The sequence below is a fragment of the Cataglyphis hispanica genome, chromosome 9 (assembly GCF_021464435.1).
Source record: "Cataglyphis hispanica isolate Lineage 1 chromosome 9, ULB_Chis1_1.0, whole genome shotgun sequence".
NCBI classification, from domain to species: Eukaryota; Metazoa; Arthropoda; class Insecta; order Hymenoptera; family Formicidae; genus Cataglyphis; species Cataglyphis hispanica.
Genome location: NC_065962.1, coordinates 6210058 through 6331615, shown reverse-complemented (window position 1 = coordinate 6331615; position 121558 = coordinate 6210058). Strand labels below are relative to the sequence as shown.

Sequence of the window (121558 nt, the reverse complement as noted above, 5' to 3'; positions counted from 1 at the left end):
TCAAATTAAAGATTTATTTAATATTTATTAGCAAAAGTCGAAATAATGATGAATTATATAACAATATATGAATTCTGATAACAATCTAAAAATAGACTAGTTAGGTGGGACGCGATTAAATGTGACGAGAATGGATGAACGGACTAGTTATGATATTGCAATAATAAAAGACTTTTTAAACAATTCGGCAATTCTACTTCAACAATAGATTTTTAACGTTGTTTTTCTATTCATATCAATAAAAATTATACATCAAATTATATATATATCTTGAGCATATTTTAATGTTATGTGCAAGTGTGTATTAATAACTTATTAATTATGTAGAAAATTTTGAATAAACAAATTTGCTAAAAGAATTCACATTTAACACACAATACATGTGTGGATGCACACATGCATAATAAAAAAATTTGATGTATTTAATAGTCATTAGTAATAACATTTTTTAATTTAAAAATGAAATATTTGTATCGCGTATACTATATTCTTTCATTATAGTATGTTTATCCCTACATGGTATATTTTCTTTTTAATATATATAAAAATATCCCATAATATGTAATAGATTTTGTTCTATATATACAAACTTTTAAACAAATATTCTAAAATTACAAATTAAAATTAGAACTGGTAAATAATAAAATATTGATTGAAGAAGTATACCCGTTGACCAATAAAATTAGTCTTCCCGCCAATGCAACAATGTGCATGACGTTATTCTATTCAACGCGAAGCAACCAATGATTGTACAGTGAATCTTGTCACATGATTTGCGCTGTAACTTGTGCGCAGCAAAGCGGGAACGTTGCATGCCAATTGGTCACACACACATGCGTTTTAGCTCTTTAACGGCGCGTATATCGTTTTAGGAGGCAGCCATTGAAGGTTTAATATGCTAAAAGCGTGCTCCCGGCTCACGACGCACGCAGTGTGTCGGCAGCACGTGAGTAGAAAACACGCGACAACAATTAAAAATGCCAAGTTACGCATCCATTGGGCCGAATGGCGCGAGTGATTGTTACCTTCTTTTAGAAGACGGTAATATTTTTTTGGGAAAACAATTTGGGGCCGATGTATCCGTTGATGGTGAAATTGGTGAGTTTTGTATCGAACATGTGCTCCTATTTTACAAGTCGGAGCCACACGCGTACACGTGCAAGTTGCTCTTCAAGAATCAACTTCCTGCATGTGGTTGCGAAAATATTATCCACCATTCTAACGAGAGAAGCTCTTTCATTGAGAGAGAAACTTATTGATATATATTAGAAATAGCAATAGATGCAGTGACATTATTCTTTGACTCTTACAGCTAGAAAATATATATAGAAAGCTTTTGCATATTTTATTTTAAATATATTATTAAACATATATTAATAATATATATGCAAGTAATGTTACTACTTAATATTAAATACTCAAAAATTACATTTGAATAAAGTGTTGTAACTTAGATATTTGTAACAGTTAAATACAAGCCGGTTAAATACAAGTTAAAAATTGATACAATAAATACATGCAATAAAAAATTGTTTTTTGACAATAATTTGTCAAATTATTATAAAAATAAATGTGATAATTGATAATTAATCAATAGATTAATTTACAATATAAATTGTTCTTAAAAGCACATCAAATCAATGAATAATATTGCCCAAATAATGATTAAATCAGATTAGAAACATTTTAAACTTTTTAAAGCTGCAACAGTGAAAGACTATTTAAATACTATTCACAATTTGATGCCAGTTGTTATTAATTTTTTTTTTAATTTAATTTATTAGAATAATTAATTTAGATTTACTTAAATTAACAAAAGTCAATAAATTCAAGTAAATCTAAATAATTATGCATATCAACAGTTTTTATTCAAACAACAAACAATTCTTAATTATCAATTTGACACATAGCTTTTTAACGTTTTCATGACGTAAGTGATTTTTTGTTGTTGTTGGAGATTTTGCTCTCGGAGATTGTCAATTTTTTTTACTCTAAGAAAAAACAAAAATTTTTATTTTATAATCATAAGATTTCTGAAAGACTAATTAATGAAAATAAAATAATGTATATATACATATATATAATATTTAATATATATTGTATATACGTATAGTATATTTAAAAAAATAATCTATAACATTGATATTTAATGTATATTTTCTAATGAAACTAAAAATTTTGTAAAATATAACAAGTTTGCACTCGAATTACCGCGGTTCTTATACAATAATTTTTTTTTCACTTCTATATATATTTTTTAATAAAAGTTTAATAAAAGAAAGAGTTACTTAAATATTACATATACGTTGCATGATTGTATTATGATTGTAGAAATAAAAATGGATAAAAAATTAATATGACTGTGTTATAATAAATTACAATGAATTCTGATTAAAAAAATTCAGCATTAATTGATCTTAATAATATTGCGACATTAATCTTCTTGTTAAATTGCATATTCTATGATATCAAAAATAATAATATAGATTTTAAATATCCATATAGATGGGACTTTGCATTTTTTTGTGTTTACATTCTATTAATATTCAATTTAACGTTTTAAAATGAATATTATCTGAACCGTCGATAACCGTCGTCAATAGATGCAAACATTAAAACTGATCGAACTCAAAGTCCTCCAGACATTTTCTTGCAAAATATAATTACGATCAATAAAATACTAGCAATAAGATGTATGCTTTACGACGTTATTTTTTTTTTTTATTTGTTCCGATAGAGCAATACAAAATAAAACATGGAAATTATATAAATTTATAAGGCTTCTTAAATGTCACTGTTTCAGAGATGCATTTTTTTAGATATATTAGATTTGCGTTTAAACATAAATATTGCATAAGTAAGATAAAGCGTGTGTATTATATAAAAATGATTACTATTTTTACAGTCTTCCAGACTGGTATGGTTGGTTATTCAGAATCACTCACGGATCCTTCTTACCATGCTCAAATTCTGGTGCTGACATATCCGCTTATAGGAAATTACGGTGTTTTTGGTGACGAGAAGGATGAGAATGGCATACCATAGTAAGTGATCTCAACAAAATTTAATTCAGCGCCCGTTAACGAAATCACGCAGTGTCAATGTTAATCATTATATATCGCATATAGATCGAGCAAATCAAAATTGTCACAGAGCATAAGACTTTGCCTTATATATATTTAACTATATATAAAGTCCATTTATTCTTGTGTTTTTATAAAATATATTTGCGCAAACAACCATTTTAAATTTTCAGCAAAATGTTTATGGATTAAAATAAATGTAATATATATGTATAACTGTTTGAGAAAGAGATATTGGAAATAATGCTTGAGAGGAAATACTAATCTTAAAAATTAATTAATTTTGACATAGCTGGTTCGAGTCCCACCGCATTTGGGCCGCTGGGCTAATAGTCGGAGAGATTTGTGACAAACCCAGTCATTGGCGGCAAACTAAGACGCTATCTGTATGGATGAAAGAACAAAATGTACCTGGAATATATGAGATCGATACACGAGCATTGACAAAAGTTATTCGCGAAAAAGGTACTATATTGGGCAGGATAATTTATGGTCAACCACCCTCAACCATCCTGCCGATAATACCTCCAATAGAAGATCCCAACAAGAGAAATCTTGTTGCAGAAGTTTCTCTGGTAATGTAACATTTATATATATATATATATATATATATATATATATATATATATATAAAGAATTGTTTGTATAATGTTATAAAAAATACGAATTAAATTGTATTAATGTCCTTATAGCTTTATTTAAAAGAATACTAAGATATTTGGCATTAATACTAAATAATTTTAATATTTTATTTAATCACTTGTCTCGAGTGTTTTGAAATTCATTATATATATATATATATATATATATATATATATATATATATAATGAATTTCAAAACACTCGAGTATCTTGTCGAATAATAATTCTCAATTTTCAATTTTTGACATTGTCCCACTCGTGACGTATTCTCGTATTCTCTTAAATAAAGCTATAAGGACATTAATACAATTTAATTCGTATTTTTTTATAACATTATACAAACAATTCTTTTTTTCCTATACTTCTTTTATGTAGTAATTTTTTATATGATTTTTAAATGATTTTTTATATGATTTTTTAAATGATTTTCAGCCGCTTTCAAATGTATATCCAACATATAATCCGAATGGATATCCTCGTATATGCGTGGTTGATTGTGGATTAAAATACAATCAACTGAGATGTTTGCTAAGACGTGGTGCTCGTGTGGACGTTGTACCATGGAATTATGATTTGGGTGCTGCCGAATACGACGGTTTATTCCTCAGCAACGGTCCGGGTGATCCCAGCATGTGCGAAGTAACTGTCAAAAATATCCGAATGGTTTTCACGCAAAGAAAGAAAACACCAATTTTTGGCATATGTCTTGGGCATCAATTACTATCCATAGCTGCTGGTTGCATCACATATAAAATGAAGTACGTGGCATAAATGGTATCAATACTACTTTTATTAGATTAATAAATGCTGTTTGGAGGACAGATTTTTGAAGCTGTGATAAATTATACTTTTTTGCTCCAAACATTTTCGCCTTGATATTTCCTTCATTGTTCGAAATATTATTATTCTTTTATTAGAGTACAATTATTTTCTCGTCATACGGATACAGAGTATAATAGATTACCGTTATACGAGAAATGTCATGCATTTTCAGCTATGGCAACCGAGGTCATAATCAACCGGCAACGCATCACAGTACCGGACGTTGTTATATGACTTCGCAGAATCACGGCTTTTGCGTTGATGCGACTCAATTACCGGCCGATTGGGAGGTGCTCTTTACTAATACTAATGACAACAGCAATGAGGGTATAGTTCATTCAAATCTGCCGTATTTCTCCGTTCAATTTCATCCGGAACACACAGCAGGACCTGAGGACCTTGAATGTCTCTTTGATGTATTCTTGGAGAGCGTGAAGGACGAAATCGAGGGTCATCCTTGGATCTCTATAAAGGATAGACTCACTAAAAAGCTAATCTACGACAAATCTTCGACTCTAATTATACCCGAACGGCCTAAGAAAATATTAATTTTGGGCTCAGGAGGACTTAGCATTGGCCAAGCTGGAGAATTCGATTATTCGGGCTCTCAGGCGATAAAAGCGTTAAAAGAAGAATCGATACAGACTCTTTTGATAAATCCTAATATCGCCACGGTACAAACGTCAAAAGGCATGGCTGATAAAGTGTACTTCTTGCCAATTACACCAGAATACGTCGAACAGGTAAGCTAAATACATTTAAAAAAATTTAAGATTTAGCTAAATTTTTTAATTAATGATTTATCACTTATCACTATAATACCTAATAATTGTTTATTTTTATTTCGACAACATCGCTAAAATTATACATAGAGTGTCCTGTTGAGTGTAAATTTTCAATTTGATATCTCCTATCAAAGATATGCGAATATTTATTTAATATTATAATAATATTATTATAATAATATTATAATAATAAATATATTTATTAATATTAAATTATTTTATAAGAGAAAAAAATAATATTTTTTTAATAATCTATTTTAGGTGATACAATCAGAGAGACCGGATGGCGTACTATTAACATTTGGTGGACAAACTGCCCTTAACTGCGGCGTAGAACTTGAAAGAAACGGCGTATTTGCAAAATACAACGTCAAAATCCTAGGGACACCAATCGAATCAATCATACAGACTGAAGACAGGAAGATATTTGCAGAGCGTGTCAGCGAGATAAATGAAAGAGTCGCACCAAGTGCTGCCGTGTATTCCGTTCAAGAGGTATGTAAATGACTTGGCAACATTTTTTTACAGATTAAAATGTCTCTCACAATTTTGTAGAATTACAATTTTATGAAATGGACATGAGACGATTGTCTCATATCAATTTTGTACAGAAATATCGTGTTCCGGCATATTTAATAAAATTTTTGATTGCCGGAAAATATTTGCGATACTTGAATTAATTATTAAGAGATCTTTGATTCTTCAATAATATTCACAATTTTTTTTGTAAAAACAGAATATTATATTTAACAAATTAACGTATTTATTTTCAATATATATTAATATATATATATATATATATGTCATTTCTTTTTAAATAGGCATTAGAAGCCGCTGAGAAACTGGGTTATCCCGTAATGGCGCGCGCTGCGTTTTCGCTCGGTGGTCTTGGATCAGGTTTTGCCAATACGAAGGAAGAGCTAAGGATGCTAGCTCAACAAGCTTTAGCTCACTCCAACCAATTAATAATTGACAAATCATTGCAAGGCTGGAAGGAGGTAGAGTACGAGGTTGTCCGCGATGCGTACGACAACTGTATCACGGTATGCAACATGGAAAACGTCGATCCCCTCGGCATTCATACTGGCGAATCGATTGTCATCGCGCCGAGTCAAACATTGTCCAATAAAGAATATAATATGCTACGAACAACCGCTATTAAGGTCATTAAGCATTTCGGCATCGTCGGAGAATGTAATATACAATATGCGTTCAACCCTTCCTCCGAAGAATATTACATTATCGAGGTGAACGCTAGATTGTCTAGAAGCTCGGCTCTAGCCAGTAAAGCTACCGGCTATCCTCTGGCTTACGTCGCTGCCAAATTAGCTCTTGGAATACGCTTGTCGGATATTCGTAATTCTGTCACTGGTGAAACAACAGCTTGTTTTGAGCCGAGTCTTGATTACTGTGTAGTTAAAATACCTAGATGGGATCTTAGCAAGTTTCATCGCGTCAGTACCAAGGTATTGAATAATTTTTTAAATTTTAATTTTAGGAAACAATATTAGAAAGAGAGAAAATATATATAGTTTCTTAAATAACATTTTAAAAGCGTCACGATAAAGTAAAAACTAATTAAATGAAAATATGATATCGAATAAATATTTTCAGATTGGCAGCTCCATGAAGAGCGTAGGTGAAGTTATGGCGATTGGACGTAAATTCGAGGAAGCTTTTCAGAAGGCTTTGAGAATGGCTAACGAAAATGTGAATGGCTTCGATCCTTATATGAAGGAGATTAACGATGAAGATTTGGAGAAACCGACCGACAAAAGAATGTTCGTTCTCGCTGCTTCGATCAAAGCCGGCTATACGATCGATCGATTATACGAGCTCACCAAGATAGATCGCTGGTTTCTGGAAAAGATGAAGAACATTATCGATTATTATGTACTCTTAGAAAACATCGATCGTACAAAACTTTCGCACGACTTGCTACTGGGCGCAAAACAGAACGGCTTCTCGGACAAGCAGATCGCCGCCTTGGTAAAGAGCTCCGAATTAGCTGTCAGAATACAAAGACAGGAGAATAATATTCGACCAATGGTCAAGCAAATTGATACAGTCGCTGCTGAATGGCCGGCCACTACAAACTATCTTTATTTAACGTACAATGGCACTAGCCACGATGTGGAATTTTCTGGCGGATATACAATGGTGATAGGTACAACGCATATTATATATATATATAATATATAATCATTGTGTAATTGTTATATATAAATAATTACAACAAACAAAACTTTTCTTAAAATAAGAAAAGATATAATTTTCCTGATTTAACATCGTGTATATACTCAATTAAATTAGAAACAACTCTCCTATTATGGCTTTTCTTTATAATTATTTTATAATTATTATATAACTTTATAACTTATAATTTTATAATTATTATATAACTTATATATAAATGGGATATGATTCGCGACTAATGATTATTGATATAAATAAGATTAAAAAATAAATTTAATATTAAATAAAATGATATATTATTACAAAAAATTAAAAATTATAATATATATTATTTCTTTTTTAGGTTCCGGAGTATACAGGATCGGCAGTTCAGTAGAATTTGATTGGTGTGCCGTGAGTTGCCTACGTGAACTGCGAAATCTTGAACGTAAGACAATAATGGTCAATTATAATCCAGAAACGGTCAGTACAGATTACGATATGAGCGATAGATTGTATTTTGAGGAAATCTCCTTCGAAGTGGTAATGGACATATATGATTGTGAGAGCCCAGAAGGTATAATATTATCGATGGGTGGACAGCTACCAAATAATATTGCAATGGATCTGCATAGACAACAGGCTCGAATCCTTGGAACATCACCAGAGTCCGTCGATGGTGCTGAAAATCGTTTTAAATTTTCTCGTATGCTCGATAGCATTGGTATATCGCAACCTAGGTATGCGTGCAATAAATATACATTATTAAAAAAAAAATAATAAATAAGAGACATTTTAAAGTTGGGCTATTTTTAAAATTTAAAACTCTGCAAAAAAGCATTGTACATAAAATTAGGAAAAAATAAATTGATTATTTGCTGAGTTATAGCAGTTTGGAAATAGCCCATTTTTGTAGTAACTTTTTTAGTAATTTATAATTTTAGTAGTTTATATAAAAATTTATATTAATTGTGCAACGTTCCTTGTTTAAGATGGAAAGAATTGACGAATTTGAAATCCGCCATTGAATTCTGCGAGGAAGTTGGCTATCCATGCCTTGTTCGGCCTTCGTATGTGCTAAGTGGAGCCGCAATGAATGTTGCCTATTCAAATCAAGATCTGGAGTCTTATTTGAAAAGCGCGAGCGAAGTTAGCAAAGAGCATCCCGTAGTGATATCGAAATTTATTCTCGAGGCGAAAGAAATCGACGTCGATGCCGTTGCTTATGAAGGAGTTATATTATGCATGGCAGTATCTGAACATGTCGAAAATGCCGGTGTTCATTCAGGAGATGCTACATTAGTAACGCCACCACAGGATATCAATGCGCAAACTCTGACGAAGATAAAAAGTATCTCGAAAGCAGTCGCGGCATCCCTGGGAGTCACCGGTCCTTTCAACATGCAACTAATTGCCAAGGTGGATATTGCTAAATTTTTATGTGTGTTTAAAAATTGATCAATTTAGGTAAAAAAGACAAATATAATTTTAATATTAATTATATATATAAATTTTTTTTTTAATAATAACAACTTTATATTTTACTTTTTTTTACTATTTTAATTACATATTAATTTCGTATTTATATTATATAAATTTATTCTTAACAGAAATTAATAAATTAATAACATTTTTATTTATACAGGATAATGAATTAAGAGTGATCGAGTGTAACGTAAGAGTATCCAGATCTTTTCCTTTTGTCTCGAAAACCTTAGACCATGACTTTGTCGCGACAGCAACCCGTTTAATCGTCGGCGAAACAGTTGAGCCTGTGGACGTTTTAGCTGGCTGTGGAAAAGTTGGAGTGAAAGTGCCGCAATTTTCCTTTTCCCGACTTGCTGGTAAAAATTTCGGGCATTTAGATGTTACTTAAGTATAAATTTTTATAGAAAAATTTATACTTAAGTAACAGTATTCTATATATATTTAATATGCTACATTATTATTATATATTTTTGTGCTTTTACATCTCACATTATTTCTTCATATTTTTGTTCAGATAAATTTACTTTTTCTTGCTTAATTAATTTTTCTTTCAAATTGTCTTTTATTAGTTTAAGCTCGTGCTTTTCGAGTTATTTAAATTTATTGCCTAAATACTATTTAATATTATTGTAGTTAGCCTATAACATATAAGAAATGATGTTAAGCGGGAAATTATTTTGTCATAATATTGAGTGTATTTTGTCACATTTTTTTAAAACAAATTAGTAATTATTAATTTTTTTCACGATTCTATTTTTTCATGCAACATACGCACACACGCATACATTTTCTCCTTCCATCGTTCTCTAAAATCATCATATACAATATATGTAAAATAATCATTACCATTTTTATTCTCCGCATTATTATCTGTACGGTTCAATTAAAGGTGCTGATGTGATGCTGGGCGTGGAAATGGTATCTACTGGGGAAGTAGCCTGTTTCGGTGAAAATCGCTACGAAGCTTATTTGAAAGGCATGATAAGCACCGGTTTTCACATTCCTCAAAGGGGTATCTTGCTCTCTGTAGGAAGTTTTAAGGTAATTAGATTGTATATGAGAGAAATTGTGTCTTGTTTTTACAATAAATAATAAATAAATTTTATAGACGATATATAATTTATTTATTATTTATTGTAAAAAAAGACACAATTTCTCCCATATATATATATATATATATATATATATATATATATATATATATATATATAATTAAAATATGTATTTGCTTTCAAAGCACATATATTTTACTTCCTTGGAGATTTTTAATATTAATAATATTTATAATAAAAATCTCTTATTACTGTTATATGACAAAGCAGTAAATTACATCGTTCAGTCTTTAAAATGTATTTAAAAAAATATGTTTTTTAATAAAGATAAAAATAATCGATTTTACACGCATTTCAGCATAAAATGGAGTTACTTGGGTCTATCAGAAATTTGAAAAACATGGGATACAAATTATATGCCAGCATGGGTACCGCCGATTTTTATACTGAGCATGGAGTCGAAGTAAGTAAAAAAAAGCATTTATATTATTTATATCTTCTATATCTATATCTTTTTGAATATAATATTCAATCACTTTTACGTACAATCACATACATAAAAAGAATAATTATACATATTTACATATCATATTTACAAGGATAATTTAAAAAAATAAGATATTTATGAGAAAGATGATTGATTAATTGTTTTTACCAAATAATTTTTTTGCAATTTAAAAATTATAAAATAGTGAAATATGATATAATAAATTTACTCTTTTAATAAAGCACATTTATCATAAAATATTAATGAGATTAACTATAATGAAAAATATAAAAATTGATAATGGTGCTTTGAAAAAATGAAAGATTATGTATTATGAGATATAAAACGATTTTTTTTTTTAAATTAGAATATTTTTGATTAAAAAATTTGTTTGAAATATCTAATCTAGTAACCCACACACACACAATCTACTTTACAAATTATATTCCATATTATAATAACAATATTATTTTACAAAAGCGACTCAAACCTAACTGTGTCGCAGTAATTAGATATTTTTATAAATTATATTTTAATTATTAGTTATCACTCTGTTCGCTCTTGCACATAACACAATGATCGAATATCAACAGTTTGCAAGGCTATACGCTCAGTCTTCCTCGATTACTTACTAAATTGATTATCGATCGCTCTCGAAATATAATAATGAATATTATTTTAATCAGGGGACCCGCCTTAAACATTGAATACTAACGTTTGTCCTTTCAGTAGATCATAGAGATAAGACCTAATTTTAATAAATACATATATCATATATATGTTGTTTCGCTTAAATGGTCTGTTAGAGAGACTACTCTTTGAATTGTATCTGAGGTCGACTCGTCGTCACTTTGATTCTTCGATACAGGCTTTCTCAACGTATAAGAACCTTCTTTGCTCGTTGTAGCATTCGCAGTTTGTATATTTTTTTCCACGTTTTCCTCATCTTTAAATCGTACTTCACAAGTGAATTTATCTGTGTATTCCTCTATATATTCATGGCTAGATTGCGGTTGCTCATCCAGCCTGAAACGATCTTTCAAATTACCGACGAATATAGGCTCTACATTTCTTTTGGGTGTCTCTGGCGGCTCATTCGGTAATCTCGTTGAATTTGTCGCCGCTTTTATTCTTAAAGCGTGGATCTTGTCGCGATAAGCCTTAGCGTCGTCCTTGTATCTGGTCAGATCCGATAGGATAATCGAGAGTCGATCGGCTTGATCGAGATAAACCACTTTCTGTTGATAAGACCTATACTTATGACAACAATCGGCCATTTTTATAAAATGTCTAACAAAGAAATCCAACAGAGCAGCCAGCCTCAAATCTTCCAACTTGGCACAGCGTTCCTAAAAAAAAAAAGAAAAAGAAAAAGAAGAAAAATGAGAGACGCGAATATAAGTTGGCCGTGACTCTTGATCTACCAACTCACAAAGAGGAATGAAGATAAGATTAGATTTGTGGAGAGTCGTGTAAGATCATGGATTGATTTGGCTTTTTGTCTAGCGTAATCGTTTACGATAGTGATGTGTTATGCTGGATTGCTCATTACATACTCCAATTGATAATCTTATCATCTTGAGGAACTCACCGAGATGTCGACGATAAAGTCTGTGGCCTTGCGTGTGGTGATGAGCGTTTTATTCGTAACAACTCGCGTACTATAATTTTGCTGTTCCTTCTTTCGAGCGGTGTCCCATAATCCACCAGATCTATTGAAAATCTCTTCCCTATGATACTCCTCGGTCGTTCTCGATATGTTTATGGTCGGGCTAACTACGGCCAACCACGGTTGAACTGTCAGTATCTTGAATAACTTCGCAAAGTCCAATCGTGGGAAGAATTTATTACTATGCTTGATGTTCTCCATTGCGTGGAACACGTACATAATAGGATTCTCAGTTATTCTTTTCAATTGTTTCTGGCTGCGCAACAGATGCTCGCGCGACACTTTGCTAAGCATGTTTTTGTCACGGATGAAATAGTCAGGCATGGTTGGCTCGTCTTGGCTGACGCAGCGATAAAGACTCATCAGTAACTTGTTTAGACACTCACCGATCCTATGGTCAGGCCACTGCGAGGGCCGATCGTCTTCCTCGATCAACCAGAACAGCTTGTTCCTGATATGAGAAATCGTCAGACCATGCATAGTGTCCTGGACTGGCCTTAAGTATGTTTTATGAAGCATCATCGCGATCAAGTACACTTGTACTTGAGAGCGGGTCATGCAAGTCTCTAGATAACGTTCCGCGGCTGGAAATGTCAGCTGCCATTCGATTTCTTGATGTATGTCCTTTTTGACATTTTCATGTCTCAAAGGATCATTCTTGTTTAGAGAATTCTCGGGTATCACATAACAACCAAAATCCTTCACCTTGCTAATATCGTTATAATTAGGCCACGTGCTTCTCGGTCGATCTAACCATTCCATAGCGGATTCCGGCCATTGCAGCCATATTGTCGGCGTGATTTCGTAAGATTCGATCCTATGCAATTTGAGGCTGTGCGATTTTATCATTTTATTACAATGGATAATTGAATTTTCCACGTAATTTTGATCGTTTTGTTTGAAACCTAGCGGCTCGGCCAGCTGATTTACAAAGAGCTCGACAAAATAGCTCATAAACATTTTACTATTAATGTAGAAGGCCTCGCAATCAGACTGTTTCTCGGCCATTCTGAGGAGAATCTGCTTGCTATTTTGTAATGGCCTCCTTTTCGCACTGTAAATAGTGCCTCTGCTATTGATCCTGACTTCCTCGAAGCATTGCGGCGGGATCATCGCGTTTGGATATATCTTGCTTGACGCGCTCATCTGATTATGTTTTATGTTACGACTAATCTTTGTACTACGAGTCTCAGTGTGATAACTCGAGTCGCTACCATAGCCGGAACTCACGCTGCTCGGTGGTTTAAAGACTTTTAATTTTACTGATTTCGAAGAGCTAGGTCGTTGTTCACTTTCTTTCCTGAGCTCCTCGCATATCGCCCACGTTTTTTCCGAAGATATATCGGTTTTCATGTGATTGGATGAAGTTCTATTACAAATGTTTTCACGCGAGAGTGATCTTGATATATTTTGATCTTCATATATCGTTTCATCGTTATGTAAATTGGATAAAGATCTACTCTTAATGGTCTGAAAACTTTTTTTCTTTATCTGACGAGAATACATGTTTGAATTACGATCGTTTCGTTTTCGACTGTAAATGCTCTCGTCATCGCTTTCGTTGTATGTTTCATCAATATCTTCCTTTTTCCTAAGATTCCTCAAATATGGCATTTCATCGAGAAGTTGTAATCGTACGTACCCTATTGACAGAATTCTCATAATTTTAGACATCACAAAAAAATCTATTAAAATTATTAAAAACATTTTTCTCTTAACAACGTCATATGAGTTATGTGTCATCTCTTTTACATTTAAAAAAAATTCAATTTTACTCAGCAAAAGTACTATAAATTTTTAATCTATGTCTACTATTATAGAAATAAATCATTAAAATTAAAGAATTTAATTAAGAATAGAAATAATTTTATTTAGGTTTTTTTCTCTTTTTCCCCTCTCTGTGTTTTTCGGCTTATATACATATATATTATTTGTTTAAGATTTTATCTTTTTTATATATTTACTTTTATATATATACTTTTTTATTTTATTGTATATTAATTTCAAAATTTTTCTATGTTATAAAAAATCTTGTTATTGTGTTCACTTAAATGTCTATTCTTAATCAATCTGTAAATAAAAATTTTATTAATATAAAATTCTGTCAAATTCTTATTTAAATAAAGTAAACCGAGAGAGAGAGAGAGAGAGAGAAACTTTTTTATTTTACTTATTTTTCTCTTAAAAGTTTGAAAAAACATTTTTAACTCAAACTATTGATATTGCACCAGATATTCTTGCTAAGCAAATTTAGACTGAGCTATGAATCTATTGTGAAAAAAAATATGAAGAATCGGAAACAATCTATACAAACTTTATAATTTGAAACATTTTATCTACCTGAATTTTTACTCGATTGCACCATCATATTATACGTAATCCCATTGTTCAGGCTACTGTACTCTGGTTGATATTGCTGTTCTGTAATTTCGATATTGTTGTGTACAATATAAATACGAATGGGTTGCAATGGTTCGACAATAGGCTCGCCAGTCTGCCTGTTCGAAGTAAAGATAATATTGTGCGCGATATATTCTTGAAGAATATCCGGTAATAAAACATGCTTTTGAGATGGCAGTATTTTATTTAGTTCAGCTTCAGAGGACGATGCCAGAGTTTCTTTAATTTGAATTATATCTCTGCAAAAATATTTAAAGTAGTTTGTTATAATGCAATCTATCATTATTACCATGAATAATTGTGAAAGTTTATGTAATATATGTCTGCACTGAAATTTGTGTGTGAACTGTGTACACACATATTTATTTTATTATAATTTATTAAAACATGAGAATAGAAATATTTAAAACATTTGTTTTACAAATAATTTTCTATACATTGAAATAAGAAAAATGACAGTATAAAGGAAAAAACCAATATAATAACTAAAAAAATACTATTTTTTTTTCTAGTGAATATTTTTTTTTTAGATCACGTTATTAACATCACACAGTACATAATTTGAACTATTTTTTATGAAATTTTTATTAAAAAATATTCAAATAATATTTATAGCTACAATAGCCAATATTGTGAGCCATCTTAAAAAAAAAACAGGAGCACGCATAGCGGAACAATGAAAGCTTTAAAAAAAAAAATACAAGTATTTTCTTAAAATATGAGACAATAGCTTCAGTTGCACATATAAAATTTTCGACTAAATAATTAGTTTTTGCGTAATATTAAAAAATAGAAGTCAAATTCTCACCAATTTTGGACCTTTTTTGTTAAAAAATTTGCTATTTTGTAATAAATTATTTTTTTTAATCCATACGTGTAAATGAAGCTATTGTCTTATATTTTTAGAAAATATTTGTTTTTTTTTTATTTTAGAGCTTCCGTTGGAAGTTATGCGCCCGTTTTTGTTGAGACGGCTATTGTAGCTATAAATATTAATATTTTTTTACAAAAATTTCACAAAAAGTATCTTAAATTATGTATTTTGTGATGTTAATAAAGTGATTTAAAAAAAAAACCAAATTTTTACCAAAAATAATTCTTAAAAATATCCTTTTTTTAGCCGTTACTGGTTTCCTCCCTTAAGACTGTAATTACGTTGAATTATGTCGAATTTATTCAGTTAAATATTTTAAATAAAATATTTAGTTTAATTATATAATAATATAATTGGCAACTTTTTAATTTATATAAATAAAAAGATATTATTAAGGAGACACATGCAGGAACAAGCGGAAATATGGTGATCATCAACTTTAAATAATCTCGACAGGCAATTAATTATATTGGGAATTAAAAATCGAAAACAATGTAAAGAATAGGAATACACTTCCTTTGGCCAATCTTGATATCATGAAAAGAATATCTTTTATATGTAGCCTAAATTTATAGATTAGATTAAATCAAGATGAATGATATCGATATTTTTTAATCAATAAAATCGCAAAATCAACGAGGTAATTCGGAAGTATTTTCAAAAAATTTCTCTATACGAATGATATTCGTATGAATAATACAGTCATCTTCTATAAATAAATTATCACTAGTTTCACTTTGTTGCGCTTTGTTTATTTATAATATAACAATTTATATGGATATATATTTATTTTTTTAAATTTTGTGAATAAGAAGATTTACTAAATAAGCAATTGCATTATGTGAGAATTGTTCTTATTTATTAATATATTAACAACAATTGAATATTATATCAAATTATGGATTCTCTATGCACTCTTGATGACAAGTGTTACGAATTATCTCGCAATTGCAACGAATCACCGTTAAAAATTAAATGCTTACTCCTCGTAATTCTCAAAGAACTGGACACACATCATGAGATTGTTTAAAATAAAAGTGTCAGGATCCTTCACGATGGTTCTCCTCAATAGTTGCAATTCCACATCTTCATTCTCATCTAATCGTTTGCAGGATACGTTAGGTTGTTTGACTGGTTTTGATTTCCAGATTCCCATTTTCTCTTTCACTCAATAATATAATAGAGATCACTTTAGAGACGGCCACGTGGCGAGTGTCTCCACGTGAGAAGCGCGTCTTCAGCAACTATAATTAGTGCGCACCGTGTACACCACGCAGCTTCACTATGGATCACTTAGATTCACTATACCAACACTTTCTCATCTTAATTTCAAGGTCAGCGATAGCGAGAAAACGGCATTATGTGTGAATGCGTAAGAACACGTCGATGACCGGTGAGATAGTAGTTCTCTCGCGGGATAGCGGTGTCGATAAATAGCTATCTCGGGCGTTATCGCTGTGACGTTTTTAATCGAGGAATCTACTATTAGATATCGACAAGCAAGCTCTGGCATAAAATACTTGTAAAAATTCACATCGATATAGCTTTGGCCTTGTCAATTTTCTTATCATAGCTTTACGTATAATTACGTATAATCATAGATTACGTACAATTACAAAGATAATATATGTATATATCAGCCATAAGTTATTATTCATTAATAAATAAAGTTATTATTTATTATTCATTAGTAATCCTCTTTCTTTTATTTTTACATTAACAATATTGATTAGATGACGTATAAATATAAATCATCATACGCAGATATATATTGTCTCTTGAAACACAATAAAATTTTTATATTATTTTCTATAATTATAGTTAATGCACACGAATAACAAATTTAATTCGTCTTTTATAATATATAACAATATTATCACGTATAACAATAGGTGGATAAAAATGCGATGATTATCTTATCTGCGTTAATAAATTCCTTAGTTATATATCTACCAGAATAATGCGACAAATTGCAGATTAATTAATTCTAGAGCAATATAATGCATAATTGCAAAATAAATATTGTTTTTTAATATGCCTTTAATTATTTTCAGGGAAAAACAATTTTACTTTCTTTTGGTAAATGAAAAAAATATATAAAAAATAGCGTATATATATATATATATATATATATATATATATATATATATATATATGCTTTAAAGATTATCTCATACATTTATCACAATTTATGAGTATTTATAATTGCATGCGATTATCTCAGTTTTTTTTTTTTTGTTATGTCTTATAATGAGTTTTTGCAATGCAGGTAGAACCAGTGCAATGGACGTTTGAAAATATCGCCGTGAATGAGGATTCTAGTCCGAGCGAACTTCGACATCTTGCTGACTTTTTGTCAAAAAAGCAATTTGATCTTGTGATTAATCTGCCGATGAGAAACGGTGGTGCACGACGCGTTTCCAATTTTATGACACATGGTTATCGAACGAGAAGGCTAGCAATCGATTATTCCGTGCCTTTAATTACGGACGTAAAATGTGCGAAGCTTCTAGTCGAGGTAAGTATTTAAGTTCGAATCTCGAAGCAAAAATATTAAATATAAAATATTGCATGCATAAAGCACCCCCTCGCACAATCGAAAATATAAGAAATAGAGAACAGATATTAAGGACTGACTTGATTTTTGTTAAAGTAACTTTCTTTTCAATTTTCCATATGGTGTGTACATAGGTTTGGAAAAATTGAAAAGAAAGTTACTTTATCAAAAGTTAAATTAGTTCTTATCTCTTATATCTTTAATATCAAAATTCCCTGCTTCTTATTTTCGATTGTATGGATGCCTTAAGTATTAAGTATTAAATAAATATATAGAAACGATATATATTTAAAAAAAATACGATAAAAAGCAACTAAAATTTGAAAAAAAAAATATTTAATTTATTTAATTTGATTAAACATAATGAATAAAATTAGCTTAGATAACCATTACCTCCTTATTTAAAACAACATTCTATATCACTCTTACGTCAGTGATCAAAGACCATTTTTGATAAATAAGATTGCATTACTCATTCTTATTCGTATAATTTGGGTTACATTATAGATAAAATATATTAAGTACAAAGTTTACATTGTTAGAAATTACATATTTTAGCATTATATTTATTAATTTTTGTATATAAATATCATTGTTTACACACCAGAAAGAAACATTTTATGATTAAAAATTAAAATTTACTCCGAATCTGTCTAATATATCTGTCCAATATTTTTATATGTTGATATTCTAAAAACATCTATTGGTATTTTCTTTTATAAAAATGCATAATGTAAGTATATGCCGTCTAACTAATCAGATTACACTCTAATCATATCATAATAAAATTACGACAGGTGCACATAAATTTTATTTTAACAAATTTAATATTTCTATTGAAAGTTCTGTATACAAAATAGTAAAAATAATTCTTTTAAAATTATTGATAATTTATTTAATTTTTATTGATAACATTTCTTTTATTTAAACAGCTAAAAAATAACTTTTCTTGACGTGGCGCAACCGTGTTGCAAAGTAGATAACGTTAATTATATGTTCAATGAATTTTTTGATAAGATATTAGGAAAAATAAATTTATGTAAAAGAAAAAATTATTGCTTTCATTAAAATTTATTCTAACATAAATATTTTTATAAAATATAATGATGCTTATAATATGTTAGAATTGTATTATTAGAAGAAGAATATTAATTTTTAATTCATTCTTACATAAATAATTTTTTATCGAAAGAAACAATATCTCTCGCTAATTATTCAAATACATTTATATAATGATTGCTATATTACGAGCTAAATAGATTATGTAATCGTGTAATATAAATATGTTAGTATTTATGATAAATGTAGAATTTTATATACGTATGTAATATTTTATTCTCTTTATAGGCGATGAGAATGATCGGTGGAAAAGCACCGCGGATGAAAACATATACCGATTGTGTGACGTCGCGTAGGATGATCAGACTACCCGGTCTCATTGACGTGCATGTACATACTCGTGATCCTGGAGCGATCCACAAGGAGGATTTCGCCTCTTGTACCGCGGCAGCGCTCGCCGGAGGCATCACGATGATATTTGCAATGCCCAATACTAACCCAGCAGTGGTGGACCACCAGACTTTTGCCATCGCCAAAGAGGTAAGAATTTATATATTTTTCAGCAAAATTTATTTTTATATAATATGTGAGAAATTGTTTTATCATTTGTTTACATTGGTGTAAAAAGATTGCAAACATATTTATTTATATCAAATAAAAAAAGAAATATCTCTCTCTCTCGTAAATATAAATTCAAATATGTGTATATATATATATATATATTATTTACAAATTATATTATATGTGTTTTTGATAAAAATGCGCAATGCAAATAGCAATTTTCATAATTAGAATTAAATAGATAAATCTATAGGTATCTGCTATATGCTTCTTGCAATTATCATTTATTAGATGTATAATATCGAGCATAATAAAAAAAACATCAAAATTTTTAGTATGCTTGCTAATATTAAGAACATGTACGTCTCAAACTCTGAAACTTTTAAATCTATTTAAAATTTATATCTTTATTATTTAATTTATTTAATTTATATTATTTTATTTCTTTTATTATGACATAATGTAATTAAATTATTAAATAAAACATTTTATTTATAAATATTTAAGAAACTCGTTACTAAACTACGAATGGCTACAAGAAGGTGACTGTAACATGTAAAAAGTATCTTAAAAGGACAAAAGAAATATTTCTTTCTGTGTCTACGCGATGATCTGAAAATGAATTATCATGTATTTATAATTAAGAAACTATTTACACATACGTTTATTTATTAGTGCGCGCACAGAGATATCTTACATAAATAATTTAAAATTAGTTAGATTCTCTACATATTTTGTAAAGAAAAAAAATCTTCCTTCTCATCTAATATTGTAAATAGTTTCACAATTTGGGAAATTTTTAATTAAGAAATATTTTAAATAATTTGCTATCATAAGATAATTAAATTATTTATATTATAATTAAATTATTTATATTATAATTAAATTATTTATATTACCTATATTGGAATAGCGAGCTGCTGCTGGTTCACATTGCGATTATGCACTCTTTATTGGCGCCTCATCGGACAACTATAATATCACACGAGAAATAGCACCGCACGCTGCTGCTCTGAAAATGTACCTGAACGAGACATTTACGACACTACGTCTCACGGATCTTACTGTTTGGATTAAGGTATAAGAAATAAAATCAAATTGTATGTGTCAATATACGTGTGTTTTGTCTTTTAGCAAGTCTAGTTTACTAATTTAGTATTCATGTTTTAATATGTAATTATCGTAAAATTTATATTAGTAATTGTATAATATAAAGCTATATTTTTTTGTTTTTTTTTGCAGCATTTTGAAAGCTGGCCTAAAAAATATCCTTTGTGCGTGCATGCGGAAGGACAAACTACAGCCGCGGTTTTACTGCTAGCAAGTTTGCATAACAGGCCGATTCACGTGTGTCACGTGGCACGTAAAGAGGAAATAGAAATTATACGCGCTGCTAAGGAACATGTGAGTATATTAATAATATCTATTGACAATAAAAGTAAATTTAACTAAATTATAAAATCAAAGTACTTGTATAAAAAAATATATAACAAACAGTAAAAATTGAGATAATATATTGTAATAAAAATATAAAATTAAAAGTTGATTTTTTTAATATGATTATAAATTTTATGTTTAAAATTGAAAACAAGTATTTAAATTTATATTTTAAAAATTATTCTTAGATTTTAAATGATAAAGTATTTCTCTAAAAATATCAATTTCATTTATATATTGCATTTCTATATTCTTGCAGGGATTGGCAGTTACGTGCGAGGTATGTCCGCATCATTTATTCCTTTGCCAAGATGACTTGGATCGGATCGGCAGCAAAAGAGGTCAGGTAAGACCTACTCTGGGAACAAAAGAGGACCAACAGGCTCTTTGGGACAATTTGGATGTTATAGATTGTTTCGCAACCGATCATGGTGCGTAAAGATTTTCTCATAATTTCTTCAATTTTGATTGCAACTACAATTACGTGACACAAATTGTACTTTTTAAATTTAAATTTGCGCTATAATTTGAAAGTAAAATAAAAACACCAATATCTTGAAATGATAACAATCAACATTATTCTATAATTCAAAGATAAAAAAATGAATGTTTCATGTTCATATAACATCTACTTTATTTTGCTTTTAAGACATACAAGAATATTCCTTTTGTTCTGAGGTAATGATATTATATCGGATATGCATTTATTTAGAAATAATAAGCAATTAGTGTTCTGATAAAAATGAATGTTTTGATAATTCATAAAATTACTGCTTGTGCATATGTGTCATTTATTCAATAGAAAAAAAATATATGAGCAAGTCAAATATAAATCAAATATAAACTTTTTCCAAAACATTTAACCCGATGCAAATATTTTTCCGCATATCCAAGGTATTTTTTTTACATAATTTTCATTAACATTTAAACATTTTTGCCACCGAATTGGCAATTTTTTTATTCTCATGTCATAAAAAATAATGAAAGAATAATGAAAGAAGTGCGCAATCGGCCTTGGATAGGTCCCACTATTTTTTATGACACGAAAATAAAAAAACTGTCAATCCGGTGACAAAAATGTTTAGATTTTAGTGGAAACTATACAGAAAAATGACGTGGGTGTGAGCTAAAAATATTTTGATCGAATAAAGTGCTTTGGAAAAAATTTATATTTAACTTGCCCACGTAGATAACTTTTTTAGAAATAAAATGTATAATTTACATTTTTATTTTGAAACGCGGATTTGTATTTAAGCTCCACATACCGCGCAAGAAAAGACTTCCGAGAAACCACCGCCAGGATTTCCCGGGCTAGAAACAATGCTACCGCTGTTACTTAATGGTGTGCATGAAGGAAGATTGACTATGGAGGTATTTTATTTTTCAAGTGTATTATAAAACTTTCAATAACGCTTGACTGACGTAACGAATAAAGAATGTTGATAAGCATTTTCTCGATAACGAACGCGGCTGTTATATACGTCACTCTTTGATCGGGAGATAAATTTTTATACTTAATATGATGTAATAAGTAAAGATGTCTATTACAAGTTTATTGTAAAGAAAAATCCTTTGACTAAATTTTATGAAAATGGACATATTATTGTCATAATTTTTTTTATTCGGAAATAATTTCTGTTGAATAATAATAATATAATATATTAGATTTAAACTTAAAGTAGTTTGTCAGAAATTCATTTTGTGTTCTTGACGAGATTCTGGAAAAAATTTTCTAATTACGATATTACAAAATTATTATATTTTATTTAACAATGTCTAATTTTCTGATAATAAATCTTTCATTTATATCGCATAAAAATTTATTTCTAGAATTAATAATAAAAATAGAAAATTTTTTCTATTGTTAATCACTACACATTAAATTTATACTTTCAATATTATAAATTTAATTTTATCAAAATAATATTTTTGTAATTCACATAAAATAAGATGAGAATGTTTTATATAAACTTTCTCTCTCTCTCTCTCTCTCCCTCTCTTTCTCTCTTCAGCAAAAAATTATATAATAGTTAAAATAAGTATAAAAAAATATTGAATCACTAAAAAATTATTGTATTCTTTTTATTGTGCAGGACATAATTGACAGATTGTACCGAAATCCCAAAAGAATCTTTTCCATTCCCGATCAACGTAACACATATGTCGAGGTCGATCTAGATGACGAATGGATCATTCCGGAAGCAATGCCATTTAGCAAATCAAAATGGACACCTTTTGCTGGCATAAAGGTTCGCGGTTCAGTGCATAGAGTAGTCTTGAGAGGCGAGGTCGCTTATGTCGAGGGAAAAGTTTTGATAAATCCTGGATTCGGGCAAAACATTAGGGATGTACAACACAAGGCAAAAGTCCCACCGACGCATCACATACCGATGACATCCGCTCTATCTACAGATGCCACTTGTAAACCATTGCCATTATTGGACGGTCTCTTATCGCCAAATGAAAAATCTAACATATATGCTGATCGTGCATACGTCGCTGATTTATATGAGGAGGAACGAATTGGTATGACAATGTTAAAAGAATTGATATTGAAGAATTATGAATAATATAAAAAAAATCTTTTCAAAGAATTTTATAATTTTTTTTTAATACGTACATTTGTCATATTTCTAAAATTTTTTCTATTAATAAGAATTTATCTTGTCTAATTACAAATATTTTAATTGATATTTATATATGTATATTTATTTTTTATGAGACCGAATATACACATATATTATACATACATATACATATAATATTGTGTGTGTAGAATAATGTTAAGATATGTCGTAGCTACATTTTTAAACCGAGTAATTTATACAAATAAAATAAAAGACCAAATGCAACAATATTACTTTTCGCATTGCATGCCTTGTCAGAATAAAACAATTCATAGCTTTCTATTATAGACAACGAGATATAATGCAAAATTATAAATTTATTTTCCATGTTGTTAGAATCGCATCTCCTGCAACAGGCATCGCACAAATCGAGTGTACATTTTGCGCTGGATAGCGACACAAGGGAACATTCTAAGGTGTTACCCTCTCAAAGGACTATCTCACCATTGCCAATTAGCAATCTTACCAGATACAAAAGCGACAGTAATCCGAATCTTCTTACGTCTGCTGTCGCACCTATTCCAACCGTTCATGCAAGCAGCAGTTTAATCGGGCATCATGTACTTACTGTAGACATATTTAACAAAGAAATATTAAAAGATATATTTCATCTTGCGGAAACTTTCCGAAATGTTATTAGGAAGGAGCGACCGTTGGATCATATTTTAAAGGTAATTAAAAATGATCAAAAACAATTATAAAAACTTATAAATATTATTGTACGAAATTGTAAAAATATATCACATAGTATATATATATATATATATATATATATATATATATATATATATATATTGATAACATTAATTGTCTATTTGTCTTTAACATGGCATATTGCTATTTTAAAATATATATTAAAGATTTTATATTATATATAGCAGATATTTTTACGAGTAATTTTGAAAATACGACAATGATGAATGAATTATGATAATACCGTCTTGGTTCTAAATAATATAAATATTGTTTTCTTACTTTGGAGGGAAATTATATAAGTGTTATTTATAATTAGGGAAAAATTATGGCTTCCATCTTTTACGAGGTCAGCACGAGAACATCATGTAGTTTTGCTGCCGCCATGGAACGTCTTGGTGGTCGCGTGATATACATGGATGGTTCCACATCGTCGGTAAAAAAAGGAGAAACCTTAGAAGGTTTGTAGAAAGATATTTCGCAACAAAAACACGATCTCCTCGTAGAGCGTGTTGGGGTATAGAATATCTATATATAATTACACATACATACATTCATATATACATACATATATATATATATATATATATATATATATATATATATAATTTTTTCAATGTACAAAAACAATCTATAAAAACAATGCATAATCTAAGCTTTTATAAATCATTACATATTCAATGAGTTTTATTAATTTTAGATTCTATAGCAGTCATGGCAGGATACGCGGATGTTGTTGTACTCAGACATTCAGAGCCGGGTGCGGTAGCTGTGAGTATTCAAATTACACATAAATAAGCGTGTGTGTGTGTGTTTATATAAAAGATGCAAACAGTTCTTCAAACTATATTACAATTATAATTAACAAAATTACTGTTTCTCTCTCTCTCAATAAATTTATTTCTAAAATTTTAAATGTTTAATTTTACTGATTTTTTTATTAAAATTTTATTAATTTTTTCTTAGAACTTTTTAATGGGCCAGAATGTGATCATCTAAAAATATGCATTAGAAACTTTTTTTTCTTTTTTTTTTTTTTTGTAAAATCAATAATTTTCAATATGTCTATATGAAATACCCTTTAATTTTCGATAAAGAATTATCTAAAATTTTTCATATTTATTTTTAGAATCACCCTATTTGTATAAATTACAACTTAGTAATATAAGAAATATCTTCATATTCATATATATATATATATGCATTTTTCCGATATTTTACCATATATAAATAACAATTTACAGAGAGCAGCGCTGCATTGCAGGAAACCATTGTTAAACGCCGGTGATGGAGTTGGCGAACATCCAACACAAGCGTTGCTCGATATTTTTACAATTAGAGATGAGTTTGGAACTGTAAATGGCCTTACAATTACGATGGTAGGAGATTTAAAACACGGCAGGACTGTTCACTCTCTCGCAAGGTTGGTTCAACCAAAAGATCTTGTTCAACTTCTGATTGTTCAAGTAGCTAATAAAAAATTACAAAAAATAAAATGTTATGCATTATTATGTTGTATTAATCAAATGTTTTTTTAACTGCAGATATAAATATTTTTTATAGCTGTGAATATTGTCATCTGTAAGAATATATAGTTCATTTTAATATTATAAACGATATCACAATACGCACATATATTTTTTGATTTTGAATTTAAATATAGTGTCATAAAAAATATGTTTAATTATGTTAAACAAATTCAATTCTGAATGTGTTTGCAAAATATTCTCATCATCAATGTACATTAATAAAATATTCACAATAGTATATAAAAGTAAATGGAGTAAATGGAGGAGTAGCAAATTTTTGAATATTTTTGCTAAGAAAAAATCAATTTTGAATTTGTTAGAAAATCCCTCATGAAAATTAAGACTGTGGGTTATAAAATAAAACAATAAAATTATTATATCCAACTAAATTCAAACATGATATTTACATTAAATAATAATAAAAAATCTTTAGAATATTAATCACGTTTCTATAATAACAAAATTTAAATTTAAAATATAAATTTTGTCAAATATATTGCTGAAAAATACAATATACTAATAAAAATCAAACATAATATATATATATATATATATATATATATATATATATATATATATAATTCTAATTAACGGAATTATAAATAAATAAAAAACGTTAAATTTATTTACAAGCATAAATTCTAAAATTATGCAATTTTGAATATTATGCGCTAATTATCTCTCATATCTACATTTATTTATGGGACTAAAAATATTTTTTTTTTATACATATCATTTATTAAATTCTAATGTTGATACAGGTTGCTGACTCTATATAACGTCGAGCTTCGCTATGTGAGTCCACCTGGACTAGGCATGCCAGATCATATTGTTAATTACGTGGCTGAACGTCAAATTTCCCAAGAAAAGTTTTCAACCTTAGAGGATGCTCTGCCTGATACCGATGTTCTTTACATGACCCGAATACAACGCGAGCGTTTTGTCACGCAAGAGGAATATCATCAGGTGGGTCTTTAAGACATTTTATTCGAGTTTCATTAAATCTGTAATAAAAAGTCCACCGCTTCATGTATCATACTTCGCATTGCATGTCTTTTATAAGCTCAATTGATGCCCTTAATATATCTGTAATATATCTAGCATTTCCTTTCGAAAATAATCATTCTTTTATTTAAAATTATGTGTGTGGACTAAAAAAAGAAAGAGAGAAACAGAGAGGGAGAGAGAAAAAAAAAGATATTTAATTGTTAAAAATTATTAACAATATATAATTGACATAATTATATCTAGAATTAAAGTGCACACTTTATACTACAATCAACTTTTAAACTAGCTTTGTATAATATTACATTTTTAAAATTATTATTGTATACAACAGATGTGCGGACACTTTATTGTTACCCCGCAACTGATGTCTCGCGCAAAGAGAAGAATGGCGGTGATGCACCCTCTGCCACGTGTCTTTGAAATAAGTACAGAGTTCGACACAGATCCACGAGCTGCTTACTTTCGACAAGCTGAAAATGGAGTCTACGTGCGTATGGCATTGCTAGCCATGGTTCTCGGACGCGCTTGATCTAACCGTCACCGTCATCTGCCTCTTGTGCATCAAAAAATCTATTAAAGAAGATTAAAAGATCTAGAAAAGCATTTTAATTCAACAATTTCAATTAGACTGTGATGAGCGCCTAAAAACCAATAGATAGATTCCGACATTCCATTATCGCGACAAGTGATTTATAAGAAATTTTATAAAAATCGCGAGATTTTATAAGAATCGCAGAGCGACAACTTTAACAATATATTATTGTAACTATAAATTGAAATTTTATATAAATTTTCTTTGTAAAATGATAAACTTTTTCTTGAAATATTTTTTATTTTTCATTTTTTATTAAATAACATATGAATATATAAATAATATTGTATAATATATAAAAAGCATATATTATACATAGTGTAATTTATAGTGTAATAATACTTACAGTAATAATTTACACATATATTTTTGTATGTATGCTATAAAATAATGAAGAAAAATTTTATATGTTTACTGCAATAAAAGATTTAAAGAAAATTATTATTTCTTAATAAATAAAATTATAAAATCATATATAGTTTATTTTGGTTGATCCAATTTATCGCAATTACTGTTATAAATTATTTTTTTACATTATATTTTTAAATTATGTTGATGTAGGTATATATATCAGTTATTTTGGTCTATTTGTCTATATATAAATAACAATACATGTATCACATAAATATCGTCGTAATTATGTGATTTCTGATAAATTTACAAAGTAACATATTTAATGTGATGGTATTATAATTCTATGAGATTAGATTCAAGAAAGTTTTTTTCTCTAATAAACATTAAAAAAAATTATGCATATACATATATATGTATATGTGTATGTATATAAAATTATAAACATTTTATTTTTACTAAAAATGATACTATATTATTAATATAATAACAAGTATCAATTTTTTTTATATCACAGTTAAAAACTACATGACGTGAAAATGAAAACTTTTGTGATAACTGTCAAAATTTCAATAAATAAAAGCTATTGCATGAGAAATTTTTATCTTATAATTCGTTTAATTAAAATAAATCATTAATTTTTTTAATAAAAGCTAAAAAAATCTTCTTTTTTATATCTTTAAAATGTGTTGAAACAATAATTCAATACTAAATATTAATTATTTTTTATTGTCGTATAATAAAATATAAATTTCTCAAATCTTCCGTAAAGTCTGTATAAAATAAGGATTGTTCTAAACACATCAAACTATGGCATCCCTCACTCTGAATCCGCTATCATTAGCGTTCGGGCACATATCCGAAGCTAAAGCTTTCACTTCGTCTTTTCGATTTCTTCGTGCTAATGGCATTTTCAATTTCAGTTTTCTTTTTTTCGTGACAGAATCTGTTTTCCTGTAACAACGTTATTTATTATGTCACAATTTTTAATTTTCTTATCCTTTTGCAGACTTTTAATGGCACACATATAAATATATGTATTATATTGACTACTTTACAATTTACTTGAATAAAAGAAAACTTCTGCGTATAATAAATAATGCAAATAATAACTTTGTTATTGTTTGAGAAAACTGTTACAGTGCAACAAAATATAGATGTTTCGAAAATCAAAGACTAATGCAAAGATAATTGCCCATTCTTACGTACTGATGTTTACAATCTATAAAGATACCCATCGAGAATAACACCATTATAGCGACGATAATACCGATCACAACTACCACCAACGTTACAATCGCATCCTCCTCTTCGGCAGTGAGAGATACCTCCGATGTGAGCATATACGCTAAAAAAATTATTTAAAAAATTCATTGTTTTAAATTACGAGAAAGCATCATTTGTTTTTTTATTAACGATTATTGCGTCTTTCGCCGCAAAAATTCAAAACTTTTTCATCATCGACGGAGACGAATATTTCCTTTAGCTTCATTCTAAAAAATCTAATATTGTTTTAATATACTTTTTGTTTTAGTTACTTAAAATTTTGATATCAAATTTATTTATTTGTATGTGCGTAAATAAAATTATTATAATGGAAAGAATAATGAAAAGTTTTAGAAAGCTGTTTGTCATTAAAATATGTGTTAAATAATTGTTTCTTTTTTATTTTATTTGACAATTTAAAGATAGCAGAATGAAAAGGAATTCTTGCACGAAAGAAAGTTAGATTATATTCGCTTACAATTTTTAAATCTTGTATTCATGATCGCGTAACAACTTCTTTCACTGGTTATTAACGAATTATCTTGTTCCATAGAGAAAGGCGTTTCTATGTGCTGATGTGTTACGATAAATCAGAAACGAGCAACTTGAGACGAGAGGCGTTTCTTCTGTATGCTTGTATTTGACACGAGCTAAAATATGATACCGCTCTGTACGATAAGTTTTACGCGCTTGTTTAATTTTTTTACGTTATTGCCATTTAATATCATTAATAATTGATTAATATTGCCAATAAGATTTAATTATATTTAAAATTTATATTTAAAGATTTAATTATATTTAATATGTGCTATTTTATAAAAAGAAAAGGACGGGAAAGTTTTGTATTTAAATACTTAATAAGATATATTATACAGTTAGATATAAATTAGTATTAAACTTAAAATTATAATTTGAATTAAAACTACGCTTAAATTTAAAATCAAAGTTATATAATATTTTACTTGAATTACTTTTAATTATTTTCAAACTTTGTATAAATTATAATATATATTGGTATTATTGTTATTATATCATTTACATTATTTGTTATTATATCATGTAAATTAAAATATTAATATAATCCATTAAATATTTAATTCAAAAATTGTACACTAAAAGACATAAAAAGATTTTTATGCTTACACTTTCTAATTACATAGTAAAATATTCAATGGATTTAGATAGATCAGAGAGATTTCTATCTGTTGCTTGCACACTCGATGCATTAATTTATATTTTTATATCAACCTGCTGATCACATTCGATGATCAACTTATCCACATAAGTTCATATATTGTTACAAGCGTATTGTTAAATCTGCCTGTATGATAAGCAATTTTATTTTCACAGTTTGCGAAAAATTTAAAAAAGAACAATCATAAAACAAATTTTCCTTATTGATAATATATATCGGTATGTGTGAACTAATTTTTTTACATTTATTTGCAAAATCTAAGTATATATAAAAAAATTGATGTGTTTATATTCCGATTGTGCGTCTACATATTTAACAAGATTTTAAAAAAATTACAAATATATAACTTTTTACACACACAAAAGTATATCAAAAATGAAACAAAGATTAAAGATGCAAATTTTTAAATTACATTACAATTTGAGTTACATTAAACACATTTCAAATTTATGACAATTATCGATTACATATGTAGCTTCTAGGGAAAGCATGCGTTATCGATACAATGTCGGATTTTTATGGAGCAGTGTTTTCTCCAAAAAGTCTGTGTACATGAGATTTCATATATTAAATTAAACCTTTGCGGATCATACATTCATCTTTTTATCAAGCTATCACGATGAATTAATGCGTTCGCATTAATTGATGATTCTCCCAGTTCGAATCATAGTATCAATATGAAACTCGCATGATGCAATCTTGAATGTGCAATCGACAGATTGATACATCGGAATGTTCGTATGCATTTACGTTTTGACCTTCTTCTATTGGCAATTTATTTGTTATATCATACGTATGATGCTAATCAAGATTTTTGTCAAAGAATTAATTATTAAAATATCTTGAGACTTAATATATAGTTTAATATAATGGAGATAATTAATTGAAAATTCAAATAAAATATTTATGATTTAAAAACTTAATAAAATAAATCTTTTGCGTATAAAATGGAATAAAGTTTTTATTATTTTATTGAATATTTTATTATTTTATTTTTGCAAATATTATTTTATTGTCAAGATTACTTTAATAAAATAAAGTGAAAGATATTACTTTTTTAATTATTTAATAATATAAATTTAAATTTCTCTTGAAAAAGTGCTCAGTTTTTAAAAAATTTTAAATATTATTAATATTATTTTTATTTTTAATAATTATATTATTTATAATTGTGTACATAATTATTGCAACTCTCGCAGAATTAGAAATAAAAAAATATATTGTATATCTAAAATAATATTAAAAGTTTCTTTTAATTTAGCAAATTAACACACTCACATTTATTCATAATTTATTATTAATATTGTATTTACAAACTCTTACTTTCAGCATTTGAAATGCATATATTAGGCACAAAAACTTTTCAAATTTAATATACAAACTTTGATAGATACTCTATCAAATTTATAATACAAATGGTAATTTAAAAATGGTAATTTAATATATTCTTATATTACATTATATATATATATATATATATATATATATAATACTTATATATCAGTTATATTATATTTCTTATCATACTGGAATATTACCTTCTGTTGTCGTAATATTCACGCTGTCATTGGCGTTTCTAACGTGCATTTCCATCTTTGAGTCACTTTTTTCCCGCTTTTTGTTCAATGAGATTTCGATCCAAGAAAAAGAGAATTGTCAGGTAGTAAGTAAGCGCAATTATACTTTCGAAATACTTTCAATCATTCGCGTGTCGAACGGATCGAGATCCCGGGGTAAACTGTCAGCCACATGCCTACGTCCTCGTATATAATATGCTTGGCGAAGCGTCAACGGGAGCGACAAAAAGACAGAACGAACGATGTCGGAGGAATGGAGAGAAGAATGAAGGCGACGAGTATGAGAGAGAGAGAGAGAGAGAGAGAGAGAGAGAGAGAGGAAAAATGTTTGAAAAAGTAAGATAGAATGCTTGTTCGAGGTTCTCGAAGGAAAGCGGGAGGGCGGGTGAGAGGAAAGAGAAACCTCGGAGGTATCACGGTGTAAGATCCGCGAGAGAACCGTGCAATTTCTGGTCTCATTTAACATTCCATGGTTCAGATATACATCTTAATACTTAGACATTAAAATAAAAGCGCGATACCTTTTGTACAAATTGTATAAATTTTATGCATAATAGCTTTTGTATAAGAGTCTCCGACAAAAAAAAAAAATAATTATATCATTATATTTGAGAATAAATATAAAATTCCTTTTCTAAACCGCTTCAAGTAATGGCAAATAATTTGATATGTTTAATATAATCAATAATTAATTATCTTTTACATACGTATTCTTTTAAATAATACGTAATTATCGCGATGATATATTTCAAAGTGCGTAATTTAATCATTTAATCAAATAAGAAACATAACGAAATACAAAATAATAAAATATCATTTTGTTGCGATATCTTTTTATGAGCAATAAGTATCTCTTTAACCATATTTAAAGTTAAATATATTTTTTCCAATGCTTTATCCTTCAACTTTTCAACGATTTAAATATGATAAGAATATACTGACTATATACAATCCCAGACAAAAGTTAATTTGAACTTGATAAAATTTTAGCACACTATGTATAATAAATATTTCTATATTTTTTATCATAAATATTTTTACTATTCACTTTTTCAAATATTATATAAATATTTTATACAAATTTTGTATACATTAAGAAAAAAAAATCATAAAAACTTTATTCAATATGTCATTAAAATATAGACTAAATATTTTTATAATATTTCTGGTAAGTAAAAAATAAATATTTATGATATTTTATAAATATTTCTCAATATTTTTATGATAAATCTTTATGATTAGTTAAATCTAGAATTACAAAAATATTTATAAAATATTTTGATAAATACTTGTAAAATATTCAAATAATTATTATAAATATTTCATAAATATTGGACACATTTTATAAATATTGCGTGTTATTTGGGCTATATTTTTTAATTAAGATATGTATCTTGTAATATATACTTATATCGTGTAAAGATTTAAATAATGCCAGTTAATATAATATTTGACACTACACATATATTTGCACATTTTACAAATTTTATAATATTTAGCAAAAAAACTAGACGTGAATGTCACGAAACCAATTGTAAAAAACGAAGAAAGTATATATTATAGTTTATTTCCGGAATGTTGCATTGCTTTTTCATTAATAACGCGATAACGAGTTAGTAAATCAATGTCAATTTTTTTTAAGAATTGTTGCTCAGTATTTTATTTACTCACAAACAAAATTTCAGAATATTTCTTATAATTTCGTTCATGTGGGAATATGATGCTACTCCATAAGAACTCGTGTAAAATTAAAAGTTAAATAACTCGTGAACCGATTGGGAGATCGAGCTTCAGATTTTACACATGTGTTAAAAAATAAATAAAAACAATCTATTAAATTTTCACGATATTATCAATGTTAGAATATTAGCATCAGAACATCCTAAAAAACTTTGTGACACATCAACTTTTTAATAGATGATTAATCTATAATTTAAAATATGTATTTGTATTATTTAATATTAATTTAATATTTAATTCCGCTATTAAATTTTCTTGTAACTTCAATCAGTTGAGATATTTGCTCGGACATTTATGAACGGACACCCTGTATGTATGCAGTATATGTGATAGTATGTAAAATATTTTGGCAACGAATTATTGATAACAATAACAATAGTGATCGATCTTAGTGACGTATAGCGCGCTATTGTGTACATATTACAGCCTTATTATTATTCGCATGACAACACTCGGACAATGAAGTAGTGACGCAAATGCACTTTCTATATTATCAAATTCTAAACGCGATCATAACTAATATTAAAGTATAATTTGCTATAATTATTACAAAATTAACGATTAATTAACTTTTGATGAATTGATATAATGACGTAAATAATTACATAATTACATAAAATTCTATCGCGACAAATCTTCGCGATAAATCTTTGCGATTGTTTCATGATTAGAGAAGCCGTGCAAAGTGTCCCGCATCGCGTATTCGACTAATCGTAATTAACCGTATTTTCGTGAGTGAGTGCTATATGGAACAAAGCAAAGGAAGAAAAGAGAAAAACAAATTCCGGAAAAGCATCAAGCTACGAATAAAACGACAGTATGCGATATGTAATTTATTGTGTAATTATATTATGTAATTTTTTTTATTAATATAATTATTATATTATTATATAATATAATTCGTCCGCGTATTTGTCATTTATGTTATTATTCTCAAAATATTGTTCGTTCTTTTTTTATTTTCTCTCCACTCTGAATTATCATATAACTAGAATACTATAAATATATTATGTGTATGTGTATATAATTACTTACATATATAATTCTAGTTTTCTACTTTCTCAAAATAAATTAAATAAAAATTACACATTCACTTAATATTTAAACTACGTGTCGTTCAGCTTTTATTGATATAAAGTAATATATGTTCAGTGCATCGTCTAAATAACCAATCGCGAAAAAGAGGTAACAAGATTGCCAGTATCAATTTAATATGCCTTTTTAAAAGTAGATGCTGCACAGCACATTATTAGAATGTTATACGCGAGTGTGGATGTGTGTTATATTAAATATTACAAAATTTTGTTTTTATAAATAATAATAGTCAAAAATAATTAAAAAAAACATATTTTAAAAATTTTTTGAAAATAAAATTTAAGTTAGATATTATTATTGTATATTTTAATCTTATTTTTATGATAAATTATCAATTAAAATTTTTATTAAAAATTATAATAAATTATAATACACATATAAATTTTATATTAAATTTGAAATTTATATAGTAATATAATAATAATATATAAAATTAATTTATAGAATAATATATAATATATAATTTATAAAATAATATAATAATATAATAATTTTGAAAAAAACAGGTAATTAGAGTTGTACACATTATTATATTACATATAATTAATTTTATAAATGTGTGTGTATGTAAAAAATTAATTAATGCTATTAATAATTAAAACTCTATGGATAACTCTATATATTTGAAAAAAAAAACACGGTTAAAACTAACACAAGGTTGGAACTATAGAAAATTAAATAATTATAGAATAGAATAAATTTTCACGTTTTGGACATCATAATTTTTTGTATGACATATAAAGATATATCCAAGTATTGGGTAAGTATGAATAAGTAGAAGTATGGATAAGTAGATTTTTTTTATGTTTCCGGCTTTTTAATTAAAATTTTGTGTAGCATGCCATGAAATATAAAAGAAATTCTTAATTTTTACTGCTAATTTTTATGCTCCATCCAATATTGCAAAAAATATTTCGATTTTTCGTACAATATTTTGAGAAAATCTGACAGTATATTTATTACCGAGCGATTATGTTGACATGAAAGAATTAATTAATGCTGATAATAATTAAAACTTTAAAAAAAAAGATTACAAAACTATAGGACTAAACTATAAGAAAATATAATTATAGTAGAATAGACTTCTGTTTCTCAGAAATAAATTTTTTGTATCAAGATATATTTAAAAGTTCCGAGAGAGATATGAAAATATTTTTGAGCTCTTTTTCTCTATTCTCTCGATTACTATCTCTTTTGTTTTTATAATATTTAAAAATATTTAAAAATATAATAAATATATAATAATTATAGTATCTCTCTTAGTCTGACTCTTTCCCTTCGACCTGTCCGGCATGGGTGACCCTACCGATAACTATTAGCGTTTTCAAGTAAAGCAAGTTTGATCGCTTTAAGCGATTAAATCCAATTTGCCATAAATATATGTTTGACTAAAAATAGATTTCGAGAGAATTTGATTAATAAAATTAATATATATATTATATACATTAATAATAATATAAATAATATAAAGTTCACGCTTCGTTTTTGATGCTATTTTGGCTTCAAAGCACAAGATTTTTGCCCTGATTAATCATCAAATACTTACTTAAAATATTTCATTAATTAATCTAATAATTCAAATACTTTTAATAACCAAGATGGAATATATGACGTTGTTAATCGATCTCTGAATGATCAAATTTGCTTCACTCAAAAACGTTATATGTTACCGCCGGCATAGCTCTTAGGTTCATTAGAGTGCTCAAACCTCCTCACCCGGCAAATGCCTTCGTTAAGGTGGAGATACTATCGAGGAGGAAAAATGTGTGAGGATAGGCTTTTTCCTCTTCCTCATTTCTCAGGATAGGTTTTATTTTGTTTTCATTTTTATTCTAATATAAACAAAACGATAAATATAATATACAAAATATAACCTACTCTGATTTTCCTTCAAATCATTCATAAATCTTTCGCCTTTTACGAAATATAATTTAAAATTTAATACAAAATAATTTATTATATAGAATCACACGAAAATGTCCAAAATATACGTATAATAAAAAATTACTAGAAATTTTTAGAATAGACTAGGCTTTTTAGCAACAATTTATGATGCAATATTTGCTATTAATAATCGACATTTAATTATAAAACTTAATAAATTTTGTAATAACGTAAATAATCACGACCAAAAGAGTCGTTAAGAAAATTATCGTTAATCGTTTTTACTGCAGAAAAAAGAATTTGCATTATAAGCGCATTTTGCGCAGACTTTCAAAATAAAAGTATTCAAGAAGCGAAAAGATAGACAAAGTTTCGATGTAAATCAACGATTAAATTATAAAACAAATCGTGATTTAAAATTCGCGAGCAAACGACAAATAAATGAACCGACGAATTTCGTAATATTTAATTGCGATACGCGTAATATCTATAATATTCAAAATCTATAACACGCACGCGCGCGTGATATAATTACTATCATTTTATGCTAAGATATTTCGACGAACATTTGAAATTCATTGCCCGATTTATTTCCCAATACGCGATTTTATACGAATGTCGCGATCAACAATATGATATATATTCTATTTCATGAACGACTATTTTAATAGAATAAAATGCGTCTTATAAGCCTTTAAATATTGTTATAAAAAATTGCTATGTTTTATAAAGAATAACAGACCCGACGATTTTAACAAGATTCTCCCTCCGCCGAGTGATACGCTGGTTAATATTCGACAAAGAGAAGAACGATCCTAAAAGTGGAGAACGACCAACATACGTCTTGTTTCTACATCAGTTTTTGCAAGATCAATTCGCAAAGAAAAGTTAAGTGATCCATTGAACGTTAGAGCCGCTGCAGAATGGAACGAATTCCGGATCTTCCGGACTGTCCCCGATAACAATGATTTTGATAATGAATCAATGACAGTTACCATTTATCTTCATTTCACGAGATTGAAAATTGCGCGAGAAAACATGTTCTTCCATTATTAAGAAATATATCTTTTTATTGAAAAATAAATGGATATAACAATTTTTTCTGAAAATGTGGTTACGAACGATTATATTTATGGATAATAAAATACATGCATCTTTATTGTAGTTAGTGTTAAATGTGCGAGTATAAATAATTCTCGGGTACCAACTGTTCGAGACGAATCAAACCCGATAACAGCAAAATTATTAAATTATTTCAATTTAAATACTTTGCAAGATAAATCGATATAATTTCAAGTAAATAATTTTAAGCTATCTTTTTGTAGCGTTTAAATAAATAAATTCAATCTTTTTCTGATATCGGAGTACCCATTTGATTTGTCTCGAAGTTTTTAAATATCCGCACATTTTACGTTATATTCATATACATATATAATTTCGTATATAATATAATATTGAAAAAAATATAAAAATTTTTTAAATAATGTTGATTTGCGCATGTATTCTATTATATATATATATATATATATATATATATATATAACAAATATTACATATAAGTATCTAAAAGTACTAATCGAGAACTAATGTCTTATAGCGGGATGTCCAATATCTGTAAGTAGTTCCTTAAAAGAAACCAAAATTGACATTACTTAATATTTAATTATAAAAATATATTCGTTCGTAACTATAATTTTTTATTAAAATCAACAAAAACTAAATTAAATTAAACTAATTAGAAACTATTAAAAAAATATAAATTTATAGACAATAGCTATATCCATGTTTAATCTACTGTTAAATTTTATTTTCATATAAAAACAATAATAATAATAATAATAATGACAGAAGAACATTTTTAAAAGAGAAAAAATATATTTTTTCTTCTAAAAAATATATATTGTTTAAATTAATTTCTTAATTCGACTTTAAAAAGCGTGTGGCGTTTGTCGTTGCGTTATTACCGAAACCATTATTTTCGGGAATCGTCAGGAAAATCTAGGATTAATTCCAGTCCTGCAACGAAAATCCCCAATTTTCAATAGAACACCAAACTAAACGTCGCGGATGGATCTTGCAAAAACCAACAAGAAATAATTCTCCACAATAAAGATCGTTTCGACTATTTACCGGTACGAACCAGACAACTTTATTAACGTTCACCTGACGAGAGGAACAGCAATCGCGTTCAAAACAAAAGAACGAGGAAAAATATGATGTCCTCGCAGTGTAATTTATTAATTTATTTCACAAATATCTGATTATGATACGGAATTTGTAAATACATCTCTAATTGAAAATAAATCATAAAATTTGTACTAATTTACTCGCGATTCTGCAATCGTTAAATTTCGCGAATACGAAGCTAATGTTTAACCGATAATTTAACATCGAATCTTCATAATCTTATTCAATATTTTTGTATTTGATATCAAAACATTGTGTTTGCAAAATTTATAAAATATATATATATATATTTAAAATATATATATAATACATATAAAATTCCCCGATTTTATCAACGACTCTTTGGTAAGAAAATACATGCGATTAAATTTATATGTGTGAGAATATTTTTGCAATACATATTTTAGAAACAAATATATATATGTTAATTTCTATATATTGTAATTATACGCGTCTTTTTGGTAATTTTTCGTGTAATTTACAAAAAAATAAATATTTTATATAATTTACATACAATTATAATTATACAATGAATTGATGATGCTATCACTATCAAATATATATATCCAATTTATACAAACATTTTATAATGTAAATAATTTGATATTGAAAACATTAACTCACATTTGGGCTTATATATATTTATATTATAAGTTGCACTATATTTTTATAACATTTTTAACATAAAATATATATTATAATACAACATATGATAATGTTTTTTAATGTTATTGTAATATTTATTTTTTTAATAATGTTTATTTTTTTAATGTTATAATGTTTCTATGTTTATTTTTAAAAAATTTTTTGAGAATAAATTTAAATTGGATATTATTATTATGTATTGTAATTTTTTTCTTAATGTCCTAACAGTTCCTATAGACCTAAACTCCTACTTGCTGACTAAATCAGGAAAAATTTTAGATTTGAAAAAAGTATCTCTGATCATGTACTTAACCGCGTGCCCTAACCGCGTGCCCTAATCGCGTGCCCTAACCGCGTGCCCTAATCGCGTGCCCTAACCGCGTGCCCTAACCGCGTGCCCTAAACGCGTGCCCTAACCGCGTTCTCTAACCACGCGCCCTATTCGCGTGTCCTAATCGCGTACCTATTTTGGTCAGTATATTGACCGTCTATTTTGCGTAGTCTTCATTCTTCAGGCCAGTTGGACCTACCTTTCGTTGCTCCTGGCCACTTTCTGGATCGATCTCTAATCGGAGATCAGAAAAGGAAATACACATTCCTTTTATCGCCGGCTATTTATTATTGCCAGCAAATAAGTGCAAGATTTTTCTTGCTTATTAGAAGATAAACACCTTTTGCCGAGTAATTGTCATCGGCAGATAAGCGTGAATATTTCACGCTCGATGATGGATCGTGCGATTTTACGATCGTTCATTGGATGTTTATTTTAATATAACTTTATTTTAACTGAGACAAAGCCAAGTTATCAATCAAAATTTTGGTATAAAAAATTATGATAACTTATGATAAATATATAAATTTGATCAAAATTTGTATATTAATATATAATTTATTTAATAACATAATAATGCATATATATAATAATATATAATATTAATTTATATAATAAGATATAATAATATATAATTTATAATAAAATTAATTTACATATATAAAAGATTAATTTACACAATATTTGTTACCATTATAGCTCATTTAATTGATTGATCATTTGGTCTCTGTTATATCAGTTAAAACAAAGTTTAAGAACAAAGTCTACAAACAAATTCTACAAGATGAATGAGCTGTAAAAAATTAGAATAAAATCGACACGCGTTATAAAAATAAATTACCATAACACGTATAATTGAAAATTACTATCGAAAATTACTATCGTTCTTTATTCAGTAAATCAGATAAAATCTACGAATTGAAAAAAAACATTTTTCATAATCTTCCTTTTTAATTTAAACTTTAAATTATCTTTGCAATAAATGCAATGCATAATAAAAAATTTATTAAAAATTATTCAACTTAATATGTTTAAGCTCATCCATTTAAAAGTAACGGATTTTTACAATCTATAATCTATAATCTACATCTACAATCTCTATGAATCCGTTACTTTAAAATTAAATAAAAGTTCGTCACTCACCGGCACTGATGCGCAACAGCGGAGATTTGGTCTTGAGCTACGTTGTCTGCAACACACAAATATAAAATCCAAATTATAGCAACGCTTAAAATAATTAATATTTCAAGAAATTATTATTGTACCGAATTTTATATCCGATGCGTTTAATAATAAGAAGATATATAAATATGGAATAATTTTATAAATTCTAAAAAGAAAACTATTTTTTAAATAAAAACTTTTATAGTCTGAATCTCTCTTTTTAAACTATTTAAATAATGATCGAATCAAATTAATAAATGTACGGGATTTATAATAATAATTAATATACAAATAATAATATTCACCCTTGGGTTGCTCCGCCGATGCAGGATGCCTCTCCTAGGCCTCCTCCTCCTCTCAGGATGTTAAGATCGCTACGTTGATCTGTAACATAAAAAGGAGATGCAAATTGTAGTAATGCTCAAAATAATTAATATTTCCAAAAATTTATTATACACATTGAATTTTATATTCGATGCATATAATAATAAGCAGATTAATAAAATAATTTTATAAATTTTGAAAAAACTACTAATAACTGTAATAATTTCATATAAAACTATAATCTAAAAGTAGAAACTTTTATAAGATTATAGATTTTATATAAAAATTTTTTCTAATTGTCTTTTGTTTAAAATATATAAATAAAAAGTCAAATTACGTGATTAATTGCTTGATTTAAATTGTACACAATTAATAAATAATGAATATATAAATAACAAGTTACTTACCACAGGGCTGTTTCACCGATGCCCGATGCCTCTCCTAGGCCTCCTCCTCCTCTCAGGTAGAGGACACTTCACACGCGCGATACTTTAAACGGCACACCCGCACTTTTATTAAAAAATACTTCCGCACTACATTCACACGCGCGATACTTTGAGCGGCACTTCCGCACTTTCGAATTTCGGTACGATCGAACCCCGTTTCACTCGAAAATCATACTGCGAGTCGACAAGTCGGGAATTCACGATTACTCCGAGCTAGGGTTAAGCGAGCAAAGGAAGAAGACGAAATCGATTGATGGAATCGACGCTCAATTCTTGTCCGCGCTTGTTCTCACCGAGGGCCGACTTGAACTTTATTAGGAACGATCACAGAGAACCACCAAGTTTCTATCATACAGACTGAAACTTACGCTTATCATAAGGCTGAGAGACGGGTCGAGAATGAAGATACCCAAGTCCTAAGTGTCACAATTTAGATCACTTAGAAGATGAGAAATCAGCTTCTCTAGCGAGCGAAAATCGAACCTAATAAAACACAGCCAACTATCCTCAATGCGATACAGTACAGCTGATAGACGGTACAAGATGAGGGAACGACGATTCAAAAATCGATCGAATTCTAACCGATTCAGGCCGAACCGTTCGTCGAAGCAGAGCGTGCCCCCAACAACCAATTCTCGAACCGAAGTTCTTGATTAACCGCGCGATCATCGCATCTATATTATGCACGATCATACGTTGCTACGCGGCCGGCATTCACCTCAGCCGCGATACTGAGAGCGTTTTAACGTTGCGTCTCCATTAATATATTAAATTTATTAATACATAAATATTTATATAATATATATAACATTAATATCGTATTAACGTTACCTAATATTATATAAAATTAATTATATTAATAGGGTATTAATATATTACCGATAGCAACGCTGAGAGATATCCCAGTTAGTCGGCAACGAAGTACGATCCTCGAATCGTGAAAACGGGATAGAAGTCCGACGCGAAGACGCGACGACGCGAAAACGCGATTATGCGGTTACGCGACACTCTCGTTGCTCGTACGCTCCGATGACAAGCAACAAGGCAACGCACTAAGTCCTCCACAGATGTGCGTGCCACATATGAGTCATTGTACGACTCGTGGCAATGCAGTATGGACACGCGACGACGCGAAAACCGTCCGCGGCACGATGACGGGACACGGGAGCGGCGTCGCGACGCGAAAACCGTCCGCGGCACGTTGACGGAACCGACGCCGCGATAAGCCGTCCGCGGCACGATGACAGCCCTAACGATACGACGAGCCGTCCGCGGCACGATGACAGCGACGACGGCGTTGGGTGCTTGGTTTCCCCTTCTCAGTAACCTCAGGAGGCCCTTAAGGCCCTTAAGGTACCATCCGGGTACTATGCCCTCCCACCACGCCAAGGTTACACCCTAGGAGGGTATTATACGTATATAATTTTGTAATATGATATATCATATTAGAAAATTATATACGTATAACGTGAGATTATATTTGAGAATAAGAAATGTAGATAAAAATCCACATTTAGGAAAAGAATTTAAGAATATGCGCAGCGCTTCGTACCACTACGTTACTCTTTGAGTGTCGCCGTATGAATAATAAGACCATATATGTAAACGTAAATAATAGAGTCGCGACGGCCGAACACTATGTTATTGAAAAGTTGTTGCCGAAATATTTTACGTATTATCATATTATATGTATGTATACGCAAAGTATTAAAGTATAAAATATATATGAAATTATGATTATATATTAATTGAATGATTAATGTATCACGGAGCCTTTCGTTAAATACTCAATTTTACGATTTGATTGTTTAATTGCGCGATAATCTTAATCCGAATCATGCCATCGAAGGATAAAGCATCGAACGAAATATATTTAATTTTAAATATTTTTTAAGAAATAATTATTGCTTATAAGGATCGCAACAAAACAATAATTTATAATATTGATTTCGATCTTGATTAAATGTGTATATACATCACTCGAAATACGCGCTAAAACACTTATCATAGCGATATAATTATGTTTAGTTATAATATTAAATTATAATTATTATTTAAGATAGGCAAAAGATAACTAATTATTAATCTTATTAAATTATGTCGATACTTGTCGCGATCGCGTTTAGGATATTAAAAATTAATATCATTATAAAATTATATAAGTATAACGTGAGATTATATTTCAGAATAAGAAATGTAGATAAAAATCATTAAAAAATTTTGTTATAATAATTTTCAACTTCTATCGTTGATTTTGAATAAATAAATTGCGTGAAATATTTACTTTGATATGTGTTGCTAAAAAAATAATTATTGTCTGTTAATTCGAAATAAATTATAAGACATACATTATAAAATTGTACAATATAAATGTCGTACATGAAATGATAAATGCATCAGAAATTAATTATTAGTCATTCAATTGATTGTTACTCATTGTCACTACATATGTGCGAGATTATATTTAAATATAAAAAATGTAAATGAAAATCATTAAAAAAATTTTACTAATAATTTTCAACTTCTGTTGATTTAATTTTGAATGAATAAATTGCGTGAAATATTTAGTTTGGTAAATAGCTACCGCTTTATGCAGATACGTTTACAAATTTTTAATTATGAAGTTAATTTTATTTATTTGGATTGTTTGCTAATTGTTCATAATGATTGCAAGAGACCACACGGAGTGTCTCAATCAGCCTAATCAAACATCAAAATCATGTACTAACCGATTTGTCATCGTCAACGATAATTTAAATTGGAAAACACACATTATCCAAGAAATGAAAAAGAACGTGCAATGTGTATATTTTAAAAATAATATAAATGAGGTAAATAAAAGAGAATAAATAATAAATTACTCACTGTATATTGTTGCTCCTTATATCGCTCGATATTTTTTAGCTCCTTTTTTTCTTCTCTTCTTTGCTATTTAATAATAACACTCACAGTCACTCGCAAAAACATAATTATGGTTAATCGTACATACAACGATCGCAGAATACTTTTAGCGACACTTCCGATCGCGGACCAATCACACGTAACACACACTTTATTATATCGTAAAAGAGAACAAGAAAATTAATTATTTTTATCATATTAAATTATTTCCCAATATTTATCGCGATCACGTTTAGAAAAAGAATTTTAGTATCTTGCGCTCTACTACTTTACTGTTCGAGGGTCGTTGTGCGAATGATAAGCCATAAGTAATATGTTAGCAATAACGCGTCAATGTTTACATCACCAAGACCGCATACCGTTTTATTGATATTTCGTAGCCAAAATTGTTTTGCGTATTATGATGTATATATAAACGGAATATTAAATTAAACAAGTATTTTAAATTATAAATCACTTATTAAATAAACGATTAATATATCACGAAGCTTATCATTAGGTTAATTACTCGGACTTGCGATTCGACTATTTTATTGCGCGTTCTCAATTTGAATCGTATTTAAATCGTCAAAAAAAACAATAACGTATTGGTCGAAATATAATTAGACAAAATATTTTTAAAGAAATAATTATTGCAAATAAAAGGAGAGAAAGATCGCGACAAACTATATAATAATTTATAATTTTGATTCCTATCATTTTGACTTTTAATTGTATGTGTATACATTACGCGGGAAATACGCGTCTCGACATTTACGGTTGCGATATAATTACGTATTATTTAAGATAATATATTATAAAAGATAATTAATTATTTATCATATTAAATTATTTCTCGATATTTGTCGCGATCGCGTTTAGAAAAATTTGACGGAATATCTCGCGCTCTACTACTTCACTGTTCGACGGTCGCCGTACGAATGATAAGCCATAAGTAATACGTTAACAATAGCGCGCCAATGTTTACATCGTCAAGGCTAAATACCGTGTTATTGATATTTCGTAGCCAAAATTGTTTTGCGTATTATGATGTATGTACAAACGGAATATTAAATTAAATAAGTATTTTAAATTATAAATCACTTATTAAATAAACGATTAATGTATCACGAAGCTTATCATTAGGTTAATTACTCGGACTTGCAATTCGACTATTTTATTGCGCGTTCTCAATTTGAATCGTATTTAAATCGTCAAAAAAAACAATAACGTATTGGTCGAAATATAATTAGACAAAGTATTTTTAAAGAAATAATTATTGCAAATAAAGGGAGAGAAAGATCGCGACAAACTATATAATAATTTATAATTTTGATTCCTGTCATTTTGACTTTTAATTGTATGTGTATACATTACGCGGGAAATACGCGTCTCGAGATTTACGGTTGCGATATAATTACGTATTATTTAAGATAATATATTATAAAAGGTAATTAATTATTTATCATATTAAATTATTTCCCGATATTTGTCGCGATCGCGTTTAGAAAAATTTGACGGAAAATCTCGCGCTCTACTACATCACTGTTCGACGGTCGCCGTGCGAATGATAAGCCATAAGTAATACGTTAACAATAGCGCGCCAATGTTTATGTCATCAAGGCTGAATATCATGTTATTGATAATTTGTTGTTGAAACATTTTACGTACTATGACATATACACACACACGTGTATATACATATATATATCTCAACAACTTATCATTTTTGAGTATTAACTAATAACAAATTATCATTTTTGAGTGCTAACTTTTTAAGAAAGTATTTTTCCATATTTATAAAAAACTTTTTAGAATTTATACAAGTTATTACAGTATTTACAGACTCTGATTGCTTCTACACATGCGTAAATTTTGAAAATATAATTTTGAAAATTATTTTTCTTCTTCCTTTATCACGTTAAAAGTTTTTAAATCTTTTTTTATAATTATAGACAATTGTAAAAATTTATTTGATTTTTAAAATTGATAAGAATATGTCGTTATTTTCTGGGCAAATTCTAAGCTGCATGATAAAAAGATTGAGATAATTAAATAATTACTCACAGCCAAATATATTCTAGAGTAGCGATAACTTCTCTTGTGATCAATTCGATTACAACTCCCACGATGATTCTCGATGATCTTTGACTTTGATCTTTTCCTCGATGATTCTCGATATTCCTCGATATATCGACGATACGCGATATATGACGATTCACACACGATAACAAAACGCGCGAAATAATACGTTACGCATCCTAAAACAATTCAACGCGATTGATATCGATCAATAGATAATACCGATAATTTAAAGTATTCATTTATTTACCATTATCGATCGTAGATTCACTCGGCACTCCCCACACTTATCGCGCGCGACACTGTGCAAAAATTCGAAATGACGCGCCAACATGGCGGACGCGCGGGCGCGCCAATATTTGGCGCGCAAATATCGTAGACATTCATATAAGCGCGCTCGCTTATATCAATGAAATCCGTCGCGGCGGCGAAATCTCTCGATGCTTTTCGATGCTTCCCAATGTTTCTCGATAACGAATGTTAACGAAAGACACGGCTCATTGGACTGACGATCGCGAAATATCTGTATATTAAAAATCGTTGCCGTTGCTTGGACGGAGCGTGGAATGCATCGATCACGCATACGCGATTAATTGCAGTTAATTGCGAGATCACACAAGGCGATTAATGCTGAGATGATTACCTGTCACTAAAATCGACATCCTCGACGTTCGTCCGGATATGAAATTCGTCCGAGACGGATTAAAAAGACGCGAAAAGACGGAGCGATCGCAATTCGACTGCACACCGGCGACGCACGGCTTCGAGTGACGATTTAGTTCGAAAGTCAGTCACGTGACCGCGACTAATTTCGCACGATTACGCGAAACATAACTCCCTAGCGATTACATAACTCTATTTATATATGTATATATAATATTTCAAATATTATATGAATTTATTTTATTGAATATTATTAATTGAATATTATATATACTCTACATATATTATAATTTCTTTCTATAATGTACGTACATTGCGGTCACATTTTTTCTCCTGCATGTTTTCTTACATAAAATTGAAAATATTTAAAACGTACTCGTACATCTAGATATTTATGCACCATGACTGTTGATTAGGAATTTTAAATTATAAATAAATTATTAAATTAACGATTATATAATATATCACGAAACTTATCGTTAATTATTCGGATTTGCGTTTTAACTCTTTTATTGCAAATTCTCAATTCGAATCATCGAATAGCGTTAATTAATTTTTCACATACACGCACATATTTACAAAATTAATTATATGTAATATAATAATAATATGTATAATTCTAATTAACTGTTCAAAATTAATTAAATGCGAGTATCAATTTAACATGTCTTTTTTTAAGAATGGATATAATGTATATTTTATCCGCTTGTTTTTTTAGAAGAAAGAGTCTAACATTTCTTTTGTAGTATAATAGGATAAAAGTGATTTTATTATTTTATTATTAAATTATGTGTTATAGCTTAAAAAGACTATACATAAATTATCTATTATCTCATATTATATATTATTATATATTTTACTTCAATTATACAGGGTATCCACAATTTAAATGTCAAAACTTTGGGAGCAATAGGGGGTCAATAAATTAAGGCAAAAAGTCCTTTAGAGATTTGCTCATTTTTACTTCGTTTTGAATTCATAAAAAAAAATTTTTTTATCAAAAAATTTAAAATGCATGAAATTTAAAATACATTTACAATTCTCTAATTTTACCTCAGAAATATTTTAATTTATTTTCTTTTCTTAATTTCATGCTGACAGCTTTTATTTCATGATACTTTTCGATAAGGATAATAACTTTAGTTGTTTTAAGTGTCATTATTTAATACTTATATCCATTATTTCGATAACGAAGCATTTTAAGCCTAATGTTCATAGGTACATTTATCCCGAAACACACTCACAAAAATTTAAAACACACTTATGACTCATCTGTATATTATTATAATTTCATATTATTATTATTTTTGATTAGATATGCGCCTTCCAATTTGTAAGTCTAAATCGAGGAAGGCGGATAATGCTACTTGAATGTTAATCGCGTAAAGCGCTGATGCAGCGAGTCACGCGCGGAGGCTAAGCAATTGCGAAAGTTTGAGCAAAAATAATTTCCGGAAATGTAAGCAAAGAAGTTCAACTTTGAATCTTCTTCGCTTGCACTTGGATCGCATTGTCATAAACTGAGTGACATGATTATACATGGTGATATATGATCATATAAAGCGATTTCCTCCGAAAGACCAATCGAAGATTATAAAACCATTAACGTTCCACCGTTAACGAACTATCGTAATTAGTAAATTAAATAGCGTATCACAAAATTACGACAGGTTGTAATAGACTCTCGTGTCAAACGATCTACGAAATACCAGACACGTGCATGCAAAGTTACTTGAAACCGCGATAAGTGTAGAGCTGACTCAAGAGCGAGGAGCGAATAAGATTTGTACGAGAAAATACCAATAAACAAATATATATATTTCCAATAAAAGCTACAAGTCAGCTATTTCTATTGTTAAATATCGGTGAATTTATTTGGATAAAGTCCGAATTCTTGTCCGGCGAATGATCTCGAATTTCCCGTATCTCATCAGAGGCACAACATATACATAAAATTGTAACAAATGCAACTTACTGTGTAGAAATTATTAGTTGCTTAATATAATTCAAGAAAAATAATACACGATAATTTATCATTTTTATGTTGTAACATTGCGATGCACATGTTAGTTTAGCGTAAATCAATTTGTAAATCCTGAACTCAATGTATCTTTCTGTAAGTTGAAAAAAATATTTGATGCAATATTTTTTTATATATTATAATTATACCTAACTTTATAATAGATAAGAAAACACAGTCATAATTGTAATGAATGATAATGATAATTTATATGCAATCGCATTACTCCTTGTGTAAGAATCGATTACGTGAATCTTCCATCCCATGTTTGGATGAGTGAACGAGTTATAATAAATCAGATCAGGCCATGACGAGTTTGGACTCACTATTAAAGTGCCTCCGTCTCCTAAGAAGAAAATCATTTTTAAGTAATAAGTAATAAATAATAAGTAAAACTTATCTTTATGATAACAAAAACACGAGCATTTGGAAGCTTTAATTGGTTTAAACTTGATGTGACATAAATATTTGAAATTACATTCAATAAAAGTTTACTCGAGAGAAACAATCCTTACCTGGTTCGCAGATTTGCATGAGAGTCCTATTAAATTTTTTAAACGACGGAAAAGTATCGTCCAGTCTTCTATCTCGACCTTTATGCTTACTTAAACAAAGCGGCCCGACTAAAAAATAATAATTTGTTAAACGTAATAAAAAGTAATAAATTCGTAATAAAAATGTAATAAAAAATAATAAATTCGTTTAAACGTAAAATCCAAATAACATACAAGAGAGTGGATAAATGTAAATTTACTAACCCGCGGTCGGTCGCGGTCGGCCCCTTCTAGTCAATTCAACTCCAGCTAAAACCCTGATCTTGCTTTGCGCAAGATCACTAAGCGTGTCGTATCCTCCGTGAGGATCATCGGTTATTATTAAAGGATGGTACAGATTTGCGCTGTGCGGATTGTTCCCGCCGTAAACACGAAAACTGTATGTTAATCCGCGACGTAGATACAACTCAGGTATCAACGCGCCTTCGATGTACCAGGCAAGACCCACTGACGGCTTCCCTGTGAATAAAAACTTTGTTAAAATGATGTATTGTCGCAAAACAATCTACAAGCTACAAATCTAAGCTAAGATAAACAAAATTTGTACCCGTAATTCCCTGATATCCCCTTTTTCCTCCGGAGGGTCCAATAGTTGCTTTGAAAGTTCGAACGCTTCTGTCGATTATTTCTGTTTTTTGCCAAGGTTCTCTGAAAAAAGAGATGAGATTAAGAGAATTGCAATTTAATTATAAAGTAAAGAAACATTATAGATTTTCGCACATTTGAGAAAGTTTGCTGCTGGTCTCCGTGAAGTCGATACAAGTATTCTCCGCTTCTTTACGATTTAGTTCGAGTACTACGTCGCCTCTCGGATACAAATCGTGAAAGCTCGGTTCGTTATTGGTTTTATCAAGTCTACCCAAAGCCCAGACTATATATGCCGGTTTATCCATGGGGATCTGTTTGTCTCCGGGATCAGCTGTCAAAATAAAATTATATACATAAAAATCATAACATGTGTTTGTATGTATGAGAAACGCATCAGCTTTTGTGTAACTCACATGAAATAAGTGTACGTCTATATGTAATAATGTTGATGCCGTTCTCTCTCATCGCGGTGAAGAGCTGATTGCTATCCAAACCGCCGACGAGATCGTCTCTGCAAACGCCTTTGTATTGGCCGAGAACTTTCCCACACTGAAATCATTAACGTATTGTCTTTCATTCGTTTTTCTTTTTTTCATAGAATCACATTAAACAGCTTACGCACTGGCGCCTTTGCTGTGACATTATAGTCCGTAGCGTATCCACGGGTATCATCCATATACGCGATGGTTACGTCCGAACCTTCCATTTGACTGGAGGTCTCCGAACCGGACAATCCAAAAGCCATATACTCATCTTCGGCTAGAAACAAAAATAAATAAATAAAAAATGTGTTCCCACATATTAATAATATGCCATAATTTTTTTAAATAATAACATCCGTTATAATTTGCGGTAAGTATACGTACCGACTTGACCTATCAGTTGGATGGTAATCTGCGGGCCAAAGATTTCCCAGGCAACTTGATATCTCTTGTGCAGCTGAACGCAATTCGGAAGAGACTGCGTTTGCTTGATAATTTTTATCAACGACGGCGGTACGTTGAGTCCATCGGGTATAATAACGGAACCGTAATTCGATTTAGTTTTTACATCGAAAACACTTAGCCAATCTATGTTGAAAACCGTCATATCGCCTGGCAGTTCTAGTATGATGTCTTCGTTATTGTATGTTCTAAGAGAATTCATGCTAAAAAATGGAGAAAAATTTTCTTTTTACATCTTAAAGTGCACGCTTTGAATACGTCAATGTATTTACGGCAAAAAAATAAGTGTAATAGATTTAAAAAAATTATAACATTCTCTATTATTTCTCTCTTACTATCCATATTCATCGGGTACTTTCTGACCCTTGCTGGATGGTTGCGGACCAAGACCGACCCAGAAATATGTGTCCGCACCTTGCCCATCGTAGATGAATTGTGGTATGCTGATAGTTTTTGAGTCTAAAATCACGATGGGTTCTGACGAGACATTGTGAGATCTTTTCGACAATTGTGATATCTTTTGTGGAGCGGGTGGATCAAACTCCTCCGGAATATATACATCACCGAAGGTGTTCTAAAATTAAAAACCTATTTTAGGCAACTAAACACCATAATCTCGTGTGGCTAGAGATGTAAAAAAACCAGTTTTTTTCTGATAAAAAAACAGTTGAAGAAAAAATTAATTTTGTTTCTTTTTATTATTTTTTTTAAATATATTATTTTCCTTTATATTTTTTTTTTTGTTAATATAATGAAAAAACTAAAGTTTTATATTCTTAATTTATTATTTTTTTTCAAAAGTAGTTTTGGAATAGATTAATAAGATTTTTGCAGCAAATTATATCAAACTTGACATGATTCAAATAATTTTTAATTAGATGCATAACTATATAGCCAATTTGAATGTGAGCTACATTTAAAATAATAATGATTAATTCAAATTTATAATCTAAAAAGTTAAAAATAATGAAAAATCAATTTGTAATAATCAAAATATAAAGATATTAAATATCTAAGAAAAACAAATTTTTGAAATAAACAAGGTTTCTTATTTTTTTTTTTATGAAAACAAACATTTTGTTTTCTTTTTCTACGTTTCTACTTTTTACGTCTCTATTTGTGGAACAAATTTCAATTATTTATCATTTAATTAAAAACGTTATCAAAATACAGTATCTAAATTTATAAACAAGAATAGAACAAATTCGTAATGTATTAGATACTTTGAATATTATATGTTTAAAATACGCTTTATAAATGCCTCTAACTTATTCTTGCTTTTACGCTATTGCATAGATATTAATGCTAAATATGAAAAATGAATAGAAATCATACATTACGCTTAAAATTTATACTTACTTGACTTTGTAAATCGTACACTGCAAACCATTTGATGTCTGTTATTTTTTTATTATCGGGTAAGGTGAGTGTAAAATCCCGGTTGAAATACCGATCTAATATATTTGTCCTGAAAAACAAGCAATTATTAGAATTGAGAATTGAGTGTTTTATGGTTCAATTTGAAAATTTTTTTAAACATTTATGGAAAAAAAAATACAGCTTACTTGCCCCACTCATCGGGGACGATAAATCCTTGCGGGCCTGGTCTATTTGATGCTCCTGCCCAGAAAAACGTGTCAGCTCCATTACCATCATAATTAAAGGACGTTAACAGTAAAGTATACTGATCCACAGCCCAAACATCACCAGAAACTTGATGATGATAGGGATTTAACTTCCCCAAATATTTTCCCTTATACTCTCCATTATCTTCTTGCGCATAAGCTGTTGACATCGAAATATTTATTAAACTTGACAAAAATATTTGTGTTAAATATGATAGCATAAGATACGAGAATTTCTTATGAGAAAAGAAATAATATTATAAATATAATATCGAGATAAAAAACAAATGTTGCAATAACTAATATCTATAATATAATATAAATTAATTCAAATTAATTATAATATAAATAAATTATAATATAAATTATCTAAAACTATTATAAAATTATCAGTGAAAGAAAAAATGTAATTACATTTATCCTGATAATTTGTCTATTTTTTAAAATATGTGCAATACAGTTTTGAAATAAATTGTTTTTAAATAATTCAAATTCCAAGCTCTATAGATTTCTATCGTTTGTATAGAGAAATTTGTTTTTCGGAAAATATCGATGTCGGATGAAACGATATCCTTCGGGGAGATATCGATGCCGGATGAAGCGATGTCTTTGCCGCTTAATCATTTCGATTTCGCGATTTTACGATTTTCTTCTCAAATTTTTCTTCACCAATCTTTCTCCGTTTCACAAATACCTATTTCTGTATACAATATACAAGATACGAGATTGATAATTACCGTAAGAAAATAGTAAACATCCTAGAAGCGTCACGAGAGCAATCTCCGTTCTTTTCGTTTTCACTCGCCATCGCTTCATTTTTCTCCTAAATATTTAAGAACATGTCACTGACTTTTATCGAGAGGTAACTAAGAAATCGAGAGATCACACACGGCGAGAAACTGACGGAACGAACAGATGATCGAAGCGAATTATGTACAATTGATAGCTCCGATCCAATGGTCATAATCAGGCGAATCCGAGCAAAGTCAATGATCCGTAAATGAGTCCGATATGGTGTCACGAATAACGGTTGGCGATCGCGAATAACGGCAATGATCTTGCGTTCTGATATTATGATGGATTCGCCGAGAATACTATGTTTCTCTAACGCGTTGTCTCTCGTGACGGAAATGCGACTAGAAAACCGAATCGGCCTTCACGGAACGCGGTTCCACGCACAAGTACTAACGCACAAGCACGAACGACTGTACATTCCCCGAGAGAAAGTATGCGTTCGCTTGTTGGCTTGGGAACACCGAGGACCAATCGAAGTTAAAACAAATCTGCTGCAACCGGTCGCGGTCATTGTCACCTTCCTGGAATTCAGTTCGCGCAATGACGAGAACGATAGACCAGATGTTCTTTCGATGAAACATTGATTAGTCATATTTTCTTCCCACGTTACTTTATATCCTATTGTCCCATCCTACCTTTATGTCCTATTAAAAAAGTAAAACAGAAAAATATAATTACTGTGATTATTTTGATATTTCGTAAATTACGGTATCATGTATTTTGATAAATTGACAATCAATCACGAAATGTATCATCAGATCGATGGTATTCGAGAAATAATTATAATACTTAATTATTACAATATTGTTCGTAATTAGATTACAAGAAATTAATTTGTCCATAAAAATCACATATAAATATATACAATTAACTAATATACAATTAATTTATTTGCTGTCAAATAAAAAAATATATAATCTAATTTAAATCTAATTTTAAAAAATTTCGAAAGCATTTTTTCCTTTTGAAGTTAAAAATCCTTGCAATTTTTACCGATTTCTTTTGTTTTAAAAAGCAAAAAGTATCTATCTTAAAATGATCAGGAAAATAAAAGTTTTGTTCGACTTACAATTAGCCACGTTGCGTTACTTTTCGCTTCTAGAATAAAATATGTGATTATTCGCAATTTTAAATAAATATATGGAAAAAAAGATTTAATAAAGATTTAAAAAATAAAAAATTGTGTAAGTAAAAAAAGACAATAAATTATTTTTCAAACAAATATTGAATAAAATAAAAATAAATATTTTGTACGTGTGTGCGTTCAAAGTTTTAATTTCTCTAACTTTTTCTCCAATATAAATGCCTTAATATAATACTTCTTTATAAAAATTATTTTTAGGAATAAAAATTCTAATTAAATTGATCAATTTTATTTCGTTTAGATACGTTTGAATATTGTGTATATGCTTTTCTTCTTCCCTATATGTGGCCGTTTGATCGATTAGCATCAAGTATAACATATTCCATGTTGGTTGTCAGAGTTTTCCGTAATAATCATATAAAATATATTGCATCGCGTTGCTTTATTGATTGATATAATTTCGGTTCATTATGATGTCGTTTCCGACATTCGAAACAGCCAAAAACGGATTAATCAAACCACTGAACTACAGAAACGATCAAGGATTTTGTGATAAGAAAAAGTAAGTTCATCATTTCATCCTCAATATACTTTTGATTGCATTATAATAAACGCAAGTTACTTAGAAATTTATTTTTTCGCTTGCAACCATGTCATAGATATACCAATATTTCAATAACCGAGAAAAATTAGATAAAAGTAAGAAAAATATTCCAGTCACTGAATAAAACATCGATATTAAATGAATTAATGAATATTGAGAACTATATTCATATTCTCTGCAAATAGAATTATTTTAAATATTCTGAAAACGTGTATATATATTACGATAATTTGAATTAAAAAAAAGATCTCTTCACACACTTAAGATTATATAACATGATGATAGGACATATATATAATGAACTCTATAATATAAAAATATTATTGCTCATAAAAGTGACAAATAATAATAATAAAAGAAAAAGAATATATATATGAAACCTAAATTCTTAACAAAAATTTGTCCTTTTAAAAGTACACATATTCTAAAAATTCATTAGCAGGTTTTATTTCATACGTAATAAAAAAAGTGTTACTACAAGATTCAGGTACTACACAACAACTATTCTTATTTTAAAGCATCCATTTTTTGATTAATGATATATATGAGTGATATGTTTCATTATGTGAAATTGATTTTGTTAAATATATATCACATAAATATGAATTATTACTATTATTATGTTCTGGTGATATTAATATTTTTGTATTAAAAAATAAAAGATAAATCAGATCATATCTCTAATGAATATGTTTTTTTGTGTCTACAATATATAAAACTTCTAAAACACATAAAAAAATTCGATATCTTTTTGTACTATTTAGTCATGTTATTTGTGCTCGCAAAGATAAATAATTAATTAATGATAAAATTATGCATACATGGCTTTAGTACGTCAAGATCAGATTTGTCATCTCTGTAATATATTTTATAATTATAAATAGATTTATGTAAATTTTAGCGCACTCCTCTAATGTGTAATTATCCTGAAGAAAACACATAATTTTAACTATCTGAGGTAATATAATTAAAGTGTAGAATGCGTGTTTTTAGTTTGTTCAATTGAATATTTCAAGATTTTTTCGTTTAATAAGCATTCATTTAAAAAATTGCGTTAAGTATATATAACATTAAGAACTATCTCTGAGACTTTGTTAAAATTTATCTATTTTTTGTTCATTCCACAAATGCACAAAATCATAATTCATTTTTATAGATAGTAATAACTTTAACAAAGTTGTTTAAATATAAAATATTGCTAAACGATAAAATATTGCCAACGATAATTAATAAGAGTAAAACAGAACATTTACTAAATATCTTAAAATAACATAATGTGAATATACAATTTACTGTAACACTGCGATGTTTTATTTAACTAAATTTAAAATAGACAAACATTTCAATTTCTTGTGTGCAAGAAACATTTCAATTTCTTATGTGCAAGAATTATATACAAAATACAAAAATTTTAATAAAAATCCCTGAGATAGTTCTATTGATAAACTTATGAAAATTGAAAGGCACTCTATATAAGAAATCTCTAAGAACTTTACAAATTGGATATAACGCTGACACTTTGAGATAAATTTACTTGGCCTCTCAAAACCTTTTGTTGCAATCTCTTGCAAAAAATTTTTGCCATAAGTTTATTTCGACGTGCCTCTTCTTGTCGTTCCTGTTGTCGCCGTTTGAATCGTACTTCATTCAATCGGAGATACCGTTTACGTAATCGCTCCTTCATTTCCGCGTCAGAAATTTTTCGTTGCGCGTAAGCTATATGTAAAATGTAAATTGTGAAATATATATTATAAAATACTACAATATTAAAAAAAACTAATTTTGTTCTAAATATAAAATGTAAATTATTAATTTGAAAAACTATCCAAGTATAATATAGTTAAATCTCACCTGTTGGCTTTCGTATCGGTGCGGATTTATTGACAGTAGATGTAGTAGCCATTGCCAATAATTGTATCCTTTTCTCTTTTCTCAATTCCCGCAATTGGCATATTTCCGATAAATATTGTCGGCGTGTTTCCGCATTGCCCACAAACTCGGGATTATTTCTAGATAAATAATCCTGAAATTCATTTGATGGATTTGTAGGAATTCGATGTTCTATGATATTTCAGCTTCAAAATCAATCACAATATTTATTCAAGACATTATATTTGATATTATAAACACAAAAATTATTTCATTCAATGACAAGTCTACAAATTAAGTATCTCATTTATTAAATTCCATTAAATTTCTTACCTGCAATGTACTCGTTCGATGTTCTTTTACATTTTTGCTATTTCTCTTCATAATGTCGCAAGGACAGGCATCAAATTTGGCTGCACTCGAAGGCTGTTTGGAAACTTTTGGCATTATTGGAATGATATCTGAGATTTCATTTTTCGAGATATTCTCTTTTGTAAACGACACCTCGTACGCAACAGCTTTGGGATACATGTGATGACAGCCACATTTTCTGGTGTTTTGATATGCGGAACCACATGCGCGACAATGTTGACAATTTCTCTCAGTCTTATTAATACCGGTATTATCTGCGATATTTGGTTTCGATGTGTAATTCTTGCATGCTTTGACAGTATCTTTGATTGTTTTATTATTACTACAGGAGCAAGCCTCGTTACAATGGCATTTTAATATGTTATTTTGTACTTTACGTTGTTGAACTATGCTACCGTCTTGCGAACTGTCAGAATAAATTTGCGTTTGCGTTTGATGCTCCGCTACACGACGCTCGAAACGGCATAAAGTTGTGCCGTTGTTGTTATCGATTTTATCACCCGAGTGACAATGATCGCATAATGTTTCCGCTCTCGTGGTTTCCGGATTTCGACACACAACGCGTTCATTGGCACAATTGCAATTCTTCCCAGTGTCATTTTGTTCGTTATGATTTAAGCCGCGTCTGTTCTGATTTTCCGCGTTTTGTTGTATATGAGATTTTCCGATAATTTTTCTATCTGCATCGTTAACAGGAACATTGACATTGCATTCGCACGCATTTATGTGGATCCTCGACGTTTGACTATTTGATCCCGAGATACTTTCACGCGTGCAGGAGAGATTCTTTTGACATATATCACAATTATAAATGGCATTACTGACATCCGTGATAGACTTTTGTTCGGAACACAATGCACATGTAAATAGTGATCGTTTTTCATTAATTTGTTTGGCTTCAATCGTGTTTGAACTACACTTATTATCATTAATGGACAAGCCAATGCCATTATGAGTGCAACTACATTTCGATTTGGACGCGTTGATTTGATTCTTAGCCTCTTTCTGTTTCTGTTGAATGGTATTATTCGATGCGCGAGGATAGATGGATTCCGTCGCGCCGTCGTCGCTCGCGCAATTCGTCTGCGTCTGCTGCGAAACGATCGACGCGTCTCCTTTATGCGATCTGATCGAAGTATAGGAGTCAGGATTTTGATTACACCGCGCGCATGTACGAGCGGTATTATGTGTTTGGCACGATTGATCTTTACATTTTGCACCATTCTGATAACATGATTTCTGAGAACTCATGTATCTCATTTCTGATTCTATCGGCGAGTCGAGCGGTATCGAGAATATTTCCCGAGATAACGTTTGTACACCGACAGAGACATGTTTCGTTATGGGTTTCTGCGTTCTGGATGCAGACACTATTTCCCCTCCCGTCTTCGAATGGGCGCTGGCTAGATTTGTAGTCGTTTGTGTGCAACTATTACGTTTCCTGGTCTTCTGAATTACGGGATTACCTACCTCGCGGGTCACCAAGTTGCAGTGAGATGACCACGGTTCGTTCACGGAATCCTCCCGCGTATCAGATATACTTCTAAAAGCAGGAGAGAGATTAAAATAAAGTGAAATTATGATACTTGAAATTCCGTATCTACATTACAAAATATAAACATGTCGCATTACCCATGTTGTCCCCTGAGAATCGCCGTTTGCTTCGGTTTGGGATTCGCCGACTTGGTCTTCCTCGGTGAAGATTTCGGTCTCTCTAATCGTCTAGGCTGTTCTAGCAATCTATAATAGATAAAAAATATATAATAATATAAATATCTTATTTTGTGGAAAAAAAAAATTCGTTTAATATTTAATAATTTTTCAGTTCAACAAAAAGATTATTAAAATACTTGAATATTTGGAACTTGAAATGTACTTTTTCAAGTTACAGAGATGGCTGATCTCATTCGTAATCCAAATCAGTTGATTTCTTTTTTCCATTTCTGCGTAATTAACGAGTTTAGAATCACCGGACTCGGACATGCTGCACTTCTTCAATTCAAAGTGCCTTTCCGACGAGGTAGTCGGCAATCTCCAATCGATATTGTTATCCGTATTATTATTAGATTCGACGAGTGTCCTTCTGTTGTTAACGACGGCGTCTAGTAAAATCCTGTTGTGATCTGGGAGTATGCTATTCGTCGTGGTCGATTCTCGATGCGGCAGTTTACAATTCTCCTTGAAGCAGAATATATCGTTCACCTTATTATTTTTATGATTGCGCTGAGGTACGAAACATTCGGAACTCTCGCTCTTATCGGGATCCGTCGGTGTATTGCTGCTCCGCTGACAGTCATCGGTTCTCAGTCCTAGTCGCGCTTTTCTACCGTCCATCTCTGTTCTATCTGTATGTCGGTCGAACTTGTCACTGTTACTACTCCCCAACGCGACTTCCTTTATAACGTCGCTGGTGGTTCCCACAGATTTCTGCATCGATGTATCCTTTTTCTGCAAATTCCACTCGTCCGAGGACTCGGTGGTGCTATGCTTGTTCGTTAAAGCCTGAAGTAATTGAGCTCGGTAAACCTTGTTCCTCGCGTCGTCCGGATTCCAGGGAACGTTGTCCTCCAAATTATGTTCAATTTTATCGTCCGTGTACTTTGCGGTGACGAGCCGTTTGATCACATGCTGTATCAGTCTTTTCTTAACTTGCTTGTCACATTTATTGGCGTCGACAAGACTCTTGAGGATGTTGACGCTTCTCTCCAAGTCTCGGACCAAGCTATCCGAATCTCCCCATAGTTTGTCGTTAACGCTGGAGCTGCTGTTTGGTAAAGTCGAGTTCGATCTACCCGTATCCGAAGACACGTGGCTATCCCTCCCGTTCGGGACATTTGCGTAAGTGTGTCCCGGAAAATATTCAAAACTGTTGGCTCTCCCGGATACATTCTCCGTCTCGTCGGGCTGTGGTGATATCGAGGTCGACGCATTCTGCGAATTGTCCGTGCTACTCCGATGTCTTTGAGCGTCATTCGCTCTCGTACCGACTTCAACATCATCTACTGGACGCGAAGCGTTTTCACATTTTCTTGTATTTTTTACCTTATATGTACCATTAGATTTTTTTAAAATAGAATGTATCGTTTGCAAATTAGAATCTTTCTCTGTTAACAATGGCGATTTGCTTTCGTCAAGATCTGAAACTTGAATGGCAACGGATTCCTGAGAGCATACGTCTGGACTTGTCTGTATTACTTTGTCACAAGTGGCAGGTTTATTTACCACAGTAGCGATAGAAGACGTAGAGTTAAAGATTAAAGGCAATACAGATTTCTTTTCTTTAGCGTGTAAGTTTAGTTCGCTCTGACTTCTTTTTAAAGAGAATCTTGAGGATGACGCGGGTATCACGTTCATCGAGATGCTTTTCTGCAACGGCGAACTCGATGGACGTGTAACTTCTTTATGTTTCGAATTTACGATCCTTCTCTCCACCGTCGAATATTTTCCTAACGTCAATGGAGTCTTAAACGTCGATGTAGGGGTATCCAAATTGTGTGTTTCCCGTTTCGTGGGCTTTATCATAGCTTTCGGTTCTGCAGCATCATTCGCAACGCATCTCTCTTGCGATTTTATATCATCTCCCGCGATAATGCCAGGCAAATGGTTCTTGACAATAGGCGTTATCTCTATTTCGCTCTCTGATCCTGAAGCATGCGCTATCAACGGCGTGGAATTTGCGTCAGGCGCAGTTGATTTCGAACCGCCATGCGTTCCTGTATTCTTCCCCGATTGCATCCCGGATTCGGTGGTACCTTCCGGATCTAACCGTAAAGCAGCCGAGCATCCTCGCGCCAGAGCCATACGTTCTATGGTGCTTAATCTCTTGTCGTCTTGCTTATTATGGGCGAGTGAATTGAAATAACCGACATCAGCACCGCTGTCCCACTCCAATGGTTTGTGAGACGCTACGCTGGAAGTGGGAGAAGATAGCCTTCTGTCATTTATCTCGGGAAATTTATCTTGGCTCTCATTCTTCTCCTCGTGTATCGTTTCCGGCGTGAGATGGTGCTTGAAATCGGGCGATGATGTCTGGAGATCTGTCAACGTTTCAACATACCTGGTTGAAGCATCCGTATTCGAAGATTGTCCGATCAATGGAGGCCTTACCCACCTACGTCTCTCCCTCGGGACATAAGACTTTAGATTATACTCTTCTCCAATACAGTCTTGCCTATTCGGGCCCACCTGTGCGTTCAATTCGTACACGCTATAGTAATAATTAACAGTCTCCTGCGGAGTATTCGACACGGGTAGGGAAAAATACTGATCCAGATTCGCGTCTCGGGAGTATTTGCGATAATATTCCATTACCTGAGCGGAGAGACTCTTCTTGGTTAAATTCGCCTTCAATTTCAATGGATCTGCTGGCGGGGAGCGGCTGCTGGAGGCGCGAGCGCATTTCTCGCGCACTTCCGTCAGACGAGCCGGTTCGTCGGTGTTCGCGAGATCCCTCGAACAACAACCGCCCTCGCAGCTTGATTCTGAATCATATTCCATATTACTAAAGCATCCTCTTCTCTTCTTCTACATTCTCCCCGGCCGCCGGAGCGAGTTTCACTCGCGCTTTTACGTCGTCGTGTAGATTCTCGCCGCTCGATCGCGACGAACGACGATCGAATGGAAATTGGACATATTTATATATTGCGCTTTTAATATTCACGATCGTTCGTGCGCGTCTATTATCGATGACGGATGCTTGCAGGTTATGAATACAAATGCGCGTCACTTTATACCTGACGCGTTTATGTTTGATTCGAGAAGATCTCGCATGCTCTCGCACTGATGTTACGCTTTTCTCGCCAAGAAATTGCAGTTACAAACGCTTGTGTTGTAACGACGATTCAAATCAAACTATTGTTTACATCTGTTTCCCACGGCTTTTCTTTCCAATTCCCCCGCTACGAGCTACGACGCTACGACCAATATTATCTCACAGATGATATAAGAATATAGATAGTTAATTCTCGTATTTCACTTTGGAGTAATGTTTTAAGCGCCATCTGGACGAATGTACAGAATGAATGAACTGATATTTGATATCAATATTTGATTTCAGAGTATTTAAAAATCATACCCAGACAGCACACAATACATATTTATAAAAATAAATAATATTTATAAAATATTTATAATAATTATTTGAATATTTTATAAATATTTATCAAAATATTTTATAAATATTTTTGTGATCTTAGATTTAAGAAATTATATTATCATAAATATCATAATAAAATATTTATAAAAATATTTACAAAATATTACTATAAATAATATTATATAAAATATTTATATATTTCAAAAATAAATAGTAAAAATATTTATAAATATTTATCATAAATATTGTGTGCTATAAATTAATATAATTATTAATAATCTATAATAATATTATTACAAACCTAATAATAAAAATGATATTATTTTAATTAAAATGTATTAGATATAAGAGCCTCCACATTTAATTCTGAATAAATCTTATTGTCTATATATTTATATAACAATTTATATAATAATTATATATATATATATATTTGGAAGACAAAAAGAGGGGATCTTACATATAATAATAGACTCCCGTCTTCGTTGCAGTCGTTAAAAATCTTTTATTTGTTTCTCAAAGAATCCGTCCGCGCCCGTATTAGCAATTACAAAACGGCTTTCACGGCAGGCACAGCTTTCGAGATCCCGTCGCGACTTGATGGGACCGATGGGACCGACGTGACTCGACGGAATCCCGTAACGCTGTCTTAGTTAAGAATCACTATTTTCTCCGTCAACGCGGAGCTGTATACACGTGACATAAAGTTATTACGCTTACACTCTATTTATGTATATATATATATATATATATATATATATATATATATATATATATATATATATATATGTATAAGATATACATACTCCTTTTTTTTATATTTATTAGTATATAGCTGTGTTCTCTCTTAGCCCTGACAAAATACGTAATATAGTAAAATATATGAAAAACTGCTATAGGCCGAAGTCATACGCGGTGTCATACGCATGCAAACATCCGTTTTAGATAAGAATCGTAATTCTTCTGTGTCCCATTGATAAGACACGTCTAAAGAAAAATATAATGCCGCAAAATGCAATTGATTATCATCCAGAGTGTTCACAGAGAGATAAATACAATTTACACTTGTTTGTAAAATTTTAAAGGAATATATTCAAAATTGGCAAAATTAATTTCCTCAAATTGTTAAAAATATTGAATTATTAAACAATTGATTGTCTATAGAATCCTCCGCGAGTTACTGGTGATTTTATACATTTTTTATAAGATATAATCTTTTTATAAAATATCTCTTATTTGAAATTGTTAAGAGAGGGGAAAATGCATTATTTTTCTTTCTCCATTCTTTTCTTTGCCAATTTTTGTTCCTCAATCCTTATCTGCGTGTTGCATCGACACCACCGCAAGACCTCGTCAAAAATCGCTCATCACAATCTGGTTTTTCTTTTTCTCTCCGTGCACACGTACACATCGCAGCGGCGAATTCCCTTTCTGACTCGCAAATATTTTCATAGTCAACCATTAAAAAAATTTGAGAGACTGTTATTATAAAAAGAAGAAAAATATATAAAGATTTCCAGCAAATTTTAATTGGAAAACAAAAAAAGAAAACTAATATTATCTATTTACATCTTGGGGTTCGATTTGATGGGATTATCCTTGATTCATTCACAGCGTCGTGAATAAATTTGTTAATTTAATTCACATATTTTATTTATTAAATTAACGAATTTAATTAACGCAACTCCAAAAGTTTTACGGGACTTTTCGCAAGTCAGCGGAGTTGGAAATCGCCGTCGCTGTACCGCGAATTTATCCTAATTTACAAGGAATATATCGTGTTGATCATCATCTATCATCGTCATTGTCATCAGAAAACGCTGATCGTGGCAGAGCAATTATCGTTTTTTTCATGTCTTAATTGCTTTGACAGTTCGTTCGATCAGCGTTTAAATCAGTTCGCAATCACAGCATTTTACTCACAATCTTTCATCTACTCTTGACGAAAATCACATTTACAAATGTCTCGCGCGACAAAGGACAAAAATTCACGATACAAAGATACTCTGCGTCTACGTCGGCAGAAATACAATTAGCAATCTATCTCCATATATATATGTATATGTATGCATATTTTATATACATATATATAAGAACAAATATATATGTATACGCATATATGTATATATATATATATATATATATATATATATATATATATATATATATTCTTACTTATTGATTTACCGGATTAGTTGTATGACAGCTTAAATTCGGGAATTAAAAATAGCGCCGAGATTGATGAAAGTTATATATAGATTGATGAAAGTTAATTTCGTGGAATGTTCTTGCGATCTTTCTCTCTCTCTCTCTCTCTCTCTCTCTGTCTGTCTCTCTTATTTTCTCATCGATATAAATCGTATCGAAGCGTAGTCAAAAAATATAAAAAATGCAAACTTGATAAAAATTTTAGACAGCGTGCTATGTTTCGCGAAAAAAATATTTCTTATGACAAATTGTATCATCCCGACAAATACGGGAAACAGGAACTCAGTACAAGTGATTTTAGAAATTCTTAATTAATTACTATAAACATCTTGCTCTTTTTCTTTACATTATTAAAGTGTTTTCGTACGAGATTGAAATTGAAGTCATCTGTGGAAGAAAGATATAGATGAAAATAAGTGATTTTATGAACAAATTCCCAGAAGAGTAAAATTTTTTATTTTTTCTTAATATAGTATATTGTACTTTCAATTCGAAGGAAAATAATAATCAAAATAATACATTCTTCGAGTTGATATTTTTATCCACTGAAAATATTTTTATCCGAGAGTGGAAATATTTTAAATTAAAATGTTTTTTTTTCAATTAGTAAACCGTTCTCCAATAAAAAAATATTTTGTTCTATCTGTATATCTTTTTCCAGATGTGACCTCAACCAATATTTCAGCTGAATAACATCAGTCGCAGTCTATGGAAAGATGTCGACATTAGTTTTTAATTATTCGCGGAAGCCTGATTATTCAAACGCTTTGACAGTTTCTTAATAAGTTTCTTAAAAAATGCTGTATTCCATGATGAAATTGCAATCAACTTTTACACAACAAACATTCTATATTGAATAATTATTTGTTTTTAATTTTCAATGTTAAAGCTATTTTTAGCAATATAAAACACGCTTTAAGTTAGAAAACACAACTTTAATGATAATTATCATTTATAATAGAGATTAATTTCCTATCAAATAGAATGCCCAACGCAATAAGATGCGATTAAAGATTTTATCAATTAGGATTGTAATGTGCGATAACAATTAAATTGCTAATAAATTCGACTTAAAATTTACTAGAGTTTAGCTTAATTCACAAAAATCCTTTCATCATCAACCAGCATTACATGATTCTTAAATTGAGCTCCTTGACAAAATTTCGTGGAATAAATATAATGCCAAAGAATGCGTCACAGGAATTTCCTGTTGAAATATTTTTCCCAGTACAAGTAAGTAATGCTATTTATCTATCATACATTCTGTTCCTTGAATAATTTACGCACTTTCGACGATTATAGTAGCAATAGGACACGTCACAAAATAAAAAAGACAATATTCTTGTACAGACCGATTATCGATATTTCATCGCTTTGCGACGCCATTTGCAACTTGCTTATATTTCTTAGATTAAGAACGAGTCGGTACGATCTATGCTCATTCAAGCATACACTGTCTTCTATTTTATATTAATTACATTGTTGATCGGAAATACTAAAGGCACCTAATGCTTCGCTGGATGCTGTTTGCGCTGCGCATTGACAATTAATCGACAAGTGCAGCCGAGTTCAATCGCGACGGAAATTCTCCGCTTCTTCTATCCACATTCCTTTTAATCTTTTTTTGCGCTTATATAGATCGTCTTATATTGTAAGAAACAAAATTAAATTAATTCCGCAAAATCACAATTACAAAAGTAAAATATATAAGAAAGCGGAGAAGTTCCGTCTATACGCTTGAAGTCTATACAACATTCGCGAATACTATTGTTCGAAGCGTAACAGCAAATCGGGATCGATTCTAAAACATCGTGAGAGACTATTCTGTAGTCAATCGATGAAGACGATTCACAGTCCGCTTCGTTAACATCGAGGGATGAGTAATCAACTCTCGAAACCCGATTATGCGATTTCCGTTGCCTGTACATTTCTGATTTAATTACTTTCTATTCTTTTTTTGCGAAAAAAAAAAAACACTATTCTATTCTACTACAGAACAAAATCCACTCGTTCACTGCGTGCAAGTTATAGATTTTCGTTTCATGAAATACCCTACAAATAATGTATCAATGCAAAAAAAAAAAAAAGGAAAAAATTGATGAAAAATATTTAAATATTACTCCCTTGCAAACTTATTTTCACACTGGGAGATAATTGAATTTGTACCCTTTGCTATTTTTTCCTTTTTTTTTTCTTTTAAAAGCGCATCTCATTACAATGGTGATATAAAATTGATTTGTCTATCGTGTAAAAATCGCGACACAAGTAATAGTAACGCAGTATAGAGAAAAGATCAGGATACGTGAAAGGCCTTCCGAATTTATCGAGGACCTGTTAATCGTTTCTTGAGAGTGTATCGCGAAAGATGGACGCCCAATATAAATTATTATTAATAATATAAATTATTATTAATAATTTTTATATGATACTGTGCTAATTGTGCACCGCGCATCGGAGCCTGCGGACTCGTCTCCTGCCTAATCTCGCCGCGGAGAACGAGCGGTGGATTCCTCGGCAACGCTATCGGAACATAAGAGGTAGAAAAATATATGTGTGGCGCACATCGCGTATTCATTTGATTCGGTGCAGCAACGAGAATGCAATTTAACCCTTGAACGCACAAAGAGGCAGGAAGGAGAAAAACTTAATATATTTATTTTTTTCTTCATTTCCAAGATTAAACTCTCTTATAGGTAATCTTTCAGAGAAGAATCCTTCAACAATGTATCTGATGTAAATTCAGATACTTTTCCCATTTTTCAGTTTTATAAACTTTTATTCGGACATTGTGCATCCAGGGATTAAGAAGCTATTCTCAGTTCAGTGACTGATGACACACGTCATATAATATATTTGTATTTACTTTTTATCCAAAGTATGATTTGAAAGTACGAACTTAAGTTTTTCCTATGTTCATAGATCCTATAAATATTTTTCAATAAGCTAATTTGTCTCGGAAGAAAAGAGACGATAGAAAAACAATTCCTCTGAAAAATACGAGCTGGAAAAAATCTATAATTGGCATAACAAAAGCAAACGGGATAATGGCGCCTGGTCGACAGAACCTGTTACGCTTCTAAATAATTTCTTTCACATTATGTATTTTTTCGCATTATCAGTGGGAAAGAAGATAAAAGTGAGAGAAGATAGAAGATTTATGTAATAGACAATAGACGATAGAAAAAACTAGAGAAGATGGGAAAAATCTGGACAAAGAGAGTTAGATCACTGAAGTCTTTGTGCTTCAAATGTATGAGTGAGAATATCTCCATAAAGCGATCGTTACATTTTACTGTACAAATAGCGAGTGACAAGCGGGACATGTATTGTCACTTGCCTGTTATTCAATTAAACTGCTCATCATTTATACGTATAAACGATAGGAATAACACTACGGAAATTCCACATGCATCATATCTACTAGTATATAATCTAAGCTATCTTCCGCTTCTTCGAGTCCTCAAATGGCACCGATCGCACGCGCTATTGATGAATTATTATTAATCTATCACTTAGAAAAGAAAAGAATCGCCGGGTATCCCACGAAAATTGGACAAATTTTTGCATTTAAAAAGTTTCAAAAAATCGGCTGCTTACGTTTCTATCCTGTTTGCATCAGTATATCTAGTATATCAGTATATCTACGTTAGATTTGATCCGTCAACTACTTATCTCTAATTTACTTTTTAGCTTTGATATATACTTGAGTCAAATCTTTATCATCGCATCCATCAGATCCAAAACAAATCTGTGGCGAACGGATGAGGGACTATTTCTCGTAAATATTTATTAATGTCGACAAAGTTGCGAGATTTAAGCCGACTTCTTACCCTGTTGCGGTTTGCCTAAGAAGTAAAGATCATAAAAAAGAAGAAATTTCTCTAAGAGATAGGAGAAAAAACTAAGATTAACAGATCAATAAATTTTTTAATGAATTATTTAAAAAGCAACTCTTATTGTTCCGAATAATATCAATAAGAGAAAGCAAAAAATAAAGTAACCAAAATTAATGTAGATTTGACACACATGTAGATTTGATATCCCCCAAAAAAGACAAATAAATTTCAATTATAAATTTCACTAATATTCACGGGAACGATCCTTGTACGAGATCTACATGATTTCTTCAAGAGCGAAATATATATACTAATTGCCAAATTTTCGTGGTATACTCTGGGACGCTACATCGCGTATCTTACGTTTCTCACGAAATATTATCGAGATCTATATGTATAATTACTTTAGTAGTTAAATCGATCTCGTTCACACACGTCTCATCCCTGCTGCTGACACTTTGAAACGTCGAGAATTCTCCGTTCGATCTAAGATATTGCACGATAGATAAATTGGTCGCTTACGAAGTGAGGAGATAAGAACGATCTCGAAGAAATTTGATTTATTACGTCGCGATATATTAAAGCTGCCTCCGGACGATGCATCTGTTATTCACATATTTCAATATTCATCAAAAATGCACAAGTATTTTTTTTATCTATTTAATTAATTCATTAATTAATCACCTTGGATTTATTTTATCTAATCAAAGTTCATTTATTTAAAATAAATTGGAAACAAATTAAAGAAAAAAATGTGCATTTTTGTACAGCAATTATTATTTATTTTCAGATATGCAGAGATTTTTTTTATAATGAAAAAATTCGTATTCTTCTATCTCTGTCTGATAAAAAAAAAAAACGAATTTGTATGTTCAATAAAATGTCACTATCACTTATTATATGCAATTAAAAATTGCATTCCATTTATCAAACAAACCCATCGTTTGGAGATCATCTGAAACGAGATTAATATGCCGATAAAAGAATGCGAATAAAACAGAGAAAAATGGCAAAAATTATTAAAATATCATATATTCGAATGATATGTCGCGAATATTGCGTATCGACAAATTACACGAGGGAGATATACAAAATGCAAATATCACGAATGAGCAGATTACCTTGGCAACGTACATCGTGCGTATAACGTGTCCACGGAGAGAGAAATACCAAAAGTATAAAAATATTGGGATTGATAATTAGAGTGTAACTTTACCGTAAAATAGTCTCTTAGATATTAATATATAGCGTGATAGAAAGATGCTTAAAAACAAAATTTTATCGCCGCTCTCATGGAGCATGTTTACTTTTTTTTCTCGTAGAATACGCGACGTGTAGTTTACGAAAGTCACTTTCATTCTTTTCGTTCCTGTCTCACAGGACTCCCCGTAAAAAAGTTGTACACGTACCAGAAGAAAGCATCGTGGTCCGTGCAATAGTAACAAAGAAAATATTAGCAAAGATATTAACGCAGGAAATAAGAGGTAAAAATGGCAAATTGCGAGTGACTCTCTTGGAAAGATCGCGCGGAGAAAAAAAAAAAAAAGAATTGCATCTGTGCATCGCACACGCTTCGTAGAAAAGTCGCGGCCGAGTTTTTACGACATGCACACCTTCCTTTCGATAACACTCCTGGTCGTTGACATCTCTTATTGTTCATTCAGAGTTCCGCTGACGTTTGTATTTATCTCACTGCCATGTATGTCAGCGAAACTTTAGAAAAAAAAAACAAAAGATTGTCTTATGTGTGATCGATGAATTGGAAAGAGCCGATCGCACATTGCACAGCAAAACAGCCTGCCGTCTTCAAGCAAGGATTCTTCTTCCGCAAAGGATTTTTCTTCTTCTTCTTCTTCTTCAATGTCTTGCTCTTTCTTTATCTGAGACAGCGCAGCCACTTCGGTAGCATAGCCGCGCATCTCAAATAATCTCAAATGGAGCCACTACTGTCGCCGGGGAACACCATCATGTTCTCGGCCCCGTACGACGGTGTCGGCGAACTCCTCGCATCCAGAGATGCCCTGCTGGCGGAGCTGAAACTGCTGGAACTCAAGTCCTCGTAACTGGCCACTGATTGACTGCCACCTGAAAAAGACAGAATAAGTCAACGATGATCGATGACGAGACGACAGTTTCCTCTCATGCTCAAAATTTGTCTCATTAGCATAAAAGTTTATTAAGAAATTTAGGCTTATTGGCAGATCGTCATAGGTCTTAAGGACAAAATCGTCAAGCTTGATTTCTGTAGAATAATGTTAAATCATCTATTTAGAATGCAAAATGATGAAATATTTTATATATTACAAATTTTTATTAAAAGTTTTCATGAATTAATAATTATCTCATGTAAAAATGAAGCAATTGAGATAAATTATATTAAAGGAAAAAGGAAGAAATAATTAAATCAAGATTCAAAAATTGAATTTTTATTTATAGTCGAGTTTCAAATTTCATTTTGTCGTCTACTGAATGTTAGTAAATTTCTCCTTGAGACCGATGACATATATGTATGTGTCAATAGATGCTTTAAATATTTAAATCGGAAAAGATTTATGATTTGTACTTATGTAAATATTCAGCGTTGAGTATAATTGCTTGATTTTAATATTTTAATTATGTAAAAATTAAATTATAGCGCATGTCTTACAATTTACAACAAATCTCAGGTCTTATTGAGATTCTCTATATTATATATATATATATATATATATATATATATATATATATATATATATAGACATAATTTAGCTATATCATAGAATAACATTATGGACATTATTACAGAATATTATAATACAGAGTATATTAATTTATATAATATCATATTATAAAATCTATATAATTTTATGATATCTTTATATTTTAGAAAGATCCATTGTGAAAATATTCCAAAAAGATTAAATTCAAGCATCGGTCTCTCAGCGCTAAATACACAATGTGCGATATAATATAATATATACACAGAAAAATCCACAAGTGTATATTATTAATGTAATAATCATAATTTTTTAAGAGGACGAGAAACTTTTCAAGAAAAATAGCATGCGTATGCGATATAGCTGTATACTTTTATTTTCGTTTTATCGTTTTTGTCTTTTTTTTTCCTTATGTATCAGCATATTAGCAATTGGTCGCTCGTGGAGAAGCGTTTCTTCCGCGAACTAACATCTCGCATAATGTCTCGCGTGCGTCAGACATGAGTTTTGTTTGTTTGTTTTTTTCTTTTTTTGTACATTTGTCATTACAATTAGTAATATCGTTAGTGCATTTTACGATACATTCCGGTGTGTTTCCGGCCACAATTGATTTTACACCGTGGAAGAAAACAGCATCTGCGACTTGTCCGCTTCCTTTTTTCTCGTTCTCGTGAACAATAATTCTCTCTCGATAATTAATTAATTGAGATCATATTGAGCGACGTACATAGTTCAACATCGCTCAATTTAAACGAGAAAAAATGTCATCGATTTAACATGTTTTAGCTGCTATTTGTTTGTAAATTGCAGGAGCTTTCGAGCTAAACTCGATATTTCCAATTTTGAATTAAGTGCGTACCTGAGAGTGTTTCCTATATTTAGTATGTAGAGAGAGACAGATTATTCTATGTACTTTATAAATATTCGCAAAAAGTTTGTTTCTTGGAAAGAAGAATGTGACAATTCGAAAGAATATTGTAATAAACTCAAAAAAAGTTTCTTAAATATAAAGATTATATACAGACTTTTTCTATTTAATTTATCATTTTGATAAATAAAATATTATAAGCTTAATGTAATATTTTGCAGGCTTAATTTCTAAATACTCATCGTTTTAACTTACGACATTTTTTCTCGCGAAATATAATGTGTGTTACACGTGCGACAGCAATTTAAATTGTTTTTGTAGTTTACAGAGTGTCAGTCATCATTCATCGGTCGCGAAAATATGAAACTTGTCTAAGAATTATTACAGTGATTTACAGAGAAAATAATACTGAGCACCGTTAAAGTTGTGCACTGAGAAAACATCGCGCTTCAAATCAGTGTGAAACAAATTTTTAAAATTAATGTGATAAGTTTATTTTCGCATTTTTATTTTTACAAAATTATTATCGACAAAAATATTTTCTCATGTGTTAATATCTTTTTTTTTTTTACTTTATTTATCCGAGTTTTTTCTCGGATTTTTTTTTCTCAATGCACGTTTAAACGAAATAAATATCGCATAAACTTAAATAAATTAAAACTAGAAAGTAACAGATGTGTTCCACGGACTTTGGCATTGGTAACATTACATAAGCGAACGTCATATACATTTTTACATTCACAGCCGCTTCGAGCTGTGCAGTTGTCAGAATTATTTACGAGAATGAGATAAAGGACTAACGAACGAGACTGACAATACTTTTACACCGAGCAGGCTAAACGATTCTACAAGCTAAAGCTTATCGCAGAGAAATAGAGCTCCCGCGCACTACAAACCTGCGTTCTAAATCGTACGAATAAATATGAAAGTGAAGTTGAATTAATCTATCGATTACCAACGGTGTTTACATTTACGTATCGGCGAAGGCAGTCACTGCACGATACATTTTTGAACATTTTTGCGATTATTGCCTTCTACGTAACGATATAGGATATACAGTAACGGCCGAATGTTCATCGATCTTAATATTTCTTTAAAAAAAAAAAAAAAAAATATTTAATATTCATTCAACAAATTCAAATTTGATATTTCATATCTATACATGATAATATTTACTAATACATAAACTTAAAAAATTCATAATTTATATTTTGAATAGAATCTCTAAATAGAGTTCAGAAATTCTAAATAAATAATCTAAAAGATGATGTAAATATAAGAATAAATATATAATGAAAAATATGCATAATAAAATAAATAATTCTCATAACATAAAATAAATAAATAAAATTTAATTTATATTATCTCCAAGCAAGAATATTTGATAACGATCTTGAATGATCTTTTCAAGACCGATGACATATATTTATACTAAATATAAATCTTTCGTTATTTATTTAATATAATTCATGTAGATTGTCTTATTAATCTATAAGTAATCTATAATATTGATACTGTATTATTTTAAATACCGTATTATCTTGGCCGCTATTGTACATACAAATCGAAACTAACGGTATCCAAAAAGTTTATTGCAAAATGCCGATTTGACGTATCGCGATAAATGATATAAGTATCATTCTTCATTGGCCATTAATTTTTTTGTTTTTTTTTTTTTTGTAAAAGATTACCTCTGCCGCAGAAATACTAATTATAATTGCTCTTAGCTATTTTTTAAGTAGATAAATAGGTAAATTGTAATTCGGCTTACACACAGAAAAAAAAAAAAAGAAAATAGGATCACTTAAATTTACAAATATAGATTCGTCACCAAAATATTTTTGTCGGTTAATCATTAATCTCTCATACGTTTAGGCCCGGTTGCACCAATGTCGCAATTAATAGCGTTAATTCCAGCTAAAATTTCTTAGATAGGACTTCTATAATCTAGGAAGAAACATTACAAATCGCTAATCCAAGCAACGATCTCGATGCAACGAAGCCTAAATGTTCCTTGAACAATTCTATAAATAGGTATACATGTATACATACATATAGCATTATACAGTAGGTAATATCTACACAACATTAGCTCTGAGAAAAGAAAAATGATGAAACGACACTCTTTCTCGACAGAGGTCGAAATATTATTTTATCAATGTCATCCGAGTATGATTGTGTAAAGTGCGCTTTGTAATTTGGATCATTACCGATATTATTTCGAGCTTTTCACTGCATAAAACGCAAAGAAAACACGCATGTAAAATACTGCCCAGAACTGCAGCAACAATCAATGGAGCGAGGGAGACTCTTCGTCCCTTCTTTTTATCGAATATCGCAATTCGCTAATAAGAGTGATTAGAGACTGAACATCTTTGAAAAGCGTAATACATTGTAATCGATTATATTCGACACACTCTCTGCACTCATACATACAATACACGCATCGCACTCATCCCTTTCAACGCGTATTGCACGCAGTAATTTGTCATAAATCATAAATCGTAGATTTTTTTTTCATTGTGTGATACATGCCTGCATGTAACGATATAGAGTAGTCGCGACGAAGATCAAACGAGACGACTTTCGTGATTAAATTAATGTATTATACGCATCAAGCTATACATACGCATAAAATACCTAATGTCGTTTATATAGATCGAGATCACTAGCAGTTGAGGGACATCACAGTTTGATGAAGAACTCTTTCACGTGAAACTTCGTAAGAGACGGTGCGAAGAATGAACTATATAAATTCCTCTCTTCTCTTTAACAATTTGATTCTCGGAGGAGCTTACAATATATGTGATATAATGCTTGATAATTGAAATCATTATTCTATCGCGATATAACAGAATAATGATTAAAAATTATGCGAATAAAAATACTTGCAGCAGGAAAGTTCGCAAAAAAATAAATAATAAAATAATAATGATAAATAAATAACATACATAGAATATGAATAATAATAAAATATTCTCTCGAGGTTTATATAGTTCATCCTATATATTCTTTCCGTTCTTTCCGTTCTTGCGTAAAGCAGATTTTTCGGATCTTCAAGGCATTAAAAAAAAAAGTATGCCTCAACGATACGTTTTTTCCCTCTAATTTTTCTTTACCGTACAACGATTGTAATTGAAGAGAATCGCTGTTGCATAGCTACTGAGTATTTTTCGTTTCTTTTTCGATACACTTTCATATACGGTATCTATTTTTTTTCCTCGCTAATTACAATATAAGAAACGCAATAATTTTACCTAAACATAGATTGTTTTATACGTCCTCAGCAACACGTTTTATAAGCTTTTTTTTTATTTTCCTTCTCATTTCCCGTCTCGTGTATTCAACATTCGAAAGTGAAATTTGTACAAGCTAAACATATCCGCATAAGCCATCTCGACGTTTGAAAAATGTAAAAAAAGAACAAGAATTAAAAACAATTGTAAATATTAACTGTAAAAAAAAATATATGCAACAAAGTAGAGAAGCAATTTATACGAAATTTGGCGACCGCGCGAGTTTTACTTTCTTCGCTTTCTTCATCATTAAGCTTGCAAATTAAAATTATTTTTAGTTAGTTTAATTAGTTTTTTCTCGGAGCATATAAATTTTTTTCTTAAACATTTCTTTTTTAATATAGTATCTTAATTTGTCTTATGGTGAATCTTCCTAATCTCAAAATCACAATTTTATATATTTTAAAATATATTTAAGATTAATAAATATAAATGATCAAATTATTTTAAACTTTGTCATGAATAATGGTTGTTAATTTTAATATTGCGAGAATAAAAAAAATCGAGCTACTGTGATCTATAGATTCATTGCAAGATTATTTAGTTTAGCAATCAAAATTTCGAGTTTGTTTATGTTTATAATTATTACGGATCTTTCTCTTTCTATGAAATTATTATTTTTATCACGAGATCAAAATGTCGACTTTAAGCGCGAAGCAATGTAACAATATAATTGCATCAAATCACTCTCGTCTCTTTATATAATTTTTTTCATTCTCGTAATTACATAAATTAAAATATTACTCATGCATAATAAATTATATAAATTACTAATAAATATATAAATTATAATAAATTAAAGTAATGCAATTATATAAATAAATAGAAGAGAGAAAAAATATACCGTATTCTTTTTTCAAGATCAATTAATTAAATTTAAAAAAAAATAGAAAATATAATTTAAAAAAAAATAAAATTGAAAGAAAAACAAGATTTAGTTAAATTAATATCGTCAATGTTAAGTCTAAATATCCAGGTTATTTCCTAACATCTCAGTAAGCACCGTTATATAAATGTTACATAAGCACAGTAGAATTGTTACATAAGAATATATATTATACAGATAATATTGCATAAGTTATGGATAAGCTACCGATTAATCGTAATTTCTCACTCATATATGTATAACAATAATAAATTAAATTTTTTTTCAATTGATGATTCGAGATTTAATCTATATAAAAATTAAATTCCAACTTCTCGCCTCAAATAAGTAATAAATATATTTCCCATTTTTATCGATTTAATTTTAAATAATATATTAAATTTCTTGATAAGATTAATCAGAAATTATATAAATTAATAATATAAATAAATAAGTTATATATAAATTAATAGAAAAAGATATTATACTTTGGTCAGTAGCTGTCCTTTATTATTAAGCTTTATTTTCGTAAAAAAAAACTTGTTATGTTACTGCAATAAACAGTGTTTACTAGAAGAATATAATAAATATTTTTTCACGTGTTAGGAAATCCTGTATAAATCAAAATGTTCTACATATATTATTTAAAAGAAAAGTTTCAAGAGAATCTTGATTTTTTTTTATGCATTGCTACATTTTATATTTGATATCCAAATTTTTCATCTATTTGATATATCACTATGATATATGATCATCCATTAGCTCGTTCTAAAGTTTAGAAAAAAACAATTAATCCCAATTGTAAAAAAAAAACGGAATCGAAAAAATTGAATTGATTGACCACCAAACCCGATTGTAAAAAAAAATAAATAAAAACGATCACGAAAATTGAATAATGCCCCGATAGTTGAGTTTCAACTCTGGACGCAACGACAATTAATAATCTAATAGAGCAGCCTCTTCATGTGTGAACTATTTATCAAATGTTACAATAGAACGTTTTGTAAAGAGGACACGGATGTACAAGATTCATGCAAATATGATTTTTTTATGCTGTACAGAGATGTGCGCACATCAAAGTATCGCCTGGTGATACGAAATCGCGAATATTCACAGATACACAAATCTTCTACCATCCATTTTCTACTATCAATATTATCATTATTATCTCGTCGATAAATCGTCATAGAATTCTCATCTGCGTAGCACAAGACAAATGTAATCAATGATAGAGAGAGGGTCTTCTAAAAAAAAAAAAATATCTGCCCTCAAAAATAAATAGATGTTACGATGCAAAGATGTGTAAATAATATATGTATGTATATACAGCTAAATAAGCAAAGTTACTATCTCAGATTCATTCCGAACGAATAAAATAATTTAGCGAAACCGTCATTATTCGATTGAAAGCTCAAACAATTTCTCGCGGCAGTAAACGAATAAAATTTCACGAGATACTTTGTACTACAACGAAGAAATATGACCTATCGCATACACCAAACAATGGTCGTTACTCGGCTAGCTAGAAGATTAACTCTTGCAAATGAACACCTAATGGTTGATCGTTTGTTACATTGTTAACAATCAAATTACCGATAGTGGGCAATGATATATAAGATGGACGCGTTTGTAGTTTCGCGTACCACATTAAATCCAAACTTATCACCTTTTCTTTTTTTTTTACATTTTAAGATTTAAGGCAGTCAAATCGAAATTGCTACATGGGAGTTGCCAAATAGTCACAATAAAAAATCCCGTTCTAAGAGTTATCTCTCTCTCTCTCTCTTGTTAATTCCATAACCCATTAGAATTGACCTCGAAAAACATTCTAATAATATCCTAATCCATCTGCTAAAACACAACCTTGCCCGCCACATTACCCGAATGCTTTTATTCGTATGTATTCTTTTGTGGGATAATGATTACTAATTGAAGACGGTATCTGTCGAGCTTAACTCTCCGATCAGAAATAGGATCAAACCTGCTACGAACGTGCCTTTTTAAATAAATGACATTACACATACATAACGACACATATAACGACATGCTTTCAATTTTTCTCTCTTACAAATTTTCTAGCGATTCAATTGTCGCAGTCATTTCAGATGATTTCGAAATCTCTAATTGGCAAGGATATATTCTTGAAAATCAACTCAGCGGTTTATTTCTTGAAAGCAAATTCGGAGAGAAGAAGACGGCCCGTCGTTATTGTAGCGAAACACACGCCGATGCAAGGTTGACTCTTGTTGAGGTCTACGCACAATCACAGTTCAAACTCTGACAAATCCCCCTTCCCCTTTCACCCCATACATAAGCGGGAACGTATTAATCTACTCCCGCTACTTGCATCAGGAGTATGTAGAGGGCAAGGCTGGCCCTAGGCACGTCCATGCAGCAATCCTCTACTCATCTGCGCTTTTTCCTCTTAGATCTGTTGCTCGTTTTCTTGGCAGCGATCGAGCTCTCCGCTTCGCTTCGCTTCTCGGCGTGCTTCGGGCATGCATCGGATCCCGGATCTTCGGAAGACACCTTCGGGAGAACCGGAATTGGATCATTCCTCTCGAGGTCGCCGCCGTCTTCTGTCACCTGTTGCCGAAGCACCGGCTGAAGCTGCAAAGAAGATTCTCTTTGCGATTCTTTCCTCTCGGCTGGCACGTTACCTCGACGTGTCTTGTCGACGACGGATCGTACTTCCGGAAAAGACTGTTCTTTGTTATCCTCCCTGTCCTGATGTGACATCTTGGTCCGTGCCATTGCGATCGTGACACCCGCAAGTTCCCTGTCCGCCCAAGGTTCTTCATCTATTACCGGTACGGGAAGATCTACGAGGATAGTCTCTTCCATCGGCGTTGTCATCGATGTCGTTTCATCAGCGTTATCCTTTTCACCAAGGTCTTCCTTTTCTTCTTTCTCCTCATTAAAGGTTCGTCGTTGTGTATTCTCATGTTTGCCTGCCTCAGATTCGAGGAACGGGCGATCATCCCTGTCGCAGAATTCCGAAATTTTCTTCAGCTTTCTCGCGTGCTCGCCAGCCTCCGGTTTCTCTTCCACCTCTATCAATGGCTCGAGATCTGTTTCTTTGCGCATCTCTTGCGAATCTGATAAGGAGATGCTTTTCTTGACAACAGAACTCCATGATATATCCGTCGAGGCAGGAGCTTCAACTTTCTGTTCCTGAAGACCCCTGGGAAAGTCTACGAACGACTCGTCTTGCACTGCCTCTCGCAGATCCGCCATTTTCACTCTAGAGGAACGGAATGAAGGTGGAGGAGTAGAAAAGGAGGAGGAGGAAGAGGAAAAAGAGAGCTCTGTCGAGCTATTTTCCTGCAACTGGCTATCCGCCTGCGATTTTTTGCTCTTGCGAGACTTTTTGACGCGAGTTCCAGTAGCGGCATGTAGAATTTTGCATTCCGGCGTCGAGTCAGCGTCCGTATCGGCCCTCTGCATCGCATCAATATCGATAATCTCGACGATATCGCTAGCAACGATCTGAGAAGCCCGCTTGCCGGATAACAACGAGGAACTTGCTGCCGTTTTCGAAATGCGACTTTTGCCCTTTCGCGTTGGACTCGTTCCTTCCAACTTGTCCTTGAGATGATCGATGGGGCTATACTTGTCGGTCATCTCTTCTGACTTCAGCCAAATCTCTTCTAGTGGATTGTATATAACGGTGATATCCGCGGTCTCCGTTTCGCTTTTCTCGATCACCATGATGTCTTTTCGTTTCTTGCTCAATCTGGATTTTGTATCTTGTTGCTCCATCTCTTGCTGAGAGGAACTCGTCACTGCGCCAAGTTCTAGCTCGCAAATCTCTGAAAGCTGAACATGCTCCAAATCATCATCGGATGACAAAGCGTGCTTGCTGTGCCTTCTACGTAAGCTTCTATCATTGCTCGCTTTTGTCGCGGATTTGGCCGTGTAGGTGATATCACCCGAACTCGCGGAATCGAGACCACCGAATTCGGAACTGTGTATATATTCTAGATCGTCGTCCGAGATCGTGCTCTTACTGCTCTTCCGCTGCTCCACCGGAGAAGACGATTGCGTAACCGTGGAGCCAAAGAACGCATCGTCTCTGCACTTGTCGTCGCTCGCATCGATCCTCGCACGTATCTGTGTTACCTCAGACGCATGGATATGTTCGATGTCGTCATCAGACTGAGTGGCCGTGGAGGCGGCATCCTTACATTGCTCCACCATGTGATACTCAATAGAGCTAAAGTCATCCAGCGGTGGAGGATCTAACGGTGGTAATTCGTCATCATCGTCATCAGGTAACAGCCCCGTTTTTCCTGCTTTCGGAGCGAGTTTAGCGAGATTCTCTCCCTTCGCGATTACGTCGGCGGTAGATTTCGTCGGCTTAGACTCCGTGTCATCGGAGAATTCCGCTTTCGCGCATTTAATTTCTTTATTCTCTAATGTCACTCGACCCTCGTCGAAAGAGTCTCGCGGAGCGCGACTCTTCAATTTGCCGTTTTTATGCGTTGTTTCCCCATATTTCTCTCTCGCAAAGGCCTTACAAATATCTTTCGCACTTTCGGCTTTCTTCTTATAAACCTCGCTTTCTTCTTTCTTTGTGCAAACGCGCGTTGTCGGAACCGCGCATCGCGCATCCTCGATGACGACACTGTCCTCGTTCTCTTGAACAATATATTTCTTCGCGCGCATCGATCGCGACGTTTCGACCGGACGTTTCTGCGTGGTAGCATTGTCCTCGACGACGATCGATCTTCTCGCGAGAGATCCCTTAGTTCTTTCATCCGCGCTTGACTGCATCTCGATATTCCTTTCGCCTCGCATCGTCTTGTTCTCCATCAGCGTGACGCTATCATCGTCGTAACTGACGACATACTTAGCTTTGGCAAAATGTTTCTCGTGGACGTGATAATCCTCGGCGCGCTTGTCGCCGACAAATCTGTCGCCCGTCTTGCCATACCACAACGAAGTCTCCTTCGCCTGCGTCATTGGACTGCTCGGAATCTCGCCCGGTTCAGCGCATAAACTGAGACTCGTAGGTACGTCGCGGAATGCCCCTTCCCTTTCATAATCGATCGACGTCGACGTCGTTGTCGTCGCCATCTCTGCACATAGGGCGCGACGTTCCTGCAACTCGCGTATATTCTCGTCGGGTACGCTGTCGATCGCCGTCGGTTCACTGGCCGTACGCATTTCCGCGCAGATCTCGGTGTGCTCGCAACTCAGCGTCCGGCACTCCGGCACGTCCGCGAGGTGGTCCGCTGCACCGAGCGAGGCCGGTCCCTCCTCGGCGCACACGCTTCTAGGTGCGAATATCTCCTCCGGAGCGGAATCGTACTCCTGAACGGAGCTAATAGAGTCCTCATCCTCGTCGGCCGACACGGTAATCACGGTGCCGGTGTGAGGGTTGACGACTTTAGTTACCGGCTGACCCACCCTCTCAATTATCGTACGCCTCCCTAGTAACAGAAAAAGCCGTTGGCAGGTATCAATATCACGAGTCATTGCTCACGTATTTGTCTTTCTCTCTCGCTCGCTCTCTCTCTCTCTTAAGTTTCTCTTTTTTTCTTCTTTTTACACAGAAATAAATAGCTCGCTCGCATGCTCACTCGGGATTATGTTATTATGTCACGTCAATGAAAAATCACGACGAAATCGAAGAAAAAATGTATGTGATGCAAATGAGCAACTACAGGAGTCAGTATTCGGCTTAATAATCATAAAATCTCGAACATTCCAACGATAAAAATGAATAGAATTAACTGTCTAATCTTTTTTTCTATCGCATTCCGCATTTGCATACTTCGCGTGTCTATCAATAAATAAAGTCAAGACAAACTCAAGAAGAGAAACACATCCGTTCGTAATTGTAATTGCAAAACAATCTCTCTCTCTCTTTCTCTCTAAAATGTACACAAAGCTAAAAGCTCGAACAAAATGTGATGGATCTACATGGTTAGTACACAAGACAGTACACAACTCTGTTTTTGTTGAATATTTCTTTTTTTTTCTTTTGATATAAAGAGCAGACTTCAACAACGACAAAATATATTTCTGTTAGTGCTCAGATATATTACAATTACAGGGACAAAAATGAAGATACCTGCCTCTGGCCAGTTCTGTATCCACGCAAACTTACAATGCTAGTTGTTGATTTCATCCTTTGTTAAACATATATACAGGAAATATATTATAGAGAAAAAGAAAAGATTTGCTTATTTTCTCCAGTTAGAATTATTTAAGATTTCGCAATTTGTATCGTGAGACATAATATCATAGTAAAACGTCGACAAGTATAATTATCTCTTTCGAGAATCTTACTTATTTTTTTCTTCATATTTCTCATAAAGACAGATAAGTTAAAATCACGTTATAATACGTGTCAAATATATGTTAAATTTCACACGAATAATCCCGCAAACTTTGCGAGCTCAAATCCGGATGCATATATAAAATATTTAAAAATATTCCACATTATATGCATACATATATATAGGATGTTTCACATAAAATGTTAAAATATATTTTCTCCGAAAGTTGACGTTTCGGAGAAAACATCTTGCAACACTTTATGTGAATGATGACTATATATTATACAAAATTTTAAAGAATTATATTTACAATGTCAAAAATTATAATATATGTTTCTTTGATAGCAAAAATACATTTTCGAATTATCAAAGGTAAAAATAAATATGAATATACGTACAGTGTAGTACATGTAGTAATGTAGAATGCAGGCAAACTATAGATAAAAAACAATAAAGATAAAAATAACAAAATATACTTTGCCAAAATGTCTTATCCCAACTATCACGACTACACTAAAAATAAAAAATGATCCTCGTTATCACAAAACAAACAAAAAAAGAATATAATTAGCGCAAATTAAATTATATACATAAATGTAGGAAATATTAAACAAATGCAAATACTTGGACCTGCATTCATTCATAAACTTGGTGCTTTCCGCTAAAATTCCATAACTGCACACTTACCTGGGGCACGATGTGATGCAATGGATATCTCGAGCATAGCTTCGGCAAGATCCTCTCTCAGCTGACTCTCGCAGCTACCTACGTTCTCGCTGTCTAGAGGATCACCGTAAGCCTCCATGAATCTTGGCGATTGCTCGTAACTGCCTGTGTGCATAAAGTCAAATAATGTATTTTATTTCCTTATAAATAACCAATTAATTTTTTTTTCTTCGTTTAAGACTTCGTTTTCTTATTATAAAGCACACGATGCGATTCTCGCAATACTCGAGTACTATCGATGATTGCACACTTACTTCCTGATCCGTCGATGACAACCGGCATCAACGGCCTGGACGCAGCATGAGGCATATTAACGGGCTTCGATCTCGCTGGTCGCGATCCGGTGATTCCAATCTCGATCGCTTCCGCTTCGACCAAATTAACAGCAACACTGATAAGAATTAGTCTTTGTTAAATTGAAAAAAAAAACAATTAATAAATGCAAATCAAGAGAAAACCAACCCGCTAGGTGCGTTGTAAGTTTTAAAAGCGAACTGTGGTCCCATCCACAGTCGCCTGTGCGGTCCAGCATGCGTGACGATTTCTACTTGACTTAACCAACGATCCTCGGCTGAGTCAAGTTCTTGATTGTTCTTTGGTGTAAAAGTGACGCTTAGTAACGGGTTAGACAAAGGCAACGGTGGGACGAGTTCCGAAAAATTGGGAACCCTGCAAAGCGGCCACTGACCCTTCGCTTCGACATCCAACTCGATCATGGTATCATCGCAGACTTTTTCCTTTGGCACTCCTGAAACAAACAAAAGCGTTAGATAACAGACAGATAAATAAAAAGAATGAATCTTAATTTCTTTTAGAATATATACAATAAAATATACTTCTGCAACGTACCAGCAACTGGTTTAGGTTCCAAGTCATATTGTATCATATTTCCATGACATGCCATGATGAACAAGGAATCAATTGCTCTTTTGACAACCTTGCTGCTGGACTCCCTCTGCGCATATATCCAAGCTCTCGGTGGAGCGAAACAGGCGCAAATTTTTAACGGTAAAGTCCCGCTATCGTCAGAATGTAACCGTTGTCTTTGCTGCGGTCTACTAATGTAAAATATATAAGATATTTTTTAAATTATACTTTTATTATTATATAGCTTGTTCTCAGTAAAATTAGTTTTTTTGAAAAAACTGGTAGTCACCTTGGCTGTGACGAATTGTTGACTTGATTCAAAGAAGACGGTTGTCGAATCTGCGACAGTGGATGCAATATCGTCGGATGAGGATACGGTGGAAGTCTCGGATTCGAATACGGATATACGGACAAAGGTAGCTCCGCGTGAGACACGGGAGAATGGGATCGAGTACCGTCGTCCGTTAAGCCAGCACTCTTATGGAATCTCGATAGCCTGTTGACGACGTGAGGCGTGGAATGCGTTCTGACACCAACTGGACCTCCATAAGGTGCGACAGGAAAAACATGCGTGGTACCTCTTACAGTTGAAACTGCAGCCCAGCGTGCGTCACTCGAGAATATCATGTCCTAACGCAACAACATAATGTATAAATGATAAACATTTTTGTACAAACTTAAAGGCTTATAAATTAGAAGATGCTGCTACTAAATTATACATATTAATAATACTTGGACAAGATATAATTAGCTTGTAAACGGCAAGAACGTACTTGTACTTTTGCAGTGGTATCACCACGATGTAAAATATATAAATGATGTACTGCTGCTAATGTCGGCCCACCGGGATGCGGCTGAATTTTGAATACATGAAAATCATGTCCTCTCTTGTCGGCTGTCATTAATAACGCGCCGGTCAAATCAAAGGTCATAGCGACGATCGCATCACTATGAGCGGTAAAATGAGCAATTACAGCATCCGCGTTTGCGTCGTCCAACTCTTTCTCATCTCTTGCGGTCTGAAGATCCAATATCGTGACTACGCCCGGTTGTGTCACGTCGTTGCTTGCATTATTCATAGTCATCGGTGATACTGAATTTCCGGTCAGACTCGAAGCAACGGTTTCCCCTAATCCGCGAAGACCTTTACCCAGTGACTTTGCTGCATATAAAACCGTCGCTGTATAACTTTGCACGCCCTCTCCCTCGCAACCGCCACTGCTCCTTCTTGCGGGGATTAATCTTTTCTCGCTGTAAATATTATTAAAGATGGTTAATTAATAGAATGTTTATTCAAATCTTAAAGAAATTCCCTGATTTTTCAAGTATTTTTGTTCAAAATTCCAAATAAAAAAAAATCTTTAAGATTTTTTTATGCAATTTTCTACAATATATAAATCTTTATTGCATGCATTTTCTAATATTTTTTACTCATAAAAAGAAAACAAAATCTTTTAAGTTTCAAATGCTATATTTGTAAATGTAAAAAAATAACTAAATAACTTTCATAAGATAAGCATTTTTCACTTGCATAAAATATTCATCTTTTTATCAAAAAATTAAAAATATGTATTGCATATTCAATATTTTAAGACATTATACATATAAACAAAAAAAGATATATATTTATATTTTAAATGCATAATTTGCTTGACTTGTTAACTATTCACATTATGAAAGCAAAATTTTATCCAAGAGAATTTTTAAAAATTTTTCATATTCCAATAATATTCTATGAGAATTTTCTAATTTTTCCAAAATTCTGAAAATTCCAGATTTAATAGACAACTTTTCTACGTTAATATGCGTAGAATAAAATTTCCGTACCTGTAAGCGAGCCATCGTGTTCCTAAAGCGACAGGATTTGGATTTGGGCCAGGGCTGGCATAGCAGGTAGTGATTGTTATATTATTTTGCAATGTTCTGGCATCGAAGACCGCAATTTTTTCTAATAACGTTACGACCACAGACCGCTTGTTTGCCAGCACGTCGCAAACAGGATTTTTAAATCCTACGCTATGCACCGGCTCGCCAGTCTTCAAGGAGATGAAGTTGACATCGCAAAATTTTGGTCCCGGAAGAGTCGAATCCGGCTCGGAGCAGACCGCTACCATCGGCCGTTTCGCTTCGAATTCGTCGACGTGTTCGTCATCAGTCTTTGGATTTGGTAGAACTCGAAGAGTACGAATCACGCCTTGCCGCCATGATAGAACTTCCGTTGCCTCTCCCGTCGCTGCTATGAGCCATACCTATTATAATTAATGATTATATTAATAATAACCTTTACAATTTAATGATTATCACAAACAATGCATTGCGTTAAATATGTATAGAAAAGATGAAAAAAGCAAAAATCAACAATCAATACATCAAGTATTTAATAAGGTAATTTTAAATTGACATAAATCACTCACCTGAACGCCAACTGTATATCCTAGCACCAATAATAATGGTGGTGTATTGGAACCTTCATTGTAATCAGGATACAAAGCAGGATCATTTATATCCGCGTATTCAAATCGCGCCCATGATATGGTTTCCTTATTATCAGAGTTAGATGCTCCTGCATATCCCTATAAACAGAGAGAAATAATATATAAAATATTTAAATATAGATTCTACAATATCTAAGAAGTATTCAAAAATTAACAAATATATACCTGTGGTACTATATCATTGATAATTCCAGCAACGCTATCAATAATCGATCTGTCAACTATGGGCTGAGGTGAAACAATTTGAGCTCCTTTATGCGCACCTCGCCTTGGTGATTCCGCAGACATTTTTTATTTCCAAATTAATTTTACCTACCTGTAAAAATAATACAATCCTGTTATTCTTACATGAAATATATTAGTTTTTAATACATTTTAAATATAAACTAAAGAAAGATATACAGTATCTGTTAAATTAAAAATAATATATATATCTTTAATTTAAAGAAATTGTAAATATTTTAAAATAAAGAACTTTTTATATATGTTTAATATTTTTTTAAAAGTTATATTTTCTTAGATTTAATAGCATATATATGTTATTAAAAATTTTCAAGTATTTAAGATATCATAAAAGAATTTAATTTACAGTAGCAGAATAAATTATAATTGATTTTGCTTAAAAAATTTTAGTTCCAACAAATTATGTAAGTTGTTCATAAAAAGCGATTGTAAAGTGTTATGATGTTTAATTAATCTCGCATTTTATATCGTCAATTACATCCAAGACGTACGATATAACAATTTAAATAACTGCCACAGAATTCGCAAACTGTACGAAAGAGAAGCTTGACATCGCGCAATCACGACCTTTGCAACAATATCAACGGGGCACAGAAACGCGAACGGAAAGACAAAGGAAAGACACACTTGCGTGCCCTTGCTAATGCGTCTCGATGTAAACGACGAGTGATCGGATTCCGGAATGTCATGAGAAAAAAAAACAAAAACAAAAAAAAACTATTAGGAGGGAGAGAAATTATATTTTCCCTTTTACGTGGCGAACGAACAAAGGAATGATACGCGCGATACGAATATCGTGCCGTTTCGCATAATTCTCGCTCGCGGATGAGGACAAAGAACCCTCGTTCAAGGTATGTACACCATCACCGACATCATCATCACCACCACCACCACCACCACCACCACCACCACTACAACAACTCGGAGCTAGGCTTCGACTAGGCAAGTCATGGACATTACTATTCGCGACTCGGCGTTCGTCGTCGCGCGATCATCAGCACAATCGTAGTCGTCGTCGTCGTCGACGGTGACGACGACAAAACTCCACGGAGCGTCGTCGTCGTCACGGCGGTACATTATTCAACGTTCACGAAAAGTGGGAAAGTGCATTGGCTAGTCGGTGGGAATGGACGGGACGTAGAGCGAGAGGAGGGGAGGGAGAAGTAAAGGGGGAGGGGGAGTAGTCTATTTTGCCAGCCGTTGCCGTAAGGAGGGAGAGAGATGGAGGGATGCGTGTTGTTGCACAACGCGAGCGGACAGCTGTGCGTGGAATGCGCGCTCAGGGACAATCGACGAGAAAGTCATGAACGAAGAGGAAGGTTGGGGATGGGCACACAGTCTCGTCTCGAATTTATAAAGGCTTTTACAGAGGATAGATAGAGGATGTGAAATCGCGGCAGCGAGAAAGAGGGATGACGACGAACACGGACTGGGAGCGGATGACGCGTACTTCGATTTGACGTATACGCGTCGTGAAGCGTTTACGCAACCGCGTTAAAAAAAGCTACGCGAGCGCGCGCGGAAAGATTCTCCACCGTTCGATCTCCGGTATATTTTATATACGACGGGGAAGGGAAAAAATTTGTCGTTGGAGAGTCGCACGAATAAGGGAGTATCTCGCGCTTATCATCGCTTTTATTATCGGCGCGTGCTCGGACCTGATCGCTCGGTCGTGATCGATCGTCGTGAAACGAGAACTTACTTCACCGCGAGACTCCACCGTGTTTTCTCATCGTGCGTGAGGAGAGAGAGGGAAGAGAGAAAGTGAGAGAGAGAGAGAGAGAGAAAGAGACAGTCCGCCACTGCACTCCGCGAGCACCACCGTCTACTGCGTCATTCCGCGAGCGACTGACAACCCAGCGGACGACAGTGGCTGATGATGTCACTGCGCGCGCGAGAAACGTCAATCTCCTCGAGCGATTCTTTTTTCTTCTCCCTCGGGAGGGAAAAAAACGCGAGGCTCGCACTACGCGTCGTTTCTCGTGCCAGCCAGTTTCCGCCAGCTATATTTTAGAGACGCGGACTATTAATACGACGCAACACACGCGTGTACGCACGATCGCGATCTATCCGATGAACCGAAGACGCGCGTTCCGCCCACCCTTTCACACACGGAGAGGTTCCTCGCGAAGCGAAGCGGGCGAAATTCGCGGGCGCGGATTCGCCACTGGTTACGTTACAGCATTGGATACGTATATATATATATATATGTAGGTATATATGTACAATACGTATATGTATATATATGTATATATATATATGTACCATGCGCCGACGTCGCGCCACGCCACTGGAGGACTACCTACTGCTTCGTGTGTCGGAAGAACGAAAACAATAATCAGCTGATTCAATGGCAGGGGAAGGCGGATGCGGAGAGGAGCGGAGAGACGGCATCGGTCGCGATCGGGACACGAGCGCCGCTCGCGATCGTTTTAAGAAAACTGGGGGGAGGAGGGGGGTAAATGACTGGGTATAATTCAGATTTTTTTTCCCGTACAATTGCGATGATCCCCCCTCCTTTTTTCCCTCATGAATATATATATATATATATATATATATATATATATATATATATATATATATAATATGTGATGTTTGCACTGGCAATTGGCACCGATTTTTTATCTGCTTTCCTGAATGACAGAAATGTTATTATCGGCGCGCACACTCGGGCCGTTTGTTTACTATTTATTTTTATTAAATGAATATAATTATTTTATATATATTTTATTTGTATACATTCAGAGAAAAAATCATAAAAACTTTATTCGATATATTATAAAAATATAGATTAAATATCTTCTATAATATTTATGATAAAATAAAAAATAAAAATATATATTTGCAGTAATATTTTGCAAATATTTCTCAATATTTTTATAAACATTTTTATAATATTTATGATAAAATCTTTATGATTTATTAAATCTAAGATCATAAAAATATTTTTAAAATATTCAAATAAGTATAAATATTTATACATTTTATAAATATTGTGTGCTGTCTAGGTGGGAACAAGGGGAGGGGGGAATTTACTATATTTACCATTTTCTCATTTAGAAAACGGAAATATTTTTTGATGTGATTTAAAAATCCGGAGGACAGAATTAAGATGTTAATGCATTCTCCATATCTAAGCTGTATTGTAAACTAATCGCAAGATGTTGACCTGCATCAATTTAATTGTAATTACGCTGATACATATCGCCGCAACACGTCCGAATTTTTTACTGATCATTGTCGACGATCTAAGGACCGCTTTGGGATGTTACGGTGATATTAATGCATATACGCCGTATATAGATGCCTTGGCCAAAGATAGTATCATTTTTACCGAGGCATTCGCGCAGGTAAAATATAATCTCTGAAAATATAATCGATTTCAATGATTTCGTCTTATTTTTCATTTGAGAATTGGATTTTTCGTTGCAGCAAGCCTTGTGCGCGCCCAGCAGAAATTCATTTCTGACAAGTAAAAGACCAGATACTCTTCGGCTTTATGATTTTTACAGTTATTGGCGTGAAAAAGTTGGTAATTATACCACGTTACCGGAGCATTTGAAAAACAATGGATACACTACAATGTCCATAGGAAAAGTATTTCATCCAGGTAAAGTAAAAAATTAGATGCAGATCCACTTCCTAGAAAAAGATGAAAAAATCCTTGAAACTTTCAAGGATTTTTTTGGAATCTGGAAAAAATCAGAAAATTCTTATGGAATTTTATTGGGATTCGAGGAATTCTTTAAAAAATTCTATTCAATAAACCAAATTAGAAATGTGTTTGAAAAATATAAATATATATCTATCTCTTATTTAATTTTTTAACAAAATATTGAATATGCAATATACATATTTTTTATTGTAATTTTCAATAATATAAAAAATAAAATTATTAAGAAATATAAAAAAATTTAAATGTTATGCAAATGAAAAATTTTACAACAATAATTCACAACATGGCTTATTGGCAGATTATCTACTGCTTACATATAAAAGCAAAATTATTAAAGAGATTTTTTTTTAATTTCTTGTGTCCCAACAAAATTCCATGAGAGTTCCCTGATTTTTTCAGGTAAAAAAATTTCCTGAGAATCCGAGGATTTCTATATTTTTGCAGACAGTCTGTAGTACTAAAATTATATGTTATATGAATGCATATTTCGTAGACACTGTGTAATATTAAAATTATATGTTATGTGAATGCAAAATGCAAATGCAAGTTAAAATAATGTGAACAACAAAATGCACTGGTTTACGCAAGTACATAGATTTTTATTAAAGGTATAAGTTCTAATGGATCAGACGACAGTCCTTATTCGTGGACCGAGAAGCCTTTTCATCCATATACAGATCGGTACAAAAATGCTCCCGTTTGTAAGACAAACCCGCAATCGGAAGCAGCTACGAATATTGTAATATTTAATGAGATATTTGTTCTATGTATATGTTACAGTTGACACACAAATCTATTATGGATTATGTTTACACAGGTATGTCCGGTACGTGTATCAGCCATGCCAAATAAAACATTACCCGATATCGAGACATTACGAGAAGCGAGGAAATTCATACATGAGCACAAAGGAGATGGCAATCCCTTCTTTCTTGCTGTCGGTTTTCAAAAGCCTCACATACCGTTGAAGTATCCTGAACGCTATCTAAGTACATTTTATATCGATAATAAATTAGATATTAATTTCAAGTCATTTTCTTTACAATAAGGACATATCTGAAAGAAGCATAATACACAGAATATCATCCTATATGGAAGTTCAAAATGCCCGAGCCGTACCTATGGCCGAATAATGTAAATAACGTCGCTTATAATCCCTGGACCGACCTACGATGGAGGAAGGATATGGCGAAATTGAAATTGAAATTTCCATGGGAAAGGATACCAGGTATATATATCTTATTGATCGATATATTTATTTCATATTTATAAACATATATCGCGCATCTACATTTTTCTTTATTATTTCCCAATTATCATTTTCAGAGAAGTATGGGAAACTAATTATCCAATCGTACTATGCAGCCGTATCTTACGTCGACAATATGATCGGCAAGCTTATACACCAGCTACATGTTTCGAGGATTCGAGAGAATACTATCGTAATATTAACATCGGATCACGGTACGTTTTTTTTTCAATCGATGAAGTACGCATGCAGTTATATTAATTTAACATCAAACGCACAGGTTGGGCACTTGGAGAGCACGCTATTTGGTCTAAATATAGTAATTTCGACGTTGCTGTACACGTACCTCTGATAATATCGATTCCGACAGTCACGTTTGATACTGATAATTACGCTAGATCTATGCATAATGGAAGATATAATATAACGCACATTATTACAAATTATGATGAAATGAGAGATAAAACAGATTCGAAGTACATGATATCTGATGAAAGGGAAATCGGCATTTGGAGAAATACAAAATATATTACAAAAGGGTATAAAAGAATGATCTTGGAGACTTACGTTCGACAAAGATATAAGAAATCTGTAAAAAGCAGCACGTTACATATGTCTAAAAAGCTGAAAAGAAAATATTGTCGAGTTACGAATGCTATCGTAGAACTCGTAGATATATTTCCGACGATTGCGGATCTGGCGGGTGTTCCCGTGCCAATATGTCAAAATGTCAATGAAAATTATCGAATGCGCTCAAAAACTATCACTATTTCTCGAAAGAAAGCATCCGATCCTTGTAGCGAGGGTTTTACGCTCCTACCACTCGTAGAAAGTACGTTAAGATGTCAGGTAAGGCATATATTTTTATTCCAAATAATTTTTTTTTTTTTTGTACAAAACAAGGATTTATCTTTCTTGTACATTTGCAAAAATTTTAGAATGTATCTTGGAAAAGAGCAGCCTTCAGTCAATATCCGAGACCAGGAATACAGCCTACGCTTCGTCCCAACAGTGATAAACCTCGTTTGAAGGAGATAACTATAATGGGTTACACTTTGAAAACTAGCAATTATCGTTACACAGCGTGGATACCATTTGCGCACGAAACATGTAAACCAGATTGGGACATTATTATCGCAGAAGAATTATACGATCACAGAACTGATCGGGCGGAAGATTTTAATATAGCAGCCTCGCTGAAAATGTTAAACACGAAGAAATATCTTAGATCGTTGTTAAAAAATGGATGGAGAAACGCTCTTCCAAGATACTAAAAATTTTAGGATATATCAAAGCAATGTTTAATACCTCTCTATGTGTTATATCTCTATCTTAAATATTTATGAGATTTATATCTCTCTCTCTCTCTCTCTCTCTCTCTGTGTGTGTGTGTGTGTGTGTGATATGAAATCAATAAATTATTGATTATTAATACAATTAACATAGTAAAAAAACAAATATGTAATATGAGTGCTCCTATTCTGTTTGCCATAAAAAAAGTAAATAAATATATAGAATATTTGTTGTAAATGTATGTGTATATATCTATAAAAATGTTTGGAAAATAGATACTCTATATATACACATCTAATAAATATATATCTAATGAAACAGAAAAATGAAAATAGATTCAAATGTACTTTAATTGATGGATTAAAAAACTGTAATGGATTAAAAAACTGTAATGTATATGAGAGTTTTCCTAAACATGTCTCTTATGTAAACTAAAGACGTTACTTATATAAAGTAAAGCCTCATTCTGCAAAAAGCTCGCGAGAAATACATTTCCAAATGCAATTGACTACATTATTTTGCACTACACAATCTGTACGCAATAAAATTTTGTCTATTATATAAATACGCCATTTATGGTTTACACATACATGAAATTAATAATATATAATCGAACTTAATAATATAAAAAAGATTATAATATTTTTTTATATTACATAGGAAATCAATATATAAAATGTAAATAATACCTTCGTATACGACTTGTATTTCGCCTCATGATGTATCGACTTCCATATCACTTACCAACTGTATAATTCATACGAATTATTAAGTGTGGGAATTCTACTCCTCTTGATTCTTATTGTTATTAGTTGGTTGTATCGCTCCTTGTACGTTTGACACACCAGCGTTACTTGTAGTAGGTATCACCTATAAATTCAAATAATGTATCACTTTCAATTGTCAGTGAACACAAATAAAGCTGTATATAGCAGCATATATATACTTCAATTATATCATCGTTTGTTTTTCCGCCTGCATTGTTATTCGACAGAGTGTTTTGATATGTAAATGGGTTTGGTAATAAATCTCCCCTCTTCGCCATGTTTGGTTGTGCGGATTTGTTCACGTTTATATAATTTCCTGATTGCCCCGACGATGTGAGTAATTGATTCAGTTGTGAGACTTGTTGCTATACAAAATACAAAGAAATAATAAATATATTTAAATTTATATATATATATATATATATGTATGTATGTATGTATATATATATATATATATATATATATATATGTATGTATGTATGTATATATATATGGAATGTTTGACTCAATATATATATATAAAGTTATGCTCACATTTGTATTGCTATTGCTCGCAGCATGTGGTACGATCATTGGTCTTTGTTGAAAGTTCTGTAAAATATCGTGCGTTATAAAAATTTATACATTTTTTACATCGTAAAATATACTGTGGAATTATTTAAAAACGCTTTAGAAAGGGAAAGAGAGAAACATTATATTGCAGCCACTATTCTCAAGATTAACTTATTAAAAATCATCTCTCTCTCAATGTTGTTAATAATAATATTTTAACACATTTATTGTTCAAGGATAAAACATAAAATTCACGTGGCAGTCAACGTATTAATAGAGATAGGATAAAGTGGACCAATACCGATGTAGTTGCTGGATTTCTCTGGATAGGTTGCTTAGAGTAGCTTAATGTAGCTTGTTTTTCCCAATAATTGTACATTTCCATTAGAGCTCGATTCGTCATTATTTTTTGTTGTTCCGGCGTTGCATTGGGATACTATAAATCCATAATTATAAATAATTCACTCAAACAATTCTTTCATGAAGGTTAGCACAGTTTAGTATTTTTAATTGTATTCTAAAAAAAATTACTTACATCTTTACGAATAAGCTGTTGGAGATTTTCATACTCGAAATGCAAAGCCATATCTTGAGGTATTAAACCAGTCTGTCCAGAGTTCATCATCATATTATACTGTTGCAGTAACATGTTATTTTGATAAGCCACATTCAACATTGGATTCATTGGCGGTCTTCCCTTCTTTTCCTCTTCATATTCTAGCCAAGCCTGTTTGCGTTCTTCCTCATCCAATTCTTCCTCGGCCTATTAAAAATGTAAATTTATTAATTAATAAATACAAATACGTTTTTTCTTTCTGATGAAAAAAATATTACTCACTTTGTTCTCTAATAAGGAATCGTGTTCGTGATAATTTTCCACGACATCCTTATACTTCAGAAATATTTCTGCTAATAGTCTATCCTTAGGTAAATTTAATGTAGGTTTCTCCGCATCGCTGTATCCTTCAAAACTATACAATTCGTTTAGATTATGATTGCTATAATGACGTTCAATCTGTTGCTCGTCCACAACTCGACACGAAAGCGATAATTTAGTGACTTGACGATTGTAAATCTTTTCTTCCATCGTTCCCGCTGCCAGGAACCGATATACATAACACGGCTTTTTTTGCCCGAATCTGAAAATCACCAGAAACGATGGATTTGATGAATAATAATTGATAACTTTATATATAACGTCTTTATTCTAATTTCCTCTCAACACTTCCTTGCCAGAGCCTATCCTTTTTTTTCCCCTCTAATCTGTTCTTAAACCACCTTTCTTTCTATTATTTGCTTCATTTATTCCCTCTGTTTATTTCTGACCAAATAGCCCAGCGTCCGACATGCACTTCAAATATCTCTCTTGTAATCTTTCTATCATTTTCCCTCCATCCCCATAATTTCAACTCATAATTCACGTCTCTTTATTTCTTCCCTGGCTTCTTTTTTCATTTCCTTCCCCATCCTCATCCTGTTACTCATCTCTCTCTATCCCTACAGCCCATTTTTTAATCAGTTCTTTCCTCACTCCCTTATCTCTCATTGATTCTATTAATTTCGACATATCCATCGAGACGCGGTTCTCAGATCCACAAAAAATAATACTATTATTGATTTGATGGATGATAAAATCAAATAATGAAAAGTGATAAAAGAAGTATATACCTGTATATTCGAAATATGCTTTGTACATCGTGAGAGGGATTCCAACTGGCGTCGAATATAATCACTCTGTTAGCCGCAGTTAAGTTTATTCCCAATCCTCCAGCACGCGTGGATATGAGGAACAATCTCGCTCTCGTATTAGAGGGTTTATTAAATATTTTACACCACATATTTCTGTTCTCAGCTGACGTTTGACCATCAAGCCGAAAATAATCAAGACCTAAGGACCAACTTCCGGTATGATTATCCAATGTCTCCAAAGATGTATCATTTTGAGTTTGATCGTCTATTTTTCGAAGAAATTCCTCAATTAAAGTGAGAGAATATAGAGATTGCGAGAACAAAAGCCTATCAAGAAAAAAATGTAACATATAATAATGACACACAATCGTTATTTGTATAATTGTTTTATGTAAAATACGTACACTTTATCACCAATCTGTTCACATTCATTTAGAATTCCAAAAAAAAGTAATAATTTAGCAGATACTCTCATATCTTCGAAATGCTCAGGCTGTACAAACTGCGACCACCATTCTGCCTCTCGAGTCTCTTCTTCTACTTCTTCTTCCGACTCTTCTTCTAAAATTTGATTTATTTAACATTTTTATTCTTTCAATTTTTATCTCAATACACATATTGTGTATAGTCTCGTTCATTTTTAGTAATTTAATTTTTTTATTAATTTATTATATTCAACATTACAAATTATGTGAAATACTGTTCTCAAATACATTATTATAAAAACTTGCCACCAGGATTATTCCTTGTTCTACGTTTGGAAATATTTGTATTCTCTTTTGCATCATCAATAGCTTCAACATCACTATCACTGCTCGAACTGCTGCTACTGCTCCGTTCTGAGTCACTACTATCGTGAATGAAATCTTTCAATGAACCCTCTGACTCGCTCAAAAGTTCTTTTTTCTCATTTGCTTTTTCTATCTTTTCTGCGTTCAAACGCAAAACTAGAGGGTGCGTCCAGATCCTTTGTAACGCTTGAAAATCCGCAAAAAGAGTTCCTCCTGCACCAGAGGAACGTCTATAAAAAGAAGGATATGTATACATAATATGTACATGTATCGTTTAATTGAAAAGTAATTACAATTATTTTAAATTACATAAAAAATAGAAGAAAACATGAATAAAACATGATAAAAATATGAATTCCAATGAAGTCCAAGCGATCCATACCTCGCAAGATTCTCCAAATAATATTGGTACATTTTAATTTGTGGGTCTGTTAATCTGACAAAAATAACATATTCCTGTTTAGGCGGTAGGAACGGTGTAAGCACCGAATAATCAAACCTCTGTACACTACCCTCTAACATTTTGTGCAACACATGCGCTCGCTTTTTCATTAATTTAACATCATAAGCGGTAGAATCGTCAAACTGACCGTTCGTTATCGGATTTACAAATCTATTCAAAAACTCTTTCTTTGTACCTAATAGATTTGGTTTAACAAACTGTACCATGCAATGATCTGCAAAATTATAAATTTCACATGATATAAGATATAAGATTCACATGATATATTCGTGTTTATTGAAAAAATATACGGTCGCAAGGATCCTTTATAAAGTACTCACATTCTATTAAATTATTTTGCAGCGGTGTTCCTGTAAGTACTATGCGTCTCAAAGTTCTCACTCTTCTCATACATTTACTTAATGCAGTATCTTCTTTCTTTAATAAATGGCCTTCGTCACAGACAACGAGATCCGCGCCTGGATCAACCAGACATTCCTCTATCACTTCTTTCATACCCTTCCGGATATTTTTATTCGCGCCCGTAAGATTACGGAACATTTCATAACCGATAATCATCACACCGCCGGTCTTTTGCCATCTTTGTAACTGTTGCTTTCTTTCAAAATTTTTTTTAAATCTGAAAGTGTTGTTTGGTTTTTTTTTTACTTTCAACAAAGTATCTGTCATGAAAAGTTCACAGATCGCACGTTATATCGATATTTTCTTTGACAAGAAAAAAAGCTTTAGATAGAAAAATAATTTTAATTAGCACAAGTATCATTTAAATTCGTACTCACTTTGTCAATTCATATACCTCGATATCGTCCAGATCATTCAACCACGTTCTGTATTCATTTAACCAATTAAGCACTGTGCTTAGCGGACAAACTATCAGTACTGTTTTAACACCTGTCGCTTCGTGAGACAAAAGTGTGTGCGTCAGAGCGATTACCTGCAGTGTTTTGCCCAGACCCATGCAATGCGCGATTATACATCCAGATCCGGATGTAGTCTTTACCCTTTCTAGGGATTCGAAACAAGCGTCCCACATAAATTTGATACCCTGCGCTTGATGCGGCTTTAGACGCTTTACTAATTCCTCGTGTACGCTAACAAGCTCCTTTTTTGTCTCTGTATCAAAGTCCAAAACAAGCTTCTCAACCTTCTCCTCTCCAGCAAGTCTCATCTCGTACATTTCATTGTACTACAACAAAAGATAACACTATATGTAGAGAAAGAAAAAAAGAAATATACCTATGTACATAATAATAATAAATAAAAGTTGAATGCATGTAAGAATTTACCACAGCTTGACGTTCAGCAATACGTTTAAGCCTTTCCTCTTCTTCCTTGGCAGCTAATTTTGTGTCCTCCGCTACTTGTTTATCTTTCAGAACTTTTCGTATATTTTTTCGACCATTTTTGCCGGGTGTGGACTCTTGCGAATTATTTATTTCTGCGACACTGCTATCACTGTCGGATGCTACTTTCTTAATTCGCTTACGTTTTGGTTTTGGTCTGCAAATTACGTAATATCATTAATTTAAAGATACAGGATTAAGGATATATAAAGAAAAATAATATGTATATAAATTTACTTTTCTGTAAGCGAAGAATCCGTGCCTGACGAGTTGCTCTCGCCGCGTTTGCGTCTCTTCCGTCTTAATTTTTCCTTTTCTTTTTCCGCGTCATCGTTTGAATTTTCTTTGGCACTCAAAGAATTATCAGAATCTATACTAACATCCGTTATCCTAACATCCGAATCGGAATCTATAATTCTTCGTCTGGTCTTCTTTTTTTTACATATCTGCTTTTCTTCATTATCGGAATCGCTACTGTAAAAAATTAAAATAAAAAAATTTTTTATTTTCAGTTATCTACAGTGTCTATAGGATAACATAATAAAAAGCTTACTTATTCCCTTCCAACTTTTTCATTTTTTCTTGTTTTTTATCCCATTTTTGTTTTTCAGCATCAGAATCAGTATCAGATAATTTCATTGTCAGTAACTTATTTCGCCTCCAATTGCTTTTGTTATTTTTCTCTTTCTTGTCCTAAAATATTTTTGAGTGAGATTAATACCTTTTTCAATTGATTTTTTATTGTATATATAACAGATATTTGCGATATAATAAACGATATAATTAAGAAGCAGCACTTTCATTTTAATAGTTAGTGATCTTTAGTTTTTTATGTCTTTTATTAAACCATAAAAAATATCTTACATCATCTTGCTTTGAAATTTTCTCTTCAGATTTCTTATCGTATTTTTTTTCCTTTTCTTCTGCCTTTTCATTTTTATCATCACTATTTATATCATCATCGCTGTCCAGTGGTATTACTTCTTTTTCTAGATTTAAATAACACAATATAAAATATTCGGAATAAACTATATGATCATACAAATAATTATTGTATACAAAACATAAAAATATTAAATTATTTTTTTAACATGAAAGTAGAAAATTCAAATTGATAAAAATTAGTAAATGTCACTAAAGTGTTGTAAAAATGCTTTTACACAAGAACACTATATTTATGAAATCTAAATGAAGCAATCATTAAAATTAATAAAAACTAAAAAACGATTTTGATTATAGATAAATAAATTTAATGCTGCTTATGTTTCTTAATTTGGGTGAAATCGATAAATTTACAAGTTGCAGACATTTAAATTTTAAATATCTTGATGTAAAAAATATACACTAATAATAAATTACTTACCATTTGAATCGGAGGAATTTAATAGGTTCTCTTTCGCGATTCTATTTGCTTCCGATATTAAAGCTTCATTAGATATAGGCACAGAATCTACATTTTCTATTCGATGAATTGATTCGTCGGAACCAGAATCCATTTCTGCATCCACCGAAACATCGCCATTCTCTATTTTTTTTAAGTAATCCATTAAAGATTCTTCTTTAGTTATTTGTTTTTCTTTTCGTTTATTTAAGCTTTTGGATGTTTTTGAGGACGTATCATCATCCATCGACGAATCTTCGGAATCTTTCTTTGTGTTTTTCTTTCGTTTCTTTTCGAGATTATCCAAATTAACAAGACTGTAAAGGACAATGGAAATAAGGATAATAATTAACTAATGTAATAAATTTTGCTACAAAAAATTTATTGTGTAAATAGATTTGTCTTGCTCAAGGAATATTAAGTTTACAATAAAAATGTACAGAGTTCATGAGAAAGGATCCAAATACTAATCGTGTTATTAAGATCATAAATTCATAAATAAATTCATAATTTGCAATAAAAATAAACAATGTTTAATGTTAAATTAAAGAATTTTTAATTTAAGAGAAGAGACTGTCTATTAAGTGTCTAGAAGTTCATATAAAAGTGTATAACAAATAATCATACAAGAACTTATATATTTAATGACTAAAAAACATACTTTGTTACAAGAACTTCTAAATTTTTGTAGATTTTGAGAAAAATTTAAATATCATCATTGCGTTTGTGCTCATAAAATTAAACGCATCATTATTATTCCGTTCTTTATTTTTATCCTAAATTTTAATAGAAAACTATACTTTATACTCTTATATGCATCTTGCACAAGTTTTATACAGTAAATCTTCTCCAGTTGGAAAATGCTACATTGAATTTGAAAAATCGCACACTGCATTGTATAACAAAAATATTACACTGTATATCTTGTAAATTGTAGCTTGTAGTGACAAAGATAACGCTAATAAAATCATATTTGTGTGTAGAAAATATTAATCATCTAATATAACTCATCACCTAATATAAACTTCCAATTTATTGTTATAACACACGTATAATCTATAATTTTTATCATATATATAGATATGATAAAAAAACATGTATGTATGTGTGTGTGTGTGTGTGTGTGTGTGTGTGTGTATATATACAAAGTGTTCCACCAAAAGTGGCCACTTCTTTTCATCTTTTAAACTAAAAAAAATATATCATAACAAATATATATCAAATTAAATGATTCAAAATGAACTCTATTGTGAGTATAGCAGTTACTTCCAAGAGCTATCTGTGTTAATTTTTTTATAATAATGTAAATATTTTGATATGATAAAAATTGTAACACTGTTTGAAATGAATACAAAAACAAAGCTTCCTCTATGAGGAAGCAAAATGTTATAATGATATAATATAAATATTTCACATATTATACTAGTTTTATCGACTTGAAATAACGCAGACGACGTCTACTTTTTCACTTTCTGTGCTGCATTATGGCCAACTTCTGATTCGTGCATTAAAGATTGATATATGCCATGTTGTCATTTGATCATAATACTCAAAGTTGGCCAAATCGCAAAAGTCCAAAAAAGAAAAAACGTTGCCAATATTTTAAGTTGATAAAACTCATATAATATGTAACATATACAACATCATATATTCGTTTCGAACAGCGTTAGAATTTTTTTCATGTTGAAATATTCACATTATTATAAAACATTATGCATATCTCTTAATTCATTAACACAAATAACTTTTGGAAGCAACCATTATGTTCACGATAGAATTCAGTTTGGATCATTAATTTGATATATATTTGTTATGCTATCTCTTTTAGTTTCAAAAATAAAAGGAGATAGATACTTTTAGTGGGACACCCTTTATATATATATATATATATCTTTATATTATAAAAATATTTTTATGTGGCAGAAACAATTAATAACAAGTATAATCAAGATTAATAAAAAAAATAATAATAATCTTACACACATATTCACATACAGAATTTAACTCTACTATTTCAAGCAAATATGTTCTAAATAAATGTGTAAATAATTACATAATATTTAAAATTCTTCAATGAAACAATAGTTAATTATTTCAAATTATGCAAGACAATAAGCAGAGGTTTTAGAGAAAAATCCCGATACCTTTTAAGTTTCTTTTGTTCCAGATATTCTCTTGACTTTTGTAACGCATAAGAATAACGTCTAAGTTCTTTTCTGCTCAATCGTTTTAAACGAACTTCGCAAAACATTTTTAGTTTCTTATCGTTCCAATGATGATGATTTTTGTTGAGTTTGACCCTTTTTCTTTTCATTCTAGAGATTACTGAGTCCCCATCACTTTCAAGTTCGTGATTACGTTTAGAATTATTTGACTTTTTTGAAAGGCGACTCGCAACTTCTACATTTAATATAGTTGGCTCGGAACTGGAACTTTCAGTGTTGGAAGATGCTAAAAGTGCCTGTTTCGATTTGTCATTTTCTCTGGAAGAATTTGATTCGGTCTTCTTGTTTTCATTCTCTTCCGAATCTGATGATAAAATTGTAGAATCATCCGAATTTGATTCTAAGAGAACTTTCTTGGCAGCCTCTTCTGCCTTGGCATCATCATTCAAAGAACCGGTTTCTTCGCGAGATTTCTCATCTGTTTGTTGATTATCCTTCTTGTTCTCGACTTCAACTTTAGTTTCAATATTAGTATTCATCTTTTTTAGAAATGACGATAATATCAATGTGCTGGTGCTATTAACGTCAACATCATCGTCTTTCGCTTCGTTACTCTTTCCGGATTGATCAACATCATCTATAATTAAGCCTTCAATTGATTTAGCTACATTTACATCTAATATGTTATCCAAGTCAGAATCTGATTCTAGGAGAGATTTCTTCGCCAATGCTTCAGCATCATCGAGAGATTCAATATCGTCGGTGTTAGTTTTTTCGGATATATCAAGTTCTTCCAAATTATTATGAATTTTCTCGCTAGTTGCAGATACAGATGCTAGCTTCTTTTGATTATCCTGATCCAATAAATTCTCCTCTTCATTATCACAAAGTGAAAAAGATGTCCTATCTTTTTCATTTAAAATTCCACCTTGCAAAGAAATATCCAAGGATTTAATTTTGGATAAAGATTTTGGATCATCACAATTTGTTTCTGCAGCCATTTCTTGTGCTTCAGTTTCGTTCTCTTCTGCATCCTTGGAAGCATCATGATAAGATGTATCAAACAGATCCATTGATTCATTGATTATATCCTTTAAGTTCGCAGAATCGTCTTGCTCGATATTTTGTGTCATCATCTTTCGATTGCCATTTCTCAAAGGAGAATCTTCAATTTCAATTTCACTACCAGGAACATCAGTATCTGATTTAGCCTGTTTATCATTAGAATCATTATCTTTATCTGTTAATGGTGTTTCATTATTATTAATTTTTGAAAATAGTTGCTTTGTAGTCGGTCGTTCTGCGCTTTTTTTCTTTTTCTCTATTGATACACTTAGCACTGGGGAACTGGACAAATTATTTTGCAAATCCATATTATTTTTATCCACATTATCTTCATCCCTTGACGAATCTATCAACTCTTTATCTCCATCATCGCTTTCAGTGTTATTAACATTTACATTATTTTCTGTATTTGATGTGTCTATTTTATTCTGAATTATTTGCATCTTCTGTAATGTTCTCGATTCGTCCCCTGAAAATATTTCACTGTCGCATTCAGATACATTCTTACTTCCAGCTTGCTCGTTTCCGGAGTTGCAAATCTTGTTCTCGCTCATTGCACGTTTTTCGCGTACGTTAATTTTCTCTGAAGATTGTTCATCGTCATTAACTTCTTTGGGTAATCTCCTGATAGCTAAACTTTTCCTTTTCTGAGAACTCTTAACCTGATAGAATGTCGTTAAATTCTTCTGTACTTTTTGCAAACTCGGCCACAATTTATTAATTTTCTTTATCATTTTCAACATAAACTTCTCTTCATCCTTTTTGCCATATAATTGCTCTACAGAGTTTATATACGTTTGTAAATTTAAGACTATTTCTTTACAATCACTAACAAATTCTTTTGCATTATCAAGGTTCATATCTAATTGGTCATTAATATTTTCTTTGCTTTCAATTGCAGAATTTTCTTCAATAGGCGACTTAGTATAATCTATTTCTAAATCTGCTAATCGTCTCATGGAATATTTATTGTGATTCACCTTTTGAAGTTTTATTTTCTGAAATTCTTTGCTAGAACTGGCATCTGATTCATCTTTCTGAATATTGGAAAGATGTTTCTTCGATGACTTATCATATTTTTTCTTGCGTTTCTCTTCCTCGTTATTATTAAACCTTTTGCTATTCTGCTCCTTACTGATATCTTCATCTTCAGATTCGCTAGCTGAATCATGATGCTTTTTCGCCTTGTCCTTAGTAGACTTTGCATCAGAAGAATTAACATCCTTCTTTCTATCTTGTGTAGTTTTCTTTGAAAGACTCTTAGATATATTTGGCGCTTTATTTGTGGAAACATCCTCGTCACTTTCGCTATCGAAAAAATTTATAGAATTATAGCTATTTATGTTCTTTCCAGTCCTGATAGATTTACTTATACGTTTTTGTTTAGTTTTATTGAACGATAAATGAATAGAACTATTATCCGAATCGCTAGAGATTTTATTTTTTGATATTCGTCTATCTTGTATGGATTTAGTTTTTTGATCTCCTCTACTCTTTTTTTGTTTATTTTGTTTATAGGATGTTAAATTTGTGCTTGTATTAAACAGATTTTCGTTTTCAGATGAATCTGTTAGATTCACTTCCTCTATCTCTTTTTGTCCATTGAGGTCTTCTTTTTGTTTCAGATGACGACGATTGTCTAGTCTCTGCCTGGATCTCATTGTTACAAATGTCTTATCATCAGAAGAAGTACCGCTCTCTTCACTATCACATAACATTCGCATACTCTTCTGAACTTCTTTGGCTCTTTTTAATTTTTGTATATCAGATGGTAACGTACGTCTTTCAATCTTGTTGGTGTTTCTCCTGTTACCCTTTCTGAAACAGAAGATCCATTCCATGTACATATCTTCTCTTTTTCTGTGGACATGGTAGAGTATCATGTACACATGCATGTCCCCCATTCTTCTTTAAGTTGTTTATTCCCAAACTTTTAGTATCTGTCAGCCAGTCCTGTAGCTAGAAACGCGATAGATTTTACTTTGCTCTTCTTTTCTTTCTATGTTGCTCTAACATAATTTTCTTAACAGTCTTCTTCTAGTAAATTATATTATAACAGAACGGACTAACAGCATTAATCATACAACATATTTAATTACAAAACATGCTACATTGAACATTATTAGAACATGCAATTTAATCTATATAAAAATTGTTAAATTATTGTCTATTGATTATATAAAGCTTTGATATCTGTTTTAGTTGGAAACAATTTATATAAACAGTAACAATCAGCTGGTAATATATACACACATATATATATATAATATATATATATATATATATATATATATATATATATATATATATATATATATATATATATATATATATATATATATATATATATATATGTATATACAAAGAATGTTTGAAAATTCATGAAACGGAATACTATAAGAAAGTTTTCGAAAAATTATGTCATAAAAGTATTTATATAATTTTTTATTTTAATAATTGTTTTTCAAGATTGCTTCTCAAAATTTTCTCCGTTGATAGAGTAGTATTTGATTGATCAATCGTAACAAAAGAAACAACAATTTCTTTGTTTTGATTGTTCAATGAAACATTATATATATAAAGAGAGAGCAGAAGACATTAAAAAACTAAATCCATACAAGATAAACGAATTTCAAAATTCAAATAATCCTAATTTATCGTCCAATAAAACAACTGAAATAAAACATACATAATATCAGGACTGAAAAAATTGTGCATATATATATATATATATATATATATATATATATATATATATATATGTGTGTGTGCACTATATATAGTGTATATATAAACATATATGTGTCCCTTTCAAGAATTTAATTTTCAAATGGCACATTTGATTAATTTGTTATTTTAATTGTATTTAATTGTATTATTTATTCATATAATTATTTATATAATTGTATTATTTATTCATATTATTATTTATTTAATTTAAAATTGGCTTCTTCTCCTTCCTAGTATCTTAAGATATGACTACAAATTCATTTCCTTTTGCTTCTAAGAAAAATTTATGGGAAAGAAATAGCATATAATGTCAATATTAACCTTTTGATTAAAAAGATTGAAATTTATTTATCATTTTCTAGAAAGTGCTATTTGAAAATTAAAAAATATATCAATATTTACCTAATAGAAAAATGTACTTTTATGATTACTGTAAATTTCACAAGCAACAATTATATCCATAATTATACTTACTTAAAAGTGTCCATTACTGCAGCGCATATAGCTCTAAGATTCCAGATTGGTTTAGGATCACATATGAAACATTTCCAATCCTTCTCTTCGGCATTCAATAGTGACATTGTTGCATTTCTTTTAATGCATTTCTAAAAATAAAAAATCAAAAATTTTTATATTTATGTATGTGAGTTGTATATTTGTATGTGTATGTATGTGAGTAATTAATATGTATAATGAATATATGTTGAAAATTATGCTGAATTTACCTTACAAAATGCCGAGACGCAGTCTTTATCACCACATTCATACAATTTCTTATCATCACCACACATATAACAATATTTTTGATATTCGTCTTCATCTTCATCTTCAAATGCGGCATATACTTCTTTAAAGTTATTCCAACATGTCTACAACAAAGTATATTTATTACATAATTAATAAAAAACATTTGAATTTTACATATGAAATATAACAATATCTAAATGTAAAAGATCTTACCTCGCATTGTAATATTCCCATCAATGGATGAGAAAAAATTTTTTTTGACTCAATACTTAATTCATTGCCACATGAAGTACATGCTATTTGTTTATCTTTAACAACTCTAATATCTAGACATAAAGTACATAATCTTTATTATTACAGAAAATTTTAAAAGTGTTATAAATACCAAAAAAATATTATTAATATATTTTACTTGTAATGGTAATAAAATAATATAATCGATGTTTAGGTTTTAATACTAATAAATATACAATTTTATATATATAATTTTTGTTAAAGTTGTACAAATGCTTTGTTTGATATTTAATTAAAAAAACTCTAAATTTATGTACATAAATTACATTATAAAATTAATTTATACCATGAAAGTGCTTTTCACGATAAGCAAGTTCTTGCGCAGTTGCCTTGACCTCTTTCTGAAAATCAAAAGAACAAAAACAATGTCTGCATTACATTAAATGTATTTACTTCTCTCTATTAATTTTTTTGCATTATAAAAAAGTTAAAAGTAATAGTATTAATTACTCCAATATTAATATCAAAAGGCCTAAATGAATAATACTTTGGGTTATAATAAATACAAAACATAACATTTCGGCGCTCACTAATGCCAATTCTTCAGCCTCTTGTGATTTTGTAGTTGTACATGTTTTTTACCTAGCATTTTATTCGAAATTTTTTTTATACAGCTGAAAGAGCACTAGTATCTCAACATCCCACACTTTGTATTACTTTACTGTAATTTAAAGGCAAGAAATAAAACCCAAGTATTGTTCATTTAAACTATTTAATGATTTTACTTGATAATATAATAAGTAAACTTAAAATTATATTAGATTAATATTAATGTATCTTACCTTTGATGGCATGATTGCAACAGATGCTGATTGCAAGTAGCCACGACTAATTTCATATATAAAAAAAAAAAGAGGAAAAAAAGAGAAAAGTCAATAAACTCTTCAACAAATTGAATCGAAACTATGATCAGCGACGAGACTTGTTATACCACAGCTATTTTACTTGTTTTGCAATCAACTATTTGCAGACGCAAGTACATCTTCGATGACGTAAAAATCGTATAAATCAACGAGGGATGATAATAAGAGACATCCTCGTTGATCTACGCGACTTTTATGTGTTCACACTAACAAGAGCAGCGATTGTGCGAACACTACTAACTGCGTTGTTAGAAGAAGCAAGTTCAATCGAATATATATTCTATCTCTGAAAACTCCGTCTTCAACTTGAAAGCTTCATTGTGTCCTTAAATTCTCTATACAAACGAAACACGATGACGTGGATCTAAATCTTTCACCGACCAATCGTTCCGCCAAAATAGAACGAGGAAAAAAAAATTGCTCGTGAATTTTACCGCGCGATTTTTGTGTGTGCGCAAGGAGAGATAAAACATTAAAGTCACACACCGGTCGTACAAAATGGCAGGACCATAGGTGTACAAAATACATAGATGAATAGTCCGTTCTGCGTTCTGTGATGACGGGTGGATATACGATGATGAAGGGCCGAGGGGGACGAGGAGAGGGGTGGGGGGAGGGAGGGGGTCATCAACCATTGAGCGAACTTTCAGAAATACTTTCAGGGAAATGATCTAATTCGTAGAAAAGGACATATACATGCTGGATGGATCGTTATCTCTGTCAGGGACTTGGTGATTGATCGATACCATCGAGTAAAGACCGCTGACCCTGAATAAATTTTTATGATTATCAAGTGACCGGAAATAAATTGACACTGGAGTCAAATTTTTTAATAAACAATAGCTCAAACGATTGCTCCTTGATTACGCCATTAGAATCAACGATTATTCCCCTTTTAAAATTAATATTTTTTGAAATATTTATTAAAAATGTAAAATCTATAATTTTTATTAGAAACATATTTTTAATAATGTTCCGCGATTATGTTCCATAAAAAACGATTGCACCTTAATTGCTTCTCATTGCTCCATTATTACTTTAATAATTTATTGCATATTTTATTTAAAAAAATGAAAAAAAAACAAATTAATCATTTTATAAGTGATGACATCTCACCTATCGGCCGCCTGTTGGAACTATTGTACAGTGGCCAATGGCGGGAATATTCAAATATAATATAACAGCTCTATTGCTTATAATTTTATATCAGAGTCAGCTTTAGTTAATATATATATATATATATATATATATATATATATATATATATATATATATATCATTTTATTTTTTACAATCCATGAATATTCTATAACAAACAGAATTATACAATACAGAGAGCCATTGTATATCTCGTCGGTGATGTACATTTAAATCAAATTTATACGCAGCGGATAATTTTTAATACATATACAAACTCATGTATAATGCATATATGCACATCTTTTCTAGACACATGATTAATCGATTTCACGAAGAACATTGCATTATATTGCCATGCAAGTTTATTTGATATAGTCTCATATAAGTTGGGATGAATCATTATCCAACGAATGTATCTGAATAGATCTTGATGCAAATTTGCACAACTTCAAAAATGTATTAATGTATTAATTAATTATTCAATAATGTATTAACACCCGCTCAACAAATATTTTGAGATGTTATCCGTATCTATTAAAAAATAATATATTAAAATTAACACAGAAATAGAATATAGACATACTTTATCATATTCTAAAGTATGTAAATTATATTTTATTTATATATATTGTTCTTATACATAATTTCTTCCAATGAAATAATTTTTGAAAAATTATATTATATATGTATAATTCGCATAGTTCTGATAATTACAATAAAAAATAAAGCAGAAATTAAAAAAATCTATACATACTGCTTTAAATATAGCACCATAATTTATTTTTATATTTTTATTCGTATCTTTTAATCGAACGACTATCAGCATCTGCTACATTATTATGAAATAGGGAAACTATTCTCTGTCTGCTATGCTGTAATGTATAAGATTCAAAGGGGAAAAAATTAGAAAGTAAAACAGGCAAGTGGGTTTTCATTCCAAAAATAGGCAATTGATTGCGTTCATTGTTTTCAATTATAATGCAACAATAAGCAAGTTGATATCTGTTTGTAATATCGGCAAAACTATGAACTATTTTAGAGTTGCATATTTTCAAAGGATTTAATCTACAAGTAACGACCCTCGGTATATCAAGTTCTTGAAGAAATAATATACCTAAAAAAGTAAAAATATCGAGTTTTCAAAACTGGTAAATCTATAACATACAATGAATTTATATATAATAAATTTGCACTCACCATTTTTTGAACTAACAAATTCTTTATGTCTCACGATAAATAAATGAAAGAAAGCTTGACACACAGAGTAAAACACGGCATGTCGTTTCGTGTCATCATCGATATATTCCGAATATTCTTGTATATTAATATAATTGCGTATCCATGTTATCAATTTGGACATTGTCAGCTTCACTAATCTGAAAAAAATTGCGTTATAATGTTACATGCGTAAATTTATCATAAAATTGTTGTAGCCAGCACACATTATTAAAGTAATAACCGACAGATATTATTAAAGTAATTACCCAGAAGAAATAAATGATGCGGTAGCGAGCAAACTAGAAATATAACAAACAGCCGATTGCCGTAGAACTGGTGCTACATTTGGATCGATTACTTTACGCCATAACCAATCTATGAAAGTCTCCGCAACTATGGCTTTGAAGCTGCAAATGTAGAACATAATATATTGCACATATTGACTGGCGTGCGTAGGTAATATTACTGTTTCGAATGTTCGGAGAATATCGACGTATAATATTCTCAGGGATTCTATCTGTAGAACGCCATTTACAAAACAGAACTCGTGCATGTACTTAAAAAATAATTCCATGCACGTGTCCATTGTATGCATAATTAAAGGGTCATTTTTTATTTTGTCTATTTTGTCTACGTCATTATTTACTGTTGTCGGATCGTCACCGTCAACTGTTTCATTAATACAATCGTCCATTACATCATCTGTTTCATCATCACTTGCTTCTTTACGAGGTATATTGACATCTAATATTGTCAACCTAAAATAGAAATTATTTTTTTATCAGTAAAATACAAAAAATTATATTTTATCTGTTTTATATATATATATATATATATATATATATATATATATATATATTTACCTATTAATAATTAAGGATAGAATGTCTGATCTAAGTTGAGGTGCATAATTTAATATTTGTAATAATGCATACATATAAATTTCATGTGTATAAGTGCCATGTGCAATATATGGAAATTGTGATGACAGAGATTGTAGTAAAACTTGGCTTGACCTAAAAAAATTTAATATACATATATATTTTATATACATTTTATACATAATAATAAATAAATAGAAGAAGAAAAAGACATTCATTTTTCTATATCTTACATTGGTACTACTTCCAAAATTTTATGTAATATGTCATGTATATGATTTAGTTTTTCTATATCTTCATCTTTAAACTCTCCAGGCTTACGTTCTGAATTGTTATCTTCAACTGGAAAGAAATATAAGTATAACATATATAAGTAACATATATTTCAATATTTTTGAAGTATATCATTAGATATAATTTTTACCTGATTTAAACAACTGAATCAAAGAATTTATTACAGTTTTTATATAGACTGTTTGCATACACACTAAATCTTGTAAAAAGAGTTTATAAGCAGAAATCACTTCTGGTGATTTAGTTGTCCATTGAATCCGAAGAAGAATTTGAACAAACAAATCATATCTAATATCTAATAAAGATACGCATTGTCTTGCCTCAGATAAAAATTCTGCTAAATCATTATCCTAAAGAACAAAAAGAATATTCTAAGTAAACTATCTTGTATCATAATATGTAATTAACCAGGTCTTATATGAAATATGCTCATCGCATATTAAGAGATTGTGAAAAATTATTTGCATGCAAATTTTATAAATATTCTATTTATTTTTTACCTTTACAGCATCTTCTTTAAGTGAATATATCAATTTTTCATATTCTTTAATCCCATTACCGGTTTTAAAATTACATAATATACTTTTAATATCTTTAGGCAGTTTCAAGTACTGTATTCTGCTGTATTGTTTGTTGAGTTGCGTTCTAATCCCAGTAGCTTTTATTATAGATGACACACTACTGACTCTTGAAGATACCACAGACATCTGTTAACCAGATCCACCAGATAAATAAGCATTAATTTCTGTCGATTCTTTAATGACAAATTTATTTTGCAAAATGTTATTGCTTTAAAATAATAGCAATTGAGAAATTTGGGTAGAATATTGTATTATATCGTGTAAAACGTCGATTCAACCATATGCAAAAAAAAAGGTTATAAATATTTTAGAATGAATTATATTTGGATTACTCACTTTGATAAATGTAGCTTTCACTCTATATAATATTCACAATTTTCGACAATTGTTGTAAACACATCTATTTGTGTTTTAAACGCGTACTATTGCACTAATAACGTACATACAAACGAATTTTATCCACCATGCGCTCACACGGCGACAAGCCACATGTTTTTATGAATTACGGATTTACGTAAAAATATAGATTGCCTTACGCACATTAATTTCTGTTCTGCTGTCCGAGATCGGCATTTTCGTGTCAGTCACAACGCCTCTAGATATTCATATATCATGACTATTGGGTTTAAAAATTTATAAAATTTATAAAAAAATTGGCAATGTTATCAACGAACAGGAAATGAAAAAATTATGTTACGTTCTGTTAATTTTATATTTTATCTTAATGGAACGAAGAGTTGTCAAATTTCTGGATTATACATCAATCTCATTTTTATATTTATAAACGTCAAGCAAAAATGTCAATGTACCTAAATTACATTCAGTGTTACCAATCAGATAAAATTGTTACTGCTTGCAGATAAAATGTCTCCATAATAATTTTTCCCTATTTCATGCATATCATACGAAAATAAAAAAAAATTATCAATAAATTTATTTTAGGGAATATATAGAGTGTCCGTCCATAAATGCTGATCAAATATCTCACAACTGATTAAAGTTACAAAAAAGTTAAAGACTTTTTCAAAACACTATAATAAAGTATTTTTTTATTAAATACTTCTCGAATTTTTTATATTTTATAATCTGATATTTTGATATAAAATACGTATTTTATATCAAAATATTAAATTAAGATAAAACTCGAAAAATGCTTCATAAAAAAATATTATTAAAGTGTTTTGAAAAAGTCTCAAGAAGGGACTAAGAATAAAACATACAATAAAAAATATGATTCATTTAAAAAAAAACGATAGTGACCTTTATAACTTGAAAAAAATCACAAAAAAAATTATTTTTACATGCGCTTTATTGCAAACTAAAAACTGTGTTAATTTTTCTTATTAAAATTTTTTTATAACTTCAATTAGTTGTGAGATATTTGCTCGAACATTCATGAACGGATGCTGCGTATAAACATATATCTCAAGGTAATTTTTTTGTTTTTTATTTATTTTCTTTTTATTAAAATTATAAAGATATTTTATTATAGATTACACTAAGGATCGAAGTAATAGGGTATTTCATTCTGTTGATCCAGTAACGTTGCTAACGCCAGCTCTAAGTTTTCTGGCAAATGATCTAAGAACATGCGTGGCATCACCGATAATTTCGTAAATTCTTCCGCTTGCGCCCATCGCATCTCGTATTTCCTCTCTTTCGCGAGCTGTTTCTTGCTAATATTATATATATAGAAATAATATATTATTAGTATTAAAATCTTAAAATATCTCCCTCTGTATAACTTTCATTAAAAACACCTTGTGTCTATACTTAATATTTTTGAGATATTAATATATATATATATATATATTTATATATATATATATATACTTTAGATTTTTAGATAAAATCCTATAAAAGTTAACTATTTGAATAAAAAAATAAATAAGACCAACGAACCTCTTTCTCTCCGTATTTTCTAGCTTGCACCTTGCTATATGAAGAATACGACCAGCATTAAACAATTGTTCTTTCGAATATCTTCTTTTTGTTATGTCACGTTCTATTATTTGATGATCCTGCAAAAAATAGATGTAACGTATTTCGTATAAATTCACATACACACAAAATGTTAAATGAAATAATTATGTCAAATATCACAAGTGTATGCTTTTTAAATTTTTACAAATGCATTGTCTCACCATATCCCTATTCTTCGCGAGTAAAGGCGAATGGCCCGGAATTGTGCTAATTATGTCATAGTTGGTCCACGTTTTACTCAGATCGTTCTCGGGAACTCCAAATAAAGCGTACCCAAATCCGTTTAGAACTACTCTGTACTAAAAATATAAAAGTATTTTATTATAATTCTAATTCTAATTCTAATTCTAATTCTAATTCTAATTCTAATTCTAATTCTAATTTAATTCTAATTCTAATTCTAATTATTCTATATTATTATTATTATTATTATTGTTCTTCTTCTTACTTATTGTTCTTATTATTCTTGTTATTATTCTTTATTGTTATTAATCATCTATGCATCATCATCAGTCATTGTTATCATCAGCGTAAATGGATAAATCACAGATGAATGCGTCGTCGTAAATGCATCATAAAGTAAATAGGTAGGTAGGTAGATGAAATGCGTTGAGTGGATGGGGTGGGTGAGTGAGTGAAGTGGGTGAATTAAGTGAGTGGGTGGTGGAATTGAGTAAATTAAAGTAAGTAGATAAGTGATGAGTGGTGGTGGTGGTGGTGGTGGTGGTAGGTGGTGGTGGTAGGTGGTAGGTGAGTGGTGGTGGGTGGTGGTGAAGTTGAGTGGTGGTGGTGGTGGTGGGTGGTGGTGGTGAGTGGTCGGGTGGTGGTGGTGGTAGGTGGGTGGTGGGTAAAGTGGGTGGTGGTGGTGGTGATGAATGGTGGGTGGTGGGTGGTGGTGGGTGGGTGGTGGTGGTGGTGGTGGTGGTGGTGGTGGGGTGGTGAGGTGGTGGTGGGTGGGTGAGGTGGGGTGGTGGTGGTGGTGGTGGGTGGTGGGTGGTGGGTTTGGTGGTGAGGTGGTGGTGGTGGTGGGTGGTGGTGGTGGTGGTGGTGGTGGGTGGTGGTGGTGGTGGTGGTGGTGGTGGTGGTGGTGAGTGGGTGGTGGTGGTGGTGGTGAGGTGGTGGTGGTGGTGGTGGTGGTGGGTGGTGGTGGTGGGGTGATTGGTGGTGGTGGTGGTAAGGTGGTGGTGGGCAGGTGGTGGTGGTGGTGGTGGTGGTGGTGGTGGTGGTGGTGGTGGTGGTGGTGGTGGGTGGTGGTGGTGGTGGTGGGTGGTGGTGGTGGTGGTGGTGGTGGTGGTGGTGGTGGTGGTGGGTGGTGGTGGTGGTGGTGGGTGGTGGTGGTGGGTGGTGGTGGTGGGTGGTGGTGGTGGTGGTGGTGGTGGTGGTGGTGGTGGTGGTGGTGGGTGGTGGGTGGTGGTGGTGGTGGTGGTGGTGGTGGTGGTGGGTGGTGGGTGGTGGTGGTGGTGGTGGTGGTGGTGGTGGTAGGTGGTGGTGGTGGTGGGTGGTGGTGGTGGTGGTGGTGGTGGTGGTGGTGGTGGGTGGTGGTGGTGGTGGTGGTGGTGGTGGTGGGTGGTGGTGGTGGTGGTGGTGGTGGGTGGTGGTGGTGGTGGTGGTGGTGGGTGGTGGGTGGTGGTGGTGGTGGTGGTGGGTGGTGGTGGTGGTGGTGGTGGTGGTGGTGGTGGTGGGTGGTGGTGGTGGTGGTGGGTGGTGGTGGTGGTGGTGGTGGGTGGTGGTGGTGAGGTGGTGGGTGGGGTGGTGAGGTGAGGTGGTGGGTGGGTGGTTGGGTGGGGTGGGTAAGGTAGGTGAGAGTAGGTGGTGGTGAGTGGTGGTGGTGGTAGGTGAGTGGGTGGTGAGTGGTGGGTGGAGTGAGGTGGTGGTGGTGAGTGCGTCATCATCATGTGTCATCATCATCATCATCATCATCATCATCATCATCATCATCATCATTATTATTGAAACAGTTTGATTTAATCATCCAAATATCTCGAATTTTGAGAATCACTGATTTCTATCGAAATACTTTAGGTAATCGGCAGGCCCGAAGAGTTGTCAGTAATGAAGTCCTTAAATTTTCTATGCTATCCACGCTGAGCCTCATTACAAGATCATCCCCGAGTCCAATGGTCAACGCAAACTCCTCCGTAATCCTAGCGGCATCTCTGCTGAGCAGTCCAGCTTTTCGGAAAATCACATTAAAGATTGCTAATTAATCTAATATGTTTGTGAAATTGAGAAAAAATTATTAACTGACAATCGATATATTTTTTTCAAACACACAAGTAGAGTTATCATATAACATTAATTATATGCAAAAGCAATTACCAGGCGTAGAAAATGCGTAGACCCTCAAGTCCGGATAACGGGGACGTATCAATAATCCCAAAAGAATTGCTAAGCCAGCTCCTAAACTATGACCTATAAAAAGTATAATGCATGTGTTACTTCATTTCAAAATTTGAATATTTTATTAAAAGTATGAGTGCATTTACCTGTGATCGTTAGATTGTAATTGGGATATGTGGCGAATGCTCTTTCCAAAACTTTATAATTTTCTAGTTGTTTCAAAATTATTTTTACTCCTATTATCATGCCTCTGTGTGCCTATAAATTTTCCTTTGGTTTAGAAGGGATCGAGTTATTTCAGAAAAATATTTTAATATTTCATATTTCAATATTCAAATTATTTTAATATCTATGCGAAGAAGATAGAGCGATTACACTAACCGTACTATTTGGAGGAAGACCAGGACATTTGAATGAATCGGACGCGGCTGCAAAATCAGTTATTAAATCTCGCAAGGATAATGATCCTCGTATCACTACGACGATATTAGCAGTTTTGTGATCCACAATCACGCAGAACGGTATCTGTAAGATTTTAAAAATTAATATTAAACATCAAACAGGAGCGCGTGGCAAGAATGTAATTTAGAAGTAAAATATACCTCGCATAAATGATTCTTTAAAGAAGCAAATAGAATATCATCCTCGGATACCTTCGATAGATATTTAATGCCAGAAAGATAACAGAGACAACAATTATCGTCCAGAATAATGTTACGCTTTCGTCTAAAAATATATGTACATATTTAAATACACACATTATATCATAAAAATAATAATTATTTCATAAAAATATGAAAATTAATTATGGATTAAGAATGTACTAGCACTAGCTATACAATCAGCTGTACCGAAAAAAGTTACTTCAATTTGAAATTGATAAAATTTTATTTTTTGTGAGTTAATATGCATTATATTCTCGCAGCGCGTAAAAAACTTAAATAATATGTTAATATGATTTTTGCACTGCAACTGAATATATTTGCATATTTTGCAAATTTTATGATCGTCAGCAAAAATATTTTGAATGTGAATTTCATCTGAAACCAATTGTAAAAAAAATACGTTACATACATTAATAATATTTAATCACATTTTCATAATTTTGCATTTTTTTCCATTAATAACTCAATAACGAATTATTAATAATGAATTGATATCGCCTTTTTTGAAAACCTTGTTCAGTATTTTATTTATTTGCGAACAAAATTTTATAATATTTTGGCATAATATTTTGGCTGCTTTCTTATAATTTCGTTTATATAAATGGAAATATGCTGCTACTCCAGAAGAACTCATGCAAAATTAAAAGTTGAATAACTCGTGAAACGATAAGAGAATCGTCTTCAGATTTTTATACACGTATTCAAATAATAAATAGAAGGAATCTATTAAATTTTCAAGGTATTGTCAATGTTAGAATGTTAGCGGTACATCCTTAAGTCATTTAGTTTTATGTTATTGTATATTCTTTTACCGGAAACAAGCGCAGCACGTCATGCCCCTTATTAAACGAAAACAGCCAGTACAAAAATGCTGATATATTACAAAAAGCCAGCCGTAAGAAGCGATCGATAATTGCAGGAAGTGGTGGGCAGCTTCCAAGGACATCCAACTAGGTGTGCCCGAGAAGATCTCGCTGCTGTCTAAAACAAATGTAGACAGCAAATATTTGATAATCAATAAATATTGGCATTCGCGGTATATACGCATCCTTTTTCCGATGCAAATAACGTACCTGAAGTATACTTTGGACGCGTCATTAGATTTAACTTCCGCAATTCGTGAGTTTCTCGTTTCTGTCGTACTCTGAGTAAGATGCATCCCGCTATTACGTCCGAGGGAACCAAATCGGTACCGCGGAATAATGCACTTAAAAGACCTACGAAGATTTGTATTAGTCACAAATAAAATATATCATACAGAAATTATATTATTAAAAAAAGTTAATAAACTCTTCTTTCTCTCTCTCTCTTAGTTTCTCTTTTAATTATAAATATTAATTGCAAGGTATTCAAATCAGTTATCAATTATCAGCGCAATCTTTCAATTTCTATTTAACGTTTTGTAACTTTATTACGAGTTCAAATTTAATCCCGTTTATATATCGAGATTGCATATATTACATAATGATCGCGTAATCACTATATTTAAGAGAGCGGCGAGAGAGCGAATTGACGCGTTGAGAAGAGAATTCCACCGGCGCCCAAACCAGAATAGTGATCAGCGATTTGATTTATCGTCGGACTATCCCAGGCGACTCTTTGCGCTCGGGTTTAGCGACTCGGCCCGCGTTCCACTTTCCGGCATAGCGGCAGGACCTCTTCGTAGGTCAGCCGTACCTATGTCTCACCAGCGACATGTTGAAAGGTCTCATTCGCGCTCTCGTCCTTCCGCATCCACCACAGAAATTTGAATCTGCGTAGCCAGATGCGCGAGATCTTGCCATGCTCCACGGAACTCTCCAACTGCTGTTTCTCCAGGGAACCGATCGGATCGAAGACCAGGGCGATGCCGAAAATACTGAGACCGATTAGGATCCAGTCGAAGAACACCAAGGCTTCGATGACGGTGATGGAAAAAGATTCGTCGTTGCATTCCACGCTTTGCCCAAAAATCCACATGGTGCCTAAGACATTCCATCCAATCTCCGGCAGCAACATTAATATCCTGAATAAATAAAAGAAGACATTTAACATTGAAATTGTCCAGACAGCACACAATATTTATGATAAATATTTTTTACCATTTACTTTTTGAAATATTATGTAAATATTTTATATATATTTTGTATTAAAAGAAAAAATCATAAAAACGTTATTCAATATATTATTAAAATATAGATTAAATATTTTATATAATATTTATGGTAAGTAAAAAATAAATATTGATAGATTAATATTTTATAAATATTTCTTAATATTTTATAAATATTTTTATGATATTTATAATAAATCTTTATGATCTATTAAATCTAAGATCACAAAAATATTTATAAAATATTTTGATAAATATCTATATTCAAATAAGTATTATAAATATTTTATAAATATTGTGGGCTGTCTAGGTGACTTTACGTGCAATAATTAATATAGATCATTATAATATTGCAATAAGATGAAAAATTAAAGTTGACTTATTCTAATCGATATGTATTATATGGATGTAATAATTGCATCGGCAATACAGATGAATTTAAAGAATCTAGATTTCATTAAAGTGCTATATTGATGACACATTTTTTTTATAATTTACAGATGTACATATTTTATACGTTATTGATGTTGCAATCTGCTTCACAAGAAAAATTAGCCTTGCATAACAAAGCAAAAAATGATAGAAAATTGCTCATAGCAATTTGATCTTTTTCCAATGTCAATATATAAAAAGGATATATACTTTATTATATTTTTCTTGCAATCAACAGGTTTGACGTATTTTTCTATGTAATACATGTTATAATCTTCGTGTAATGTTACAATTAAAAATAAAAGAATTTGGGCAAACAAAGTCTCAAGAGAGAAAATATATGACAAATATCATTTATGAATAATTTCACATATATTTTAATAAAATTAGGATCAAAATTTAATCACAAAAATATATAAAACTATAAAATTATGAGAAATAACGATTTTGATTTCTTGATAAAAAAGATCGATTTTAACATCGAACAATTCGCTGTTAAAAAAATAATGCGATAAAAAAGTATAAAAATTTTCTTAAGACCCTTTACATGAAGATCAATCTAAAAAGCTGGCTAACGTGACGCTAGTTTACTTTATTGCTTACTTGATCATTAGAAGCGGTTCGACGTAGCGTCGGGCATCCGTATCCATGATGTTTCCCCTCGCACTATGTCTGATGATAATAAGTAACAAGAGCGTAACAATGCTGAGCATGACCGCTTCGCCTAGGAGATAGACGCGCACTAATTCACCTCCCAACCGACAATTCCACGTGTCCTCGTAGTACCTTACGCAGACGATCCCTATAAGAATCAACCTGTAAAACGCATAGTCGATTACGAGAAACAAACTAACAGTGATTCGAGCAATTTCGATCGAACGGTGCGCGATTGCGCGAAAATTTAGTGTTGACAATAAGCTTAAGAATGCCGGAAGTTTATATCTAAACCAAGAGACTATATCGCTAAATTTACAGTCTAAATTATTGCGTTTCAAGACTAGATTTCTGACAAAATGTGGTTTTAAAATAAACAGCCAGTATCAGTTATCTGCGGCTTTTTTTACGACTAATATTAATATATACGATCATTTTTCGACGAGCGTTTAATGGTCATTGCTTGTTTATTGACAATACTTACCATACAATGCGGATAAATAATTCGAATAAGCCGGGATACAAGGTCGTCGGTTGCGGCCAACCATTTTCGCCCAAAGAGCTTCAACGCAGGCATTTCCCTGTAGAAAGAAATTGTGCAACTTTATCGGAAAATTTAAAAATAAGACAAGTGACAAATACTTATAAAAAAATTTTATGTTTATCTAGATTCTTGTATTTAGATATTCGCGGCATCAAAGCTAGATTGGTCACGTACGCGAAAATCTCGCGAAATCGCCTGACGCAGAAAGTTTACTTAACGAGGCGTACTTATGAATTTCGTAATATTACAGAATAAAATAGATACAGCTTTCTATGATCATAAATATCCAAGATTCGGACGATGAAATATCTCCTTGATCGCGAGCCTCCGCCCGGAGAAAGCGTCGGGAGAAAGTCTTT

The 121558-nt window shown here is 31.5% G+C and overlaps 10 protein-coding genes across 21 annotated transcripts; 2 read left to right on the top strand and 8 right to left on the bottom strand.

Moving 5' to 3' along the window:
• The first annotated feature begins 903 nt into the window (after positions 1 to 903).
• LOC126851941 (CAD protein) lies at positions 904 to 27976 on the top strand. Its single transcript, XM_050596281.1, has 26 exons — positions 904 to 1098; positions 2906 to 3044; positions 3376 to 3658; positions 4158 to 4483; positions 4720 to 5290; positions 5594 to 5827; positions 6154 to 6798; positions 6947 to 7499; positions 7872 to 8247; positions 8500 to 8926; positions 9153 to 9351; positions 9885 to 10036; positions 10406 to 10510; positions 17747 to 17995; positions 19382 to 19633; positions 20568 to 20732; positions 20897 to 21058; positions 21351 to 21522; positions 22347 to 22462; positions 23185 to 23617; positions 24055 to 24389; positions 24731 to 24872; positions 25112 to 25182; positions 25656 to 25834; positions 26702 to 26906; positions 27280 to 27976. The coding sequence occupies exons 1-26, from the start codon at positions 978 to 980 to the stop codon at positions 27475 to 27477; spliced, it is 6810 nt and encodes a 2269-aa protein (XP_050452238.1). The 5' UTR covers positions 904 to 977; the 3' UTR covers positions 27478 to 27976.
• Positions 10731 to 16903, bottom strand: LOC126851959 (uncharacterized). The gene is made up of 4 exons (XM_050596344.1): positions 16461 to 16903; positions 14544 to 14842; positions 12126 to 13846; positions 10731 to 11883 (listed from the first exon to the last, which is right to left on the bottom strand). The coding sequence occupies exons 1-4, from the start codon at positions 16631 to 16633 to the stop codon at positions 11305 to 11307; spliced, it is 2772 nt and encodes a 923-aa protein (XP_050452301.1). The 5' UTR covers positions 16634 to 16903; the 3' UTR covers positions 10731 to 11304.
• Positions 27977 to 28610: 634 nt separating the features above from the next.
• On the bottom strand, positions 28611 to 32114 carry LOC126852053 (uncharacterized). The gene is made up of 3 exons (XM_050596535.1): positions 31891 to 32114; positions 29101 to 29239; positions 28611 to 28845 (listed from the first exon to the last, which is right to left on the bottom strand). Exons 1-3 carry the CDS (start codon positions 31943 to 31945, stop codon positions 28695 to 28697), a joined length of 345 nt encoding a protein of 114 aa, XP_050452492.1. The 5' UTR covers positions 31946 to 32114; the 3' UTR covers positions 28611 to 28694.
• Positions 32115 to 47692: 15578 nt separating this feature from the next.
• Positions 47693 to 54465, bottom strand: LOC126851968 (protein Skeletor, isoforms B/C). Its single transcript, XM_050596374.1, has 12 exons — positions 53839 to 54465; positions 53042 to 53261; positions 52836 to 52944; positions 51812 to 52050; positions 51399 to 51679; positions 51155 to 51291; positions 50946 to 51081; positions 50665 to 50863; positions 50492 to 50592; positions 50149 to 50403; positions 49906 to 50013; positions 47693 to 49736 (listed from the first exon to the last, which is right to left on the bottom strand). The coding sequence occupies exons 1-12, from the start codon at positions 53915 to 53917 to the stop codon at positions 49546 to 49548; spliced, it is 2055 nt and encodes a 684-aa protein (XP_050452331.1). The 5' UTR covers positions 53918 to 54465; the 3' UTR covers positions 47693 to 49545.
• A 1563-nt stretch (positions 54466 to 56028) lies between these two features.
• LOC126851946 (uncharacterized) lies at positions 56029 to 62724 on the bottom strand. 3 transcript variants are annotated; one of them, XM_050596297.1, is made up of 6 exons: positions 62137 to 62724; positions 59702 to 62010; positions 59458 to 59565; positions 57787 to 59368; positions 57436 to 57607; positions 56029 to 57300 (listed from the first exon to the last, which is right to left on the bottom strand). In XM_050596297.1, exons 1-6 carry the CDS (start codon positions 62320 to 62322, stop codon positions 57077 to 57079), a joined length of 4581 nt encoding a protein of 1526 aa, XP_050452254.1. In that variant the 5' UTR covers positions 62323 to 62724; the 3' UTR covers positions 56029 to 57076. The 3 variants fall into 3 exon arrangements, with proteins under 3 accessions (XP_050452254.1, XP_050452253.1, XP_050452255.1); XM_050596296.1 differs by having other exon boundaries at positions 59702 to 62724; XM_050596298.1 differs by lacking the exon at positions 56029 to 57300 and having other exon boundaries at positions 57472 to 57593; positions 59702 to 62724.
• A 677-nt stretch (positions 62725 to 63401) lies between these two features.
• On the bottom strand, positions 63402 to 89836 carry LOC126851944 (uncharacterized). Of its 7 annotated transcripts, none has more exons than XM_050596291.1 (12): positions 89010 to 89561; positions 87230 to 87380; positions 86984 to 87142; positions 86397 to 86818; positions 85343 to 85820; positions 84859 to 85199; positions 84552 to 84760; positions 84165 to 84450; positions 83957 to 84093; positions 83664 to 83807; positions 79350 to 82124; positions 63402 to 71049 (listed from the first exon to the last, which is right to left on the bottom strand). In XM_050596291.1, exons 2-12 carry the CDS (start codon positions 87350 to 87352, stop codon positions 70895 to 70897), a joined length of 5229 nt encoding a protein of 1742 aa, XP_050452248.1. In that variant the 5' UTR covers positions 87353 to 87380; positions 89010 to 89561; the 3' UTR covers positions 63402 to 70894. The 7 variants fall into 7 exon arrangements, with proteins under 7 accessions (XP_050452248.1, XP_050452249.1, XP_050452245.1 ...); XM_050596292.1 differs by having other exon boundaries at positions 84552 to 84757; XM_050596288.1 differs by lacking the exons at positions 63402 to 71049; positions 89010 to 89561 and adding an exon at positions 89573 to 89836 and having other exon boundaries at positions 72014 to 82124.
• On the top strand, positions 88063 to 93911 carry LOC126851977 (iduronate 2-sulfatase). Of its 3 annotated transcripts, none has more exons than XM_050596391.1 (9): positions 88063 to 88158; positions 90368 to 90657; positions 90740 to 90917; positions 91592 to 91722; positions 91801 to 91972; positions 92062 to 92211; positions 92310 to 92447; positions 92513 to 93081; positions 93171 to 93911. In XM_050596391.1, the coding sequence occupies exons 2-9, from the start codon at positions 90469 to 90471 to the stop codon at positions 93504 to 93506; spliced, it is 1863 nt and encodes a 620-aa protein (XP_050452348.1). In that variant the 5' UTR covers positions 88063 to 88158; positions 90368 to 90468; the 3' UTR covers positions 93507 to 93911. The 3 variants fall into 3 exon arrangements, with proteins under 3 accessions (XP_050452348.1, XP_050452350.1, XP_050452349.1); XM_050596392.1 differs by lacking the exon at positions 88063 to 88158 and adding an exon at positions 88281 to 88378; XM_050596393.1 differs by having other exon boundaries at positions 92513 to 93406.
• LOC126851939 (transcriptional regulator ATRX homolog) lies at positions 93691 to 108889 on the bottom strand. 2 transcript variants are annotated; one of them, XM_050596277.1, is made up of 23 exons: positions 108295 to 108889; positions 107799 to 107853; positions 107432 to 107544; positions 107197 to 107340; positions 106946 to 107076; positions 102656 to 105559; positions 100494 to 100828; positions 99995 to 100119; positions 99684 to 99823; positions 99368 to 99604; positions 99074 to 99287; positions 98567 to 98973; positions 98108 to 98406; positions 97707 to 98001; positions 97265 to 97554; positions 96938 to 97094; positions 96513 to 96860; positions 95683 to 95983; positions 95380 to 95607; positions 95146 to 95280; positions 94827 to 94883; positions 94472 to 94657; positions 93691 to 94395 (listed from the first exon to the last, which is right to left on the bottom strand). In XM_050596277.1, exons 1-23 carry the CDS (start codon positions 108304 to 108306, stop codon positions 94309 to 94311), a joined length of 7200 nt encoding a protein of 2399 aa, XP_050452234.1. In that variant the 5' UTR covers positions 108307 to 108889; the 3' UTR covers positions 93691 to 94308. The 2 variants fall into 2 exon arrangements, with proteins under 2 accessions (XP_050452234.1, XP_050452235.1); XM_050596278.1 differs by having other exon boundaries at positions 102656 to 105049; positions 108295 to 108888.
• Positions 108890 to 109568: 679 nt separating this feature from the next.
• LOC126851984 (RNA polymerase I-specific transcription initiation factor RRN3-like) lies at positions 109569 to 113007 on the bottom strand. Its single transcript, XM_050596405.1, has 9 exons — positions 112826 to 113007; positions 112409 to 112615; positions 112039 to 112258; positions 111848 to 111956; positions 111597 to 111749; positions 111000 to 111491; positions 110713 to 110891; positions 110270 to 110629; positions 109569 to 110046 (listed from the first exon to the last, which is right to left on the bottom strand). The coding sequence occupies exons 2-8, from the start codon at positions 112613 to 112615 to the stop codon at positions 110307 to 110309; spliced, it is 1683 nt and encodes a 560-aa protein (XP_050452362.1). The 5' UTR covers positions 112826 to 113007; the 3' UTR covers positions 109569 to 110046; positions 110270 to 110306.
• A 913-nt stretch (positions 113008 to 113920) lies between these two features.
• Positions 113921 to 121236, bottom strand: LOC126851971 (diacylglycerol lipase-beta-like). The gene is given in 14 exon segments (XM_050596377.1): positions 113921 to 114165; positions 114392 to 114510; positions 114634 to 114771; positions 116490 to 116644; positions 116792 to 116884; positions 116959 to 117070; positions 117194 to 117337; positions 117415 to 117538; positions 118290 to 118458; positions 118551 to 118694; positions 119166 to 119482; positions 120605 to 120817; positions 121140 to 121181; positions 121183 to 121236. Coding segments are annotated over 14 exon segments (1998 nt in total). The 5' UTR covers positions 121233 to 121236; the 3' UTR covers positions 113921 to 113987.
• Positions 121237 to 121558: the final 322 nt, after the last annotated feature.

Coding starts and splice junctions, on each gene's coding strand:
- LOC126851941 (XM_050596281.1), top strand. CDS start 978: ATGCCAAGTTACGCATCCATTGGGCCGAATGGCGCGAGTGATTGTTAC. Junction 17,996..19,381: donor GTGCGAAGCTTCTAGTCGAG/GTAAGTATTTAA, acceptor TTCTCTTTATAG/GCGATGAGAATGATCGGTGG. Junction 22,463..23,184: donor AAGGAAGATTGACTATGGAG/GTATTTTATTTT, acceptor TTTATTGTGCAG/GACATAATTGACAGATTGTA.
- LOC126851959 (XM_050596344.1), bottom strand. CDS start 16,633: ATGGGAATCTGGAAATCAAAACCAGTCAAACAACCTAACGTATCCTGC. Junction 13,847..14,543: donor GCAATCGAGTAAAAATTCAG/GTAGATAAAATG, acceptor TTCTGTCAATAG/GGTACGTACGATTACAACTT. Junction 11,884..12,125: donor ACTTTATCGTCGACATCTCG/GTGAGTTCCTCA, acceptor TTTTTTTTTTAG/GAACGCTGTGCCAAGTTGGA.
- LOC126852053 (XM_050596535.1), bottom strand. CDS start 31,945: ATGGAAATGCACGTTAGAAACGCCAATGACAGCGTGAATATTACGACA. Junction 29,240..31,890: donor GAATATTACGACAACAGAAG/GTAATATTCCAG, acceptor TAATTTTTTTAG/CGTATATGCTCACATCGGAG. Junction 28,846..29,100: donor TTTATAGATTGTAAACATCA/GTACGTAAGAAT, acceptor ACGTTGTTACAG/GAAAACAGATTCTGTCACGA.
- LOC126851968 (XM_050596374.1), bottom strand. CDS start 53,917: ATGAAGCGATGGCGAGTGAAAACGAAAAGAACGGAGATTGCTCTCGTG. Junction 50,864..50,945: donor TAGACGTACACTTATTTCAT/GTGAGTTACACA, acceptor TTATTTTGACAG/CTGATCCCGGAGACAAACAG. Junction 49,737..49,905: donor CATGCAAATCTGCGAACCAG/GTAAGGATTGTT, acceptor TTTTCTTCTTAG/GAGACGGAGGCACTTTAATA.
- LOC126851946 (XM_050596296.1), bottom strand. CDS start 62,322: ATGGAATATGATTCAGAATCAAGCTGCGAGGGCGGTTGTTGTTCGAGG. Junction 57,608..57,786: donor ATCGAACGAGTACATTGCAG/GTAAGAAATTTA, acceptor AATGAATTTCAG/GATTATTTATCTAGAAATAA. Junction 57,301..57,435: donor ACCGATACGAAAGCCAACAG/GTGAGATTTAAC, acceptor TTTTACATATAG/CTTACGCGCAACGAAAAATT.
- LOC126851944 (XM_050596288.1), bottom strand. CDS start 87,352: ATGTCTGCGGAATCACCAAGGCGAGGTGCGCATAAAGGAGCTCAAATT. Junction 84,451..84,551: donor GGAACCTAAACCAGTTGCTG/GTACGTTGCAGA, acceptor TGTTTGTTTCAG/GAGTGCCAAAGGAAAAAGTC. Junction 82,125..83,663: donor TGCATCACATCGTGCCCCAG/GTAAGTGTGCAG, acceptor TTCTGTTACTAG/GGAGGCGTACGATAATTGAG.
- LOC126851977 (XM_050596391.1), top strand. CDS start 90,469: ATGTTGACCTGCATCAATTTAATTGTAATTACGCTGATACATATCGCC. Junction 90,658..90,739: donor TTACCGAGGCATTCGCGCAG/GTAAAATATAAT, acceptor TTTTCGTTGCAG/CAAGCCTTGTGCGCGCCCAG. Junction 93,082..93,170: donor AAAGTACGTTAAGATGTCAG/GTAAGGCATATA, acceptor CAAAAATTTTAG/AATGTATCTTGGAAAAGAGC.
- LOC126851939 (XM_050596277.1), bottom strand. Junction 99,824..99,994: donor AAATTTCAAAGCAAGATGAT/GTAAGATATTTT, acceptor AAAATATTTTAG/GACAAGAAAGAGAAAAATAA. Junction 99,605..99,683: donor AAAAAGTTGGAAGGGAATAA/GTAAGCTTTTTA, acceptor AATTTTTTACAG/TAGCGATTCCGATAATGAAG.
- LOC126851984 (XM_050596405.1), bottom strand. CDS start 112,615: ATGTCTGTGGTATCTTCAAGAGTCAGTAGTGTGTCATCTATAATAAAA. Junction 112,259..112,408: donor TTAAAGAAGATGCTGTAAAG/GTAAAAAATAAA, acceptor TTTGTTCTTTAG/GATAATGATTTAGCAGAATT. Junction 111,957..112,038: donor GATTCAGTTGTTTAAATCAG/GTAAAAATTATA, acceptor ATTTCTTTCCAG/TTGAAGATAACAATTCAGAA.